The sequence below is a fragment of the Schistocerca cancellata genome, chromosome 6 (assembly GCF_023864275.1).
Source record: "Schistocerca cancellata isolate TAMUIC-IGC-003103 chromosome 6, iqSchCanc2.1, whole genome shotgun sequence".
NCBI classification, from domain to species: Eukaryota; Metazoa; Arthropoda; class Insecta; order Orthoptera; family Acrididae; genus Schistocerca; species Schistocerca cancellata.
The window spans coordinates 704,168,748-704,312,926 of NC_064631.1; positions in this window are offsets into that span (position 1 = coordinate 704,168,748).

Here is a 144,179-nt window from a genome sequence, read left to right on the forward strand (position 1 = left end):
AGCTGTATATTTGATAGGATTGTTACATGTGCTGTATGCCAGCATGCAGACAGTATTTGTTGTCGATATGTGGGAGAAGAGAGATGCTGTAAAATTCTTATCGAGTTCTCTATCGGATGAAGGTAGAAGATCTTTTATAGCTCGTATTTTTTCTCTGTTGGACGGCATAAAATAACGATGATGTCATGTTGGGGTGATGGACGTGAATGGGTCCTGAGGGACACAGATCCGCTTCGGACAGCAGTACTTTTATCTAGTTTGGAGACACGCCAAAAAGCAGTAGCATAATCCTCGGCCTTCCCCAGTTCCTGTACTGTCTCTTATACTACATCGTGTTGCAGGAGCAGGCTTCGTTTGGTGCTGAGCTTACACACCGTAATATTGTTGGCGGAGCTAAGACCACATGTTCTCATTTCCACCGAATGGTCAAAACACGCTTCTGTCGCACTAACTCAGGTCACTGTTTCTACACGGGTTTCAGAAGGTGGTAGATACAGCTCTCTCCGACTTCTGCTCCCAGTTCCTACTTAAGTTGGAACGATCACATGCGCAAAGCTGCAGAAATGGCAGCAGTTCCAAGAGACATAGGGATTATCTAACATTTTGCCGTAGCTGATAGGTTCGAAAAGAGGTGCCTCGTTTGATCATATGAGAATGCCAGAAACATGATCCACTAGTGGCTGTAATCATTAGAGGTCTTCTCCATAGGATCCAACACTGGAATGTGGTTCAATGGAAAGACTTTATTTCAAATCCCAGACAGAATTCCTACTGGAGAGCATTACACTGGAGATTTGGAAAGCTTGTGCACATTTCTTATGACCTCAATAAGAACACCATCTACTTTTTGTGATCCTTCTCAATCAACTTTCTCCTATAGCCCAGAGGACGTATCACAGAACCTGTGACATGGCATCGACACAGAATGCGTTACAAATACTGGAGAAATACCTAGCGGCGGCATGAGGGAGTTGCAAATACCGGTTCCACACCACGCTCCTTAGCCGAATCACTTGCAAAATTCAGCGATTTTACACGAGGCTACGTGTAACCGCACTGCTGGTCTGATAATATGCACTCCCGCGATCGCTATCTATATTCAGTGTTGCGGTATTTGTCTGGAAAAACAACTTCATTCAGAGGTAGTGCCATACCTCGATTTATAAAGCCAGTACAGATTTTAACATGGATACTGGTGTGCACCTGAGGAACCAAGACCGCTTGTGTTAGTAACATGGTCGTGTTTTTTAACATCTGGCGGTTTGTTAAGACGATTACCTCTGTGTTCCTAATACACAGTGGTACCACTCACAAGAGAAACTTAGACATGGTCACCCATCGCTGATTTTCGCTCAGTATTATTCCGCAATGCCAGCCATCAAGCCGGCCGTTGTGGTCGAGCGGTTCTAGGCGCTTCAGTGCGGAACCACGCGGCTGCTACGGTCGCAGGTTCGAATCCTGCCTCGGGCATGGATGTATGGATGTATGTGATGTCCTTGGGTTAGTTATGTTGACGTAGTTCTAAGTCTAGGGGACTAATGACCTCAGATGTTAAGTCCCATAGTGCTTAGAGCCATTTGAACCATTTGAACCAGCCATCAGTAATTGCCCAAGTACTATACTTAGTTGTAGGGGATGCGTGATAGGTTCACCTTGAGCATCAGGCAGATAAAGTATGTTTGTGTGTGTGTGTGTGTGTGTGTGTGTGTGTGGTGTGTGTGTGTGTGTGTGCGTGTGTGTGTGTTCCAACATGTGCAAAGAAAGTTACTCTGTCCAGTCGTAAGGAAGGTCTGGATTTGACGTGGAATACTGTCACAGCAAAGAAAAGAATATCCCAAGTCGTAAGAATGGTACAAATATTTCCATTTCCAGAGCCACAGCCGTCAGCAGGGTGTATTTCCGATACTTCACTCATTGTCGAATGTGGTCCAATTGAGGTCCCGATCGTAATATTTAATTGTAAGTTGTAATATTATTCGGATTTCCGTCGTAAGAAAGCTGTGAATACCCTTGGAAAGGCATTCACCTATCTGTATATTAAATGATCAACTTATGAGACCTATTCTTTGAAAGACATTTGTTTTACACAACTTACGTAACTGTAAAGATGCGCACCCAGCGCGGGCGCTGACACATCGATTGCGCATCAAAGAAACATTTTAAGAAGCTGAACTGAACGTTCCGCTACGATCTAAATAAAAGATGACAGTAAAATCTTTTGTAAATCTTCAGATTTTATCGTACTTCTGCTTGTAATGTGAAAGCGTAAAGAAGGTCGTCTTTAAGCCATAAAAGTGAGCGGTCTTTCCAGCGTGCAGACGACATTATTAATTAATAAAATTCGAGTAATTTATGTTCGATACTGTAAACCGGCGAGTTATTGTTATGAAGGTGTTGAACGGTGCAACATTGTCTTGAAGGAAGGAGAAAAGTAATGACTGTAATTTGTGACAAAAACGTGAACCAAGGAGCTAGCACAGGAAAGGCTGAAATCTGATCGCACCATACAGTTAGAAAAGTACTTATGTAAGTTATACTGTTTATAATAAGCCCTAATTGGTTGTGAGAATTATTTGAATACATTTAGTGTTTACCAGATTTCTTATTCTATTTTTTTCCTTTATTTTTTTACCTCCATGTCATATTATTTTTATAAATGTCAAACAGCCTTTACTACAGCAGAGAATACTGCGGCATCCTGGTCGTAGACAGAAGGCCGCTCCTTGTCTTCTATACAACTCATAGCTGCCCCGTTTATTAATGATTTCATTTGCAGATGCAATTTTTTATTCTTCATTGTTAAAGATCCCTTAGGTAATTATAAATCTCATAGTGATTACGTAAAGATATCCGGGCTGTTCTTTTCAAATAATAGAAGTCTTTGCGTAATCAGAAACTACCCCCCTTCTGACAACGATCAGGAGCCGACCAGAAGATGGACGTCTCCGACCGCTTTCGTTTCTCCTGTGGCAAAGCTGTGCCAAACTGGGAACACGACATTCTAGTATGAAACACAATATATATATAATTATCAGAATAAAATTGAAAAAAAATGAAATATATTTAACTCATTTGTTTTTTCTTTTATCATACTAGAAAGAACAGTGATAAAATATATATGTGGCCGATTTACTAGAATAATTCTGCCTATGTGTGCTTGGCGTGCAGTGCCACTGACCTGTGGCGGGAACAATTCACGTTTCCGGCTAATGGTAGGAGCTGTACGAATGGAAAGGCCTGTTTGGGTACAGGAATGTAGCTGACTTAATCGTGTGATCCTCTAGACCAGGCTGTTCCAACCGAGCTCCAGGGAGCCGGAGCGCTCCGGAGCGCTCACTGCGGCAGCTCGCAGCCCGCGTGGAGGGGGAAAGCGAACTCACTGCCCCCTGGCCGCATACAGCCGCAACTGACGCAATAATCCGTGTTCAATGACAGCTATGACTAGCCGCGGGAGCCCTGTACTTCTATTGGAGGATACCTTTCTATTCATTGAGAGGGATGGTCGTCGGCAGTGTCTTGTATGTCATAAAGTATTTAATTCTGCGAAGAGGTACAATATACAACGACATTATACGCATCTTCACGCAGCGCACTACGATCAGGTAGAAGGCGTTTCACGCAGAGAACTTGTAGCCAGGCTTAATAACGACATACCAGGAGACGTAAGTTTAAAAACGGTTTCGTAATACGGAAAGTATCAAAATATGCAACATAGTTCGTGTTCTGTAATGCATGTATAATTTTCAGGTGAATGAGAGCGGAGAAAACACTACTGAATCTGCAGTTCGAGCAAGCTGCAGGATCGCTCACAACATTGCGACGAGCGGCAAGCCGTTTTCGGTGGGACAACTCGTAAAATCGTGCATGGCAGCAGTTGCAGAATGTTTGTTTCCAAGGGAGGTGGAGGCAATCGATGGGGTTTGCCTGTCGAAGCAGACAATGTCTCGTCGAATCCTGGACATGGCAGCGGATTATGAAACACAGATCAGGAAAAAGGCGGAGAGCTTTGTTGAATTTTCGCTAGCGCTTGACGAAAGCACCGACATATCGGACTGTGCTCAGCTTGCAGTCTTTGTGTGTGGTGTCGACATGGAGCTGAAAGTAACTGAAGAACTCTTGGATGTGGTACCACTCGATGACACCGCAACAGGACGTGACATTTTTGAAGCTGTTTGTGAATCAGTGGACAATATGAATTTGCCGTGGGATAAGCTCCATTCTGTAGCGACATACGGTGCACCACAAATGATTGGGCGTCACCAAGGATTTGCTTCTCGTTTGAAAAATAAACTCAGGGATGAATTCGGGAAAGACATTTTGACTCTTCATTGTTTTATTCACCAAGAGGCACTGTGTGCTGCAACAGTAGAGCTAGGTGGCGTAATGAAAGATGTCGTGAAGTGTGTGAATTTTGTGCGGCGTCACGGTATGAATCATCACCAATTCAAATGATTCCTGAAAGATATGGAAGCGGAGTATGGGGATATACCTTACCACAGTGCAGTTCGTTGGCTAAGTCGGGGAAAAGTTCTTGATGTTTTCTTTGCCATTCGTGAGGAAATATCCCATTTTCTCGAAATGAAAGGGGAAGAAATGCGTTGTCTGAAAGATATAAAATGGATATCTGACCTGGCGTTCCTATCTGACATAACTATGCATCTGAATAAATTAAATCTGTCATTGCAGGGCAAAGGGCAGCTAATCGTTGACATGCACGACGAGATCAAAGCGTTCATGGAAAAGTTACGTTTATTTGAGAGGCAGATGAGTAATGAACATTTAACGTTCTTCAATCATCTTGCTTCTTTAAAAATACCTGAAGGTACTACTTTCGGCGATTACCAAGCAAAGTTAAAGCAGCTCATCACGTCGTTTGAAACACGATTCCGAGACCTCACTAGTTTGGAAATGGAACTTAAGGCGTTCAGCACTCGTTTTTCAGTTTCCCCCGATGCTTGTCATTGTCACTTCAATTAGATATTATTGATTTGCAAAGTTCAACTTTGTTGAAAGAGAGGTACTACAACACGTCGGATCTGTCACGATGGTATCGTTCATTACAGCAAAAAACATTTCCCAAGCTTCACAACAATGCCACTCAGATCATGTGCATGTTGGCACGTATTGTTGTGAGCAGCTTTACTCAGCAATGAAAAGAGTAAATAGTAAGGAACGATCGTTTCTTCAGGATGTAACAATGAAGCTCATCTTCCGCATTAACGCTGCGAACACTTTGACGCCTGATATTTCCGATCTTGTAATGAAAAGAAAGTATCAAGCTACAGAGGCCCAATAAATTTAGTATGCAATTTCTTATAAAACAGTTGTTCCTTATTTATTTCCCGAACATCGTATTTCCTGGTGTGGCATGTCATCACGTCTTATCAGCTAAGAGTACGAGGTTGTCGATCTTGTAAGACGCAGCTGGCACATCAAAACGCTTGCCTTGCCGCCTGCCTCAGGCAGCCGTGCCACGCGCCGGCGTGCCGGCCCACTCGAGTGGCCACAGCGAGCGACGCGGCTCCCTGGAGCAGGGAGCGCTCCGCGGCTCACACCGGAGCCGACCAGCTGGAACAGCCTGCTCTAGACGGCCGAATAGTGAACTAGTACTTAGTATATGTTGGACAGTTTCTGTCATAGCGTGTAAATTTGTGAAGATTCAATATGGACATGTGTCTATGCTGGACCATTATTCCCTCTCATGTAAATTGTCTTGTTGACTGCTCCTTCACATTTCGCGCCTTTATTTAGTTGAGGGGACATCGATTGTGGTGTGTGCATCTATCAAGTGGAAGACATGTTTGCTGGTTCTCTAGATAGAGGAAACACCTGAGAAGACTTCGTAAATTATAAGAATTATTTGGAATCTGTAGCATCACCGACATCAGTATTCGTGAGTGGAAATATCTGTCTCCTCATTTTGTTTTCGACTTTTCACGTAAAGGTCTTCACAGACGGGATAAGTTTCTAGTTACTCTGTTGTTTATAGCACGCTACACCTGGCTATGGTTTCGGGTTTCTAGAGAAATAATTTCCTATCTATCTTTTAGGAACTATACTGTACGAGTAGTACTATTGCTACGAAAGCGATATTGATGTGTGCTTCATATCGAGAAGTATCGTGTAAATGGTACGATATTCTGGAAAACCATGTGAAATTTCATATGTTCTCGTAATCCCAGAGTCTGGAGATGGCTGTAGAAAGCAAGCAAGCATGCTAGTAGGTCGGGGCCAGAAACATTAACGCCTTTGTGCAAAAGGGTTCACAAGCCCGTCTTTGTACAACAGTCTTCACAGTATATGTACGAGAGTCTGCTGGTTGCTACAGTGTGTCCTATCTTGAGGGAGGTATAGAATCAGCACGTTGATAGCCGTAAGTGGGATGAATTTTTTTTATGTGGAAAATTACGTGTGCTATACGAGGTGCATTCAAGTTCTAAGGCCTCCGATTTCTTTTCTAATTAACTATATCACCCGAAATCGATGAAACTGGCGTTACTTCTCGACGTAATCGCCCTGCAGACGCACACATTTTTCACAACGCTGACGCCATGATTCCATGGCAGCGGCGAAGGCTTCTTTAGGAGTCTGTTTTGACCACTGGAAAATCGCTGAGGCAATAGCAGCACGGCTGGTGAATGTGCGGCAACGGAGAGTGTCTTTCATTGTTGGAAACAGCCAAAAGTCACTAGGAGCCAGGTCAGGTGAGTAGGGAGCATGAGGAATCACTTCAAAGTTGTTATCACGAAGAAACTGTTGCGTAACGTTAGCTCGATGTGCGGGTGCGTTGTCTTGGTGAAACACCACACGCGCAGCCCTTCCCCGACGTTTTTGTTGCAGTGCAGGAAGGAATTTGTTTTTCTAAACATATTCGTAGGATGCACCTGTTACCGTAGTTCCCTTTGGAACGCAATGGGTAAGGATTACGCCTTCGCTGTCCCAGAACATGGACACCATCATTTTTTCAGCACTGGTGGTTACCCGAAATTTTTTTGGTGGCGGTGAATCTGTCTGCTTCCATTGAGCTGACTGGCGCTTTGATTCTGGATTGAAAAATGGCATCCACGTCTCATCCATTGTCACAACCGACGAAAAGAAAGTCCCATTCATGCCTGTCATTGCGCGTCAACATTGCATGGCAACATGCCACACGGGCAGCCATGTGGTCGTCCGTCAGCATTCGTGGCACCCACCTGGATGACACTTTTCGCATTTTCAGGTCGTCATGCAGGATTGTGTGCACAGAACCAACAGAAATGCGAACTCTGGAGGCGATCTGCTCAACAGTCATTAGGCGATCCCCCAAAACAATTCTCTCCACTTTCTCGATCATGTCGTCAGACCGGCTTGTGCGAGCCTGAGTTTGTTTCAGTTTGTTGTCACACGATGTTCTGCCTTCATTAAACTGTCGCACCCACGAACGCACTTTCGACACATCCATAATTCCATCACCACATGTCTCCTTCAACTGTCGATGAATTTCAATTGGTTTCACACCACGCAAGTTCAGATAACGAATGATTGCACGCTGTTCAAGTAAGGAAAACGTCACCATTTTAAGTATTTAAAACAGTTCTCATTCTCGCCGCTGGCGGTAAAATTCCATCTACTGTACGGTGCTACCATCTCTGGGACATATTGACAATGAACGCGGTCTCATTTTAAAACAACGTGCATGTTTCTATCTCTTTCCAGTCCAGAGGAAAAAAATCGGAGGCCTTAGAACTTGAATGCACCTCGTAGATATTGAGACTCGTTCCAAAACCATGTCTGTCAAGAGGAGACATTTCCAGTACATTGCTCGGTGTCAGTCTGCAGCAGAAATCCTAATATTAAATTGTAGTTACACTGATAAATAAGTGCCTGGTTCACAGTATACTTGAGAGCCTGGAGATGGCTGTAGAAAATACAGCAGCAAGTAAGCAGGTCAGCGGCTGGAAACAGTAACGCCTTTGTGCCAAGGGGAACCGACCTAGGATTTCTGCAACAGTTCTGGGAGTGACTGTGGTCCGCTGAGGACGCTCTGGTGATGCATATGGAGTGGATGACTGCCTGACCTTGAGGGATATATCTAGTGCAGTGTGGAGTATACCGACGTTGCATGTGCTTATGCCGGCTGTCTTTGCGGTATATGTGTAAGTGTCTGGCGGTCGATAGCTATATGCATGATGAAAAAGGCGCAGGATACAAATGGAATGTTTATGCATCGACACAGTGTGCGGAGATATACTGCCGGGTTTGAGATAAGTTTCACGTTCTAATATTCAAGCTTTTGTTGTCATTGGCAGAGCAGTGTAATTGAGTAAGTGTCTCGTTCCATATTTGTCGATCTGTAGGTCACTGTTCAGGGTTTAATTGTCGGTGCAATACGGCAGTGTGTACAAAAGAGTGTTCTGCCGCTTGCTGGAAGTCTCGTCTGTAGAAAGACCATGCTTGCACATCGGCGGTATCAGTAATTTAGCGCGTAAATTCAGTAAGAGCCAGTCATAATGCTTTATTCTTGACAAGACATTTTTTGTACTGGGACATAGCAGCCTCTGCGTGTTGGTGAGAAAGTTAAATTTCAAAGATGTTTGTTGAATGCAGGACTTAACGATTTCTCGGAAGGGTACCACGTGATGGATGGGGTGCCATGTTAGGACCATCAGGGGGCATGCACTTGGCATTATTCTGCGCTATTTTCGTAAACAGGTTATGTTATGACAAGAATTTCCATGCAGTCAAGCTGAGACATCACAAAAGCTCCTACAAAAGCGGCCATTAACTATTTCTGGTATAATTTACAATTTCCGAGAGGTCGACTTCGCTCTTACTTACATAGTCATGTGACATCTGTATAACGTTGAGAACCAATTAGATGCACCGGCGATGGTGAGTCGCTAAGCTGACATTTCAGGAGAACCAACAGTAAACACGAGCGTGCGGCCCAGAGGCATCTCATGTAAGGGACTGGCTTGAGCTCGCCGCCTGGCGTGCGCACCTTGTAGTTCTCTAGGGAAGGAGCAATTCACTGGTTCGTCGCGGTTGACGATAATTCAAAAGAGTTTTTTACGTGCAATGAGTGTTTGTGCACTGCATTATTTTCGGCTGTTTAAGCGTTTTAAGCGTGTTGGCATAGCATTACACATTCATTATCTTTTGACAATTTATGATTGACAAACTGCCTATTGGCTTCTGTCTCGGGTTCTTCGGCCGACGTTCATCTAATGATTTTTCTGACGTTTCGCCAGCACGAGTGGCTGGCATTGTCGAGGCTTCACCCTCCATTGCCGGTGGTGAACTGGAGCCGAGCTCGCGGCCGCAAACTATATGTGCCTGGCACGCCAACGTCCGACGGCTTCTCCGCGGTCATTTCCGGTGCGGTTCTCCTCTTGCTACCTGCGACGGTCGTTCGGTGCAGTACGGGAAGCCAGGATCCGTTTACCTTAAGGCTTTCCTCTTTCTTGTTCAAACTGTTCGCGTGCTTTTGTATTTCTACAGCTTCTCTGAACAAGCGCGTGTGATAGTGCTTCTCTACAGCCAGAACTTCCGTGTCGGCGAATTTTATTACGTGGGCGGTCTCATTCAGTGCGTGCTCTGCCACGGCCGATTTCTCCACCTGCCCCAACCTGCAATGTCGTTTATGCTCTTTGATCCTGGTGTTAATTGATCGTCCAGTCATTCCGACATAAACACGCTGAGCATGCACTGAATGAGACCGACCATGAAATAAAATTCGCCGACATGGAAGTTCTGGCTGTAGAGAAGCACTATCACACGCGCTTGTTCAGAGAAGTTGTAGAAATACAAAAGCACGCGAACAGTTTGAACAAGAAAGAGGACAGCCTTAAGGTAAACGGATCCTGGCTTCCCGTACTGCACCGAACGACCGTCGCAGGTAGCAAGAGGAGAACCGCACCGGAAATGACCGCGGAGAAGCCCTCGGACATTGGCGCGCCAGGCACATACAGTCTGCGGCCGCGAGCTCGGCTCCAGTTCACCACCGGCAATGGAGGGTGAAGCTGTGACAATGCCAGCCACTCGTGCTGGCGAAACTTCAGAAAAATCATTAGATGAACGTCAGCAGAAGAACCCGAGACAGAAGCCAATAGGCAGTTTGTCAACAAGTGGCCACGAAAGCGTTAACAATTTTGTATTACGCCTCTACGGGAAGGAGATTTGCAGATTGTACCGACGCCTTGACCAACGACGGAAGAAGAAAGCGCGACTGATGTCCTCTCTCGCCTTTCTGTCACGGTGCCGAGATGAATGTGCTACACAGAAGTTCTTGAGATGTAAGCGCCTATTCACCACCGCCCAGGCACATCGTATGTACGACAGAATGTAACGAGCATTTCTTTGTGAGCGAATACATACTACACGGAGAGACTTGGCAAGAACGGATCAGGAACTGGACATTTTCTATCAACTAAGTAGCAGAATGCATCGAGACGACTGGGACAAGATCGACAGCATCACTCACAGGAGCATGCAGAACGAACTCGAGCGCTGCACCGAGCGACAGAAGAAAAAGTTTGAAAGATGCCGGAAGCAGACCGACAAGGCGATTCCCGACATGTCACACATAGTGGTCAACCTCACTGAACGAAATTTGACCGAAGAGGAAGTGTCTGTTCTTAAAAAAGAAGGGAATTTCGCTATCATCCCGAGAACTATACCTATGGAGGACATCATTTCCAACACCGAAGCAGCCATTCGGACCCTTCCATGTGAAAGGGCAGAGGAAATACGCACTGAAACAGCCGGGATACTGCGCCGAGTAAAACCACCAGCTTGCAACCTGAAGAAAGAAGAGGTACAAGCCATTAAGAATCTCAACGCCGACAAGAGTATATTGGTACTGCCTGCCGATAAGGGGAATGCGACCGTCGTAATGAAGACCGAAGATTATGAGCAAAAGATCCGAGACCTATTAGATCCGACGACGTACCGAAAACTAAGCGCAGATCCGACGCAGCGTATCACACGGAATACTAATCGATTAATCAAGGCGTCTTCTCTGCCGGCGGACATTCAGAGAAACCTGCGCAACACAGAAGCCCTACCACCTCGGCTGTATGGATTACCCAAGACCCATAAGAACAACGTTCCACTGAGACCGATCGTTAGCGCTCCTGGCTCACCGACATATAAACTGGCAAAACACTTGGCCTCTCTGCTCCAGCCACACGTGGGGAAGACCGACACATATATTAAGGACTCAGGACATTTCATTGAGAAGCTGAAGAAACTGAAACTTGCACCAAACGACATCCTGGTCAGCTTTGATGTTGTCTCGTTATTTACGAAAGTGCCACTCAGTGACGCTCTGGAGTACATCGGTTCCATTTTCCCGCAAGACATCAGAAAGCTCTTCCATGCATGTCTCACCACGAGCATTTCACGTGGAATGGCGATTTCTACGAACAGCTGGAAGGCGTCGCCATGGGTAGTCCTCTCAGTCCAGTGGTGGCCAACTTCTTCATGGAACAATTCGAAGCACAGGCACTGGACTCGGCGACTTGCAAACCTAAGGTGTGATACAGGTACGTCGATGATACCTTCGTGCTGTGGAGACATGGTGAAGAACAGCTCAGTGACTTCCTAAGACACTTGAACAGCCTCCATGCCAACACAACATTTACCATGGAAGTAGAAAAGGACAAGAAACTGCCATTTCTAGATGCGCTGGTCATAAGGGACGGCGAAAACCTGGGACACATCGCGTATCGAAAACCGACACACACGGACCGATACCTGCATAAACTGTCAAACCACCACTCGAGCCAAAAAAGAGGCATGATTAGTACGCTCGTAACGAGAGCAGGACGAATATGTGAGCCGCAACACCTCAAACGAGAAATTCAACACCTGGAAACTGTTCTGAGGAGCAATGGGTACTCCACAAATTATATTAGAAGTGTAACAGAGCTAAACACTCGGCGAAGTAAGGAACCAGAAAAAGAAATGTCGGGTACGGCCTTTCTGCCTTACATTCCCAGAGTGACGGACAGAATCGGCCGTATATTGCGCAAACACGGCGTAAAGACGATTTTCAAACCGACAAGGCAGACCAAAGTGTGTCTTAGATCAGCAAAGGAGAAAAGAGACCCACTTGCAGTGTCGGGAATATGCCGTATACCATTCACATGCGGAAAAGTTTATGTCGGAATGACTGGACGATCAATTAACACGAGGATCAAAGAGCATAAGCGACATTGCAGGTTGCGGCAGGTGGAGAAATCGGCCGTGGCAGAGCACGCACTGAATGAGACCGACCACGTAATAAAACTCGCCGACAGGGAAGTTCTGGCCGTAGAGAAGCACTATCACACGCGCTTGTTCAGAGAAGCTGTAGAAATACAAAAACACGCGAACAGTTTCAACAAGAAAGAGAAAAGCCTTAAGGTAAACGGATCCTGGCTTCCCGTACTGCAGCGAACGACCGTCGCAGGTGGCAAGAGGAGAACCGCACCGGAAATGACCAAGGAGAAGCCCTCGGACGTTGGCGCGCCAGGTACATATAGTCTGCGCCAGCGAGCTCGGCTCCAGTTCACCACCGGCAATGGAGGGTGAAGCTATGACAATGCCAGCCACTCGTGCTGGCGAAACGTCAGAAAAATCATTAGATGAACGTCGGCCGAAGAACCCGAGACAGAAGCCATTAGGCAGTTTGTCAACATGTGGCCACGAAAGCCTTAACAAATTTGAATTTATGAGTTGTTTTCGTGCCCGCTGCATTATTATGTGAACAGGCCTGCAGGCTGTGCAATGCATGTTTTCAGAAGTTGACAATTGGCATGCATGTTTGCAGAGCCTTTTACATGCATTATTTTGACAATTCACGAATTGTTTGCGTCTCTGCACGTTAGTGTACTGCATTGTTTCCGAGATTTTCGAGTAGTTTGCAGGGCAGTAAATTATTCACTGCGACATCAACCGCGCCTTGGTGAGTGTTTTTTATCGGTGTAGTAAATAAACTTCGTGAAATCCGTCCGTAAATAAATTGTATGCATTATTTTTGCAGTTTATAATTGGTGAGCGTGTCTGCACATCAGCGAACTGCATTATTTCGGTGATTTACTATTAGTTTGCAAGTCTGTGGGCTGTGTATTGCGAACCCAAGTACGTTACAGTGAGTGTTTGATATCAGTGTAATAAATAAACTACATGAAATCCAACCCTAAATAAAATGTTTTGAAATAAATAAAGTACACTCCTTCCTCTCTCCAGCAGCCCAGCGCAAGCCGAGTCATTTTTCCGCCATTTTCCCCCCAGACCGCCATGTGATGAAAGTGTCCACTGGTGGCAGTACTGCGTACTCGGTCAGTTTGACTCCAAACCTCATGGTGAATACACCGGATGGAGCTACTGCCTCAGATTGCTTAAATAATAAACACTGCATACAAAATAAAGACTTACATTCATCCTATCCAGTACAGGCTCCGTGCTTTTCCCACCAATTCCTAGGAAGAGGTGGAGTTCAGACGAATTTGGTTAGTGGAGGCCGCCCAGGTGACCTATTTTCCCACCGTCTTCTTATGTTAGTGGAGGTAGCCATGGTATCTTGTATTGTCCTGCTGGAGTTTGAGCTTCCCGCCATTTTCTGGGGGAGGGGGAGGGGAGTTTGGAGGGAAGGTAGCCAAATTGACCTATTTTCCCACCAAAGTTTGAACTTCCTGCCATGATACCATTGTGATGTTGCCCCATCTACCGCTGCCATCTTTGGTCCGCCATCTTGAATACATTTCGCAACAATGCTGAGTAGGGTGACGCCAGCCTTGCCCCACTACTTATATTTTGTACAATTTTTTTATGTATACAATGTTGTTCATATTTTGCTACTCTGTAAGGCATTCCTGTATGATACATTACGCCAACCTCATTATATGTGTATCACAGTATCAATAGCTGTCAGTGAAATAATAAATTGAGTGCTGACTGTAGATTAACTCTTCGTCTGCAAAAGATATCATTTGATTGGCTGCATGTACTGCATATTTATGCAACTCTAAAAGAGGATCACATATAAACTTTTGCTTAGTGTAAAATAAACATTCTAACATTATAATCTACATTAAATTGAGTAGCATATCAAAAGGGTAAACTAACAAACAATTTTATGCTCAGGTCAGGATGATATACCACATTGTGTTGTTTCTATCTCACACTAAATTTCAAAGCTATAGACTTTCAATACTTTTTGTGAAATATTACTACCGATAATCACTTACGCAGTGTATATACATATGGCAAGATATAACAACATACAGTTTGTTACTACGAGATATGAGTTGTTGCTGTGGTCTTCAGTCAAGAGACTGGTTTGATGCAGCTCTCCATGACACTCTATCCTGTGTAAGCATCCTCATCTCCCAGTACCTACTGCACCCTACATCTTTCTGAATCTGCTTAGTGTATTCATCTCTTGATCTCCCTCTACGATTGTTACCCTCCACGCTGCCCCCCAAAACTAAATTGTTGATTCCTTAATGCCGCAGAACATGTCCTAGGAACCGATGCCTTCTTCTAGTCAGATAGCGCCACAAATTTCTCTTCTCCCTAAATCTATTCAGTACCTCCTCATTAGTTGTGTAATCTACCCATCTAATCTTCAGCATTCTTCTGTAGCACCACATTTCGAAAGTTTCTATTCTCTTCTTGTCCAAATCATTCATCGTCCATGTTTCACTTCCATACGTTGCTAAACTCCATACAAATACTTTCAGAAACGACTTCCTGACACTTAAATCTTTTCTCGATTTTAACAAATTTCTCTTCTTCAGAAACGCTTTTCTTGTCATTGCCAGTCTACATTTTATATCCACTCTACTTCGACCATCATCTGTTATTTTGCCCCTCAAATAGAAAAACTCATTTACTACTTTAAGTGTCTCATTTGCTAATCTAATTCCCTCAGCGTCACCTGACTTCATTCGACTACATTCCATTATCCTCGTTTTGCTTTTGTTGATGTTCATCTTATATCCTCCTTCAAGACACTGTCCATTCCGTTCAACTGCTCTTCCAGGTCATTTACTGTCACTGACAGAATTAAAATGTCATCGGTGAACATCAAAGTTTTTATATCTTCTCCATAGATTTAAATTCCTACTCCGAATTTTTCTTTTGTTTCCCTTACTGCTTGCTCAATATACATATGGAATAGCGTCGGGGATAGGCTACAACCCTGTCTTACTCCCTTCCGAGCCACTGCTTCCCTTACATGCCCGTCGACTGTTCTAACTACAATCTGGTTTCTGTACAAATTGTAAATAGCCTTTCTCTCCCTGTATTTTACCCCTTCCACCTTCAGAATTTTAAAGAGAGTATTCCAGACAACATTGTCAAAATTTTTCAATAAGTGTAAAAATGCTAGAAACGTAAGTGGTAGGGTCAGTATTGCCTCACGTGTTCCGATATTTCTACGGAATCCAAACTGATCTTCCCCGAGGTCGGTTTCTACCAGTTTCTCCATTCCTTTGTAAAAAAGTCGCGTTAGTATTTTGCAGCTGTGACTTATTGAACTGATATTTCGGTATTTTTCACATCTGTCAACACCGGCTTTCTTTGAGATTGCAATTATTATATTCTTCTTGAAGTCTGAGGGTATTTTGCCTGCCTTATACACCTTGCTTACCGGATGGTAGAGTTTTGTCGGGGCTGGCTCTCCCAAGGCTGTTAGTAGTTCTAATGGAATGTTGCAAACTCCCCGGGCCTTGTTTACACTCAGGTCTTTCAGTGCTTTCTCAAACTTTTCATGCAGTATCATATCTCCCATTTCATCTTCATCTACATCCCCTTTTATTTCCGTTATATTGTCCTCAAGTACATCACCCTTGTACAGACCCTCTATATACTCCTTCCACCTTTCTGTTTTCCCTACTTTGCTAAGAACTGGGTTTCCATCTGAGCTCTTGATATACATACAAGTGGTTCTCTTTTCTTCAAAGGTCTCTTTAATTTTCCTGTAGGCAGTCTCTATCGTACCCCTAGTGAGATATGGATATGCTTCTACATCCTCACATTTGTCCTCTAGCCATCCCTGCTTAGCCATTTCGCACTTCCTGTCTATTTCATTTTTGAGCCGTTTGTATTCCTTTTTGCCTGCTTCATTTACTGCATTTTCATATTTTCTACTTTCATCAATGAAATTCAATAATTCTTCTGTTACCCAAGGATTTGTACTAGCCCTCGTCTTTTCACCTACTTTATCCTCTGCTGCCTTCCCTATTTCATCCCCCAAAGGTGCCCATTCTTCTTCTACTGTATTTCTTTCCCCCAATCCTGTCAATCGATCCCTTATGATCTCCATGAAACTCTCTACAACCTCTGATTTAGTCAGTTTATCCAGCTCCCGTCTCCTTAAATTCCCACCTTTTTGCTGTTTCTTCAGTTTTAATGTCAAGTTCATAACCAATATATTGTGGTCAGAGTCCACATCTGCCACTTGAAATATCTTACGATTTAAAACCTGGTTCCTAAATCTCTGTCTTATCATTATATAATCTATCTGATACTTCCTATTATCTCCAGGATTCTTCCATGTATACAACCTTCTACAGTTCATAGCCAATATATTGTGGTCAGAGTCAACATCTGCCCCTTGAAATGACTTATAATTTAAAACCTGGTTCCTAAATCTCTGTCTTCCCATTATATAATCTACACTCCTGGAAATGGAACAAAGAATACATTGACACCGGTGTGTCAGACCCACCATACTTGCTCCGGACACTGCGAGAGGGCTGTACAAGCAATGATCACACGCACGGCACAGCGGACACACCAGGAACTGCGGTGTTGGCCGTCGAATGGCGCTAGCTGCGCAGCATTTGTGCACCGCCGCCGTCAGTGTCAGCCAGTTTGCCGTGGCATACGGAGTTCCATCGCAGTCTTTAACACTGGTAGCATGCCGCGACAGCGTGGACGTGAACCGTATGTGCAGTTGACGGACTTTGAGCGAGGGCGTATAGTGGGCATGCGGGAGGCCGGGTGGCCGTACCGCCGAATTGCTCAACACGTGGGGCGTGAGGTCTCCACAGTACATCGATGTTGTCGCCAGTGGTCTGCGGAAGGTGCACGTGCCCGTCGACCTGGGACCGGACCGCAGCGACGCACGGATGCACGCCAAGACCGTAGGACCCTACGCAGTGCCGTAGGGGACCGCACCGCCACTTCCCAGCAAATTAGGGACACTGTTGCTCCTGGGGTATCGGCGAGGACCATTCGCAACCGTCTCCATGAAGCTGGGCTACGGTCCCGCACACCGTTAGGCCGTCTTCCGCTCACGCCCCAACATCGTGCAGCCCGCCTCCAGTGGTGTCGCGACAGGCGTGAATGGAGAGACGAATGGAGACGTGTCGTCTTCAGCGATGAGAGTCGCTTCTGCCTTGGTGCCAATGATGGTCGTATGCGTGTTTGGCGCCGTGCAGGTGAGCGCCACAATCAGGACTGCATACGACCGAGGCACACAGGGCCAACACCCGGCATCATGGTGTGGGGAGCGATCTCCTACACTGGCCGTACACCACTGGTGATCGTCGAGGGGACACTGAATAGTGCACGGTACATCCAAACCGTCATCGAACCCATCGTTCTACCATTCCTAGACCGGCAAGGGAACTTGCTGTTCCAACAGGACAATGCACGTCCGCATGTATCCCGTGCCACCCAACGTGCTCTAGAAGGTGTAACTCAACTACCCTGGCCAGCAAGATCTCCGGATGTGTCCCCCATTGAGCATGTTTGGGACTGGATGAAGCGTCATCTCACGCGGTCTGCACGTCCAGCACGAACGCTGGTCCAACTGAGGCGCCAGGTGGAAATGGCATAGCAAGTCGTTCCACAGGACTACATCCAGCATCTCTACGATCGTCTCCATGGGAGAATAGCAGCCTGCATTGCTGCGGAAGGTGGATATACACTGTACTAGTGCCGACATTGTGCATGCTCTGTTGCCTGTGTCTTTGTGCCTGTGGTTCTGTCAGTGTGATCATGTGATGTATCTGACCCCAGGAATGTGTCAATATAGTTTCCCCATCCTGGGACAATGAATTCACGGTGTTCTTATTTCAATTTCCAGGAGTGTATCTGATAACTTCTAGTATCTCCAGGCTTTTTCAATGAATACTACTTTCTTTTATGATTCTTGAACCAAGTGTTAGCTATTATTAAGTCATGCTCTGTGAAGAAATCTACCAGGTGGCTTCCTTTCATTTCTTACCACCATTCCATATTCACCTACTTCATATCCTTCTCTTCCTTTGCCTACTGTCGAATTCCAGTCACCTAAGACAATTAAATTTTCGTCTCCCTTCACTACCTGCATAATTTCTTTTATCTCATAATACATTTCAACAATCTGTTCGTCATCTGCCTAGCTAGTTGGCATATAAACTTGTACTACTGTGGTAGGTGTGTGCTTCGTGTGTATCTTGGCCACAATAATGCGTTCTATATGCTGGATGTAGTAGCTTACCAGCACTCCTATTTTTTGTTCACTATTAAACCGAATCCAGCAATCTCTCTCTCTATTTCATTTTGTGTTTATAACCCTGTATTCACACAACCGAAAGTCTTGTTCCTGCTGCCAGCGAACTTCACTAATATTTACTACATCTAACTTTAACCTATCCATTCCCCTTTTTAAATTTTCTAACCTACACACCCAATTAAGGGATCTGACATTCAACGCTTCGATCCGTAGAACGCCAGTTTTCTTTCTTCTGATAACGACGTCCTCCTGAGTAGTCCCTGCCCGGAGATCCGAATGGGGGACTATTTTACCTCTGGAATATTTTACCCAAGAGGACGCCATCATCATTTAATCATACAGTAAAGCTGCATGCCCTCGGGTAAAGTTATGGCTGTAGTTTCCCCTTTCTTTCAGCCGTTCGCAGTACCAGTATAGCATGGCCGTTTTGGTTAGTGTTTCAAGGCCAGATCAGTCGATCATCCAGACTGTTGCCCATGCAACTACTGAAAAGGCTCCTGCCCCTCTTCAGGGACCACACGTTTGTCTGGCCTCTCAACAGATACCCCTCCGTTGTGGTTGCACCTACTGTACGGCTAACTGTATCGTTGAGGCACGCAAGCCTCCCCACCAACGGCATGGTCCATGGTTCATGGGAGGAGGGTCGTAAATGGTGTCGCTTTAATCACCGCCACAGGGCATCGAACCTGTGTGTTCCGCCTGAGCACCTTGGGCCTGGGCAACTTAGCACCCTCAAGTTCAAATGTTCAAATGTGTGAGAAGTCTTATGGGACTTAACTGCTAAGGTCGTCAGTCCCTAATCTTACACATTACTTAACCTAAATTATCCTAAGGACAAACACACGCACAACCATGCCCGAGGGAGGACTCGAACCTCCACGGGGATGAGCCGCACAGTCCATGACTGCAGCACCCTCAAGTCATCACATGACTATGCCGCTGCAGTCCAAGGATCCTCGCATCTGCTGAGGTTCCATAAAGGTCTTCTTCACTCTGTGCCACAGATTCAGTACGCCTTTTACCTGGTTCAAGAATCATAAATGAAGGCTGTATCAACAAAAGCAAAACGAGGATAATGGAATGTAGTCGAATTAAGTCGGGTGATGCTGAGGGAATTAGATTAGCAAATGAGACACTTAAAGTAGAATAGGAGTTTTGCTATTTGGGGAGCAAAATAACTGATGATGGTCGAAGTAGAGAGGATATGAAATGTAGACTTGCAATGGCAACGAAAGCGTTTCTGAAGAAGAGAAATTTGTTAATATTGAGTATAGATTTAAGTGTCAGGAAGTCATTTCTGAAAGTATTTGTATGGAGTGTAGCCATGTATGGAACTGAAACATGGATGATAAATAGTTTTGACAAGAAGAGAATAGAAGCTTTCGAAATGTGGTGCTACAGAAGAATGCTGAAGATTAGATGGGTAGATCACATAACTAATGAGGAAGTACTGAATAGGATTGTGGAGAAGAGAAGTTTGTGGCACAACTTGACCAGAAGAAGGGATCGGTTGGTAGGACATGTTCTGAGGCATCAAGGGATCACCAATTTAGTATTGGAGGGCAGCGTGGAGGGTAAAAATCGTAGAGGGAGACCAAGAGATGAATACACTAAGCAGATTCAGAGGGCTGTAGGTTGCGGTAGGTACTGGGAGATGAAGAGGCTTGTACAGGATAGATTAGCATGGAGAGCTGCATCAAACCAGTCTCAGGACTAAAGACCACAACAACAACAACAACAACAACAACCTATTCTGAAGCAGCAAATACCGACCGTCTTGTTACGGGCAAGTCAACATTGGAACTCCAACTACACAGCAGCGGTAGTCGCTCGCTATAGCTGACAATGGAGGTCAACACACCTGGAGACGCCGAGGCGGTGTACTTGCCACGCTCGCCAGAGGTCAATACTTGAAGCATCTAAGACTGATGAATGTTAACAAAAAGTAATAAAGACCTTCTTGTGTCCAAGAGGAGCCTCCTCTGCCTTAGTAACGTCCGTCTCCGGTAGAGAATCACTGTCCACATCGCCTGTCCAACACACCCCGTTACAATAGACGTAGCAGAATAAACGATATGGAGGTAGGATGGGTGTTGACAGTTGGTCAGTGACACAGCCTTTAAAGACAGTTTTGTGACAGAAATTAAGGCGCAAGAAGGCCAGCAGAAATTATGGAAGGCTAAACAGGCTCATATCAGTTAACAGCTGCTATATACATCAAAGAGAAGCACTTATCTTAACAACGACTGAAAGAAGTTTCTTATTGAATACAGCAAGACGACTGCTAAATTTTTGTGTCGTAGAAGGCCACTTGGACACCCAAAGCTGCACGTGCGTCATGTCCTATGGTCTGTTGGAGACTACACATATGCTTTCCAAAAAATTTTCCGTGATACACTCGTGATTAATGGTGGAATTTTCAGTAAGTTAAGATCTTCATCCATAGTATGTTTAGTACTAAATAGACGGTTGTAAGCTGTTATTGTTTATAAGCTTTAGTAGATTTATCTTGTTTACAAAATTATTATCCTGCGATTGAAGAAAATATTTGCGAGATTTGTGCGATGTTTCCACCTTTTTTTCCTCATTTATTAGTTTTCTCTTTCGATATCTAAAAAATCACGCCATAAATTTAATTCGTGCGCGGACGACCGCTGTTGCGTTATATTATGTTTGCACTGGTTATGAGGGTCATATCGTGATCCAGTTGGTTTTCTCTTGTAACACCAGTTGTTGTTACCTGCCTTTGTTGTGTGATTTCCTTGTTTACGTCTTTTTTAAGAGAATCTGTTAATGATCATTATCTCGACAAAAAAAGTTATATACAGAAAATTACGAATATCTTCAGAGAATCAGTATGTTCTATGTCCGGTCCTGGTAGCTGAATGGTCAGCGTGACGGATTGTCAATCTTCTGCGCCCGGGTTCGATTCCCGGCTGAGTCGGGGAATTTTCTTCACCCAGGGACTGTGTGTTGTGTTGTCCTCATCATCTTTTCATCCTCATCGACTGCAGGTCGCCGAAGTGGCGTCAAATTGAAAGACCGGCACCCGGCGAACGGTCTGACCGACGGGGGGCCCTAGCCATACGATTAAATAAATAAATAAATTAAGTTTTATTCCAGGTTTCTCTCACTTTATGAAACAAACCACTTTCTAGCGCGTTGCAGTTTCAATTCTTAAATGGAATTATTAATCCCTTTGGTGCACCAGACCTTGAAAATAAAATAAAAGTAAAAAAAAATACACTTCACCAGTAAAACGCAGAACCACTGTAAATACTGATCTCGGATAGGAGATAAGTTATTACCACGTTCATCCCCATTATCAGCAGGTACGAGGTGCCGTCCTAAACTGAATTTGAAATTGAACTCTTGTGACACACTTCATCGGTCGCAAAGGCTGCTGTCCCCCTGTGTCGCATGCCTGAGGAATCAAAGGGAAATGGGCGTCGGTCTGTTAATTGTCGGCAGTTACACTATACGGTAAACAATGGTACCCCGATTGTGATTCACATTGGAACAACGCTGCTTCTCCTAAGATTTTCTTAGTATTACTTAGATCACAATAGTGACTGGCAGATAAGTTAAGAAGTTTTGCCTTATTCATAGAGTTCAACGAATCTCACAATTTGCAGAGTTTTCCCCATTGGTGACCGTGGTACCCTGGTTCTGAATCTGTTGAAACGATTCATTAGATGTTCTGTGACAAGATAACAAGTGTGGCTGAATGAGTAATGAGCCACCACAAAAAATATGATTTCGCCATATTTTGAATGAATATAAATAAATATGGAATTGGTAGATAAAGTGGGGGCTTGGGCGGACGAGGAGGGGAGAGAGCTAATTCACATTGCGTCAAGTAAACAAAAGCCTAAGACTGCCATCCAAACAGAATGACCACCCATATGTCATTTGTCGTTTCGTTTGCCGTGGTGTGAGGAAGCGGTATTGGATGAATGCTCCATTTAAATATTTGCTAGCAGTTTTGTATAATAGTAATTTCGGTAGAATTATGGCCAGGTACAAAACAGTACTTCGTCACACTGTGTACAGTACAATGAGAAAATGTCCGCGGCAAACTTATATGTTACCTCTTTTATTCTTTTGTCAGATTTTCTTCATTCAGTCTTCCCCTTCCTGGCAGGAGAATGAAGGAACAAAAATTTGTGTGGATACAACTAGCAGACCACTAACCAAAGATGAGTACAAGGTGCCTGTCTAAAAAGACAGCGTAGAAGGGAAAGGTGAGCAAAGAGTATAGCAGAGGATTTGATCTGTATAATACACAAAAAAGCTTCAACGCCAGCTACAACAAGCGGGGGATAAGTGTGAGATATTAACAATCACAGTATACATGCAAATCAATCAGTATAGTTAAAAATAAAAGTACATAAATATGCATGTTGTGTACATTTGAACAGTAGTTGCAGACAGTAATTTCAAAATTCTAATTGTAATTGCCTCCCCACATGAACCATGGACCTTGCCGTTGGTGGTGAGGCTTGCGTGCCTCAGTGATACAGATAGCCGTACAGTAGGTGCAACCACAACGGAGGGGAATCTGTTGAGAGGCCAGACAAACATGTGATTCCTGAAGGGGGGCAGCAGCCTTTCCAGTAGTTGCAGGGGCAACGGTCTGGATGATTGACTGATCTGGCCCTGTAACACTAACCAAAACGGCCTTACTGTGCTGGTACTGCGAACGGCTGAAAGCAAGGGGAAACTACAGCTGTAATTTTTCCCCAGGGCATGCAGCTTTACTGTATGGTTAAATGATGATGGCGTCCCTTTGGGTAAAATTTTCTGGAGGTAAGATAGTCCCCCATTCAGATCTCCGGGTGCGGACTACTCAAGAAGATGTCTTATCAGGAGAAAGAAAACAGACGTTCTACGGATCAGAGTGTGGAATGTCAGATCCCTTAATCGGGCAGGTAGGTTTGAAAATTTAAAAAGGGAAATGGATAGGTTAAAGTTAGATATAGTGGGAATTAGTGAGGTTCGGTGGCAGGAGGAACAAGACTTTTGGTCAGGTGAATACAGAGTTATAAATACAAAATCAAATAGGGGCAATAAAGGGGTGGGTTTAATAATGAGTAAAAAAATAGGACTGCCGATAAGCTACTACTAATAGCATAGTGAACGCATTATTGTGGCCAAGATAGACACGAAGCCCATGCCTACTACAGTAGTACAAGTTTATATGCCAACTAGCTCTGCAGATGACGAAGAAATTGAAGAAATGTATTATGAGATAAAAGAAATTATTCAGGTAGTGAAGGGAGACGAAAATTTAATAGTCATGGGTAACTGAAATTCAACAGTAGGAAAATGGAGAGAAGAAAACGTAGTAGGTGAATATGGACTGGGGGTAAGAACCGAAAGTGGAAACCGCCTGGTAGAACTTTGTACAGAGCACAACTTAATCATAGCTAAGACGTGGTCCAAGAATCATAAAAGAAGACTGTAAACATGGAAGAAGCCTCGAGATACTGACAGGTTTCAGATAGATTTTATAATGGTAAGACAGAGATTTAGGAACCAGGTTTTAAATTGTAAGACATTTCCAGGGGCAGATGTGGACTCTGACCACCATCTATTGGTAATGAACTGTAGATTGAAACTGAAGAAACTGCAAAAAGGTGTGAATTAAAGGAGATGGGACCTTGATAAACTGACTAAACCAGAGGTTGTACAGAGTTTCAGGGAGAGCGTAATGTAACAATTGACAAGAATGGGGGAAAGAAATACAGTGGAAGAAGAATGGACAGCTTTCGGGGATGAAGTAGTGAAGGCAGCAGAGGATCAAGTAGGTGAAAAGACGAGGGCTAGTACAAATCCTTGGGTAACAGAAGATATATTGAATTTCATTGATGAAAGGAGAAAATATGGAAGTGCAGTAAATGAAGCAGGCAAAAAAGAATACAATCGTCTCAAAAAAGAGATCTACAGGAAGCAGGGATGGCTAGAAGACAGATGTAAGGATATAGAGGGTTATCTCGCTAGGGATAAGATAGATACTGCCTACAGGAAAATTAAAGAGACCTTTGGAGGAAAGAGAACCACTTGGATGAATATCAATAGCTCAGATGGAAACCCAGTTCTAAGCAAAGAAGGGAGAACAGAAAGGTGGAAGGAGTATATAGAGGGTCTGTACAAGGGTGATGTACATGAGGACAATATTATGGAAATGGAAGAGGATGTAGATGAAGATGAAATGGGAGATACGATACTGCGTGAAGAGTTTGACAGAGCACTGAAAGACCTGACTCGAATCAAAGACCGGAAGTTGACAACATTCCATTAGAACTACTGACGGCCTTGGGAGAGCCAGTCCTGACAAAACTCTACCATCAGGTGAGCAAGATATATGAGACAGGCGAAGTACCCTCAGACTTCAAGAAGAATATAATAATTCCAATCCCAAAGAAATCAGGTGTTGACTGACGTGAAAATTACCGAACTATCAGTATAATAAGTTACGCCTGCAAAATATTATCGAGAATTCTTTACAGACGAAAGTAGTACAAGCCGACCTCGGGGAAGATCAGTTTGGATTCCGTAGAAATACTGGAACACGTGAGGCAATACTGACCCTACGACTTATCTTAGAAGCTAGATTAAAGAAAGGCAAACCTACGTTTTTAGCATTTGTAGAGTTAGAGAAAGCTTTTGACAATGTTGATCGGAATACTCTCTTTCAAATTCCAAAGGAGGCAGGGGTAAAATACAGGGAGCGAAAAGCTATTTACAATTTGTAAAGAAACCAGATGGCAGTTATAAGAGTCGAGGGACATCAGAGAGAAACAGTGGTTGGGAAGGGAGTGAGACAGGGTTGTAGCCTCTCCCCGATGTTATTCAATATCTACACTCCTGGAAATGGAAAAAAGAACACATTGACACCGGTGTGTCAGACCCACCATACTTGCTCCGGACACTGCGAGAAGGCTGTACAAGCAATGATCACACGCACGGCACAGCCGTCACACCAGGAACCGCGGTGTTGGCCGTCGAATGGCGCTAGCTGCGCAGCATTTGTGCACCGCCGCCGTCAGTGTCAGCCAGTTTGCCGTGGCATACGGAGCTCCATCGCAGTCTTTAACACTGGTAGCATGCCGCGACAGCGTGGACGTGAACCGTATGTGCAGTTGACGGACTTTGAGCGAGGGCGTATAGTGGGCATGCGGGAGGCCGGGTGGACGTACCGCCGAATTGCTCAACACGTGGGGCGTGAGGTCTCCACAGTACATCGATGTTGTCGCCAGTGGTCGGCGGAAGGTGCACGTGCCCGTCGACCTGGGACCGGACCGCAGCGACGCACGGATGCACGCCAAGACCGTAGGATCCTACGCAGTGCCGTAGGGGACCGCACCGCCACTTCCCAGCAAATTATGGACACTGTTGCTCCTGGGGTATCGGCGAGGATCATTCGCAACTGTCTCCATGAAGCTGGGCTACGGTCCCGCACACCGTTAGGCCGTCTTCCGCTCACGCCCCAACATCGTGCAGCCCGCCTCCAGTGGTGTCGCGACAGGCGTGAATGGAGGGACGAATGGAGACGTGTCGTCTTCAGCGATGAGAGTCGCTTCTACCTAGGTGCCAATGATGGCCGTATGCGTGTTTGGCGCCGTGCAGGTGAGCGCCACAATCAGGACTGCATACGACCGAGGCACACAGGGCCAACACCCGGCATCATGGTGTGGGGAGCGATCTCCTACACTGGCCGTACACCACTGGTGATCGTCGAGGGGACACTGAATAGTGCACGGTACATCCAAACCGTCATCGAACCCATCGTTCTACCATTCCTAGACCGGCAAGGGAACTTGCTGTTCCAACAGGACAATGCACGTCCGCATGTATCCCGTGCCACCCAACGTGCTCTAGAAGGTGTAAGTCAACTACCCTGGCCAGCAAGATCTCCGGATGTGTCCCCCATTGAGCATGTTTGGGACTGGATGAAGCGTCATCTCACGCGGTCTGCACGTCGAGCACGAACGCTGGTCCAACTGAGGCGCCAGGTGTAAATGGCATGGCCAGCCGTTCCACAGGACTACATCCAGCATCTCTACGATCGTCTCCATGGGAGAATAGCAGCCTGCATTGCTGCGAAAGGTGGATATACACTGTACTAGTGCCGACATTGTGCATGCTCTGTTGCCTGTGTCTGTGTGCCTGTGGTTCTGTCAGTGTGATCATGTGATGTATCTGACCCCAGGAATGTGTCAATAAAGTTTCCCCTTCCTGGGACAATGAATTCACGGTGTTCTTATTTCAATTTCCTGGAGTGTATATTGAGCAAGCATTGAAGGAGACAAAAGAAAAATTTGGAGTGGCTATTAAAAGCCATGGAGAAGAAATAAAAAAATTGAGGTTTGCCGATGACTTTGTAAATCTGTCAAAGACAGCAAAGGACTTGGAAGAGCAGTTGAACTGAATGGATAGTGTCTTGAAAGGAGGACATAAGATAAACATCAACAAAAGCAAAACGAGGATAATGGAATGTAGTCGAATTAAGTCGGGTGACGCTGAGGCAATTAGATTAGGAAATTAGATATTTAAAGTACTAAAGGATTTTTGCTATTTGTGGAGCAAAATAGCTGATGATGATCGAAGTAGAGAGGAGATAAAATGTAGACTGGCAATGGCAAGGATAGCATTTCTGAAGAAGAGTAATATGTTAACATCGAGTATAGATTTCAGTGTCAGGAAGTCTTTTCTGAAAGTATTTGTGTGGAGTGTAGCCATGTATTGAAGTGAAACAAGGACGATAAATAGAAGAGAATAGAAGCTTTCGAAATGTGGTGCTACAGAAGAATGCTGAAGATTAAATGGGTAGGTCACATAACTAATGAGGAAGTACTGAATAGGATTAGGGAGAAGAGAAGTTTGTGGCACAACGTGACTAGAAGAAGGGATCGGTTGGTAGGACATGTTCTGAGGCTTCAAGGGATCACCAGTTTAGTATTGGAGGGCAGCGTGGATGGTAAAAATTGTAGAGGGAGACCAAGAGATGAATACACTAAGCAGATTCAGAAAGATGTAGGTTGCAGTATGTACTGGGAGATGAAGAATCTTGCACAGAATAGAGTAGCATGGAGAACCGCATCAAACCAGTCTCAGGACTGAAGACTACAACTACAACAACAATTGTAATTGCTGTTATTGAAATTTGTCCTAGTATGTATAATTACTTCGGCACAATACAAGCATTCGGATTTACAAATATTTCCTTTTTACATTCTCGTACCATTAATTAATTTAATTGTCATGCTTGTCATTTATCGTATGACACCTGGACGCGTTATAGTATGACTTGGTAAGTTATTACCACTGTCGGAGTTTATATTTCGCGCAAAAACTGTATTGTTTGCATTTCCCAAAACGCTAGCCAGCCTTTTCGGAGGACGAACGCGATGCTTACAATCCAGGTATGACCTCATAATAGCGTGCATGTTTTGCTGATAACATTCTAATATCACGAATATCTATCCTTTTTAGAACAATAATACCCTTGTCATCTTAACATGCTATCGTTTCACCTCTGTTCGTGGGAACAATATACCGAAACGTGAAATTAGGTTTATTTTATTTTATTTTATTATTTTATTTTTTTCTTACCTACAGCTCCAACGACTTGAGTTTTAAATTTTATACGTTTGACTGCTGATATGTAGATCATGTAAACGTTGTCGACAAACACAGTTATTCCTTCATATAGCAACTTAGCCCCCCCCCCCCATGAACCATGGACCTTGCCGCTGGTGGGGAGGCTTGCGTGCCTCAGCGATGCAGATAGCCGTACCGTAGGTACAACCACAACGGAGGGGTATCTGTTGAGAGGCCAGACAAACGTGTGGTTCCTGAAGAGGGGCAGCAGCCTTTTCAGTAATTGCAGGAGCAACAGTCTGGATGATAGACTGATCTGGCCTTGTAACAATAACCAAAACGGCCTTGCTGTGCTGGTACTGAGAACGGCTGAAAGCAAGGGGAAACTACAGCCGTAATTTTTCCCGAGGGCATGCAGATTTACTGTATGATTAAATGATGATGGCGTCCTATTGGGTAAAATATTCCGGAGGTAAAATAGTCCCCCATTCGGATCTCCGGACGGGCACTACTCAAGAGGACGTCGTTATCAGGAGAAAGAAAACTGGCATTCTACGGATCGGACCGTGGAATGTCAGATCCCTTAATCGGGCAGGTAGGTTAGAAAATTTAAAAATGGAAATGGATAGGTTAAAGTTAGATATAGTGGGAATTAGTGAAGTTCGGTGGCAGGAGGAACAAGACTTCAGGTCATGTGGGTACAGAGTTATAAACACAAAATCACATATGGGTAATGCAGGAGTAGGTTTAATAATGAATAGGAAAATAGGAGTGCGGGTAAGCTACTACAAACAGCACAGCGAACGCATTGTTGTGGCCAAGATAGATACGAAACCCACACCTACTACAGTAGTACAAGTTTAAATGCAAACTAGCTCTGGAGATGACGAAGACATTGAAGAAATGTATGATGAAATAAAAGGAATTATTCAGACAGTGAAGGGAGACGAAAATTTAATAGTCATGGGTGACTGGAATTCGAGTGTAGGAAAAGGGAGAGAAGGAAACGTAGTAGGTGAATATGGATTGGGAGTAAGAAATGAAAGAGGAAGCCGCCTGGTAGAATTTTGAACAGAGCACAACTTAATCATAGCTAACACTTGGTTTAAGAATCATGAGAGAAGGTTGTATACATGGCGATACTAAAAGGTATCAGATAGATTATATAATGGTAAGACAGAGATTTAGGAACCAGATTTTAAATTGTAAGACATTTCCAGGGGCAGATGTGGACTCTGATCGCAATCTATTGGTTACGATCTGTAGATTAAAACTGAAGAAACTGCAAAAAGGTGGGAATTTCAGGAGTTGGGACCTGGATAAACTGAAAGAACCAGAGGTTCTACAGAGTTTCAGGGAGAGCATAACGGAACAATTGACAGGAATGGGGGAAGAAATACAGTAGAAGAAGAATGGGTAGATTTGAGGGATGAAGTAGTGAAGGCAGCAGAGGATCAAGTAGGCAAAAAGACGAGGACTAGTAGAAATACTTGGGTAACAGAAGAAATATTGAATTTAATTGATTAAAGGAGAAAATATAAAAATGCAGTAAATGAAGCAGGCAAAAAGGAACCCCAACGTCTCAAAAATGAGATCGACAGAAAGTGCAAATTGGCTAAGCTTGGATGGCTAGTGGACAAATGTGAGGATGTAGAGGCTTATCTCACTACGGGAAAATAGATACTTCCCACAGGAAAATTAAAGAGACCTTTGGAGATAAGAGAACCACTTGTATGAACATCAAGAACTCAGATGGAAACCCAGTTCTAAGCAAAGAAGGGAAAACAGAAAGGTTGAAGGAGTATATAGAGGGTCTATACAAGGGCGATGTACTTGAGGACAATATTATGGAAATGGGAGAGGATGTAGATGAAGATGAAATGGGAGATATGATACTGCGTGAAGAGTTTGACAGAGCACTGAAAGACCTGAGTCGGAACAAGGCCCCCGGAGTAGACAACATTCCATTGGAACTACTGACGGCCTTGGGAGAGCCAGTCCTGTCAAAACTCTACCATCTGGTGAGCAAGATGTATGAAACAGGCGAAATACCCTCAGACTTCAAGAAGAATATAATAATTCCAATCCCAAAGAAAGCAGGTGTTGACAGATGTGAAAATTACCGAACAACCAGTGTAATAAGCCACAGCTGCATAATACTAACACGAATTCTTTACAGACGAATGGAAAAACTAGTAGAATCCGACCTCGGGGAAGATCAGTTTGGATTCCGTAGAAACACTTGAACACGTGAGGCAATACTGACCTTACGACTTATCTTAGAAGAAAGATTAAGGAAAGGCAAACCTACGTTTCTAGCATTTGTAGACTTAGAGAAAGGTTTTGACAATGTTGACTGGAATACTCTTTTTCAAATTCCAAAGGTGGCAGGAGTAAAATACAGGGAGCGAAAGACAATTTGCAATTTGTACAGAAACCAGGTGGCAGTTATAAGAGTCGGGGGACATGAAAGGGAAGCAGTGGTTGGGAAGGGAGTAAGACAGGGTTGTAGCCTCTCCCCGATGCTTTCAGTCTGTATATTGAGCAAGCAGTAAAGGAAACAAAAGAAAAATTTGGAGTAGGTATTAAAATCCCTGCAGAAGAAATAAAAACTCTCAGGTTCGCCGATGACATTGTAATTCTGTCAGAGACAGCAGAGGACTTGGAAGAACAGTTGAATGGAATGGACAGTGTCTTGAAAGGAGGATATAAGATGAACATCAACAAAAGCAAAACGAGGATAATGGAATGTAGTCGAATTAAGTCGGGTGATGCTGAGGGAATTAGATTAGGAAATGAGACACTTATAGTAGTAAAGGAATTTTGCTATTTGGGGAGCAAAATAAATGATGATGGTCGAAGTAGAGAGGATATAAAATGTAGACTGGCAATGGCAAGGAAAGCGTTTCTGAATAAGAGAAATTTGTTAATATCGAGTATAGATTTAAGTGTCAGGAAGTCATTTCTAAAAGTATTTGTATGGAGTGTAGCCATGTATGGAAGTGAAACATGGACGGTAAATAGTTGGGACAAGAAGAGAATAGATGGTTGGTTGGTTTGGGGAAGGAGACCAGACAGCGTGGTCATCGGTCTCATCGGATTAGGGAAGAATGGGGAAGGAAGGCGGCCGTGCCCTTTCAGAGGAACCATCCCGGCATTTGCCTAGAGTGATTTAGGGAAATCACGGAAAACCTAAATCAGGATGGCCGGACGCGGGATTGAACCGTCGTCCTCCCGAATGCGAGTCCAGTGTCTAACCACTGCGCCACCTCGCTCGGTAAGAGAATAGAAGCTTTCGAAATGTGGTACTACAGAAGAATGCTGAAGATTAGGTGGGTGGATCACATAACTAATGAGGAAGTGTTGAATAGGATTGGGCAGAAGAAGAGAAGTTTGTGGTTCACCTTGACCAGTAGCAGGGATCGGTTGGTAGGACATGTTCTGAGGCATCAAGGGATCACCAGTTTAGTATTGGAGGGCAGCGTGGAGGGTAAAATTCGTAGAGGGAGACCAAGTGATGAATACACCAAGCAGATTCAGAAGGATGTAGGGTGCAGTAGGTACTGGGAGATGAAGAAGCTTGCACAGGATAGAGTAGCATGGAGAGCTGCATCAAACCAGTCTCAGGACTGAAGACCACAACAACAACAGCAACTTAGCTGCAACTACAATGCAGACGTATTCGGTTACGCCAAAGTGTTTTCTTCTGCTTGTGTCTTGTCCAGAGTATACTTTCGCAGACCGTGTGTGTGGCGTATAGTTTCAAATGTTTTATGCAATACTCCCGCGATATCATTGATATGTGTTGCCTGAGCCTCAATAGCAGTCTTCCTTTCGAAGGAATCATTGCCTCGTCGACTACAGTAGCTTCGACTGGTGAAAAAACTTCTTGATAATTGTCTGTCAAAATGTTTGGGAGCGGCAAAACTATTCCAAGTCTGCTACTCTCGTCTACTGTTTCGTTATTTGCCATACACAAGTGTGCTATCAGTAACTGAAAACGATTACTGGACATCCTGCAGCACTAAAATGGAAAATTGTTAACAAACGGTGTCCGTACTAACACCCATCCAAATCAGTGCCCAATGAAGTATAAGGGGCGTTCAAAAAGAAACGAGCCGGAGACATAATTACAGAACCCAGTACCTGAACGTTGGAAGTACTGACCCCGGCTGTTGAGCCATTTGTCCCACTCTGACACAAAGTGGTTAATGGCTGTCTCATAAAAATCCCGGGGCTGCAATGTTAACCAGTTCCTCACGTACAGCTGGACGTCGTCGTCCAAGGTGAATCGTATGCCACAGACTTTTTAAGGGGACCAAACATGGCGCAATCACAGGGAGAGAAGTCCGGACTGTATGGAGGGTGGCCGGGAACCGCCCATTTGAATATCTGCAGGAGTTCCGATACTGTGTTGGCCGTATGAGACTTTGCATTGTCGTGGAGCAGAATGACCGCTTGGGTGAGATTGCCTGGTCGTTTTGATCTGATCGTTTGGCGAAGGGTGTTCAAGGTCTGCGAGTATCGCTGGGCATTCACTATTGTCTCGTGCTGCAGGAAGTGAATCAGAAGGGAGCCATCATGGTCAAAGAAGAACGTCAGCATAGGACAGACGATTCACCTCGAATGGCGACGTCCAGCTGTACGTGCGGAACTGATTAACATCACAGACCCAGGAATTTTATGAAACAGCCACTCACCTCCTTGTGTCAGAGTGGGAAAGTGTCTTGACAGCCAGGGTCAATACTTCTAACGTACATGACTTGGTTTCTGTAATTATGCCTCTGGCTCGTTTTCTTTTGAACGCCCCCTATATGTAGACCCATCCTAATCACCAGTCCGATAGAGCACGTAATTTCCTCAGACGTGGTGGGTTAATCTGCTCAGTTGAGCATGTTCAGCCATTTTATGCTGATGCAGTTTTTGCTCTGCGTATATGTTAATGTCTGTGATCAGAAGGTTTGTCACTTTGTCGTCTCTAATAATAGCGAAATCACTTTACTTGCGCCAATATGAGACGGCAAATCCGTCTGAAGACCAGTGAACGGAAATGACTGTTACCTGTTAGAGAATTCGTTCGACTGGATATTGTCCAATGAATGATAAAGAGATTTTAATTTCTCTTCTTCGTTTGCAGCAAGTTTTTCAACATCTCATCCGAGTCTTCACTTGCATATGATTCCTCCGTATCGGGGTCTGAACTCGATGAAATTTTAGCTATCACTCTTCGTCTAAAACGCATTGCTTCATTACAACTCTCCTCGATAATATGATCTGAAAAATGTAGATACTTTCATTGTGTTCTCGGAAAACATTGTTCGACATTTATTATTTGTGATGATCAAGCTTACGCGGACAGCACGGGCAGTGCCGCTCATGTACTCCTTCTTTACGTATTGAGTCAACTTCCACCAAAGCACCGTCGATTCGAAAACTCGTTTTACCCGCTGAGAAGTCGATGCTTCCATCCCTGCTACTAAAGCCCACGATACAATTCACTATCAACTTTTCAACAACTAGGAACGCGCTTGTTAATGCTGAATTTTCCGAATTCAGTTTCGATTATGTCTGCATCCTGACACCTGTCGACCTTCTACTCCTATAATTCTGCAGTTCCCCACAGAAAGAAACAGTTCTGATTTTAGCAGTAGCTTTTGGAACAAAGCGCTTGATACATTAGCCCAAGCACCCGTGTCTAATGTTACAGTGGCTGAAATTCATTCAATTTTAGCATGGATTTTCGACACTGGCACCAAAGGATAAATCTTGTCACATTGATAAGTATCCTCTCGTAATTCCTTTCCTTTCCATCATTATACCGTAGCATCTGCAATTGCTTGTTGTAGTCCCTATTCAAATCCCTGACCGTGCCTCTGGGGCTCGAAGCGGTCGCGATTGCTCGTATTTTGCTAGACGCGAGTCAGTGCCACTATTTGCGCGGTCTGTTACCTCCGTCATTATTGGTGTCTGCATGTGCCAATCTCCTGGCATAGACTGCTGCTGAATCTGTTGTGGCTGTTGCGGAAAGTTATCGGTCCAAAACTGTCTAGTTCACGGTAACTGGTTATTAGATTGGACTGGATTGTACCTCCGATAGCCTCTATTAAGTTTGTTTCTGGCCAGTCGGAAGCCACTGCCGTTTCCATGTACACCGTTGTTCTTCCAGATATTGTTCTGATTACCACTGAGAACATTGCTTGGATTTGCTTTATCTATTTGGTTAGTTCTTTGTGCATTACTCCCATTTCCACGGCCACTTGACTTGTGATAGACACCATTGTTCGCATATTTGATCCTGAAGTGAACTTCAAGGTCTTCTTGAATCAGGTCGATCGAATGTAAATCAGATAAAAATTGCTTCAAATTTTCGTCTAACACATTAACTAGATGAATTCTGACACTGACCTGTAATCTAGCTTTTAATAATCTCAGCTCACCCCTGTGATGGTAACAGATCCTCCCAGTAGCGACATTTATTGAGATATTTTTCGAAGTATTTTCTTAACGTCCCTTGTTTGAATGACAATTGTTCCGGGTAAAGTAATTCTTAGCGCAACCTTTGTTGAACTATGCGGGACCAGTATTTTGCTAAGAAGGTCTGTTCAGATTTATCGTAAGGCCGACAAGATTCGCATGCGTCGGTTACCCATTTTGCACATTCTCCTTGAATATAACCTGATATAAAGCTTATCTTCTGTGCATCAGTCCAGTTCCTTGGCAAAGCTCCCCTGAATCTTCGCACGAACACTACGAGATGTACCGTCCTCTTATCCGGATTAAATATCTGAAATTGCCGATACTTCAACATTTTCTCTTCGATATTAGGTGGAGAATACTGGCCCGTAGCAGCTTCTTGTGGACTATATGGGGACTATAGCATGGGGAACATACGTTTTGATTTCCGTAACTGAATGCGTCGCCCGAATTTTGTTGTCTTGGTGCTTGATATACCTTGCTATCACTGCTCACAGCATCTCGAAACTCGCCTACCTTTCCTTTGGTCGTCTTAATAGAGACCTCGATTTGCTGCTCCCATTTCACCAAGTCAGAACCTAGCTAAGTCTTAACTTATTCTAATCCTTTCTTAAAGAAATTATCTTCTGGCAATTCATCCAGAGATAAGGATGAGACAGTAGCTTCTACACCATCTGTTATCGCCTGATTCAGGTGCTGTTTTTTCGCCTTTGCGCAGTTATCGATCTCCTCCGAAAAGTAACCTTTGTAAGTAGGCTGTTTATGTTTTCTTATTGGCAACGTTACGTAGCGCTCTGTGTGAAAATCACTGACTGTGCTGTGTGCAGTCTGTGGCTAGTTTGCATTGTTGTCTGCCATTGTAGTGTTGGGCAGCGGCAGCTGGACGTGAACAGCGCGTAGCGTTGCGCAGTTGGAGGTGAGCCGCCAGCAGTGTTGGATGTGGCGAGAGAAATGGCGGAGTTTTGAAATTTGTAAAAATGGATGTCATGAACTGCTGTATATATTATGACTTTTGATGACTATTAAGGTAAATACATTTTTTGTTCTCTATTAAAATCTTTCATTTCCTAACTATGCCTATCAGTAGTTAGCGCCTTCCGTAGTTCGAATCTTTTATTTAGCTGGCAGTAGTGGCGCTCGCTGTATTGCAGTAGTTCGAGTAACCAAGATTTTTGTGATTTAAGTGATTTGTGAAACGTGTAGGTTAATGTTAGTCAGGGCCATTCTTTTGTAGGGATTTTTGAAAGTCAGATTGCGTTGCGCTAAAAATATTGTGTGTCAGTTTAAGCACAGTCGTATATAAATTGTTCTAAGGGGACGTTTTATATGGCGACCCTGCCAGGATACCTAACTGGAATCTTCTGATTTTTTCCTTGTAGTTTGTGTAATTAGTGTAGCTTTTGTTTATTGCTAGCGCATAATTGTTGAGAGAATCTCCTTTGTAGTTGCAGTCTTTCATTGTTGTACAGTAAAACAGTGGTGGCATGCATGTAGATTTGCACCAATTATTTTGCAGCTGTGCTTGCGATTAACTAGATATTATTTTCAGTGCTATGTTAATGTGTTTTCTTATTTTTGCTTTTCAAATTGTCCTTTTCAGTGTTATCGTGTGAAATATTGTGACAATTATGGCGTGTGAAAAACGTAACACTAGGCTCCAAAGTAAACTGAGAAATGACAGTAAGACGAAAGCAGTGTGTTAGCGCCACTGTGTAATGAATTAAATAATGTTCAGCATAGTAATTTGGTAATTGTGCATAGGGAAATGGAGCGAGCTGCAAATAATGGTGTAGGCAGTGAAGCAATTAGTGAATAGGGAATCATTTTCGATCGATCGGTCGGCAACAGCTTGCCTCAGGAATCCGAAATGACAGGACACAATTTTGCAAATACTGTAGATTCAGGTTTTGCGTCCTCGCCGTTTTCTCAAATTAGTTAAGACACATTTTCTGCTTTTCAGAATGCGAATATTGGCGGTTCAAATGCATTGACGAATAGCACTGAGGAACATGTTTCAGACACCAGTGCATTGTTATTACAATTAATGCAACAAATGGGACAAAAGCTTCAAAAGTTAGACACAATGGAACAAAATCTTCGGAAATTAGACACAATGGAACAACACCAGAGACAAACACAGCAACAGTTACACACAATGGAACAAAATATTTAAAAGTTAGACACAATGGAACAACACCAGAGACAAACACAGCAACAGTTAGACACAATGGAACAACACCAGAGACAAACACAGCAACAGTTACACACAATGGAACAAAATCAGAGACAAACACAGCAAAAGCTTCAAAAGTTAGACTCATTGGAACAAACTCTGGAACAAACACGTGAAGATTTAACTGCTGAGTTACATAACATTGAATCGAAATGTCAAAAAGTCTGTAATGACGTAAAAACACAAATTTGTGAGCATTTCCAACCTATTTTTTCGCGTCATGAAAATGCATTACAGAATCACGAAGCAGCCATAAAAGAACTGCAAAATCATGAGACCTTGCAAGCTAAAATTGACTCAGTTGCATCTACCGATTCGGTTATGCAACTTGCAAAAACTCAAGAAAACTTAAAGGACACAGTAGATACTCTGAAAATTGGTTCAGAAAGACACATGGAGGAAATTAGTTCATTATCAGAGAAAGTAGTTGAACTTTCGGAGCAGCTAAATAATTTATCTACGAAGATAGATGATAATCTGAATGACACAAAACCGGTAGTCTTTAATGACACAGATGAGTGCGAACAAATTAGGAAATTCAAACAAAATCAGAATCAAATTAATCCGCAACACCAAAGAGAAATCTGGGAAGTATAAGATCAGTTGACACAGGTAATACAGGAATTACATATTTTAGAGGACACTCGCGCTCCAATATGGGAAGAGGAACATAGAAATACTGAAAAGCCACAAAATAATAACACAGGGCATTTCGGAAATTATGAAAGAAATTGGCAAGGTGCACCGAATTTTGAGATGGAAGCGCCAACACGACGTAACAATAGCCGATATGCTACTCGTTGACACGATGATTTTGACTACAAGCTGTTCATTACTATACGTAAATTCAAAACATTTAAGATTTCTGGCAACGACATTCATCCAGAAGCATGGCGTCATCAATTCTCTCATTGTTTTCCTCCCAACTGGTCATTAGAGCACAGATTAGAATCTATGTGTGGCTATTTAGAGAATGAACCAGCTGTAAGAATGCGATCGGTCATTCACGATTGTCACAGTGAAGGAGAATTTTATCATGCCTTCCTCTCAGCATATTGGTCTCAAGCTACACGAGACCGAGTAAAACATAGCATCATGATGATGAAACGCTTTGAACAATCTGAATTTTTCAGTCTTGTCACATATTTTGAAGACATGTTGCATAAGAATCAATATCTTTCAAACCCATACAGCCCTTCAGAACTCATCCACATTTGCTTAATCAAATTGCCTGAACATATACGACATATTATTTTGGCAGGACGTTGCAAAGACGACATTGAGGCTTTTCAGGGACTCTTACAAGAACTGGAAATTGACACTGACAATCGCGGAAATCGCGGAACGCGAAAACAGGAACACAACAATTATAGGTCACATCCGTCACAATTCCGCGACGAAAGAAATAATAACTGGACATGACAAGGCTATTCTCACAACACAAATCGTGACCAAAACAGACACCATCCATATGACAACCGTTGGCAGAATAATAGTTACAGAGAAAGATCGCTGTTCCATAATAATGAATGTGACAGAGACAACCATAGAAACAGACAATATGGGAACCAAAATAATTATTATGAAGGGAGACAGAATAACTTCAGACGCAACGGTCCACCACGCAGTTACTATTCCGGGAGATATTCTCCACCACATGACCGACAAACAAGAAACTGTGTAAACTACCGACAAAACGACAGATCTGAATTCCATCAGAGCTGGCGAGCTTCAAACAGGGCAGGGCCTTCTCGTCAAGTTGAATTTGTAGAAGTTAGGTGCCCTAATCCCAATAGCGACGCGCGCCAACAAAGGAACAGACAATGACTCGCACCGCAGGCAGCCGCGTGCGCAGGCTGGCTCAGAGAAATATAACATAGACGCTAACCTTGAGAAAAATTCCAGTATTCCTTACCGACGTATACCACATGATAATTGCGTTAAAGTTGAAATTCTGCATACTAGGAAGAGCAAAGGGTTACACCACATTTCTCATGTAAAACCATTTATTGAGAGATAATCTGCTTTTTAACTAAGTCTTTGCTATAAAATTTTTCACTTCACGGTACCACTACTCTTTGTCACACTTACAAACTGTTAACATGCAACTATGTTTTAAAGCTAACTAACTATCCAGTCAAGAACATAGGTAACTTAGAAGAGTAATTGCGAATGCATTGTTATAGTGAACAGACGACACAGTGGTTAGTTTATGTGACAACTACACGATTTTATCACGACGCTACTAATGAGTGATAATTTACAATGTTGCTTTTGCAGTGTTTCTGTTTTATATCTGCACAGTTTTTCTGTATTATTCTGGAAAGTAAAACATGTCTTAGTAGTAACTTTTGTGGTATAGCTACAATGAGACAGCCTTTTCCGTAGCACAACAATACGTTACAGCACAGTACTTCCTTCATCACGGCAATAAGCGTAATAAATAAGATATCTATACGCAAAGCATTTCACTTCGTTTATTACGAGGTAAGTACATTGATTTCAGCAGAACTTTGCTTACAGAGGACGATAACTACGACACTTCCACAGAATTATCTTACAACAAGACGCACATTTAGCACTACAGGACACGCATTTGAGTGATTAATTTTGTACTTGAACCATTTATTTTTCAAGATTTTTGAATTAAAAGGTTTTCCATGATACATTTCATTCCATTTCTGTAATCTGTAACACCTCAGGGTATAATTACATTAATCCTCAGGGGGGTACATGCTTACTTTGTGTACCATGTGTGTGGCAAGCATAAGAATCGCTAGCTAATATGGTATTTGCTTATACAACTTTACACATCGGTACCATATTTCTCTAACACAGTACTACACAGCTATCTGATCATTTAACTGAGAGAGACAAATATTTATTTTACTACCTCAGTGACAGATGTTTACGTAATTACACAGTTGGATAACTTCACACTTACGAAATTGTATTTTGTCTGTACTTTGCGAACTGTTCATATTTTTTCGGAACCACTGTGATACTATGAGAGCTTTGAATGATGTATTTGGTATGTGATCATGATTTTTAAAGTACTTTTGAGGTGGATGACACTATTGAAATGAGCAGATAATTTTTTTAGGTTTTGAAATTATTGGAGGAAGCTACGACGATTTTGAGAGTTGACTGAGGTGTTATGATATTATTACGATAACTATGTGTATTATGCTGTTGCGGTACATTTATGATCAATAAGCTGATGCTATATGAGTTATTTGAGTATGCTACATATCTGTTATGATGAAATATTGAAGAAGTGTCGACGAATATGTATATGTGTAGTAAGGTAAGGAATAAGGAGTAGTGGTTAGGGACTCTGATTTATGAAAAGGATGTTGGAATCCAAGAATCGTACTTTAAGAGTTATGAAATGTATGTAAATGCGTGAATGTATTACAATACCGACGAAAATTTTTTGGACAATGTTATATTCATAGGATTTTGTTTCTACACATTTGCAACGCAAATTCTTGACCTGTGAAATATTTTTATATGAGACTGTCACTGTAGCGGAAACTGCTGTCGTAAATATTTCCGTAAGAAAGTTAAGTGACCACCTGCACGTAATGCGTTGTCGGCACACTGTCACTGTAGCGGAAACTGCTGTCGTAAATATTTCCGTAAGAAAGTTAAGTGACCACCTGCACGTAATGCGTTGTCGGCACCCAGCCGTGTCAGACGCCTGGAGAACAAGCCATTAGTGTGTGCCTTTTCAGAGGTACAGGTAGAAAAATGGGGAAGCCATGGTCCTCGCTATTGACATTCCCTTGTTGAAAGGATACTGTGGCGCTCGTAATTTATATTTACTAAAATGCCTAATGAAATGATGAGAAACATTTTACATCTATTGTCTTTGTAGTTGAGAGATTGCTCATTTTGTTTAATATCTGGTTTCCAGCTGTGTTGCAGCATTAGTTTTATAAAATAAACTTAGATGCGTTTGCTAATGTGAACACTTTCTGTCAACAGATCTATTAAATATTTATTTTATGATCCACATTCTTCGAAAAAGGAGCTCTTGGAATGGAAAGAACAATAAGAAGGGACTGATAACAATAACTGCATATATAATTTTCTTTTCAAGTACTTGGTAATTTTTTGTAGAATTAGTTTTTGTGGTGCACTACTTTAATTACAAAGACATTAAGATGTGAATATACATTTCCCTTGTCTGCATTATTGTCTTTAGTGTAATGTTTTTTTCTGCTTGAGCTATGTCATGTTTAGATATAAGTTACTTCATTTGCTGCTGCTGTTTGCCAGGCATAGTGTTAATGAATTTGACTTTGTGTTACTCTTCTAAGCCAGTTTACTACTGATTTATTTTTCTTGTTTGCTGCACATTGCCTTATATTAGTTGTAATATTGCAATTGCTTTGCTAATTTCTATAATGCTGCTTGCTTTGCAAATCTGCATTTTTTTTCATTGCTGTTTGCGTTAATTGTTTTGTGCTGCTGCATTGCCTCGTCCCTTAGTTTAGCATCTGAGCTCAGTAGATTTAAGTTAGCTTAAGAGGGGTAGACTATATAAGAAACTGACTATGGAGAATAGGTAAAGAATGCATTGCGAAGTTATATGAAAAAGATTTGGGCCAAAATGAGTATTGTACAATCAGAAATAATTATTTTGAAAGAAATATGAATAGAATACAGGAAGGAGGTATAGATAAGACTTTTTGGGAATAATGATGAATGAAGGGAGATCTCCAAGAAGCAAAGAAAGTTTTGTTTGCAAAATACTGCAATAAAACAAAACCTGTCCTTTCCTTGTGTTATCCCACTATGTGTTTATGTACCCTTGTTTATTTGTTTTTTCCTGTCTTTATGTGTTTAGCTGATGAGAGCTGTGTTGTAGAATTTTTCTGATAATATGTTATTTTCTATGTAAAGATGTTTAGACATTATTTATTCAGTTTTGTTTTAATGCTCATGTGTGAAGTTGATGTTTCGAAAGTTATTCCGATCTTTTATGTATGTACTCATGTCATAATTCCTGTAACACTGATGTATATGTTATTTCTATTCTTTTGTAAAGCCCGTATTACTACAAATGTTATATGTATTATTATGTTTTTAATGATGTATTTTGTACCTTTGTAATTGTATTCTCATGTTATAACATTGTAATTGACACCAGTTCATCAAATTAAGTAACTTGTAAGCATTCATTTCACTGCACACATTTCTGTTGGTCATAGTAATGCACAATATGTGAGAAGTTGGGACTGTTAGTGTTTACACGTGTGTTACTAATTCAGCAAGGGACTGGATAACAGCATTGCTGGTTCTAAGGACAATTCCAAAAACTTCGTGAATGTACAAGTGGTGGTTTATGGGCTTGCTATATTGTCTGCAAGACTTCTAAGGACAATTCCAAAAACTTTGTGCGTTCACAAGTGGTGGTTTATGGACTTGCTATCTTCTCTGCAAGACTTTTTGATGGTGATTGTGCACCTGCACAGTCGCAGCAGATGGCTGCTGGCCATCTCTACAAGGACTACAGTGGGTCTACACCTTTGATGACCCAACAATATCATTATTTCTACAAGGACTACAGTGGGTCTACACCTTTGCTCACTCACCAATACCATTATTTCTACAAGGACTGCAGTGGGTCTGCAGCTCTGGTGGCGCACCAATGCCACAATCTCTACCAGGACTACAGTGGGTCTGCTCTGTGATGACCTACCTACCAATATTCTTCAAAACGTCAAATGACTCTGCTGTGGGTTTCCACTGTTGTGGCCCATTACCTGTCAGCATGTGAAGAGTCAGCACTGTCGTTCCGTTGGAAGGACAACACTACTTCTTCAAGACTGCATGGAAATCCACTACTTCCGTGTGCATTTTCTTTTACTGCTCAGACTTTGAGAAAAACACTGCAATTTTACAGTGATGAACAATCTGGACTGTCTTTATGGACTGTGAGAAAATTTTAGCTTTTGACCAACATTGTATAAATAAGTGTGTGCATTTGATATCTTTGTTATTGTAATTATGAAAATTTTTATCAAATCATTATTGGCCACTGCCCAAAACAATTTGTAAAATTTTTTGTGGGGAGCATGGGGGCTATGTAAGTAGGCTGTTTATGTTTTCTTATTGGCAACGCTACGTAGCGCTCTGTATGAAAATCACTGGCTGTGCTGTGTGCAGTCTGTGGCTAGTTTGCATTGTTGTCTGCCATTAGTGTTGGGCAGCGGCAGCTGGATGTGAACAGCGCGTAGCGTTGCGCAGTTGGAGGTGAGCCGCCAGCAGTGGTGGATGTGGCGAGAGAAATGGCGGAGTTATGAAATTTGTAAAAATGGATGTCATGAACTGCTATATATACACTCCTGGAAATGGAAAAAAGAACACATTGACACCGGTGTGTCAGACCCACCATACTTGCTCCGGACACTGCGAGAGGGGTGTACAAGCAGTGATCACACGCACGGCACAGCGGACACACCAGGAACCGCGGTGTTGGCCGTCGAATGGCGCTAGCTGCGCAGCATTTGTGCACCGCCGCCGTCAGTGTCAGCCAGTTTGCCGTGGCATACGGAGTTCCATCGCAGTCTTTAACACTGGTAGCATGCCGCGACAGCGTGGACGTGAACCGTATGTGCAGTTGACGGACTTTGAGCGAGGGCGTATAGTGGGCATGCGGGAGGCCGGGTGGCCGTACCGCCGAATTGCTCAACACGTGGGGCGTGAGATCTCCACAGTACATCGATGTTGTCGCCAGTGGTCGGCGGAAGGTGCACGTGCCCGTCGACCTGGGACCGGACCGCAGCGATGCACGGATGCACGCCAAGACCGTAGGATCCTACGCAGTGCCGTAGGGGACCGCACCGCCACTTCCCAGCAAATTAGGGACACTGTTGCTCCTGCGGTATCGGCGAGGACCATTCGCAACCGTCTCCATGAAGCTGGGCTACGGTCCCGCACACCGTAAGGCCGTCTTCCGCTCACGCCCCAACATCGTGCAGCCCGCCTCCAGTGGTGTCGCGACAGGCGTGAATGGAGGGACGAATGGAGACGTGTCGTCTTCAGCGATGAGAGTCGCTTCTGCCTTGGTGCCAATGATGGTCGTATGCGTGTTTGGCGCCGTGCAGGTGAGCGCCACAATCAGGACTGCATACGACCGAGGCACACAGGGCCAACACCCGGCATCATGGTGTGGGGAGCGATCTCCTACACTGGCCGTACACCACTGGTGATCGTCGAAGGGACACTAAATAGTGCACGTTACATCCAAACCGTCATCGAACCCATCGTTCTACCATTACTAGACCGGCAAGGGAACTTGCTGTTCCAACAGGACAATGCACGTCCGCATGTATCCCGTGCCACCCAACGTGCTCTAGAAGGTGTAACTCAACTACCCTGGCCAGCAAGATCTCCGGATCTGTCCCCCATTGAGCATGTTTGGGACTGGATGAAGCGTCGTCTCACGCGGTCTGCACGTCCAGCACGAACGCTGGTCCAACTGAGGCGCCAGGTGGAAATGGCATGGCAAGCCGTTCCACAGGACTACATCCAGCATCTCTACGATCGTCTCCATGGGAGAATAGCAGCCTGCATTGCTGCGGAAGGTGGATATACACTGTACTAGTGCCGACATTGTGCATGCTCTGTTGCCTGTGTCTATGTGCCTGTGGTTCTGTCAGTGTGATCATGTGATATATCTGACCCCAGGAATGTGTCAATAAAGTTTCCCCTTCCTGGGACAATGAATTCACGGTGTTCTTATTTCAATTTCCAGGAGTGTATTATGACTTTTGATGACTATTAAGGTAAATACATTGTTTGTTCTCTATTAAAATCTTTCATTTGCTAACTATGCCTATCAGTAGTTAGTGCCTTCTGTAGTTTGAATCTTTTATTTAGCTGGCAGTAGTGGCGCTCGCTGTATTGCAGTAGTTCGAGTAACCAAGATTTTTGTGAGGTAAGTGATTTGTGAAACGTGTAGGTTAATGTTAGTCAGGGCCATTCTTTTGTAGGGATTTTTGAAAGTCAGATTGCGTTGCGCTAAAAATATTGTGTGTCAGTTTAAACACCGTCATGTATAATTTTTTCTAAGGGGACGTTTCATCTTTACATACTTCAAAATTTCCTATGATTTTAGCTTCCTGTCCTGAGGAAATATCTTGCACTGTTTTGTTGAGGCCAGCCACCGTTTCTTCTACCTGATTCTGCCGATTCACAATTTCATTCACATTATCCGCTATCTGTTAGATCTCTACTCGAAATTTGTCTGGAGTATCTCGCAATACTTGTAGTTCATTCGACGTGGCTTTTCTGAAAACATCAACTATCGTTTCTTGCATTTCGTCCTGATTTTGCACAATCAGCGGCATTTAGTCAATTTGTGACTGGATTTCAGACTGCGTTTGTGCCATCTGGTCGACTTGAACTTTCATATCTTTTTGCGCTTGTGGCATTGTAGATTGCGCTTGCACTATATGAGATTACGCTTGCACTATATGAGACACAATATCAGATAGAAAACAAAGCTTTTGCATAATTACGGTGAGGGGATCAGCTGCGGCGCTGAGGGTCTAGCTAGATCCTGCGCCACAGCTGTGGGATCGTCTATAGCGTCCGTTACGTTAGCTGACAGCATTTCGCTTTCTTGTTCCGTTGCATTTTAAACTGCGAGCGAGTTAAAACCACGAAATTTTACCAACAGTTCCACAAACTCTACTGTTCTGATTAACACACACAATAAATGTACTCACTATTTCACACGCAATTAAAACCTCGTATCACTTCGCAAACTGCCGCTACAGAAGTTTATCTAACAACGAAATTGGAAAACTATGCTTTGCAACGGAGTCGTTACCACTTTTGCTCACGACAAGAACCACACTGGTGTCATAAAGGGCAGAAAGGTAATTGGTTAGAGGTCCTGCCTTTATATGTTGTATTCCGTCGAGTTTTTGGTCTACATTCTCATCTGGAGGACTTGCGTAATCTACACGTAATGTAGCAGCAATACTCGTTTCTTTGTGGCATGAAACAGATACACACAAATGTTACACACAGAGTCCTAGCCCAAACGATCGCCAATTTCACTTCCCTCCCTCTGAAACTGAGGTTAAATTGTTATGAATGAATGATATTTTAATACTTGAATGGAAACTTTTGGGCGAGGGAAGACGCTTTCCCAATAATTTTAACAATTATCTCTGTCTCTCTTTCAGGTATAAAACTAATTACTCCATCTGGAATAAAATCTCTGTGTCGCTGTACAATTCCAGAGATCATCGATTCTGAAAATTCTTAAAATTATCAGAGGCACACTCGTACACCCTGAGGAAGCCGTCTTGGGTGCTTTGACGTCCTCAGTCTACAGCATGGGAATCAGTGTCCAAGTTGTGTATCAGTTTCGATAAAGTCAAGAATTTAATCTCTTAAAGTAGAGCATAAACGACCACGGAGCAGGCTACATCTACATCTACATCTACATCCGTACTCCGCAAGCCACCTGACGGTGTGTGCTGGAGGGTACCTTGAGTAACTGTATCGGTTCTCCCTTGTATTCCTGTCTCGTGTTATTCGTGGAAAGAAGGATTGTCGCTATGCCTCTGTGTGGGCTCTAATCTCTCTGATTTTATCCTCATGGTCTCTCCGCGAGATATACGTAGGAGGGAGCAATATACTGCTTGACTCTTCGGTGAAGGTATGTTCTCGAAACTTTGACAAAAGCCCGTAACGAGCTACTGAGCGTCTCTCCTGCAGAGTCTTCCACTGGAGTTTATCTATCATCTCCGTAACGCTTTCGCGATTACTAAATGATCCTGTAACGAAGCGCGCTGCTCTCCACTGGATCTTCTCTATCTCTTCTATCAACCCTATCTGGTACGGATCCCACACTGCTGAGCAGTATTCAAGTAGTGGGCAAACAAGCGTACTGTAACCTACTTCCTTTGTTTTCGGATTGCATTTCCTTAGGACTCTTCCAATTAATCTCAGTGTGGCATCTGCTTTACCGACGATCAACATTATATGATCATTCCATTTTAAATCACTCCTAATGCCTACTCCCAGATAATTTATGGTATTAACTGCTTCCAGTTGCTGACCTGCTATTTTGTAGCTAAATGATAAAGGATCTATCTTTCTGTGTATTCGCAGCACATTACACTTGTCTACATTGAGATTCAATTGCCATTCCCTGCACCATGCGTCAATTCGCTGCAGATCCTCCTGCATTTCAGTACAATTTTCCATTGTTACAACCTCTCGATACACCACAGCATCATCTGCAAAAAGCCTCAGTGAACTTCCGATGTCATCCACCAGGTCATTTATGTATATTGTGAACAGCAACGGTCCTATGACACTCCCCTGCGGCACACCTGAAATCACTCTTACTTCGGAGGACTCCTCTCCATTGAGAATGACATGCTGCGTCCTAACATCTAGGAACTCCTCAATCCAATCACACAATTGGTCTGATAGTCCATATGCTCTTACTTTGTTCATTAAACGACTGTGGGGAACTGTATCGAACGGCTTGCGGAAGTCAAGAAACACGGCATCTACCTGTGAACCCGTGTCTATGGCCCTCTGAGTCTCGTGGACGAATAGCGCGAGCTGGGTTTCACATGTCCGTCTTTTTCGAAACCCATGCTGATTCCTACAGAGTATATTTCTAGTCTCCAGAAGAGTCATTATACTCGAACACTCTGCTGATTTCCCAGGGTACAAATTTCCCTACGAGTTACGACCCACCAAACATTGTTCCGAGCCACAAACAAGGGTGAAGCTAAAATAACCAAAGAACTGAACTTACCATAATCATTCACACAATTATAATTTTGCATAAACGATTTTACTAGCTATATTCAAGTATACATCATCTTCTTGTATGAGATTAAATGTTATACAGTTAGTCAAATTTCATTCCGTATTCAAGATGGCACCTTAGAACAATGCCTCTATTTACAGTTCCATTGCGATCCTACTCTCCGCAATTCTCAGTCAGAAGTACGTAAGTCCATTGTACACGTAATGTCCACATTCTGTCCACAGAGATTTTATACCATGAGTCTGAGACAATCTGTCTGTCACAGTCGTAATGAGTGTTTGAGCCATATAATTTACATGCTCGGTTGCACATCCTGTACTACATGAGGAAAATGTAATACTGCACACTCGTTTCAGGTCGTACAGCAATCGCAAACAAGTTAAAAATTTTATTATGTTTTCTCTGGTGGAGTATTTCTTGCTGTATCCCGTAAATGGAATCGAGTCTACGTAGGCAGAGCAATCATATTTTGCAACATCCCAATAACTTCATAAATGAACCAATACATCGAAAAACCTACGTGTATCTCGCTGCATGTAAATCAAATTTACTTTTCTCGTGCATTGAAACGTTGACGCAACTTTATTTTCGCATGGAACCGTGCAGTTTTAATGATATTTGGCAAATTTCTTGTATAGTAGTGATATGAACTAAATATATATATAGTACAATTTCCCAGTTGGAAGCAATAACCATATGACGTTTTGCGTCAGTGCTCTGGGCAACATGAACTTTGTTATTTGTCCTCAGATACATACCATCTATTTTCCTTTTTCCTGGTTTTCATTGAGATCCTTAATAAACGAATATCCATTTTCACGTTTTCACATGAGGTAAAACGTCAGACATAACGTAGTATCCCATAAGGCATTCTTGTAGCTGTTCCAGCCGTCAGCATTACAAGTATTTTCTTTTTCGTACAAACTGAATCGCAGAGAGCACTGAAGACGCACGTAAATCAAATAAAATGGAAACTTTGTTTCTAATTAAACTTTTTGGCCACGACATTCTTAGAACAGGAAACAAATTTTTCAATTATCGATTGAATTTACTTAGTTTCCCCATTGGAAACATTCATTACCACGTGACACATTTACCCAATTCATATGCTTCTGACGTTTATCTCATTCGAATTTAGTCTTGCGGTATGTATTCATTGGAAACTCTACTTTCAAAATTAAATAGCTTATGGAATATGTTCCTTAGAAACAAGGCATAACTAAATAGCTGGTATCCGTTTAGGTATAACTTCGTAGGTAAGTAACTGAGAAAAGAAAACGTTCTATAGAAACGTGGAAACAAGTCATACGTTGCGAACTGAATTAAAAATTAATAAAGCGGACTCAGAAAATATTTATAGCAACAACTCCACTTTTTTAATGGTGCAAACACAACTACGCTTTATTAAATATACAATAAACAGCTATATGAGTAATACAATCAAAAGTATTTATTACCATCTTTTTGCTAACGAAACTTTAAATCTGATATCATCTTAACGTTACTAACAACACGAGAGTGTGGCAATAGGTGTCATTCTATTGGAGGTGGTATATGATTTCCTCCTCCTGATATTTGAACTGGCTTACGAAGCCAGTTTTAAGGGACCCACATTTTTAGCCCCGTCGTAACTCGACGTTTTTGTACATAGAAAACTCATCGCCAGTGAAAGAAGGGGCAAGTCTCCAAAAACTGCAAAGAGCGCGGGGGAAAGAAACCTGTACCTTTACTGACTATATTCTAGCACTTGTTCATTGCTACTCATCCACAGTTCTAAGAGAAAAATGTTGTGAAAATTTTCCTACAGAAAATTAATAAAATTGTGAAAGGAATAAGTAAAACTACCACCATTTCTTACCACGGGAATACACACACGCACGCATGCGAGTTACACAAGATACCCAGACCCCTACCCTGACAGTACAAAAAGTTGTGAGGCTGGATGAAAAAATAACAGAAAAAGGATAAGTTAGGATGGTAATTTTGATGCTTCTGATGTTCTAAAGTTCATACAACCATGTGTGCCTGTCGAAACCGTCTTTCTTTGGGATGTTGTGGAACTCGCGCATCACAACGGCTCCATTGTGAGATATGTCGCCAACGACAACGCTTTGATTTTCTTCATTTTTCGTTTTTTTTTTCAGTTTTGCGGTAGTTGTGTAGTGATCACCCGTTATGATTTTTTCTCGAAAGAATTGTCACGGTATCAATCAACTTCGTTGTATGGGAGCGAAAGCTGGGTGGATTCAGGTTACCTTATCAATAACGTTGAGGTTACGGATATGAAAGTAGCTAGGATGATTGCAGGTACTAGTAGATGGGAACAATGGCAGGAGGGTGTCCACAATTAGGAAATCCAAGAAAAACTGGGAGTGAACTCTATAGATGTAGCAGTCAGGGCGAACAGGCTTAGATGGTGGGGTCATGTTACACGCATGGGAGAAGCAAGGTTACCCAAGGGACTCATGGGTTTAGCAGTAGAGGGTAGGAGGAGTCGGAGTAGACCAAGGGGAAGGTACCTGGATTCGGTTAAGAATGATTTTGAAGTAATAGGCTTAACATCAGAAGAGGCACCAATGTTAGCACTGAATATGGGATCATGGAGGAATGTTATAAGAAGGACTATGCCCCAGACTGAACGCTGAAAGGCATAATCAGACTTAAATGATGATGATGTTGTATTTAAAATGAGTCGAGGCAGGTGTCTATGCTTCGTTGTTTCTTTTCGGGAGTCAAGCTGTGAGCGAGGAACTCTGCAGGCACTTTTATCTACTTCAGAACATTCTGGAGAATGTCTTGATCATTTCGTTTATAGACTATGTGTGACACAGAAACATTGCCACAATACAGCCGCACGTCATCTACGTAACAGTGTCTGCTCGCACATCTGTTGTTTACAGTTGTTAGTGCGCTGTTACTGATATAACCTCGCCTTCACGCCAGGAAAAATATCAGTCTCGAAACGTTTTGGACGGGCAGTGTACATGCACATAAGTGCAAGTACTTGGAGACTCACTTCATACTATAGGTCAATGGAAGCAGAGAAAAATCAGCAAAAGACTGTCTCGTCTTACATTGAAATAATGGCCATTGTTCTTTTAACACGTTAATGTCAAACATCCATCTTCTCTAGTACCAACTTCCCATTGCTGGCTACGTATTTTTAATGTTTATATTCTTTCCTAAGTTTTCCTAAACGAGTGTGAGGTCCTAGAGAAAACAATTAATGGACAGTTATATTTGCTTACGAAAAATTTATGGCAATGAAAACTATATTTCTTATTTCATCTTACAGTTTGTAAGTTATTCATATGTTATGTTTATTAAATGTTTTACGAACTTTTTTCCCTTTCCATTTCCATCATTTAGAAAACTTCGTTCCTCATTAAGCTTTTATTGAAATTGATTATTACCTTTCTGTCTGTTTCTGTCCGCACAGTATTTTTTTTCCTTTATGTACTCATTAATGTTGTGAGGTCAGTTAGTGCTGTTACTCACTGTTACTTGTATCGATACTCTGGCCCTAAATCGACCTTCATGAAGTGTACTGCACAAGCACTGGTTAGTGCACATGTTCCTTAAGTAATAGTGACATACTAAGTTGTTGTCTGGAACCAAAAATTAGATTTTCTGAATTCGAAGGCTGCCAATGTCTGCCTAAGCCGATACAAATAATTTATGTATGAATGATTTAAGTAACGATTTAATTTTCTCGATTCCGATGCTTACGTTGCTCCTCAGAATCTTATAAAAATATGATTCACCAAAATATGCAGAAGGCTAGAATCATTCTGCTGGGATAGAACTCTAAGAAATGTATTCACCCACAAGAAATTTTTCATATGATGGATTTTCCATGATTATTCCAATTATTTCTTGAATATCTCGGAGCGAATTATACTTGTAACTCATTTCCAATGCCTTCTCCTTTCTTTGTGAATTGTAGGTACTTGTCAAATATCTACTTGTTGTTCAGAATGGACAGAGTGAGTAGTAGCTGTGGCTAGATAAAATCATGAGAGCAGAAAAAGCTTAACTAAAGAAGTGGTTAAATGAAGTGACTTTCCTAGAAAAAATTTTTTGCTCAGATGATGCACAAGTGTCTAATAACAGTAAGCAGGGATCTTCCCAGTAGCTATGGCAATAATTCTATTTGTAATACACCAGCCAACTGTTTTAACATATAAGACATGGGTGATGAGAGTAAAATGACCAATTACCTATTGCAATACTAAAGTGATATATAAACAGAACATAGATAACAAAGATTGAGAAAATATATAATTCAGTTTCAGAATAGAGTACATACGTATTGTAGTTTGTTTTCAAACTGTTTCTGTAATCAACAGTAACTACGTTGGAAAAAACGTAACTTCTATAATCATGGTGTGATGATACTCTGATCTCCAGGAGAAAACAAAAATAAATGTTTGGTTAATAAATAGAAATTAAAAAAGCACAAGAAGATCAACTCCTTTTGCAGATCAAAGAAGACTTCAACAAAAACAAGACTAGGAGCTTTTACAGAACTTTTAAACAAAAAATAACCAAGTACAGCCCACCGACACTCCAATTACAAGATAAAAATGGTAATATTGCACACAACAACAGGGATAATTGCAAAATTTTGAGGGAATATTTCAGAAACCTTCTCAACTGTAAAGAACCGATTGAAAAAATGGATTTCAGCAACTCAACTTCAACAAGTCCTAACTCAGAACCACCCACTGTCGAGGAACTACAATCAATCATTTTTAATCTCAAAAACTATAAGGCTTCGGGAGAGAACCAAATTACAGCTGAACTGTGGAAAAATGTCAATAGAAATGCCATAGAATCTCTCCAAAACATATTTGAAGAAATTTGGAAAACAGAAAGAATTCCGGATGAATGGAAGATGGCCCTCATTCACCCAATTCATAAGAGGGGATCCAGAACAGACCCCAACAATTACAGAGGGATTTCGCTCCTTGACGTAACATACAAAATACTGTCTAAAGTCCTTTTGAACAGAGCAGAGCCCCAGCTAGACTGTCAACTTGGAGAATACCAGGCAGGCTTCAGAAAGGGAAGATCCTGCCCAGAACAAATTCTAAACCTCAAAAATCTTATGGCCTACCAAAAATCGAGAGGAAAAGTGTATGTCATCACATTCATTGACTTTCAAAAGGCGTACAACTCCATAGACAGGGAATCTGTAATCTCCATATTAAAAGAATTGAACCTAGACAATAAAACTACAAACCTAATTAGAGCAACCATCACCAACACATACTCCAAAATTAAATTTATGGGAGAACTCTCAGACCTATTTGAGATAAAAACTGGAGTACGACAAGGTGATGGACTCTCTCCATTGTTATTTAACTGTGCCCTAGAAAAAATAGTAAGAGAATGGAACAAGAAAATCAGTAGTGGAATCCGACTAGGAACAAAAAACAAAGGCATCAAGGTTAATTGCCTAGCATTTGCAGATGATATGGCCCTACTAGCTGAAACATGGGAAGAAGCCAAAGAACAGATCCTCGAATTACAGAAACAAGCAGAGAAAATAGGCCTTAAAATTTCTTTTGAAAAAACCAAAATAATCACAAATATAAAAAAGCCAATGAAATATCTTAAAGTAAGAGGCCAAAAGATCGAAATTGTTAAAGAATTCAAATATCTTGGTGAATGGATTAGCTGGAACGCCCTTGAGAAAAAAGCAATAGAAGTAAGAAGAAACAAGGTTGAACTAGCCTTTCAGCTTACTAAAAATACTTATAATAAAAAGTCCCTCTCATGGAATTCAAAAATAAAACATTACAACACTGTCATTAAACCAGAAGCACTATATGCAGCTGAGACATTATCTATCACTAACCATGGCCCAATTGAAAGGCTAGAGATCAAAGAAAGATAAATATTGAGAAAAATTTTAGGCCCCAAATTTCATAACGACAAACTAATTCATACCAAAAATGAAACACTCTACAAAACCACAGAAAAACTTTCGGATACAATGAGGAAAAGAAGAATTGAGTTTTATGGGCACATTCTCAGAATGAACCCAAATAGACTTACAAAAAGAATGTTTGACTACTTCAGGAATAAAAAATCCAAACCAAATTGGTTTATCCAAACCGAGAAAGACTTAAGAGAACTACACATCACAGAAAAAATGCTCACAGACAGGACCGCAAAAATGATAAGCAAAGACAGAAAAGAGGGATTCCAGCTCCAAAATAGAAAGAAAAGAACGATTGTCATCTCTGATGAGGAAAGAAAAGCAAGATCAGAAAGAATGAAACAGTACTGGGCGAAAAGAAAGGCACAGAACACACAGAAGTGATTGATTCAACGTACCCCAAAGTTGGGTGAAACGAAGAAGAAGAAGAAGAAATAGAAATTGGGCCAATCACACTAATTTAAGGGCCTGAATTGTAAATGAAGAAAACATGTGGATTCAACCAAAGGATTTTTTGCTTCATTCTTCGTGATCATAAATGGTTAAGTAGATGACCTAATGACACATTGGTTGATGACGTTAACAAAAGTATAGGAAATACAAGTCTGCTTGAAGCTATAGTTTAGTTCCGTCACTGGGAAATTACTGTCACCGAGTAAGAGGCAACTCACTGCATTCAAAGACATATTTAAAGTTTTTAATTGCTTCCCCAAATTTTCTATCAAAGCAGAAGTAATTACATCCAGGGCTCTGAATTTTGCATTTCGCTTTGAAGTTTCGCTAAAAGCTGCCGCAAACTTGTATCGACTCTTCCAAAGCTATTAGCCAGAGCATCAGCTATGGAAATATCGGTTTGACATTTCCAGCGATAAAACGCCGCATGACCCTCTGCTTATCGTTGGGAACGTGGCCAAGTTTAGCGCTCGGCTTCGCTTTTGCGTCGGCACCAATTTATTCACATAAGCGTACGAAATTAATAAGCATGTTACCCATCCGCTACGAGATTATGGTTCGGAATGAAGTAAATAATTCCACTTATAATCAGTCACAGGGGTATTACAACCGTTGTCGATAGAAGGATCAAGGACTGTGCCACATTTTGGATGTTAACGAAATAAACTTCAAGCAGGTTTGAAAACATGTCATTTCACACTGGATGAGAGTTATGAAATTTGCGATTTCTTTACGTATTTCTTTATTTGTTGATTATGTAGCGATACCAGATTGGAGCCTTGAAGGCCTTTCCTTACATCTAACCAGAAGCAAAACATACAAAAAAATTACATAACAATCACAATAATAATAATAATATGCATTATTAATAAACATAATAATTGGCAATAGTAATAATAATGTTCACACTAATAATTACGATAGATAATGGAGGAATTAAGAATGATGTTAGTTAATTATTAAATAACAAAATCAATAATATTAAAAATACCAGTCAGTCACAATTGCGAAGATTTAAAAATGGTTCAAATGGCTCTGAGCACTATGGGACTTAACTACTCTGGTCATCAGTCCCCTAGAACTTATAACTACTTAAACCTAACTAACCTACGGACATCACACACATCCATGCCCGAGGCAGGATTCGAACCTGCGACCATAGCCGTTGCGCGAAGATTTATTAAAAATTTATAATCACCTGGCAAAATTGTATTTTTTAATAAATCAATATGACTAAGACCGATAAGTAGTTTAACTATCTGCCAGAGTGCTGTTATTTTCGAGTAAAGTTTCAAAATTATCAATCGTAATGATTTGTGTTATTAAAAAATTAATAATTTGTCATAGTAATAATTATAATAAAATAATGGAGCCAACAAGAATGGTACTGAATAATTTAGTACTTTTGAAGCTTTGTTGGTATTAAAAGAAGTGCAAGAGATAATAAAACAGGAGAGAATTGAAACGAGAGTGAAAACAGCTGTTAGGAAAAAAAGAGAATTTCAGTGGAGAACTCTATAGACAAGGAGAGGGGGAAGTGGTTGGTAAGGGTGGAATCATGCGAGTGAGCTGCTAGAAGAGACAGCTATTGTGGTAGAAGGTGGGCCACTATCTGTGTTTTTCAGTTTCAAACGGTTTTAATTTCTCTGCTATATTAAAGACGATTGTCCCGAAGTTGGATTCCTCATATTCAGAATCATTTAGAGAACTTATCAGTGCTCTGTAGTGGTACAGAGACGATTTTACTTTGTTGAGAAAGGGTATTTCTGCGCTGTTGTTCAGAGAGTAACGTAAGGCTAGAAATATACAGGAAGGATTGCAATGATTGAGAGGACTGTACAGGAGACACAGGGTATTGTAATCTCTACGCTTTTTGGCATACAGGCAAGATAATTGTTCATAGCCAGCAGTGGCAGCTCTAAACACCTTACGTCACAAGTGTATGACACACAAGCATTCATCGACAGTTCCAGCCTACTTGAGCTCTCATGTGACGATCTTTGGAGAAGAGGATCACCATAATCAAGAATGAGGAGTATTGGTGACTCTACAAGTTTCTTTTTAAATTGGGGAAGAAATACTTTTTTTTATATTCCTATAATGAATTAAGTGAGTCTCACACCTTGTTACAAACTGCAGTTGTGTATTTAGTCCAATCTAGGTATTAGTCCAAAATTATCTCCAAATTGCTTGCAGAAGAAGAAAAGCTGATTTACGTCCTGTTTAGTATTGAAGATGGAAGTGATTCTCTGAACTGAGGAGTAGTGTCTTTTGTGAGTGACAAAGACTGCTTGGGTTTTAGATGGGTTAAGTTTCAAACTTATGTTCTGTGAGCATTCAGATAAAGCAAGTAAGTCAATGATTACCTTCTGGGTGGCTGTGTGCAGATTTTTGGGCTTACGCTTACATATAAGTGAAGGTCATCAGCATACAAGTTATATTTCCAATGCAAGTTAGCAGTCGACGCCGCATTAACACATAATGAGAAAAGGAGTGGGTGCAATATCGATCCTTGTCGGATCCCTACATTCTTCTGTTGTGACTTCTTTTTTTCCAATCATTACAATGTTTGTGGTATTTAAGGTATTAGTAGAACCACTGTACAGCACTATAAGAAAAGGTTTTACTTTTGAGTTTAGCAAGTTGGATATTAGGGTCTACAGTGTCGAAAGCTTTGATGAGACCCAAAAGCACATACTCTTAATAGTCACCTCTTGTTTGTCCATACCTTATTTCAGTTCGTCAGCCACTTTTACAACGGCAGCTGTCTTGCTGCGATTTTTCCGGAAACCAGGTTTGTATTCATCCAGAAAATTATGTGATGTTAAGTAAGTGGTAAGCGAATCGTGAACTATGTATTCTGAAGCCTTAGACAATGCTGTTAGAACGCAAACGGGTCTATAGTCAGAGGTCATTTGGTAGATGTTTCATAAGTCCTTTTTTGCAGGCCAATGGGAAGATGCTGGAGACTAGAGGATGGTTAAAAATATACTTTATCAGCAATAATGGGTCGACGAAGAAACTAACCATCTGTATTGTAATCTTTTCGTGTCCTGTCGCTGTAGATCGAATTCTCACAATTGACTTCCAGATTCTTTTAAAGCTTACCGGCTAAAGAGAAATTTTTTCATTTGTAGCTACAGCAGAAACTTCAAGGGATTCGATGTTTGCGTCCTTGTGGGCTGGTCAAGTACAAACATAGGCGTGGCGAAATATTCATTCAGAACCTCATTAGGAAAGGAAAGATCAACTGCAGATTGAGGTTTGCCTGTTCCTAGCTCTTTTAGACGTCGGCATATACAGACTAAGTCACTAATTATTGTGACCTAGAATAACTCCGAAAGTATGATAGTAGCTGAAACGTTTCGGGACAAATGCGACCTAGAATAACTCCGAAAGTATGATAGCAGCTGAAACGTTTCGGGACAAATGTTGCATGGGAGAACGGGGGCTGTAATATGATGTTGGTTTTTTGTTGCTAGGTGGGATCGCGTCGAAGATATGAAGGTCAACTTTGTTTCTTTCTTTTTTTGTTTTTTTTAATAGCATGCCACACTTTGGTACTTATTTTCTCATAGCGGTTATCAAGACCAATCCAGTGATGTGAAACAGTAAGGTCTTTGAAGGTCAACGAAGGTCACATAGGTGGCATGAACGTCCATTTACAGAAGGTGTTCAAAGTGATGACCATTGGTATCTGTACAGTGTTGTAATCTTCTTATCGTGGATTGAGTGGTATTCCTTATCACATCGACACTTATCTAAGCACATGCTCTGACAGTTCTCTCTCGTATATCGTGCAAATAGTAAATATTCGCCGAACACGCCACGTATCCATCCAACATGCCATTGACATGTAAACACCATTCGGCGGTTTCGCAATACAACGCTAATAGGAACGGTAAGACTAGTATCATCGAATCAAGGAAATGTGAATGATGTATTCCTTCGAAGAACAAGTCGATATGCTTGTCATTTACGGAGAATGCCAACGAAATTCAGTGGGAGCTAGAGACTTATACGCTGAAAAATATCCTGAACGTACTCATCCTACACGTCGTATATTTAAATATGTGTATGATAAATTGAAAACAACTGGATCTTTAAAGCATCGAAAACATAACCTGCAAAGGAAAGTTACTAGCGAGGAAACGGAAATTTGAACTCCTTCCAGTATGGTTCGAGATTCTGGTGTCAGTTTGCGTCAAATCGCAAGGTAATCTGGCATGAGACAGAGTAGTGTTGTTCGTGTTCTGCATCGTCAGAAATATCATCCTTACCATATCAGTCTCCACAAAGATATAACTGGTAAGGATTGTGTGCGTCGCACTAAATTCTGCCGATGGGCTCAACATCAGATTCAGAGGGATGACACATTTAATAATTTGATTTTATTTACTTAAGAGGCTACGTTCACGAATGATGGATATGTTAAGTTACATAACATGCATTACTGGGCAACTGAAAATCCATGTTGGCTGCGGCAAGTTGCACACCAAACACAGCAGTCGGTTAATGTATGTTGTGAGATTCTGGAGGACAAATTATAGACCCTTATTTCATCGAAGGAAATCTTAATGGTGGGACCTACACCATATTGCTGCAAGAAACATAAGGTCTGTCATTGGAAGAAATACCTTTAGGGACAAGGAACAGAAAGTGTTATCAATACGATTGGTTTCCGTCACATATTTCGCTGACGGCTAGAAATGAGTTTCAGAAACAATTCCTAAATCATAGGATTGGACGTGGAGAAGTGTCATGGCCGGCTCGTTCGCCAGACTTGAAGCCTCTGGATTTTTTCTTGTGGAGTTTCGTCAAAGATATTGTTTATAAACACGTTCCAACTACACCTGAAGATATGCGACAGAGAATTGTCAGAGCATGTGCTTCGATAAGTGCCGATGTGATAAGGAATACCACTCAGCCCGTGATAGGAAGATTGCAGCACTGCATTGATACCAATGGTCATCACTTCAAACACCTTCTGTAAGTGGACGTTCATCCCACATTTGTGACCTTCGTTGACCTTCAAAGACCTTACTGTTACACATCATTGGATTCGTCTCTATAGTCGTTATCAGGTAATAAGTACCAAACTATAGCATCCCATTTAAAAAATCGAAGTTGACCTTCATATCTCTGACGCGACCTCACCTAGCAACAAAAAACCAACGTCACATTACGGACCCCGCTGTCCCATGCAACTTTTTTCCCACGAACATTGCAGCTCCATTCGGAGTTATTCTTGGTGACCCTGTATAACGGAACTATCGTTGTCCGTTTGGTCTACTGTCGATTCTGATGAGAACAACACTGTCACTCGACGGTTCACAGTAAAACACACTCTCTGCACTGCCTTCCAATTCATATCAAATCCTACTCCCGTTATACCCTTTTCTGCTGCTTTTGATATCTCTAGTTTTCTCACTAGAAACCCTTGTCTTCTTCCCATTTCACATCACTGATGCCCTCCATGTCAAGACTGAGCCTTTGCTTTCCCCTTTTCACATTTTAAAGCTTCCCTACCACGTTGAAGCTATTATTGACATTCCAATCCCCAACTCATAGAGCGTTAACCATTCGCTGCCTGTTTCATATTTTCTCTTGTCAGCTACCCCTTCCAGATATCCGAATGGAGGACCATTCTGAAATCTTTTTTCAACGGAAAGATCATCGTGATACTTTTTCAATTACAGGCCACATGTCCTGTGGACACACATTATGCGTTTTTAATGCAGTTGTTTCCATTGCCTTTCACATCCTCATGCTGTTGACCACACCTTATTCTTCCGCCTTTGGGGGCAGTTTCCCATCCCATGGGCAAGATGATGCCCTGAACCTCTGTCCACTCCTCCGCCCTCTTTGAAAAGTCCGTTGACAGAATAACGGCGACTTCTTATGCCGGAAGTGTTCGGCCATCACTGTTGATTTTCATACAAAATTTAATCGGTGTCGGTGTTCGAACCCAGGAACGAGGCCGTTTTGATCACTAATGAAAGACGCTACACCCTTTTTTCCATTTTTTTATTGATCGTTGCATTTGGTCTAGGCTGACGTCACATGACATCCGTTCAGTATCATAGTGCATTACCTTACTCTGTTTTTTTATTACAGAGGGCAGCTATCCCTCAGACCAAACACGCTGACATACCGTTCCGGCATGCCCTACACGACGGGTACTCATAGCGTTAAAAGCTGTGGCATAAACCATCCAATACATAATCACATGCCACTGTATTTTTAAAAAATTGCTACATTTTTCACTGATATTTTTCTCTCACTATCCCAAAGACACATATAAATTAGATCTGAACAAATAGCAAAACAACTAATTTTACTTACCAAATCTACAAGGAACTGGGTCACACACGTCTCTGCAGGCTCAACAACTGCCAAGTGATGCAACTGCCAGCAATGTGTCCAGCAAAATACTCTGGCAGCTGCTATGGTGCACTTCGGCCACTGTCACTCCTATATGAGACGCCCAACACCACTGTACCTTAGCGAGCGAGGTTGTAATGCCGGAAATGCATATCCTCCTATATATCCATCTATTGTACTATAAATTTGTTTTCCTTATTTTTGTTACCTGAATATATGACATTTCTGTGTCTTTACATATTGTAATTGTTTTACTATTTATATATATATATATATATATATATATATATATATATATATATATATATATATGCATTTATGTCGATGTATAATTGGTTTGTTTCGTAAATATTATTTGTATTTTTGCGCTGGGTCTTGCCTAGAGAAAACTGCTATCGAACGATTACATCGATAGGTCGTGTGAAGAATCAAATTGTGTAGGATCTTTGGTAGTGTTAACTCGGTCGCGTGATGCGCGGGCAGAGAGAGTCTGGCTGGAGTAGCGAGTGGAGCAGGTGTGTTGTGTGAAGCTCCCGCGAGTTGCCGCGCTTTCGGTGTTTGGCAGCAAGTAATTGCGCTCGAATTGCGATCATTGTTTCTGTCACGGTGTCGCGGACGGGAAGCATTAGCTGGCGCACATCAAGAGCCCGTTTCGCCTGGTGACCGTGTCGAGAAGAAGGCGCGCCAACATCCAGCTTCTGCAACAGCGACGGCCGACAATGAGTGACTGTCGCCACCTCCTCGATCGACGGCTTCAAACCTTCAATCTACCATCAAAGCAGACTGGAAGCACGTAAATTTTTAGAACTGTATGGCAGACCTCAGCTTTTCAAACTGTACCATTTTCGTAACTATAATTACAGCAACTTAGCATGAACATTTGTTGCTCATTGTCCCAATTGCCTTACCAAGCAGGGTCCCTTCCTTTTCCGGAATGAACCCGAGTGTCGTTGGAATTCAAACGCCAGCATTAAAGTAACATTATTCTATTTCACTGCTTTAATTTCAAAGCTCAGTTAAAGTATTCATAGCTGGCTACAATATTTAGATTACACAAGCACGAATTAAGAGTGCGAGTTTTGTTACCGTATTTTAGCTTACCTGTGACTGCAGCTCAGCTTGGTACGTACTAAATTTTACTATTGTTAATTGTTCAGGATCATTTAATTCAAGTTCAAAGCTAAATCTCTTATTTCTAAATTGCGTAGATTCAAGTAGCTTTTGAAATGATTGTTGAGGTAGCCCAAGACTAACCATATTTTACTGAATTTCGATGTGCTTCAGAAAGAAAGCTCACTATTAACTTCACTCACTAAATTAACTTTCGATTTTCCGGTTTTATTAATTCTTTTGCTAAATTAAGTCAGAGTGTAGCGAAATTTATTACTTCTGACAAACTTTCAGTTTTCACACTACACGTGTCAACCTTCAGTTGCCACGCTTCTAGTGCTAATAATATGTGTAATAACCTTTCTTTTTCAGTTACTATAGTAATTGTCCTTAGGACTGGCGATCGTAATTTCCCCCAAATCTCAAATATCTAATTACCGCTAGTTCACTGTTAACGTAACGGCCGCACATTTACTTTCTTTATTAACTTTACCCCTTTTTAAAGTTAATTTCCACCAGTTTCATTAGCATTTTTCCTTTCATTTAGATGTAACCCTTTCATCCCTCTTTACCGACAAATTAACTTCGGTGACGATTGCTTTTCCAAAATTCCCATTAACTACACGCGGTTTCATTTTTCACTGTCATTAAGGTCGATAAGTGAGGGGGAGGTTACAAGGTGACACAGTGGTTAGCACACTAGACTCGTATTCAGGAGGGCGATAGTTTAAATGCACATCGGTCTGCCACGGTGGCCGTGCGGTTCTAGGCGCTTCAGTCCGGAACTGCGCGACTGCTACGATAGCAGTTTCCAATCCTGCCTGGGGCATGGATTTGTGTGATGTCCTTAGGTTAGTGAGGTGTAAGTAGTTCTAAGTTCTAGGGGACTGATGACCTCAGATGTTTCATCAAAATATACAAGGTATTAGAGATAAAGTTAGTGAACTGCTTATAGATGTTGACTCTGAAATTATTGGTATATCTGAACACTTCTTAAATAAGGACATAATTCAGAGGCTTCCTTTACCAGGATACAGGTTGACTGGCTGCTTTTCGAGGAGTTCTTTGCGGTGTGGGGGAGTAGCCATGTATGTGAAAAACGGCATCCCATTTGAGTCAGTTGATGTTTCAAAGTACTGCACTGAAAAGGTGTTTGAATGTTGTGCAGGTGAGGTTAAATTTAGTGGAGCTAAACTTCTTACTGTTGTTATTTATATATCCCCAGACTCCGATTTCACAACATTTTAGCTAAAGCTAGAGGAGGTTCTTGGTTCACTTCATAGGAAATACAAAAAGTTAGTTATATGTGGTGACTTCAATATTAATTGTATAAGTGATTGTGCAAGGAAAAGGGTGTTGGTAGACCTCCTTAATTCAAATAATATTATGGAAGCCGTATTCTTTCCAACGAGAGTACAAGGGAACAGTAGAACAACCATAGACAATATTTTTGTTCATTCCTCATTAGTAGAAGGGCATTCTACTAGTAAAAAGGTGAATGGCCTTTCCAATCATGATGCACAAATTTTAACTTTAAAAGATTTTAGTGCTGCAACACATGTTAAATATAGTTATCAACTTTTTAGGAAAGCTGATCCAGTTGCTGTAGAGACCTTTGTAAACCTCATCAAGGAACAAGAGTGGCAAGATGTTTATAGTGCTGATACAGTAGACGATAAATACAAGGTTTTCCTCAAGACTTTTCTCGTGCTCTTTGAAAGTTGCTTTCCGTTAGAACGTCCAAAACAGGGTACTAGCACAAACAGGCAGCCTGGGTGGCTGACTAAAGGGATAAGAATATCTTGTAGAACAAAGTGGCAATTATATCAAAACGTTAGAAACAGCCCATTACAAACAGTATTGTAAGGTGCTTAAAAAAGCTATTAGGAAGGCAAAAGTATGTGGTATGCAGATGGAATAGCTAAGTCTCAGGATAAAATTAAAACCATATGGTTAGTCGTAAAGGAAGTGGCTGGTCTTCAGAGACAGGTCGAGGATATAGAATCAGTGCGTAGTGGGAATGTCCTTGTTTCTGATAAGTCGCATATATGAACAGTATTTAATAATCACTTCCTGAATATAGCAGGTGAACTAAATAGAAACCTAGTCCCAACAGGGAATCATTTAGCGCTCGTAGAAAAATGTGTTCCGAGACTGTTATCTGAAATGCTCCTCCATGATACTGCAAGAGGGAGATTGAGTTAATAATTAAATCACTAAAGACCAAGAACTCTCATGGATATGACGGGGTATCTAGCAGAATACTGTAGTATTGTTCTATGTATGTTAGCCCAGTACTTAGCCATATCTGTAACTTTTCCTTCAGGAGTGGTCGGTTTCCTGACCGATTAAAGTACTCGGTAGTTGAGCCACTTTATAAAAAGGGAGACAGGGATCATGTTGACAATTATAGACCTATTTCTATGCCATCGGTGTTTGCTAAAGTTATCGAGAGGGTTGTATATACAAGGTTACTGGAGCACTTAAATTCACATAATTTGCTGTCAAATGTACAGTTTGGTTTTAGAAATGGCTTAACAACTGAAAATGTTATATTCTCTTTCCTCTGTGAGGTTTTGGACGGATTAAATAAAAGGTTGCGAACCTTTGATTTAACGAAGGCTTTTGACTGTGTTGACCACAAAATATTACTGCAGAAGTAGGACCATTATGGAATAAGGGGAATAGCTTACAATTGGTTCGCTTCTTACTTTAAGAACAGAAAGCAGAGGGTAATTCTCCGCAATATTGAGAGTGGTAGTGATGTTCAGTCCCAATGGGGCACTGTTAAGTGGGGCGTTCCCCAAGGGTCGGTGGTGGGGCCACTGCTGTTTCTTATGTATATAAATGATATGCCTTCTAGTATTACAGGTGATTCAAAAATATTTCTGTTTGCTGATAATACCATCTTGGTAGTGAAGAATCTTGTGTGTAATATTGAAACATTATCAAATAATGTAGTTCATGAAATACGTTTGTGGCTTGTGGAAAATAATTTGATGCTAAATCACAGTAAGACTCAGTTTTTACAGTTTCTAACTCACAATTCAACAAGAACTGATATTTTGATCAGACAGAATGGGCATATTATAAGCGAGACGGAACAGTTCAAGTTCCTAGGCGTTCGGATAGATAGTAAGCTGTTGTGGAAAGCCCATGTTCAGGATCTTGTCCAGAAACTAAATGCTGCGTTATTTACCATTAGAACAGTATCTGAAATAAGTGACATTTCAACACGAAAGGTAGTCTACTTCGCATATTTTCATAATCTTATGTCATATGGTATTATTTTTTGGGGTAATTCTTCTGATTCAAAAAGGGTATTTTTGGCTCAAAAACGGGCTGTTCGAGCTATGTGTGGTGTAAGTTTGAAAACCTCATTTCGACTCCTATTCAATAGTCTGGGAACTTTGACATTGCCCTCACAGTATATATTTTCTTTAATGTTGTTTGTTGTTAGCAATATTAGCTTATTCACAATTGTTAGCAGTTTTCACTCAGTCAATACTAGGCAGAAATCAAATCTGCATGTGGAATGCACTTCCTTGACTCTTGTACAGGAAGGAGTGTAGTATTCTGCTGCATCCATTTTCAATAAACTACCACAAGAACTCAAAAACCTTAGCAGTAGCCCAAACACTTTTAAGTCTAAACTGAAGAGTTTCCTCATGGCTCACTCCTTCTAATCTGTCGAGGAGCTCCTGGAGGAGCTAAGAAGTTAAGCAAATTTCAGTGTTACATTGTTGATTTTCTTTATTTTAACTTACGACTTGTCGCCTGAATATGTTTCTTATATTTCATTTTATCTGTTTCTACAATCGTGTTATAATTTCATGTATTGACTCGTTCCATGACCATGGAGACTTCTCCTTAATGTGGTCCCACAGAACAATAAATAAAAAATAAATAAATAAGTACTATAGTGCTCAGAGCCATTTTTAAATGCACATCTAGCTATCCAGATTTACCTTTTCCGAGATTTCCCTCAATCGGTCCAAGAAAATTCTGAGATGGTGCCTTTGAAAGGGCATGGCCGATTTCCTTCCCCATCCATGACAAAATCCAAGTTTTTGCTCCGTCTCTAATGTCCTCGATGTCGTCGGGACGTTAAACCTAATGTTCCTTTCTGCTTACCACTATGCTTTGTGCTTATACACAGTCCAGCTCAGGGCAGTACCGCCTTGCCTCTATCTGTAACCAACAGGCGTCAGCTAGTGGGAACGCCGCTCCTGCTGTAGGGGCTAGCGTTGCTGCCTCTGGATCACGGGCTCCCGGGCTCGATTCCCGGCCGGGTAGGGGATTTTCTCTGCCAGTGTTTGTGTTGTCCTCATCATTTCATCATCATCATTTGTAAGAGACTTGACTGGATTGTGGAAAAGAAAATGGACTGTGTAAAAATTGGAACTTTGTACGGGCATTGATGACCGCGAAGTTGAGCGCCCCACAAACCAAACATCATCAATTTCATCATCATTATCGTCAGATTCTGGAAAACACGTGCACATTGGCTGGCAGTAACTGCCGAAAATGCCAAACACACACCTGACAAATGGAGAATCCCCCACCCTGTGTCACTCCCAGTAAATGTCAACCATGCCACTCCCCAGGACGGGAGGCACATTTGCATCAACCAGATAACAGTGGCTTAAAGCTGCCTGCCATCCACAGCCCCAACGCCACTGAACTGAGCCGGCCGTTGTGACCGAGTGGTTCTAGGCACTTCAGTCTCGATCCGCGCGACCGCTACGGTCGCAGGTTCGAATCCTGCTTCGGGAATGGTTGTGTGTGATGTCCTTAGGTTAGGTTAGGTTTAAGTAGTTGTAAGTTCTAGGGGACTGGTGGCCTCGGATGTCAAGTGCCATAGTGCTCAGAGCAATTTGAACCATTTTTTTGTACTGAGTTTTGTCCAGGTTGTGTTATATCACAAGCAGCCAGCTTGTGAAGCATGCCGGCAGTCTTAAAAACGATGTAAAAAAATTATTGCATGCGGCTGTAGATTATGAGAACATTTACAGCTATGAGTTGTTGTTGATGTTGTGATCTTCAGTCCTGAGACTGGTTTGATGCAGCTCTCCATGCTACTCTATCCTGTGCAAGCTTCTTCATCTCCCAGTACCTACTGCAACCTACATCCTTCTGAATCTGCTTAGTGTATTCATCTCTTGGTCTCCCCCTACGATTTTTACCCTCCACGCTGCCCTCCAATACTAAATTGGTGATCCCTTGATGCCTCAGAACATGTCCTACCAACCGATCCCTTCTTCTGGTCAAGTTGTGCCACAAACTTCTCTTCTCCCCAATCCTATTCAATACCTCCTCATTAGTTACGTGATCTACCCATCTTATCTTCAGCATTCTTCTGTAGCACCACATTTCAAAAGCTTCTATTCTCTTCTTGTCCAAACTATTTACCGTCCATGTTTCACTTCCATACATGGCTACACTCCATACAAATACTTTCAGAAATGACTTCCTGACACTTAAATCTATACTCGATATTAACAAATTTCTCTTCCTCAGAAACGCTTTCCTTGCCATTGCCAGTCTACATTTTATATCCTCTCTACTTCGACCATCATCAGTTATTTTGCTCCCCAAATAGCAAAACTCCTTTACTACTTTAAGTGTCTCATTTCCTAATCTAATACCCTCAGCATCACCCGACTTAATTCGACTACATTCCATTATCCTCGTTTTGCTTTTGTTGATGTTCATCTTATATCCTCCCTTCAAGACACCATCCATTCCGTTCAACTGCTCTTCCAAGTCCTTTGCTGTATCTGACAGAATTACCATGTCATCGGCGAACCTCAAAGTTTTTATTTCTTCTCCATGGATTTTAATTCCTACTCCAAATTTTTCTTTTGTTTCCTTCACTGCTTGCTCAATATACAGATTGAATAACATCGGGGATTGTTGTTATTAAAATGATTACCTTGCATGCGAAGAATTGTCCATCACTGTACAGTTCTTAGTTATTTTCCTATAATTACTACGTTTAGCGAGAAACTGCAACAAGCTCTAAAAAAAATCAGAAGATGGCTTTAACATAAGCCGAAACCGGTAATAATGAACAAATGTTACTGCGATCTCGGCTGTTGTTTTAGTAAAGTTAGCACCAGATCGCTGCCCTCGGCAGACAATGTCGCCTACATTTATGTTACTTTTTCAGTGTTTATGCTTGAGGCTCCAGCGACCTGAGGGCGCAATACAAACGACTCGCTTGCGAAGGCGCCCCGTGGCTACATAACGACAGTGAGGTGATATCTCAAAGGACACGCCATTTGCACGGGTGGCCGAGTTATCCCTGCAGAAAACTCCGTATCTATATTCGCCGCTGTGGCGAGGGCTTTGGGAGTTCAGTGAACTCAGCTCACAAGCGCCTCCCTGTACGATCTTTGCTAAACCTGTGATAGATGCTGCGCCGCCCTCTGTCACAAAGGATGGGACAGAAGTGGCTGCTACCTGGGCCTCAGTCGGCCGGTGTTTACCTCCCGTTGCCCGCGTTCGACCACTCGCTTCGCCAGAGAGAGAGCCGAGGTGAGCGAAAACTGCAAGGTCCATCATTTTACTCCTGATAACTACCAGAAAAATTAATTCAGCATGCATTTTAGAACTAAATGAACTCGTCCATAATCATCATGCACTTCCACAGATGATACCGCGGCTTTGCATACGCATCAGAAATTTCCGAGTAATTAGACTTATCATATCGGCGAATTAAGTGCACTGAGAGAAATGGCTCTGAGCACTATGGGACTTAACTTCTGAGGTCATCAGTCCCCTAGAACTTAGAACTACTTAAACCTAACTAACCTAAGGACATCACACACATCCATGCCCGAGGCAGGATTCGAACCTGCGACTATAGTGATCGCGCGGTTCCAGACTGTAGCGCCCAGAATCGCTCGGCCACCCTCGCCGGCTGCACTGAGAGAGAAAGAGTGAAACACGAGGCTTACCACAACCTGACGGATTTCAATGTGTATATAGTTACACTGACATCCGCCCATGTCTTCTGTGTGCTTCATTTTCTTTGTTAGAAAAAACCGTCTCCTTACGTCACCAACATTATGTTTTCCTCGAATAAATGAAGTATTAGGGAGGAATCCTAAAGAGAAGTGTACAATACTACCAGACTACTTCAGAAATATATTCTAGTGTTATCCACCGGAAAAATGGTTGTTCTTAGAAAAACCTGTGCCAAATACAGTTTCACAATACCTGAAGATACAGGAAACATTATCTATCAGCAAAATGGTTCAAAGCTCTGACCACTATGTGACTTAACTTGTGAGGTGATCAGTCCACTAGAACTTAGAACTACTTAAACCTAACTAATCTAAGGACAACACACACATCCACGCCCGAGGCTGGATTCGAATCTGCGACCGTAACGGCGGCGCAGTGCCAGACTGTAGCGCCTAGAGCCACACGGCCACTCCGCACCGACTGTATACAAGCAGATCACTATATCTCATGTTGTAGACGGCGTCACTGCTCGCATGTGCAAGTTAAGAGACGAATTTTCATGAGGAAATGAACATGTATGACAAAGATCAGGAAAATTTTGCAGTGAGTATTATAAATTTTACCGATCAAACGCAAAAATTCTTTAAGGAGACAACATCAGCCACTTAAGCCAACAGTCTGACAGTTTGACATGTGACTATGAAGCACGATTGAGGAAGGATCAATTGTTTTCAGAACAGACATGGAGTCAGAAGACCATACGACGGCCATAGCACAAGCCCCTCGTGGGATTTGAAAAGGCCTACTCCTCTGCCGATAGACTGACTGTTTTCGCCACTCTAGAAAAGCTTAGCGTAGACAGGAAGGACAGGGAATTAATCTACATCTACATCTATACTCCGCAAGCCACCTGACGGTGTGTGGTGGAGGGTACCTTAAGAAACTCTATCGGTTCTCCCTTGTATTCCAGTCTCGTATTGTTCGTGGAAAGAAAGATTGCCGGTATGCCTCTGTGTGGGCTCTAATCTCTCTGATTTTTTCCTCATGGTCTCTTCGCGAGATATACGTAGGAAGAAGCAATATACTGCTTGACTCCTCGGTGAAGGTATGTTCTCGAAACTTCAACAAAAGCCCGTAGCGAGCTACTGGGCGTCTCTCTTGCAGAGTCTTCCACTGCAGTTTATCTATCATCTCCGTAACGCTTTCGCGATTACTAAATGATCCTGTAACAAAGCGCGCTGCTCTCCGTTGGATCTTCTCTATCTCTTCTATCAACCCTATCTGGTACGGATCCCACACTGGTGAACATTATGCAAGCAGTGGGCGAACAAGCGTACTGTAACCTACTTCTTTTGTTTTCGGATTGCATTTCCTTAGGATTCTTCCAATGAATCTCAGTCTGGCATCTGCTTTACCGACAATCAACTATATAAGATCATTCCATTTTAAATCACTCCTAATGCCTAATCCCAGATAATTTATGGAATTAACTGCTTTCAGTTTCTGACCTGCTATATTATAGCTAAATGATAAGGGATCTTTCTTTCTATGTATTCGCAGCACATTACACTTGTCTACATTGAGATTCAATTGCCATTCCCTGCACCATGCGTCAATTCGTTGTATATCCTCCTGCATTTCAGTACAATTTTCCATTGTTACAACCTCTCGATATACCACAGCGTCATCCGCAAAAAGCCTCAGCGGCCTTCTGATGTTATCCACCAGGTCATTTATGTGTATTGTGATTAACAACGGCCCTACCACACTCCCCTGCGGCACACCTGAATTCACTCTTACTTCGGAACACTTCTCTGCATTGAGAATGACATGCTGCGCTCTATTATCTAGGAACTCTTCAATCTAATCACACAATTGGTGTGATAGTCCATATCCTCTTACTTTGTTCGTTAAACGATTGTCGGGAACTGTATCGAACGCCTTGCGGAAGTCAAGAAACACGGCATCTACCTGTGAACCCGTGTCTATGGCCCTCTGAGTCTCGTGGACGAGTAGCGCGAGCTGGGTTTCACACGATCGTCTTTTTCGAATCCCATGCTGATTCCTAGAGAGTAGATTTCTAGTCTCCTAAAAAGTCATTATACTCGAACATAATACGTGTTCCAAAATTCTACAACTCATCAACGTTAGAGATATAGGTCTATAGTTCTCCACATCTGTTCGACGTCCTTTCTTGAAAACGGGGATGACCTGTGCCCTTTTCCAATCCTTTGGAACACTACGCTCTTCTAGAGACCTACGGTACACCGCTGCAAGGAGGGGGGCAAGTTCCTTCGCGTAGTCTGTGTAAAATCGAACTGGTATCCCATCAGGTCAGCGGCCTTTCCTCTTCTGAGCGATTTTAATTGTTTCTCTATCCCTCTGTCGTCTATTTCGATATCTACCATTTTGTTAACCGTGCGACAAACTAGAGAAGGAACTACAGTGCAGTCTTCCTCTGTGAAACAGCTTTGGAAAAAGACATTTACTGTTTCTGCCTTTAGTCTGTCATCCTCTGTTTCAGTACCATTTTGGTCACAGAGTGTCTGGAAATTTTGTTTTGATCCATCTACCGCTTTGACGTAAGACCAAAATTTCTTAGGATTTTCTGCCAAGTCAGTACATAGAACTTTACTTTCAAATTCATTGAACGCCTCTCGCATAGCCATCCTCGCACTACATATCACTTCGCGTAATTTTTGTTTTTCTGCAAGGCTTTCGTTATATTTATGTTTGCTGTGAATTTACCTTTGCTCCCGCAGCAGTTTTCTAACTCGGTTGTTGTACCACGGTGGCTCGTTTCCATCTCTTACGATCTTGCTTGGCACATACTCATCTAATGCATATTGCACGATGGTTTTGAACTTTGTCCACTGATCCTCAACACTATCTGTCTAGAGACAAAACTTTTGTGTTGAGCCGTCAAGTACTCTGAAATCAGCTTTTTGTCACTTTTGCTAAACAGAAAAATCTTCCTACCTTTTTTAATATTTCTATTTACGGCTGAAATCATCGATGCAGTAACCGCTTTATGATCGCTGATTCCCTGTTCTGCGTTAACTGTTTCAAATTGTTCGGGTCTGTTTATCACCAGAAGGTGTAACATGTTATCGCCACGAGTCGGTTCTCTGTTTAACTGCTCAAGGTAGTTTTCAGATAAAGCGCTTAAAAAAATTTCACTGGATTCTTTGTCGTTACAAACGTTTGAGTCTCCCAGTCTATATCTGGCAAATTAAAATCTCTACCCAGAACTATATGCCAGATTCGTACAAATACAATGTCAAAATTAAAATTTCGTGAATGAAATCTCCGTACATGTGAGAATCGTAAGAGTGCTCTACCAGGGGACGGTCTCCCCCTTTCTATTCAATTTAGTTATGTTCACACAATTGCAAAAGTTCATCAAAGATAAAAACGATGGAATATCTGGATGGAAAATCAGTGTTGAATGTTCAGCCTTAGCTAATGATTTGGCAGCGATCACGAGCACTAGAAAGACTACAGAAAATAGTGATAAACGCAGGACTTCAAGTATCTAATGACAAAACTCGTTTCATCATGAATCTGCACGAAACCGCAGAATGAGTTCCATTTAAGATAGAATATGGTTTTCACAAATATGCTCCTTCAAATATTTGATGATTCTGTCATCAGTGAAGGGCAAATCAAGACAGAGACATGAAATTTTAAAAATTAATCGAAACGATTATAATTAAGAACTAACATAGAGCAGCACGAAATTGCGACATTGCAAGAGAATCCATTTTCCTGAAGCCACGTATGCAGCACAGACCACTCGAGAGTAACAGATGTAGAAAAACAGAAGCCGAAAAATCGTAAGAAAACTTATAGCTCCACACAATAAAAATGGTACTGGGATGACAATGAGGACGTCTGAGATCTACACGTAAATAGAAATATTCATTAACATGGAGGAGAAGAGACACGTGAAATTAAATGGCTGTATTTATAGAACGGACAACCATGGACTCACCAAAAGGCTACTCAACATTAGGGACTATCACTTCAAAGGTCACGGTCGGTTGGTAATGAGAAACTGGGGAATATACATAAGACAGAAAGCAAAAAGTCACCTTGCGTGTGATACACCCGTAACGAAACAATAATTAATGAGAAATTTACAATGAAGACTCACAGTAAGAAGAACGGATGAAGAAATAACAGATTTCATGAAGTGATATCACATGGGAAAACAGTGCTAAGCAAAGAAAGGAAAGCTGAGAAGTGGAAGCGGTATGTAAAGGGTCTGACAAGGGAGATGAACTTGAAGAAAATATTACAGAAATGGTACAGGACATAGGTAAAGATGACATGGGAGATATGATACGGCGAGAGGAATTTGATAGAGCACTGAGATACCTAAGTCGAAACAAGGCCCTAAGAGTAGACGACATTCCGTCATAACTATTGATAGCCTCAGGAGAGCCACCCATGACGAATCTCTTCCATCTGGTGGGCAAGATGTATGAGACAGGTGTAACACCCTTAGACTTCAAGAAGAATCTAAATGTCAGTTGCTGACAGGAGTGAAATAACCGAACTATCAGTTTAAAATGTCATGGCTGCAAAATACTGACATAAATTCTGCACAAAAGAATGGAAGAAATAATAGAAGGCGTTATCACGGAATTTCAGTTCAGATTTCGGAGAAACGTAGAAACGCGTGGGGCAATACTAAAGAGACGATTTATCTTAGAAGAAGGTTAAGGGAAGAAAAATCTATATCATTTGTAGACTCAGAGTATGTTTTTGGCAATGTTGAGTGGTATATTCTTCTTGAAACTGTAAAAGTGCATGGGTATAATACAGGAAGTGAGAGGATATTTACACCTTGTACAGCAACGAGACGGCAGTCATAATAGTTCAGGGTCATGATACGGAATAAGTGGTAGAAAAGGAATGAGACAGGGTTGCAACGCATCCCCGATGTTATTCGATCAGTACATTAAGCAAACAGTAAAGAAAACCAAAGAAGCATTTGGAGTAAGAATTAAAGTCCAAGGAGAAGAAATAAAAACTTTGAGGTTGGCCGATATCATTGTAATTCTGTCAGAGACAGCTAAAGAGTTGGGAGAGAGTTGAGCGGAATGGACACGGTGTTGAAAGGAGGATACAAGACGAACATAAACAAAAGTAAAATAAGGATAATGGCTATGAATCTTCAGGTTTTGGCGGCGCAGAGACTGTTCCATTAAGTTTCGGGTGAGCAGCCGCAATAATTCTCCTTCTACTTCTAATATTTCGGCCTTATAACGTTCAGCCATCTTCAGAGTGAGCCGACCAATGTCTCTGGCGCATTCGAATCTGTGGCCACATGCGCAGTTGCGCGGTACACGAGTGTAAAGGGAAGAAGCAGGCACTGGAGCGGCAGTCTTGCGGCTCACTCAGAAGATGGCTGAGTGTTATGCTGCCGAAATATTGGAGAATTCTTGCGGCTGCACACCCGAAACTTAATTGAACAAGGATAATGGCGTTTAATGGAACTGAATCAGGTAATGATGAGGACATCAGTTCAGTAAAAGAGACACTCAAAACAGTACACGAATTTTGCTATTTAGGCAGCAAAATATCTCATGACGGTCGAAGTAGAGAGGATGTAAACAGGCAATGGCAAGAAAAGGTTCTGAAGAACAGAAATTTATTTTGGGGAAAAAAGACATTTGTGGCACAACTTGAATAAAGGAAGTGATCGGTCAACAGGACACATTCTGAGACATCAAGAAATAACTGGAGTAAACTGTGGGCGTGGGTGGGGAAGGGGGGGGCGGTATCTTTGAGGGAGACCAAGAGGTGAATACAGCAAGCAGGTTGAGATGCATGTAGACTGCAGTAGTCATTCGGAGCTGTAGAGCTTGCACAGGATACAGTACCATGCAGAGCTGCATCAAAGCAGTCTTTGGACTGAAGACCACAACAAAAATAACAACAAAACCGCAGATATCACCAAGCAAACAAATTACCAAATTTATACTCACGCTTAAGTGGGCAAAACGAAGGCAGAGGAGGAAAAATGTCTTCATGTTAATACTCCAGTATCCGCCCCCGGTAGCTGAGTGGTCAGCGCGACAGAATAGTCCTAAGGTCCCGGGTTCGATTCTCGGCTGGGTCGGAGATTCCGCTCAGGCACTGGGTGTTGTGTTGTCCTAATCATCATCATTTATCCCCATCTACGCACAAGTCTCGGAAGTGGCGTCACATCGAAAGACTTGCACCCGGCGAACGTCAACCCGACGGGAGGTCCTAGTCACACGACATTACAGTACAATACTCCAGTAATATACGTATTTGTCGATTTTGAGAAAATAAATTACTTTTCAAACTACTGACATGCGTTTTACTCAGCAATTTTTATACCTTTATCACGAAGCTGTATGTGACAGAAATAATCGAAGGTCATGCACTGCAGCCATAAAGTACATTCTAGTGCTCATGAAATCAGTTGTTTTCAGATCGAGTGCACTTCTGAGTAACAGCAACTACTCAATAGACACAAAAGATCAAACTCCCTTCGTGTGGTATTATCCACACCCTTTCCTCCCACTTATTACTTCATTAAGAATTTTATGGAAGTAAATTTCAGCGTTACTTCAGTTACTCGATGTTGGCTGATTGAAATTAATCAGAAATAAAATCTGAACAGTTGATTTTGTTTCATATTTTATTGGAGATACTGAGAACAGTCTAATTTATTGTAATTTTTTTACGTTCTATGTTACGTTGGTGAAGAGATGTGTGAATTTTTAAAAACAATGTTAACTGATTTCTATGTGACATTTGCTTTAAAATGATAAAACAAGTATACAGATAAATAATTTGGCTTCTGCAGCGCACCTGTAATGAGTGGTAAAGTGCTACTGTGGAAAAAGAAGACTGGAACATTGAAACAGGCAATAAGTTCTTTGTTAGCTGTAAATTTTTCCAATTGAAAGGAGGCATGATTTCTTTGTGGTTTTGTCTCAGCTGTATAGGAAAGATGGAATAAAGTTTCTGTAAGAATGGAATGCAGCTACATTGTGTTACTGTAACTTAATGGGCCACTTTTCCATCGAGTTATGATAACTCTTAGAGTATTCTACAGTGCATGACGCGTAAAAAAATACTTCGAAGATTAATGCTCATTCCATTTTATAATTTGCATTCCTTATCTTTCCTTTACTGTTGTAACCCTTCTCATTTCTTTGAAGTCACTTATTTACACAGAGAAAAAGTAATGAGGTGTTGTATTTAGTGATCAAATGTTGCATCTGACCTCATTGCTTGAAAATAAATGAAACCTGCCATTAGTTTCCATACTGTGACATTTTGCGAATGTGTCCTCTTGGTACAGAAATAGTTATAGACATTGTTGAGGTAATGTGTAAATTATTATTTGCTCGACCCCCAAAATGATTTCCATTAAGGAAAGCTGTCTTACAAACGTAGTCCATATTTTATGTTTGAGAGACTGCTTTGAGCTGTGTTCACAAAGTTTTCATTTTTTATGTACAAATTATGAAGTTACTGAAAACTGTTTTTTTCTTTTTGTAAGTGTCTGGAAATCCACAGAACATTACTTTTACATCCTACTCGTCTCAATATGTTACAACTTTCATAAAATTGGAATAAAGTAGACAGTGTTGTTAGCTGCAAAAACAATTTGTAATCTTTAAATGGCTGTTTTGTGATCCAAAACATCTAAAGCTAATATGAAAGTAATTTGGTTACAGAATACTAATAAATGTCATAAATCACTGGAATGTGAGTATAAATTTCAGAGATGTTTTTGCAGCGTACTACCGTGACTGCACTGGAACAATTTTGACCTATCATTTGGCTTTTACTGTTTCATTTTAGAAGTCAGTCTCCAAATAAACATGATATTATATTTATGCCTAACAAAGCGTAATGCAAAATGTTTTTGGTTGGCATGTGTTACTTTTGGAATCATAAATGATCTCGGATGTATTACAAGGCACTGGATGTATGCGTACACAATGCCTGGTGGGTACTGCAATTTCCTAAGGGCGCCTGCACGCGGTTCGAGTAGGGAGCTGGCTGCTGGAGACCGACCGCGGCACGTGTGTCGTGAGCTGCCCCCCGCCCTCCCTCCCCCGCAAAACCTCTCCACCCCCTTCCAGCACATCCCCCCCTCGCCTGGCTGGGCTGCATAATCCCGCCGTAGCCCCAGCAGCCGCTGGCGGCCTTCCGAGCAGCCTCCATTGTGGCTGCGTGTTTACGATGCGGTCAGCGACCTGCCCATTACCCACGCCGTCTCGGCCCGTGTTCTCAAGCCCAGCTCGGATTTGCCAGGGTGCACCACGCCGACTGCTGGTTCGCCACCGCACCAGCCAAATGGTTGTTTCCGCGGAAGACATTGTGTTCCACCGTCGGATGCGTATCCTACGTAGGCCAGAAGTAGTGAAGGGAAACCGATTAAATGTAACTGTCAAAGGACCAGAGTTGACACAGACCATGAACAGCATGTCAGATCCTATTTCCGTTTAACTCTACAGTGAGGACTTCCGCAAGCACCACGGGAATCCGTAAAAGGGGTTTAGAACACAGTGTGTTAACGTAAGTGAAAGTGAAAGAGTGAGTGACGATGGAATCAGTGAATCACAGTCTGAGGTGATGTCAGCGAATAGTAGTTCACTGTCACCTTCTTATATGTCACCGACTTGTCCGTCACCATCTCACACGGCCATCAGCCGTTTGAACAGCTAAAGGCGCACGCATTGTACCGGATGGTAACTGAACATTTCACTAAATATTACTCTGTTATTAAGCAATGCCATACTTTTAATGTAGTGGTTCTTTTAACGAGTGAAAGTGGTTTGCTTTCCATAGAAGATATGAGTAACATAGACTATACGGTATTTATTATCATAGATTGCCTTAATAACCATTTAGTAATTCCACCAGTCTGAGGTTATGTAACAGTGGCATCAGACATAGTTGTACTTACAGTAAACGCAGTCCCCAGTATTATCACTATGTTTTGGCTATTTATATCTTAAGAGGAGATCTTCAGTAATTTCAAACACTCCCAAGGCCTGCAGGGAATCTGTAGTTTGCCTCTAATACTTTAAATTTTTTAAACCAACACTGATAGCTGATATTGTGTTCTCATCATAGCTCTATTACGTCAATGTTTTTTAACCAAGACTGATTGCTAGTATTGTATTCTGACTTTGTTTTCTTAACCATTATAATAGTTGGCTTTTTATTTAAGTACTTCCAACTTGTAACAACCCTACCACAACAAAGGTCAAAATTTAATAATGATTGTGGTGTTGCTCACGCTGCTAAATACTGCATTTTTGGGCAACAACAAAGTTATATTATGTGGCACGTGTCATTAGAGCATAGTTAATAAAGTCATTTCATGTAATAATGAATAAACTAGCCACTCATTTTTTCGTGTTTCCCACACTGGTCTCGTTGTAAAATCATGGCTCAGTCGTCGAAAATCTAGGTGGTGATGATGCCAAGCTCGGATGCAAAGAGGCCTAGGTTTTATTCTGCTATATTCAAAGGTTTTATAGATGTGTTTCACAAACTATTCTCGAAGATTACACTTTTGCAGGAAAATGGTGATGTAAAAAAGTAATAATCACTCCTAATTTAAGTAACACTTCCTTTTCATTACTTTTGTTGCAATACGTCGTAACACACAAAACATCACTTCACAATACAAAACGTACTTGAAAAAATGTTCCTCACTGTTAAAGTTCACATTTTATAAACTGGCTACAATATGCGTCTTTCCAACATGACGTCCAAGACTTGACTTTTTCAAGGTCCGACTCTCAAACTAACTAATAATCGCTTACGTGCCCAAAAATCAGAGTTACAAGTACATCAAAGATCATAGTGACAAAAGAAAGAATACACATAAGAATAATACCATTGCAATATAAACATATCGATGTATCAAAGTACCTCTACATTAATGAAATCAAATCTGAATGTTGTCTCAGAAACATGTTACTACTGTACAGAAACACAGCAGACTATTGCTGGTATCGAGAGGTTCAGGTGAGCTGCCGTAATGGTTACGTAATTCAAGTACCATTACAGACTTGAGCCGTAGTTGTGTCCGGCTCTTCGAAAAGCGAGCCAGGCGGAGTGCTTTCGCTTCGCGTCTAGTGTTTGCGGTGGCGCTTTCGGTTTGGCGCGCTGTTTGGATCGCTACCGCCCTCTGGCGGGAGGTGGAGCAAGTGTACGGTCGCGTGACGATCGAGGAGTACGTACTGGGTGGTGACCGAGAGAGGTGGTGGCGTGAGCGGGGCCCGGCTGTTGGGGGTCGTCAGCTGCTCGCCACGTGCTTTGGCCGACCTCTTGGCTGTCAGGTGCTAATTCTGCCTTACCTGCATGTACGTGGCTTATGAAGCCTAGAAGCCGTGCTGCAGGAGATCAGCGCGTGGGGCTGTATGTCTTCTTACCGACCGTTGAACCCACTGGCAGCGCTTGGCTCCGCCGAGCATAAGGAAGTGCAACTTGTTCCCGGAGCTGTGGTGGAGTGTGAGTGGTTGAGTACTGTTTTCATGTAACAAAGTTAGTCATATATAAAAGGGGTTTTTCAAGTTCTAGTGAAGTGTATGAGTTTATTCACCAGTGGTTTTGTTGGGGTCTTCCCACCTCAGTTTTCGTTTGCCTGTCCGCGGGAAGGTGGTAATCGCTTCTTGGTTGGGACGTTTCATTCACACCTTCATTGGGTGATTTAGCGTCGCTGTCACGTATCTCTGTGGTTCAGAGTCTGTACAGGCACCGCCCTTGCTACATCTTCTGGTTTTGGGTAACTCGGGGAGATGGTGGCTTGTATTGTAAGTTTTGGGACTGATCTGCTCTGGCCCTATAGACCACCAATAACTATTCCGACTATTGTGATCTGGGCCCCTTTAGATGTGTCACTCCTTCACCGAGCTAAGGAAATTTATTTTTGGGAACTGCCTTTAATGTGAAGGTTTGTGTGCTGGCTTATTCACATTTATCTTGTAACAACTGACAGGTGTAATACACTCCTGGAAATTGAAATAAGAACACCGTGAATTCATTGTCCCAGGAAGGGGAAACTTTATTGACACATTCCTGGGGTCAGATAAATCACATGATCACACTGACAGAACCACAGGCACATAGACACAGGCAACAGAGCATGCACAATGTCGGCACTAGTACAGTGTATATCCACCTTTCGCAGCAATGCAGGCTGCTATTCTCCCATGGAGACGATCGTAGAGATGCTGGATGTAGTCCTGTGTTCCACAGGCTTGCCATACCATTTCCACCTGGCGCCTCAGTTGGACCAGCGTTCCTGCTGGACGTGCAGACCGCGTGAGACGACGCTTCATCCAGTCCCAAACATGCTCAATGGGGGACAGATCCGGAGATCTTGCTGGCCAGGGTAGTTGACTTACACCTTCCAGAGCACGTTGGGTGGCACGGGATACATGCGGACGTGCATTGTCCTGTTGGAACAGCAAGTTCCCTTGCCGGTCTAGGAACGGTAGAACGATGGGTTCGATGACGGTTTGGATGTACCGTGCACTATTCAGTGTCCCCTCGACGATCACCAGTGGTGTACGGCCAGTGTAGGAGATCGCTCCCCACACCATGATGCCGGGTGTTGGCCCTGTGTGCCTCGGTCGTATGCAGTCCTGATTGTGGCGCTCATCTGCACGGCGCCAAACACTCAAACGACCATCATTGGCACCAAGGCAGAAGCGACTCTCAACGCTGAAGACGACACGTCTCCATTCGTCCCTCCATTCACGCCTGTCGCGACACCACTGGAGGCGGGCTGCACGATGTTGGGGCGTGAGCGGAAGACGGCCTAACGGTATGCGGGACCGTAGCCCAGCTTCGTGGAGACGGTTGCGAATGGTCCTCGCCGATACCCCAGGAGCAACAGTGTCCCTAATTTGCTGGGAAGTGGCGGTGCGGTCCCCTACGGCACTGCGTAGGATCCTACGGTCTTGGCGTGCATCCGTGCGTCGCTGCGGTCCGGTCCCAGGTCGAGGGGCACGTGCACCTTCCGCCGACCACTGGCGACAACATCGATGTACTGTGGAGAGCTCACGCCCCACGTGTTGAGCAATTCGGCGGTACGTCCACCCGGCCTCCCGCATGCCCACTATACGCCCTCGCTCAAAGTCCGTCAACTGCACATACGGTTCACGTCCACGCTGTCGCGGCATGCTACCAGTGTTAAAGACTGCGATGGAGCTCCGTATGCCACGGCAAACTGGCTGACACTGACGGCGGCGGTGCACAAATGCTGCGCAGCTAGCGCCATTCGACGGCCGACACCGCGGTTCCTGGTGTGTCCGCTGTGCCGTGCGTGTGATCATTGCTTGTACAGCCCTCTCGCAGTGTCCGGAGCAAGTTTGGTGGGTCTGACACACCGGTGTCAATGTGTTCTTTTTTCCATTTCCAGGAGTGTATAAGTAATGTAATTGGCAAGAGACAACTACTTTTAATTTTAGTACAAACTACCTCAAACTAGCTACTTAAAGTTTTTTCTTTTTTAAGGAGTTGTTCTATGTATATATATATTAGATTTTAAACTTGGGAAGTTGTTAACGCCATACAATGCAATATCCTTTACATAGAGAAAATTTGCCACCTATTTAAAGGAGTTTTTTTTTAATTGATGTCAAGTTTAAAATCTTACTATTGGAAAGTTGTTAACGTCATACCTCGCAATCTCCTTTTCATAAAGAAAATTTGTGAGCTATTGGGAATCGTTCTTGATATTGCTTTTTAAAAAAATGCCGCACTTAAAAATTTATCATTGAGAAAGTCTTCAAAATAAAAAGGCATCTTTAGCAATGTGTGTTATTTCATCAGCACCTCCTGGCACCTACTTCCACGATAACGTTTTGGAATAACATATGTACTTGAGTTGTTGTTCGTGAACCGCCCGAATTGACAATTTCCAACTGTAAATTAATTAAAAATTAGTCAAATTATGTAATTTATATGTATGAAAGTTTTGTAAATCGTAATTCGTATTAGGCAACTGCTTTAATAGATACAGCAATAAAGAAATAAAAGAAAACAAACCCTACCTGAACGCTGGCACACGTGGATCTAAACTTCTAATGTTTCTAAAGATACACTGTAGGGGAATGGTCGTCAAACAATTTCGCTCAAGAGGCAATACTCATGTTTTGAGGTGGTACCTCGGGCTTCGCATATTATTAATTATTGGTTGTTGTTGTGATCTTCAGTCCTGAGACTGGTTTGATGCAGCTCTCCATGCTACTCTATCCTGTGCAAGCTTCTTCATCTCCCAGTACCTACTGCAATCTACATCCTTCTGAATCTGCTTGGTGTATTCATCTCTTGGTCTTCCTCTACGATTTTTAACCTCCACGCTGCCCTCCAATACTAAATTCGTGATCCCTTGATGCCTCAGAACATGTCCTACCAACCGATCCCTTCTTCTGGTCAAGTTGTGCCACAAACTTCTCTTCTCCCCAATCCTATTCAACACCTCCTCATTAGTTATGTGATCTACCCATCTAATCTTCAGCATTCTTCTGTAGCACCACATTTCGAAAGCTTCTATTCTATTCTTGTCTAAAATATTTGTCGTCCATGTTTCACTTCCATACGTGGCTACACTCCATACAAATACTTTCAGAAACGACTTCCTGACACTTAAATCTACACTCGATGTTAACAAATTCTCTTCTCAAGAAACGCTTTCCTTCCCATTGCCAGTCTACATTATATATCCCCTCTACTTCGACCATCATCAGTTATTTTGCTCCCCAAATAGCAATACTACTTTACCACTTTAAGTGTCTCATTTCCTAATCTAATGCCCTCAGCATCATCTGACTTAATTCGACTACATTCCATTATCCTCGTTTTGCTTTTGTTGATGTTCGTCTTATATCCTCCTTTCTAGACACTATCCATTCCATTCAACTGCTCTTCCAAGTCCTTTGCTGCCTCTGACAGAATTACAATGCCATCGGCGAACCATAAAGTTTTTATTTCTTCTCCAGGTATTTTAATACCTACTCCGAATTTTTCTTTTGTTTCCTTCGCTGCTTGCTCAATATACAGATTGAATGACATCGGGGAGAGGCTACAACCCTGTCTCACTCCCTTCCCAACCACTGCTTCCCTTTCATGCCCCTCAACTCTTATAACTGCCATTTGGTTTCTATACAAATTGTAAATAGCCTTTCGCTCCCTGTATTTTGCCCCTGCCACCTTCAGAATTTGAAAGAAAGTATTTCAGTCAACATTGTCAAAAGCTTTCTCTAAGTCTACAAATGCTAGAAACGTAGGTTTGCCTTTCCTTAATCTAGCTTCTAAGATAAGTCGTAAGGTCAGTATTGCCTCAGGTGTTCCAATATTTCTACGGAATCCTAACTGATCTTCCCCTAGGTCGGCTTCTACTAGTTTTTCCATTCGTCTGTAAAGAATTCGCGTTAGTATTTTGCAGCCGTGACTTATTAAACTGATAATTCGGTAATTTTCACATCTGTCAACACCTGCTTTCTTTGGGACTGGAATTATTATATTCTTCTTGAAGTATGAGGGTATTTCGTCTGTCTCATACATCTTGCTCACCAGATGGTAGAGTTTTGTCAGGACTGGCTCTCGCAAAGCTGTCAGTAGTTCTAATGGAATGTTGTCTACTCCCGGGGCCTTGTTTCGACTCAGGTCTTTCAGTGCTCTGTCAAACTCTTCACGCTGTATCATATCTCCCATTTTATCTTCATCTACATCCTCTTCCATTTCCATTATATTGTCCTCAAGTACATCGCCCTTGTATAGACCCTCTATATACTCCTTCTCCCTTTCTGCTTTCCCTTCTTTGCTTAGAACTGGGTTTCCATCTGAGCTCTTAATATTTATACAAGTGGTTCTCTTGTCTCCAAAGGTCTCTTTAATTTTCCTGTGGTCAGTATCTATCTTACCCCTAGTGAGATAAGCCTCTACATCCTTACATTTAATTATTGGTAACCTGCAGAAATTCGCATTTTAGAGCCCCCGATAGACTAGCTACAGTAACAGCGCGATATGTAGGCCGACAACCCCCAAGTACTGTGTAACGTGCCTATAACAAATGAAGCCTACGTTCGTCTGTCCCTTCGATAAGCAACCTGAGCAATCAGTAATCGGAATCTAATCTGCATAACACTGGGTGCGTGTTGTATGGGTGTCAGTTTCACTGTCATTTAAGCCCTCAACAGACCGTTACATGTCAAACTTAAAACTAACAGTTGGATAAGCTATCAGACTGCGTATTTGAATATGAAAAAACTACAGGAAGAAATGAACGTGTAACAATGAATACCTAAGCTATCTGACTGCGTATTTTAATAACAATTTACGAGTTATACAGAATCTGTTTTGCGGAACGGAATTTACTGGATTAGAGCACGTGACATGTTATCATGTGTCATTCTCTCAGTTCTGGCCCAAAGTTTCGCACTCACCTATGTTGATGACTGCCTTTTTTCAAGTGGTTTACAGCAATTCGCAGCAGCATTCATCTATAGCGGCTAAAGCTTATTGTTACTAAGAATGAATTTAATGAAAAGGAGTTTGCTTGGGTCCTGTTAACTACTAAACAACTTGTAAGAGGTGGTTTCAAACATTAAGTATATTTAAAAACTTCAGAAATCATCATGGATGAGTACCACATTAACAAATTATTTCAGTTCCTAAGTTACATTAACATTTAATAACCACAGCATATTTATGAATTAGATGTGGGGGATAACTATCATTACCTGGAGAATCAAGAGGTGTCTTTAACTGACAAGCAAAACGTGGGATTATTGCAAAGTCGGACTAACAATTACGAGCCTAACCCTGCAATTGTGCTTTACGCAATGCTTGCGAATTTCATCTTGAATTCCATCTTCAAGTGTAGTTAAGCCACCTAAATCCCTCCTGGCCATATAAATGAAACCAGGCCCTGAGTGTGGTATGATCTACCATCACCGACGTGAGGGCAGGGTGACACGTCTTCCGTATCCGAGCTCTCGATCAACATTACTGAAATTTTACTCTCGCAGACGGACCTCGTCTCACAACAATGCTTAGTATCGCGCTCCCATGTTTCGCCCTCAGATTGTTACTATCGATATCTGAGTGTTTATTTCCATAGAGAATCGCAGAATCTTGCAAAGTGCAAAGAACAGCCTTAAGTTGGCTACTTTGTTTTCGACACTCAATGTAACATTTAATCACTGTAAGGGAGAGTTCTGTCGCACCCCTTACAACTGAACATGCGGAAAATTTGCCGTCGACTGTTCTGTTTGAGACTACTGCCGTCCTAGCAGTCCAAAAGTTGTGAAACTCTAATTGCCTGACAGAGTGTTGTTGCGTTGTCTGTTTGAGGAATAACAACACTACATGCGCTAATTCTTCAGTGCATTATGTATAATGAGACACGAACAAATACTGATTGTTTTGAATGTAATTTTCCTTCTGTTCATTACGCTTGACGACCACTGTTTTAGGGTGCACACCTCTGTGGTGATCAGTTAATCCATTTCTCACCCACCCATGACGGCGCGGTGCCGGAACTTCACTTGCTCTTTCGGAACCGTTCGTATTTCTGCTGCACGTTTGATGTGGCTTGGGCATACTTTTCGTACTACCATTCGATGATGTCATATGGTCTCATATATATCGGCGTAACTCATGTATAAAGCAAAATTTTTTTGAGTCCGAAAGCACGTAAATTCATGACACCTAGTAGAAACTCGATAAAAGATCTTGGCATACTGATTACTGCTTCCCAGCATATTTACTGCTTGAAGAAATGTACGTAATTAATACATCTTCCGCTCAAAGTAAGAGGCCAGTTCACGGAATAAAACGAAGTCTAAAATCCTTCATGGAGACTTAAAGACACACACTTGCGTCCAAAAACTTTTTCACTGTTTAGAGAAACAGTTACTAAATAAGTCTGCAACCGATGAAGTAAATAAATAAAGTATAGGTTAAGAGAAGACAAAGGGGATTATTGGTGACCAATACTTTGTACCCTGCGGACAATTTCCGAGAAGATCCAGTTGATGTACTTATTAACAACAAAACGAAATTACATGAGTGGAGTGAAATTTCAGCCTTTAACTCATAATGTGATGTGTATTGTAGGCGTGGCAAACTGTGCCTTCTGTTGACCATATTTGACAAAAAAGTCCTTGGAATTATCGTATACACTATGTGATCAAACGTATCAGGACACCCCCATAAACATACGTTTTTCAAAGTAGGAGCATTGTGCTGCCACCTACTGCCAGGTATGCCATATCAGAGACCTCAGTGTCACTAGACATAGCGAGGGAGCAGAATGGGGTCGTCCGCGGAACTCACGGACTTTGGTCGTGGCCTCGTGATTGGATATCAGTTGTATCATACGTCTGTACGTGAGATTTCCACACTCCTAAACATCCCTAGGTCCACCATTTCGTATGTGATAGTGAAGTGGAAACGTGAAGGGACACGCACAGCACAAAAGCGTGCAGGCCGACCTCGTCTGTTGACTCACAGAGACCGCCGACAGTTGAAGAGGGTCGTAATGTGTAATAGGCAGACATCTATCCACGCCATCGCACAGGAATTCCAAACTTCATCGGGATCCACTGCAAGTACTGTGACATTTAGGTGGGAGGTGAGAAAACTTGGATTTCGTTGTAAAGCGGCTGCTCATAAGCCACACATCACGCCGGTAAATGCCAAACGGCGCCTCGCTTGGTGTAAGAAGCGTGCACATTGGACGATTGAACAGTAAAAAAACTTGTGTGGAGTTACGAATCACGGTACACAATGTGGCGATTCGATGACAGGATGTAGGTATGGCACAATGTACGGTGAACGTCAACTGACAGCGTGTGTATTGCTAAAATTAAAATTCGGAGACGATGGTGTTATGGTGTGGTCGTGTTTTTCATGGAGGGAACTCGTACACCTTGTTTTGCGTGGCACTACCACAGCACAGGCCTACATTGATGTTTTAAGCACCTTCTTGTGTCCCACTGTTGAAGAGTAATTCGGGGACGGCGACTGCAGCTTTCAACATGATCGATCACCTGTTCATAATGCACAGCCCGTGGCGGAGTGTTTACACAACAGTAACACCCCTGTACTTGACTGGGCTGCATAGAGTCCAGATCTGAATTACATACAACACCTTTGTTATGTTTTGGAAAGCCGACTTCGTGCCAGGCCTCACCGACCGACATCGATACCTCTCCTCAGTGCAGCACTCCGTGAAGAATGGGCTGCCGTTCCCCTGGAAGGCTTCCAGCACGTGATTGAACCTATGCCTGCGAGAGTGGGAGCTGTCATCAAGGCTAAGGGTGGGCAAACACCATACTGAAACCCAGATTTACTGATGGAGGGCGCCACTAACTTGTAAGTCATTTTCAGTCAGGTGTCCGGATACTTTTGATCACATAGTGTACTTTAATTTTTGTACATTTTAATGTCCATGACGAGCCTTTCAAATAATGTGTCAATGAAAGATGGAAAAGAAATAGTTTTCAAATCCCTGAAATCCGTTACAGTTAGAATCTGTGCGAAAACCATAGAAATATCAGTTTTCATGAAAGTATCTATCATGTATTGTCTTTTTCCAACATATTCCACGTCCTCGAAGATTTACTGTGGCACAAGCTGCGTATCAGTGCATCTTGTCTGATCTTTCAATTCCAAGAAAAAACATAAAACTATACAACACAGATGACGATGAAGATATTTGGTTTTTGGGGTGCTGAACTTCGCGGGTATTAGTGCCCGTACAAATTCCCAATCTTTGCTAAGTCCAATCGCGCCAGTTTCATGAATGATGATGAAATGATGAGGACAACACAAACACGCTGTCATATCGAGGCGATACAACATAGAACGGCGCCAACTGAGCTGGTAAAGCCTTCTGGCAGCTACAACCATCAGCAACGGCTGTACTAGGCATGGGCAATCTTTGCTGATCCGCAGGCTTGGTTCACATTGTTCCTCAATCTCGCGGGCCACCTCGTCCCGTGATACAACTGCTGCATTTCTAGCGCATACACTCAAATCTGTAGCTTCTGTAATGTTAATGCTTAACGGGTAACGTACCGATATGTGTGGTAACCCTTTTCCAACACGGCACATACGAATGCCTCAAAATACCAATTTTTTGGATTACATTCTTTTTATATTCACCTCACCTTCAGATGTTTACATATTTTAATTACGCATCGTGAATACCGTTTCTTTACTTAGGACATTGCACAATAGCTGTCTTGAACATTTCCATCGCAAAATTCTGCAATGCCGAAAGTAAAGAAACACTGTGCATGACACATAAGTAAATTTAAACTTCTAAAGATGGCATGCCAAACCTTTTGAAATGTCATCGTGGAAAAAGGAACGCCTGTACGAGCTACAGGTTGCAGCGAAAGTTTTATAAATTATTTTCGATTTCGACAGTTGAAGTATTCTATTACGTCTGCAACGGACAAGATTTACTCACTATTGTTAACTAAGAAACATCCGAAAATATGATCCGCGCGAAGTACAGTGCGAGTTCATTAGTCCTCTCTTCCAAGAATATCTTCCGCGGACAGCCGATGTCTCACTCGTTCGTAGAACCTTCCAAAATGCGGATCGTTCCACGTGGGCACAGATATGGTAATGAAAACTATCGGGCAACGGAATAACGTGATGATAATGGTTTCCCTGGTAAATGAGTTTCAGATGTCGGTTCTTTCAAAAAGGTGTTAGTAATCTCAATAAAAAAGGGTTTCCTCCATCGACTGAGAGAGAAGATTGGTTCAGTTAGATCCCGATTTATTACGAAACCTCTTCGGCAAGTAAATAACACTAGTTTTCTCACAAAACGATATCGAGAGGAAGAACACAAAGGGCAAGTAAAACAGGATAATAGGCATTCTTCACATTTTATTGATTCGCTTGACAAAGTCCGCGAACAATAACTAATTAGGGAATAGTCGTCATCTAACAAATAATTCAGTGAAAAAAAAATCATAGTGTCCACATATTGGCTGCTCTTATCTTACCAAAGGACATAGGATGTGACATGCAACTAACTGCATCCTTAATGAGCCTTGAAACTTTCAGCCAAAAGTACCTCGATTCTGGAATAAAAATGTAGATTGCGGACTGCTACTGACAGATTGTCTTCTTCATACCATGTCCTGCGTCAGAAGTAACCTGTCCTCCACACAGAGTTTCGGGAGTAGCTGAAGAAAAGTGTGCTCTCGCACAGCTGTCAAACCAGACTGCCACTGGTACAGCAGAACTCTCTCTCCTCTCCCATAGTACACATAAACTATCATTCGCCATGGACAAAATGCCATTAAGTTCTGGCAAACGAATATGTTAGAAACCAATTGCTTACTTTCCCTCCTAGGAAACGTCTTATCAGCCAGCATGTGGCTTGTGTTTCCACGAGCACAGTTCCTGAAGTGTTAACCTCAGAATTCCCACTCTTTAAGGAAGTGAAGCTTTACAGAATGGGGCTCCACCTCTCAGCTGACACACATCTACAGAGTTTATCTTTTCCTGTCTGTTCCTCTTGTATACTTTTAAAACTTCGTGCATGTTTATGTTTAAGACGTGTAAGCTCGCATTTTATAAGTGTAAATTCGGGCGGTCTGTAGTGCAGTTTTCATTTCTTCTGAAGAGCCAGCTCTACAGTTTGTTGAGGCTTCAGAGTCCATTGGTGATGCGTGAAGCGGTAGCAAGTTGCATATCTTGGTTTTGCTTGCCTTCGTAGTTTATTTTTTTAATCAGTCTTTCTAGGAAGGGTAGGATTTGTGCTTGCTGTGTGCCGACGCAGGAAGAGCATGCCAAAGTTCGCGAACAGCTGAATGCGTTTTTGGCTACCATCAGGCACCATCTGGATGCTGCTTCGGGGTGTAGGGGCGGTGGAAAATCTGGCGTGTCACATGGGATATCTCGGGTGTTGTCTGTTGCGTCCACAGTCTCTGCTACCGGGCACCTCCTACTGTTCCCGACGTAGTGGACCCGTCCTCACTGCTGAGAGGATGGCGGGTGGTGACTCATTCGCGTCGCTCGAGGTGGAGAGCCACTGTGGAGACTGGGCGTCTGCTCTGAGCTATTCACCGAGAGGCACACATGTGGGCGAGGTTTACTAGTTGTCATGGGCTCAAACTTTAGACACCTTATAGAGCCTCTTAGACAGAGACCATTCAGGACTGCCAAGAAAGTCTATGACGACTCGGCATGTCTTCCGAGACGCCTATCCGAGATGTGGCCATGCCTGCGGCAGTCGAACGTGCAGTACGCAGTCGTCTGCAAGTTTTGGCTCACGTCGGTGCCAACCATATCTGTCGCATGGGTTCTGAGGTCATCCTCAGTTCATGCAGCTGGCTGGCAGAAGGGATGAAGGCTGCTGGTCTCACGTGTGGGATACATGCAGAGCTCGAAATTGACAGCATTATTCCCAGAGTTGAAACTTCCTGGCAGATTATAACTGTGTGTTAAGCCATGTCTCCGCAATATCCTTTCTTTCAGAAGCGCTAGTTCTGAAAGTTTCGCAGGAGAGCTTCTGTAAAGTTTGGAAGGTAGGAGAAGAGATACTGGCAGAAGTAAAGCTGTGAGTACCGGGCGTGAGTCGCGCTTCGGTAGCTCAGATGGTAGAGAACTTGCCCGCGAAAGGCAAAGGTCCCGAGTTCAAGTCTCCGTCGGGCACACAGTTTTAATCTGCCAGGAAGTCTCATATCAGCGCACACTCCGCTGCAGAGTGAATATCTCATTCTGGATTCCCAGAGTTGATCGGGGTCCTTTCGTTTGGACCTGAGTGCGACGGCTCTCAAACAAAGGATTCGTTGACTTTGTGACGGTCGTGGCTGCGGATTGTTAGACCTCAGTTATCGGCTGCGGATTTGTAGGACTCTTATTGATAGGTCATGGATGCATTACATAAGGGAAGCATCTAGTTGGGTGGCAGGGTACTAGTGGAGTGCACATGAGGGTCTTTGAGGCTAGGCAGCAGTTTGAGGTATTCCGATGAATAGTCGCCAGTCGATACGCAACAAGGGAAGTCGGACTGGGTTCAGAGTAAAGATACTTCGACTGTCAAAATTTTCTCAGTAAATTGTTGACGTATCTGTAACCAAGTTCCCGGATATACTGCCTTCAGGGAGTTCTCACGCTCAAATTACTTTCGGGTCTTGGAACTGTCTGAAACCCGAAGTGGAAAGCTTTGAGATATTTAGCGACTCGTGGGACGTATGTCAGAAAGACAGATTAGAGGCCATCGGATGGAGAGTGTTCATTACAATTGTCAAAAATATTGTCCCTTTTGGGGTCGAAGTTGAGTTTGAAGTGAAGTTATCTGGTCTATGTGAAATCAAGCCAACTGTTGGTGGTTTTTACTGGCGACCCGATTCTTTGAAAGACTTTCTATGGTCAGCAGCATGTGAATACCCAGATCATGCATTGCCAGTTGGAATCGACTTGAACCTACCGAGTAGAGTGGGATGTCTGTGGATTCATTGCAGGGGTACAGACAGACAGTCATGCAAAGCACTTTTGAACACGTTGGATGAAAACTGTCTTGAGCAGCTAGTTAGGTAGCCCACATGCAATGGAAATGTCTTAGACCTTGTAACTATAGCCTCGTCGGATCTTATCGGCAACATCAGTATAGAAATGAGGACTAACGATCATTATGTCGTTATAGTAACTATAGCTACGAAAGTTAGTAAACAGTTGAGGAGGCTAGAAGAGTATTTATACTAGAAAAAGAAAAGGTAATTAGTTGTTAGTATATCATTTAGACAGTGAGCTGACATCACTTAGTTCTAGTAATTTCGAGGTAGAGGATTTAGGAGCAAAGCTTAAGCAGAATGTCATACATGGACTGGAGAATTATGTGAGTAGTAAGTGGATTAAGGATGGAAAAAACCACCAAAGTTAAATAACGAGATTCGGAAACTGCTGAGCAAGCATAAGATGTTGCACTGTCAGATCAGACTAGAACGTGAAAATACGATTAGCAAAGGTTAGCAGAGATTCGTGAGTCTCTGAAAAGATCTGTGGGCGAAGCATACAATTACTACCACCGTCATACCTCAGCAAAAGATCTGGTGGAGAACCCGACAAAATTCTGGCCCTATGTAAAATTACTAAGTGAGTCTAAAGCTGCCATCCGGTCCCTTGTTCACCAGTCTAGTGTGGAAAACGAAAGCCGAAGTTTTAAATTTCACGTTCAAGAAGTCTTTCACTGAGAAGAATCGTACAAACATAGTGTCGTTTGACCATCAATCGGATCCCTGTATGGACGAAATAGTAACAAGCATCCTTGGCGTAGAAAAACAACTGAAGCAATCGGAAACAAACAAGTCACACTTCGAAAGTGCGGTTCATTTATAAAGCATATCCCATGTAAGATGCTAGTGCTCGAGTGTTTTGAATCCATATCCGGTCGGACTAAAGGAAGACATCGAAGCAATTCACAAGCGGACTGGTAGATTTGAGACTGGTAGGATCAAACAACACGTGAGTATTAAAGAGATGATTCGGGCCTCAAATGGGAATACCTGGAGAGAAGGCGACTTCCTTTCTGAGGTACACTATTGAGAAAATTTAGAGAACCGTCACTTGAAGATGACCCCAAAGCGATTCAGTTGTCCCAAACATACATTGTGCATACGGACCATGAAGATAAGATAAAAGAAATTAGTGCTCATTTGGAGGCATGTAGTCGTTCTTCCCTCGTTCTGTCTGAGAGTGGAACACAAAAGAAAATGACTAGTGGCGGTACGGGGTACCCTCTGCTACGAAACGTAACGTGGATTGCAGAGTATCGACTTAAATGTAGATGTAGAAGTTTTTATTTCAGCCCATCTGTGGTTAGCCCGCATCTGTAATCCTCAGAAAGCCGATAGCTATTTCCCACTATCTGATAATTTTTTAGTGGCAGCCACTAGTGGTCATACTGCACTTTCTACGAGATGATTCTACCCTGGGTGAATAAGGAATGTGGCTGATGGAACCTTGTCACCACAATGGATGAAAATAAATTCTGAAATGAACTCAGTTACTTCTCTTCTCACGAAAAACACAAAGATCTCTACCGGAAAATGGTGTGCCACTCTCCTACATTCTAGGAAGCCTGCCAGCCACAATAAGCCTAGTTCTATAAAGCAATGCTCTGATCAGATAATTTGGTTTGTAAAAGTAGGCGGTATTCTGTATGGGGACAAGTTTTAGTCATGGCTCAATAAACAGTTATTTTGGTGTGGAGTCAGAGGATTCTCATGCAGTGCTGAGCAGTGTATACAGGGAAAACAACTGTGACAGCTGGCTGTCAGCACTTGTCCTGAAGAAAACACGGGCAACCTACCTGCCCTGTAGATGCCGTCGACCCTAGGCATCAATTCTGATAACTGTTAAGTGGCCCATTCACAAGCTGACCAGTCAGTAAACCCCAATGGCTCAGCTGGGCTGTCCCAACAAGTTCACCTTCGCAGTGTACAATTGTTTAGTGATTGTGTCAAGGGTTTGGTTGTGTTGGCATTACTAGCACACTGCTGACTGCTAGCTGCAACTTCTGCCTGCCACCACACACTCCGCCCTTTTCACTTCTGTTTTGGCTTGGTGAAAAATTCACACATATGGGCGCAGGTGGGGTCTGCCACACAGTCACAGTATGCCCACACAGAGTCAGATGACTCAGCGACCTGCTGAGTGAAGGAGGGGGGGGGGTCTGTGAAATGGTGGCTTTAGGAAGGGAAACCACCCTGCTCTGCCTCCCCTCCCCTCCCCTCCTTCCTCTGGGGCTTTGTCCCTCTCTTAGCTCATTATGCAGACCAGCATGCAACTTTGGAACATTTTCTTGTGCAATAGCTTTCTAGTGTGGAGAGAACGTTAAATCATAAACTGATGCCTTACACACTGTAATCACTGCAGCTCCTCATAATTAGCATTGACACATTTAATCGTTGCAAGACTGTCCCAGTTGTGAAAATAAATTGAATAAATTAAGTAAAAATGAGACAAGTCAGTGCAGAACAAGCTGGAGTACTTCATCACATCCAAAATCGCCAAAAATATTGTGCAGGTGGTGTCACACTGAGGCAGAGTAGTGTGTCAACAACAAGCAATATGTATTATAACATACTCCCAAATTACCCTGGGGAAATGGTTAAGAAATATGGGAATTGGTTCTCTGCCAAAGCAACATATTGGCTTGGGGCATTTTACTCACTCAATTTCGGAGCCATCACATACACTCATACCAAATGCTGCTTTGCATTAAAACTTTGTTGGTAACTGAAAAAATTTAATATAGGTCAAAACCAGTCCTTATGTTACACTCACTCCTTTCCAAATGTTACAATAATTTGGCTGAAGGAATCTCTCACTCGTCCCTATACTACGGAAATTTGAATTACTTATCAAACCTGACGCTCTGTCTCTTTCACCTCACTCACTTTCAAGTCTATTCACTCTTTCAATGGTTAAGAAAGATTTCCACTCTTCCTTTAATTAAACAGCTGAAATTTCTTAGTAACATTCGCTCATCATCCCTATAAAACAGCATAATTATTTAGATTTCATAGATTCAAATGGATAATTGATTACCAGTTGCGCAAAAGAAATTAAAATAGCTTTTATTAACCAGTATACGAGAAAAACGTGAAGACCAAACTTCGTGCACTCTAAAGAAATAGTAACAGGACGTCAGTGAAATGAACACTAAACCAATCTTCTTTAGGTGAGAATTGAGCTTTTTTCATGGACACGTGAAAAATAAAATTACCTATATACAAAATTATAAATAAGGTGTCACACAACTTGTCTCCCCTTTTTTAATAATTTTAAATCATTTCTCAGTGTGTTTCATGTATGTGTAAAAATGTATTGGCACGAATTTTCCTAGAATGAAAATAAAGAAATGACAATATTAAGCGATTTTAATGTAAAACTTAACATGGAGTATAGATTTAAGTGTGAGGAAGTCGTTTCTGAAAGTATTTGTATGGAGTGTAGCCATGTATGGAAGTGAAACATGGACGATAAATAGTTTGGACAAGAAGAGAATAGAAGCTTTCGAAATATGGTGCTACAGAAGAATGCTCAAGATTAGATGGGTAGATCACATAACTAATGAGTATTGAACAGAATTGGGGAGAAGAGGAGTTTGTGGCACAACTTAACAAGAAGAAGGGACCGGTTGGTATGACATGTTCTGAGGCATCAAGGGATCACCAGTTTTCTGAGGCATCAAGGGATCACCAATTTAGCATTTGAGAGCAGTGTGGAGGGTAAAAATCGTAGAGTGAGAGCAAGAGATGAATACACTAAGCAGATTCAGAAGGATATAGGTTGCAGTAAGTACTGGGAGATGAACAAGCTTGCACAGGATAGGGTAGCATGAAGAACTGCATCAAACCAGTCTCAGGACTGAAGACTACAACAATAAACAATGTAAAACTACAGACATTAATATAAAATATCAAATAACACAGAAATAGTGATAATACAATGTACAGATGATTTTTTTTCGTTTGATCACATCACTAATTACCTGTCTCTATAAGAGACTTACTGAAAAAAGAACAAATCAAGAATTCCAAAAATTATTTTGTAATTACTCTTAGCTCCGCCCAAAAATGGGTTCACAATCCCTTCTCACTTTTAACACTTAGAACGTTAATGTTAACAGACACTGGCACATAGAGTAGGGGGAATGATGCAGATCAGTTTGTCAGAAGAGTCTGACTGTCGTTGTCACCTACCGCCGACCGCTTCCGTTGCATGTGGCGACTGATGTCGGTATGTTCATAATTAGGGCAGATCTTCCGCCGAGAACGATTTTCCAAAGCGTCTCGTAGCTGTATTAACGTAATGATGCGTGACGGCTATCTTCATGACTGAGGCAAATGAATGGGCTTCCTCGACCAACGTTCTTGTCATTAGTCGATATCTCGCAGTATCTCAAGCAGACAAAAAAGAATGACTGAGGTATGCATTTAGTAAGGAATTGATTCTCCAACTGCCTGGCTATCGGTTAGATGTTGGTGCGACTCATTCAGAGAAACACTACCATACAGTAGGCTGTCGAATACTGTCATTTATATTGAAAGATAAAGCTCTGTAGCGGCATTCGAGCTCTGACTTTTCTACATGCATGCAGAGAGGGGCTGAACTGCCAAATGTCTGTAGACGCAGGACCCCATGGAAAGAAATGATATTTGCTCAGCTATTATGTCCTAGCAGGATCGTTCGTAAAAGGCTTTTTTGTGAGATAAATACACTCATCTGGAATACAGTGCAAAATATGGCATTATCCTGGGTCTGAAACAGCTAACCAGAGTATAAATCAGTATTCGAACTGTTTTTTCGAAATAGAAGGTAGTTGTATAATATTATGGGTAATTGTTGTTGAATTAGGATTTTCTTATTAGACACAGGATCCAGTACGCAATACATATTGGGTGGTTAAAATTAAAGTGCAGCTACTCATAAACGTCCTGTGCGGGCTGTAATTATCGCATGGCTGGGAGACTTGGTGGATATTGTAATGCTTTAATGTGGAATTCATTTACGATGGGAAAAAATTAGCTCCAGTTATGGTCACCAGGTGCAAATCTGGCACTGTGAATACAAGAGTGACGTATATAAATGTTGGCTTATGTCATGAATTAGAAACGGGATGTAAGCAGAAAAGATCTATCAAGTGAGAAAGGCATGATGTCGATTTTATTATTAACCGCCGCCTACACAGTTCCTTCAGTACGAACAATGGAGACGTCGATGAGATGCAGTATAGCGCCAGATTTGCAGCTGGTGGCCACAATTGAAACTAATTCTTTTCCAGCATAATTCGATTCCTCACTAACGCCATTGTATATTACCAAATTTCGATTCCGTACGATCATTGCAGCCCATACTGGACCTCCGTGAGTAACTGAATTTTGATTATAACCACCAGATACTACTGCCCTTGTGTTTCGTGTATGCTTCACGGATAATTCATTAACTTTACATCGCCTTAAATTGGTTGTGAAAGGTTATCATTTTCTCCACAATCGTCCTATACTATCAGTACAGAACCTATGAAAATACAGAATTTTTGTTGCTGATAGAAATGGTACACTTATTTAAACAAAAGGTGACTCGTTTCAGTAATTTCGGAACATCCCTACAAATTGCAATCGGCAGATTGTGGCTGATATAGGTGACGCTTTCGTGGTAACACGTGCGTGAACAAAGTGACATTGAAAGTTTAATTTCCTAAAGAATTTCTAGTCTGGAATATGATATGAATAATGAAATACACGATAAATATTTCATAGTCCTGTTTTTTAAGTCCGTCCTAAGTACATTGAATATTCATGTGGATTATATACCCTGACAAACGTTTACCCACTTCATGCATGACATCACAAAGCTCCAGCTACACACAGTTTCACAAAGCCTTTCAGAAGTAACCGCTATACCGTCTGTGGCTATTAATTATTCAGCCATGTTTCTGTAGAAGGGTATAAGTAACATTACCAGACGTTGCCATATGGGATTAGGAGAAATGTCTCAATAGAATGGAGTAACAGAGATGGAGGAAGGTAAGTAAAAGTAGCGTTAAAAAATCTAAGAGAAGCGTTGCAGGATCACTGTTGTTTGCTGTACAGGGTATGCCATAATTAATAGCGAAAACTGAGTCGGTGGAAAGAAGCGGTAATAGAAGGAAAACTCTTCCACTAAAAATAGTCGATCTGTTTGTGACATAACTTTGTTACGAGTTACCAATGACTTCAGTACGAGCTATGGTCCTAGTTATTACAAATGTATTTGAAATAAAGCTTTTTCGTTAAGTCCACATCTAACTGGGCTCAGATTTTACCCATGGCCTGACTTAACGAGGAATATGATACTGCTTCCTCAAGTTATACGCTACAATTTACTACATATTATCTTGCAGGAGACGTTCCTCGTGCCGTCCTCGCATTTGGACCGAATCCTGCACTCGTCTCTGTAGTGAGGTACGATTTCTTTCAAACGTCTCCTCATCAACTCGTAACGGTTTACAAAACTGTAGAAGTCAGTGTGCCAGTCCTTCAACCACACCAAAGGAAGTGCTGTACACTTCACTTCTGAGATGGTCCCAGACACAAACATCTAGAGGACTGACCTCAGGTGAGATTCGAGGCCACCTCAAAGTCCTTGCTTGACATGTTCAACTTGAAGTATATTGTCCCGGTAGATATCGTCTTCCGCCAGCAACAGAATGCAGCGGTGCCCCATCTTACGTGTACCACTTTCAGCGTTGCTTAAGAGGAAAATCCTCATGCCATAGACGAAGATCCCGCAGCTAAAACCGAAGGTACTCTCGTCCATTAAGTCTTCCTGGAAGAATGTGTGGCCTAATGAGACGATCAGCAGGTACTCCAACCAATCATTCAAAACGAAACCCTGCGCATTCGGCTACTAATGAATAGCATGCGGGCTTAACTTAAATCTGAGCTCAACTAGGTGCCGACTCAGTCCATCGAAAAGTTTATGTTTCTGATCCATTTGTATTATCTAGGATTATATTTCATATTGACATCAGTGGCAGCTCGTAACACCACATACGCAATAATATTGTAAACAGCTCGTCTGTGGACCCCTACATCTACATCTACATCTGCATGATTACTCTGCGATTCACATTTAAGTGCTTGGCAGAGGGTTCATCGAACCGCAATCATACTATCTCTCTACCATTCCACTCCCGAACATCGCGCGGGAAAAATGAACACCTAAATCTTTCTGTCCGAGCTCTGATTTCTCTTATTTTATTTTGATCATCATTCCTACCTATGTAGGTTGGGCTCAAAAAAATATTTTCGCATTCGGAAGAGAAAGTTGGTGACCGAAATTTCGTAAATGGATCTCGCCGCGACGAAAAAGTCTTTGCTTTAATGACTTGCATCCCAACTCGCGTATCATATCTGCTACACTCTCTCCCCTATTACGTGATAATACAAAACGAGCTGCCCTTTTTTGCACCCTTTCGATGTCTTCCGTCAATTCCACTTGGTAAGAATCCCACACCGCGCAGAAATACACTGCTGGAAATTGAAATAAGAACACCGTGAATTCATTGTCCCAGGAAGGGGAAACTTTATTGACACATTCCTGGGGTCAGATACATCACATGATCACACTGACAGAACCACAGGCACATAGACACAGGCAACAGAGCATGCACAATGTCGGCACTAGTACAGTGTATATCCATCTTTCGCAGCAATGCAAGCTGCTATTCTCCCATGGAGACGATCGTAGAGATGCTGGATGTAGTCCTGTGGAATGTCTTGCCATGCCATTTCCACCTGGCGCCTCAGTTGGACCAGCGTTCGTGCTGGACGTGCAGACCGCGTGAGACGACGCTTCATCCAGTCCCAAACATGCTCAATGGGGGACAGATCCGGAGATCTTGCTGGCCAGGGTAGTTGACTTACACCTTCTAGAGCACGTTGGGTAGCACGGGATACATGCGGACGTGCATTGTCATGTTGGAACAGCAAGTTCCCTTGCCGGTCTAGGAATGGTAGAACGATGGGTTCGATGACGGTTTGGATGTACCGTGCACTATTCAGTGTCCCCTCGACGATCACCAGTGGTGTATGGCCAGTGTAGGAGATCGCTCCCCACACCATGATGCCGGGTGTTGGCCCTGTGTGCCTCGGTCGTATGCAGTCCTGATTGTGGCGCTCACCTGCACGGCGCCAAACACGCATACGAACATCATTGGCACCAAGGCAGAAGCGACTCTCATCGCTGAAGACGACACGTCTCCATTCGTCCCTCCATTCACGCCTGTCGCGACACCACTGGAGGCGGGCTGCACGATGTTGGGGCGTGAGCGGAAGACGGCCTAACGGTGTGCGGGACCGTAGCCCAGCTTCATGGAGACGGTTGCGAATGGTCCTCGCCGATACCCCAGGAGCAACAGTGTCCCTAATTTGCTGGGAAGTGGCGGTGCGGTCCCCTATGGCACTGTGTAGGATCCTACGGTCTTGGCGTGAATCCGTGCGTCGCTGCGGTCCGGTCCCAGGTCGACGGGCACGTGCACCTTCCGCCGACCACTGGCGACAACATCGATGTACTGTGGAGACCTCACGCCCCACGTGTTGAGCAATTCGGCGGTACGTCCACCCGGCGTCCCGCATGCCCACTATACGCCCTCGCTCAAAGTCCGTCAACTGCACATACGGTTCACGTCCACGCTGTCGCGGCATGCTATCAGTGTTAAAGACTGCGATGGAGCTCCGTATGCCACGGCAAACTGGCTGACACTGACGGCGGCGGTGCACAAATGCTGCGCAGCTAGCGCCATTCGACGGCCAACACCGCGGTTCCTGGTGTGTCCGCTGTGCCGTGCGTGTGATCATTGCTTGTACAGCCCTCTCGCAGTGTCCGGAGCAAGTATGGTGGGTCTGACACACCGGTGTCAATGTGTTGTTTTTTCCATTTCCAGGAGTGTATTTTAACAGAGGACGAACGAGTGTACTGTAAGCTGTATCTTTAGTGGTCTTGATGCATCTTCTAAGTGTCCTGCCAATGAAACGCAACCTTTGGCTTGCCTTCCCCACAATATTATCTATGTGGTCTTTCCAACTGAAGTTGTTCGTAATTTTAACACCCAGGTACTTAGTTCAGTTGACAGCCTTGAGAATTGTACTATTTATCGAGTAATCGAATTCCAACGGATTTCTTTTGGAGCTCATGTGGATCACCTCACACTTTTCGTTATTTAGCGTCAACTGCCACTTGCCACACCATACAGCAATCTTTTCTAAATCTCTTTGCAACTGATACTGGTCTTCGGATGACCTTACTAGACGGTAAATTACAGCATCATCTGCGAACAACCTAAGAGAACTGCTCAGTTTGTCACCCAGGTCATTTATATAGATCAGGAACAGCAGAGGTCCCAGGACGCTTCCCTGGGGAACATCTGATATCACTTAAGTTTTACTCGATGATTTGCCGTCTATTACTACGAACTGCGACCTTCCTGACAGGAAATCACGAATCCAGTAGCACAACTGAGACGATACCCGATAGGTCCGCAGCTTGATTAGAAGTCGCTTGTGAGGAACGGTGTCAAAAGCTTTCCGGAAATCTAGAAATACGGAATCAACTCGAGATCCCCTGTTGATAGCGGCCATTACTTCGTGCGAATAAAGAGCTAGTTGCGTTGCACAAGAACGATGTTTTCTGAAACCATGCTGATTACGTATCAATAGATAGTTCCCTTCGAGGTGATTCATATGTTTGAATACAGTATATGCTCCCAGGTTACTAGAAGGTTTCTGCTTTTGTTGTCGCATGCTATCATCTTTTGCTAATGGTTATAATACACCTGTGTGCACAGGATGTCCCAGGAGGAATAATTAATAATCAGGGATATAACAAAAACGATCGCTAGAACCACAAAACTGTAGTAAGCTTGGGCTCTAATATGCAGCTATCAGTACTTCTTCATCTTCAATACTGTGAAACAAATATCTTCAGCTACAAGCTCTTTACTTTCCACGCTTTGGGAGTAGATAGTATGGATCAAAACAAGAAAAACAGTACAGCAAACATGGGCTTTAAAATGAATACCTTACGAGCTATGAGCACTTTTTCAGCAGAGGAGATGTGTTAGACATTACCGAAGATGAAAACGAGCTCTCAGCTATTAAGGTATGCACATTAGATGCCATTGTTTACTGGACGTTCTGTTCTTATTTTGGTACACACTACTACCTCTCAAATTATGGACAGCAACGAACTTGCAACAGACGAGATTTGTTTCACAGTATTGAAGACGTGCTCTTTGCTCTTAAAGTACATATCTTAGAGCCCACTTTCACTATACTTGTTTGCTTTAAATGATCGTTCCTGCCATATCACTGAATACTGATCATTTCTCCTAGGACACCCAGTGTAATTGATAACAGCCAGACTCTGACGTAGATTGTGGGCCGGCCAATGTGACCAAGCGGTTCTACGCACTTCAGTCCGGAACCGCGCTGCTGCTACGGTCGCACGTTCGAATCCTGCCTCGGGCATGGATGTGTGTGATGTCCTTAGGTCAGTTAGGTTTAAGTAGTTCTAAGTCTATGTGACTGATGACCTCAGATGTTAAGCCCCATAGTGCTCAGAGCAATTTGAACCATATGAAGAATGTGGACAGTAATATAACAGGGATACTGGGCTTAGCAGAAACTGATGTGGATACCTCATGTATATCCAGTCTATTGAAATAACATTGAAGTTTCTTCTGATGTGTTTCAAGAATACACATATACTATACTCTGTTTTTTTGTACTTTTTCTCTGTTACAAATGTGTCAAGGAAGTATAAGAAATCTACGTAAAAATTCCGCTATCTACAAAAAACACTCATTTAAAAATTCGTTTTGACTAAGATGGCGACAGAGTGTCCATGTGAAACATCACTGTCTCAGAGGGCAACGATTTTTTTGCATCAACACGACAGTCATTTTTGGTCGCTGTAACAGAATGGATACATTCTCTGGTGCTACACTCCTGTGTAAAGCGGGGAGGGACTTCGATAAGTCTCGTAAAATACAATGGAAATATCCCTCCTCCCAGGACTTCACAGACATTCGTGCAGTATATGTGCAGATATATACAGTATTACCATAAATCCCACTTCCTCCTTTCCGAGCTCTTCCCCACACCATCGCATTAATGTTTTGCAAAACTACTGGCACAGTTTGGAAAGATTCCGTATTTCGTTAATGTAGTGCATTGCAGAACTTACAAATGAGTTACAGTTCTTCGATTCTTGCTATGTACACTCAGCGTAGGCTAAGATATGATAAAATACAGCATGGACGCGTATGAAGACTAGGACATGGAACAACGCCCAATAATGGGGGTACTTCGTTTCTCAGCAATTACATCACACTTCATTTGTTTCCCCATTGAGACTATATAAGAACGGCAGCAGTCGGACTGATTGGAGTATCTCTGCAGAAGTAGACATGTGGATATGACGTTGTCGGCTGTACGCATTGCATACGACAGGAGGGAGCTGTCAAACTCTGATTCTGCCGCCGATTTAGACATGCGAGGTAATTACGTTGAAATATACTTATCGATTTCGTTTGAAGTACGGATCTTGTTTGTAGCGACATAACGATACTAAAAGCATTCCTTTACTTTCTGTTTTTGCCACTTATTGGCAGTTCTGTTACTGTTGCGTACAATAATTAGGCATTTTAAAGTGGAAATAGGTATGTTATTTGGTATATGAAATCTCGATAGCGCCGACAGACCGAAATGTAAGGTAGGTCAAGTTACGGTTTAGATAGAAAAATGCAATGATAATTCGGCTGTGAACTGGCGGCGAACTGATCCTTAATGTATCTCGAGGTTTATGTGAGCTTGGATGTTGGTAGTTTTATTATCCATTATTTTCTGTCTATTTGCGTTTAGAGTCCTGAAGAGTTTTAAAAATGTGATGTGTTCCTTCTAAACTTCCTTTAAGTTTATTTATTTACGATTACAGTTTGCAAATGTTACAGAACTAATTTAATTTTAGGAATACAGTTCGTACTCATACTCTTTCTTTGTTCTAGAATTATATATATTTTTTTAATTTTACAAATCTTAACACATTACGGAGTACATCTGGTAGTTCCTATTAAATGGCCACCGTCCTCGTGTCATACGTATTTACCTTTTTTCTACGGGTACTTTGAGCAAGCTCTAAGCTCTAATTACTGTGATACTGGGCAATCTCAACAGCAGGATATTTCTCGTCGCCAGCAATGCGACCCGTGCAAACAAGCTCAAATCACGATTTGCTGCCACTCTTGCTCCTGTCGTGTCGAACTTCCTGTGACGTTGAAAAGTCTATTTCCACAAGCCAAGCGAGAGTTGTTGTAAACAAATTGAAAAATGTGAGTTGCTACTGGTGTGGTGGACTTCATCTCGACAATATGGTTATCTTCACCGTGATACGTTCTTGCAGTAGTGTAGCGCAGTAGTACGTGTCTTCAGGATTCTGAATGAACATATGTCTGTCAGCCAGGTGGCCGAATGCTACCATGTAGATTCATTAAATTATTAGTTTTTTTTCTAATTTAGACATTTCAAGTACATTTTTGCCTTTAAAAAGCATAATGCTAGTTACACTAACACCTGTGGAATTAGGTTGAAATACTATGCGCTATATGAAAATTCATGTGTAACGTTTGGACTTTTCTCATATCTAGATAGCAGACTAAACGAAAATAGCAAATAAATAAATAAAGTACTGTCTGATACAAATGTGCAGTTGTATAAGCATCCGTAACGCTAAGTAGTGAGCCCTGCTAACACACATCTGAAGTAATGTGTAACGCCACAGGGAGCAAACCGAAGTTCACATTGTGTCATGAGGTGTTTCTTAAGTAGCCGATCACAACTATTGACACAGATGATGTAAACAACAGCAGTCGTTATCTTTTGGGTGAAAATAACGACCTTCCAAGATTTGTTTTATGGCGAAGTTGCGTGTGAATTTCGACCTCTTGGCCGTTATGGATTTGAACGATATCCTTATAAAGCAGTACACAGGGGCCCTCCTCAGTGCCTTCAACTCATTGTGACAGTGTGAAAAATGTGGCGAAACAATGAGAATTGTTACTCGCAAGGAAGGCAGCGTTGGCGTGCAGTAGAGCTGGAAAAACAGGGTCCACAGGGTCAGCTTCATCTTCCATAACTCACGGTTTGCAGGAAGAAAACTCAGCTTGATCACCAGTTTGCAAACGTAGTATCTGCGGACGAAGCTACGCTGAAATTATTTCATTGAAGCATAACGCGTTAGGGACTCAGTTCACTGAAAGACGATGCACACATGTATATACCTACAAATACAAATCACAGGTTGGGGTACTCATATATACAGAATACATAAACGTTCTCACAGTTTGAGCTTTCCTAGTGGTTTGGATCATCGAATAGAAATTTTTATAGTTGTTCTGATACAGAGACAACCATTCATGACAGTGACGTGAGCAAGGCTGAAGGAGTGCAGGAACCGTCTTAATTACTCATCGGGCTAGCGCAGTTACAGCTGCTCTTTACCGTCTAGTCGGCGCAGCCCAGCTTCGATCCAGAGCTTGTTCGCATCGGTGTAGCGGCGACGATCGTCCCTGTAGGCCAACATGTTGCTTGAAGGCAGCGCGCTAAAGCAACAATCACTTGTGCCAGTGACCAGCTGAAGTATTCGCAGCTTTCTTGCAGGCCCCAGTGTCCGCGTTTAGCAGCCCTACGGTGTCGCGTCTCGGACCTCGAGGAGCGTGGCCGACAGGTGTCTGGAAGACGTTTTCTGACCCAACGCTTTGGTCCATTGCACTCTGAAGGGCAAGGCAGATTGCGACCTTTGTTGACAGGAAGAGCTGTCAGAGACCCCGCCGGTAACATTCATGGTGAATGGACACCATAGGATAACGCTCCCCACAGCAACACAACAGAGTGGCAGATCGTCTGATGGGAGACCACAAACAGTTCTTCGTGGATATCTCCGCTGCACCTCCAGGGAGAAACCTGGTGGTCGTCACATTCAAGAAAGATGACCTCCTGCTTGTCGAAGGGCCCCACGTTCGTCGTCGCTAGCTCAAGCAGAATCGGGTGCAACACTGTGAGGGTGTGAGTGTCAGGTGTTATAACGGTCGGTGTGCGGCATGTCCTACGACATGCAGCTGCCTGCCAATGGTACTAGCACCTATGGCATGTTGCACAGAAGGTAGGACAGCCTGCAAAATGGCCCCTATCATTGACTGTAGATCTACTCACGAGTGGCAGACCATCCTTCTATGCTCCCTAGTTGTGATGCGTGTATATGCAGTACATTTCTGTCTTTCTGTGTTCATTGGCGCCAACAACGGGCTGTGGTGGTGTGTGTACGACTCCCGTGGCATGCAGTACACTGATAATACGATAGTGGACCACCCAGTCTTCTGCAGTCTCACGGTGCTAACCCTGTCAAACGCGTCCACCTAGACCACCTGCTGCCGAACGTGTCGCCTAGCTATAGTGCAAGTTCAGGTGGGGAAATTTCCTCATTTCTTGAGGGCTGTTTGCTCTTTTCCTTGCATATGGGATTTATCCAGGCCAGCTTCAAAAATTAATCGCAAGATGAGAATTGTACAGGGAGCAATGTCCCAGTATCAGCGTCACGAGGCGGGATCTGTGGCCAAGACGACCCTCCAGGTCTTTGAAAAAATTCTATGGGAAGTCTGGAACATTCACCTTACAGTCGTAATATCTCTCCATGTGACTCGCATATCTTTGCCCAGTTAAAAAAAATGGTTCAAATGGCTCTAAGCACTATGGGACTTAACATCTGAGGTCATCAGTCCTCTAGAAACTTCCTGGCAGATTAAAACTGTGTGCCCGACCGAGACTCGAATTCGGGACCTTTGCCTTTCGCGGGCAAGTTCTCTACCACCTGAGCTACCGAAGCATGACTCACGCCCAGTACTCACAGCTTTACTTCTGTCAGTATCTCGTCTCCTACATTCCGCTTGCCCGCGAAAGGCAAAGGTCCCGAGTTCGAGTCTCGGTCGGGCACACAGTTCCAACCTGCCAGGAAGTTTCATATCAGCGCACACTCCGCTGCAGAGTGAAAATCTCATTCTGGAAACATCCCCCAGACTGTGGCTAAGCCATGTCTCCGCAGTATCCTTTCTTTCAGGAGTGCTAGTTCTGCAAGTTTCGCAGGAGAGCTTCTATAAAGTTTGGAAGGTAGGAGACGAGATACTAGCAGAAGTAAAGCTGTGAGTACCGGGCGTGAGTCGTGCTTCGGTTGCTCAGATGGTAGAGCACTTGCCCGCTAAAGGCAAAGGTCCCGAGTTCGAGTCTCGGTCGGGCACACAGTTTTAATCTGCCAGGAAGTTTCATATCAGCGCACACTCTGTTGCAGAGTGAAAATCTCATTCTGGAAACATCCCCCAGGCTGTGGCTAAGCCATGTCTCCGCAGTATCCTTTCTTTCAGGATTGCTAGTGCTGCAAGTTTCGCAGGAGAGCTTCTGTAAAGTCTGGAAGGTAGGAGACGAGATACTGGCAGAAGTAAAGCTGTGAGTAACGGGCGTGAGTCGTGCTTCGCTAGCTCAGATGGTAGAGCACTTGCCCGCGAAAGTCAAAGTTCCCGAGTTCGAGTCTCGGTCGGCCACACAGTTTTAATATGCCAGGAAGTTTCATATCAGCGCACTCTCCGCTGCAGAGTGAAAATCTCATTCCAGTCCTCTAGAACTTAGAACTACTTAAACCTAACTAACCTAAGGACATCACACACATGCACGACCAAGGCAGGATTCGAACCTGCGACCGTAGCAGCAGCGCGGTTCCAGACTGAAGCGCCTAGAACTGCTCGGCTACAGAGGCCGGCTGCCCAGTTAAAACAACCTCTACAGCGTCAGAGTTTTAGCTGCGACAGTGAGGTGCTGTGCACGGTGGAGAACTGGTCTGTCTGCTACTCATGAGTTTCTGCTGTCTTCTTATGAGCTGAGATCGGTGTGTCAATGCCAATGGCAATTGTGTACTCGTATAGCTGTACTGTTTTATATGAACTGCAATTACGATAGTTATTAAAATTTTCTACATATATATGTAGGCTGCTTTTATTTTGGGCACATCTTACATTTCTTCTGTCCGGCTCGTTTGATGAGTGGTAGGCGTAGACAGCTGCCATGCTGAGTGTTGAACTCATGGTACTGCCAAAGATTTTTCCTTGTTTGGAGGACTGGCACGGAGTCCACACACTCTCTTGATGCCGAATGAGGAGTTACTTGACCTAGTACAGGGCTATTACAAATGATTGAAGCGATTTCATAAATTCACTGTAGCTCCATTCATTGACATATGGTCACGACACACTACAGATACGTAGAAAAATTCATAAAGTTTTGTTCGGCTGAAGCCGCACTTCAGGTTTCTGCTGCCAGAGCGCTCGAGAGCGCAGTGAGACAAAATGGCGACAGGAGCCGAGAAAGCGTATGTCGTGCTTGAAATGCACTCACGTCAGTCAGTCATAACAGTGCAACGACACTTCAGGACGAAGTTCAACAAAGATCCACCAACTGCTAACTCCATTCGGCGATGGTATGCGCAGTTTAAAGCTTCTGGATGCCTCTGTAAGGGGAAATCAACGGGTCGGCCTGCAGTGAGCGAAGAAACGGTTGAACGCGTGCGGGCAAGTTTCACGCGTAGCCCGCGGAAAATTGGCTCATGCCACAACTGGAGACCGACAGCGCCGACTTCATCTTTCAACAGGATGGTGCTCCACCGCACTTCCATCATGATGTTCGGCATTTCTTAAACAGGAGATTGGAAAACCGATGGATCGGTCGTGGTGGAGATCATGATCAGCAATTCATGTCATGGCCTCCACGCTCTCCCGACTTAACCCCATGCGATTTCTTTCTGAGGGGTTATGTGAAAGATTCAGTGTTTGAACCTCCTCTACCAAGAAACGTGCCAGAACTCCGAGCTCGCATCAACGATGCTTTCAAACTCATTGATGGGGACATGCTGCGCCGAGTGTGGGAGGAACTTGATTGTCGGCTTGATGTCTGCCGAATCACTAAAGTGGCACATATCGAACATTTGTGAATGCCTGAAAAAACTTTTTGAGTTTTTGTATGTGTGTGTAAAGCATTGTGAAAATATCTCAAATAATAAAGTTATTGTAGAGCTGTGAAATCGCTTCAATCATTTGTAATAACCCTGTATTATCTACTCAATGGTCCGGAACGTATGTAAAGCGACCGGAAGTCTATGTGCTCAGCTGACCACGTGCCACTCCATACCGCATTCAGAGTATGGCACGGCTGGTGGTAGACATCCCTTGGGCCTTGACAGACTGGCGAGGAGTTTGTTTCATATTTCCTCTACACTTCTTCGAGATTGAGGGAGTCTTCTTACTAAACTAATTCGAATCATTAATCAGAAACAGGTAGTAGCCATGTTACACCCTCTGATCAAGACTACGGTTCTGCTTGGTCCTTTCAAAAGTCTTATGCGTTGTACACTGCACAAAATTTCTGCAGTGTATACGAGCAATCCCACTTTATAAACCGAGAAGGCCTGTTGATGCTTAATTCTGCATCTCTTTTTTTCACTGGGTATATTATGATAGCGTAAGACACATGGTCTCCACCTCATCTACCAATGGTTCAGTTTCCTAGAATGTTTTTTTAGACAGGGCTGGTGAACTATCATAATGAAAATAAGTGACTGAATAAATCTGCATATGCTAACCTATCCTTAATTAGACAGCAATGGAAACATCACAACTAGATACTCATGTCGACTACAAGTTCCACAAGCACAGAACATTTGTTTCATAGTGACCAATAAAAAACGTCATGTAGTTCTTAGGACCTGTGAAGCGTACGATTACTCATTGACAGAGTAACGAAGGCCGTCTCTGAATTATCAGTGGTATAAATCTAAATTTAATCGATTAACACACTAACACGATCAGGACGAATGAAGCCAGCCTGAAGGAGTTAATGGCAAAGTTTTCTTTAACGTTGGTAACAACTAAGTACCGTGATTGACTAACACTGGTAAATAGCGTTTAACAACTATTTCTGGTTACGTCTGTGTCATCGTGAGTAAGAAACTTCTTACTGTGAGAAAACGGACAACTATATTCTCAAGCGTAAAGGTGAAGATAACAACACATTCGACACCAACTGGTTATCATATGTGTACTGTCCACAGATACGTAAGAGCAAATTTGAGACATGGTTTGTCGGTTCACATTGTAAGCCCTTTTGATGCCTTCTGTGGCAATTACTGAATTGGCTAGTTTCCATACATTTTCAGGCTAAGTGGCTGTAATTAATTGTGTATCTTTGGAAGACTACTAAAGACATTCAAGGACGTACGATGCTTGTTCGTTCAGTTTGAGGCTGCAAAGAGACTTCTGTAAAACTTTCCAGCATCTTTTAGCATTTTTTTTTCCTTTCATGAACAATAACAGACTGTCTAGATTTCCCATGTAAATGCTCGCTATACCATGATACAATAAATGCCTGTAGGTTGTCAGGTACCACTGTTTCGCGTATAATGTTTCAAGAGAATTTAGTTTACAAGCAGTGTGTTCTTTGTACCCCATGAAGTACAGATAATTTCTCGCGGCACAAATATGGAGAATAACTTCAGCACGATGTTTTAAATGAGGTAGGTAACGAAGGATTAGAGGCTAAAATCGGTTTTATTTCCTTTTTTCACACCACGAACGATGGAGATAGCAAGAGAAACAATCTGGGACATACGACAGTATTGCCATCCGTTGGGATTGCAGGGAGGACATGAGCTTTCGAAGCGAGTAAAACCTGTGGGCGAGTGTGAGAACCCAAACAGCGAGCTTTTTAAAATGAGCTGCATACATGTAACTATAAAAACAGTAATTATTCCTTGATATGCCGATATATTAATTTTTTATTCTTAAGAATGTGGTGGTGTTTCTTGGATGGAGAAATGGAATGTGCTGTTTTCTGTGAAATTATAGACAAACAAAAAATTTTTACTGTTAAATTTTGCGGAGGGAAGAGCACCGAACATCGAAAAACTTACCATGGAATGTAAATAACAACTGTTTGGCAATTAATTGAAATGATGAATACAATCAAAGCAACCACCAGGTTAGCCGAGAGCGCTAATGTGCTGCTTCCTGGACTCGGGTAGCTGCAACGGATTAACGACGAGGGCCAGTGTGCTGGCCAGCCTGGTTCTGGTTTTTAGGTGGTTTTCCACATCCCACTAGGTGAATACCAGACTGGTCCCCACGTTCCGCCTCAGTTACAGGTCTCGCAGACATCTGAAAAACGTTCGCACTATGTCATGGTTTAAACTAGATTCAAACAGTTGGGGGCAACAAAATCCGGCCCAGGTGGTATGGAGGTGACAGGAAGGGTATCCAACCAACCTCTGACGCTAACATCGCCAAATGCCTAGCAACAAGGCCGACCCCATGTTGAAGGGGGACAAAGGCCCAAGGAAAATGTTGATGATAAATTCAATCGTAGTAATTATTTATTTTCCTTCAATAACCAGATAGCAAACGGTTTCTTTGCTTGTAAAAACTGAATTACAGACCTTTCGCTTTAAACACAAATCAATACAAGAGAGTTCTGCTGGTGACGTAAGTAAGCTGTACTGAGTCGGAACCCGACCACACCTACATGGAACAGATTATAACTTTCATTCATCGAGTAGGGAAACTAAAAAACCATTGCATAATAGTAACCACACAGTAGTAGCAGGCGTAGCTTTTTTCTTGTATGATTACAATAACGAGAGAGTGTACTAGCCGTTGTTGTTGTTGTGGTCTTCAGTCCTGAGACTGGTTTGATGCAGCTCTCCATGCTACTCTATCCTGTGCAAGCTTCTTCATCTCCCAGTATCTACTGCAACCTACATCCTTCTGAATCTGCTTAGTGTATTCATCTCTTGGTCTCCCTCTACGATTTTTACCCTCCACACTGCCCTCCAATGCTAAATTTGTGATCCCTTGATGCCTCAAAACATGTCCTACCAACCGATCCCTTCTTCTAGTCAAGTTGTGCCACAAACTTCTCTTCTCCCCAATCCTATTCAATACCTCCTCATTAGTTACGTGATCTACCCACCTTATCTTCAGCATTCTTCTGTAGCACCACATTTCGAAAGCTTCTATTCTCTTCTTGTCCAAACTAGTTATCGTCCATGTTTCACTTCCATACATGGCTACACTCCATACAAATACTTTCAGAAACGACTTTCTGACACTTAAATCTATACTCGATGTTAACAAATTCCTCTTCTTGAGAAACGCTTTCCTTGCCACTGCCAGTCTACCTTTTATATCCTCTCTACTTCGACCATCATCGGTTATTTTACTCCCTAAATAGCAAAACTCCTTTACTACTTTAAGTGTCTCATTTCCTAATCTAATTCCCTCAGCATCACCCGACTTAATTTGACTACATTCCATTATCCTCGTTTTGCTTTTGTTGATGCTCATCGTATATCCTCCTTTCAAGACACTGTCCATTCCGTTCAACTGCTCTTCCAAGTCCTTTGCTGTCTCTGACAGAATTACAATGTCATCGGCGAACCTCAAAGTTTTTACTTCTTCTCCATGAATTTTAATACCTACTCCGAATTTTTCTTTTGTTTCCTTTACTGCTTGCTCAATATACAGATTGAATAACATCGGGGAGAGGCTACAACCCTGTCTTACTCCTTTCCCAACCTATGCTTCCCTTTCATGCCCCTCGACTCTTATAACTGCCATCTGGTTTCTGTACAAACTGTAAATAGCCTTTCGCTCCCTGTATTTTACCCCTGCCACCTTCAGAATTTGAAAGAGAGTATTCCAGTTAACATTGTCAAAAGCTTTCTCTACGTCTACAAATGCTAGAAACGTAGGTTTGCCTTTTCTTAATCTTTCTTCTAAGATAAGTCGTAAGGTCAGTATTGCCTCACGTGTTCCAACATTTCTACGGAATCCAAACTGATCTTCCTCGAGGTCGGCTTCTACCAGTTTTTCCATTCGTCTGTAAAGAATTCGCGTTAGTATTTTGCAGCTGTGACTTATTAAACTGATAGTTCGGTAATTTTCACATCTGTCCACACATACTAGCCGTATGTAGATAGTAACTCTAGCCTCCTATCGGATAATGCGGGAAGTGCAATGACATAAGTGCTCTGGGAAACAATTATTTACCTGTTACCTACGGATTGTAGCCATCGTAATGCAAAGACCCCACTACTTTTGTGAAAATGCAATACCATAAATCGAATGAAATCAAGCACTTAGCTCTCTCTCATATTACGTTATAGCAGCAAACCCTCTTTATGAACTATGGGAACAGATCTGGGCGATCTATTTGGTTTACACAAACTCGAAATACTTCGTTCGTCTCAAGCATTAAGTCCGATGCACGTGGTCATTCTGAGCACTAGAAAGGTACCAGGAATAGAAGTCTGGACGAATTACATCCAGTACCAAAGCACTTAAACAATCTTTCTTCTACCACTGCACGAGTGAATACGAGGGAATCCTCGTCCATGCACTTCATAGTGGTTTGTAGAATTTCTGTATAAGTGTACATGTAGAACTGATGGGTTTGTTGTAGGGAAAGCCGTGGTTGGCAGTACAGCAGAAGGTTGCTGTTTCTGCTTTAGTGCTGGCTGATGTCGGTGGTACTGTTGTTTTAGCTAGATAAGCATCCAAAATATTTACGAACCAAACCGAAATCAGGAAAGTAATTTCGAACGGAACACTGACGGCTGCCTATACACTGGGATAGTGAAGATGTGCTTAACAGAAGCGTCCGTCTTAAATGGAATTTAACTCCCTGAGTGCGATTATTTTGACATGTTGTGGAATGGATGATGTAAGTCTCCTAAATTTTCTTTTCTTTCTAAATGTCTGGGTCTTTTCAATTTTACGACTGTTGTTAACAAACAACTTACTGAAGACATTCGCACCAGAATATAAAACTCAAATCTGAACGCTACATAGAGACGTATGGTCCACTTCGTATTACTTTTACTTTTAGTACTGTGGTTCTCGATTGCAAAAGTCATTCTAAAGCCACACATCCTGAAGCATCCAGGAATAATTAATTTGGGAATAGAAGGAGATGTTTCGAGTGAGGATAAAATTCTACAAGAAGCTAAACGTTTGGATATACCATGCCGGTTCATAGGGATGTAGGCTCCGGTATTCATACAGAGATGGAGAGAGGTGTACAGGCAGACTAACTTAGGAGCTGCATCACGAGTGTCCTTGGGCTTCTAACGTTCATGGAGCTGCTGCGAGCCAGACGAGTAGAAAGCCCTGACAAGGTAGTAGCAAATATTCGGTATCTGTCACACACACAATGAAAAAGTACTGATACCACATAATTATCTTATATGGCGACATGTGTGGATTGTGCGAATGAAGAGAGAACCAAGAACGAAGGCCTGATTGCCTGCTCAGTCATCAAAATATTTGACGGTAAAATTAAATAATTCAGACGACTGAAGAGTAAATATATCATAAAGAAACATAGGGCAAAAGTTAAATTACAAGACCTACGAAATGTATGGGTGTACTCAGATTCAGGGAGTATGGCAAGGCAGCATATTGTCACCAGACTTATAAAATCTGTATGCAGAGCACATTATTTAAAATGCCGGATTAGATGAAGAACTGGAATTAAAATTTCTGGGATTTTAGTAAATAACCTTAAATACAAAGATGACACCATCGTGATGGCAGGAAGTGAAGAGTTGAAGACACACTCACTGAAGGTGAGATGACAGAGAGAAAAGGTTGAAATAACGTTGAAATACTGACAGAAAAGGAAAATTATGGCAACTGCAGCTGTCACTTCATGGCATGGTGGTAGTTTCAATGTCTTGTCATCTCGGCTCCCAGATTTTTGCTGATGGTGACTGCAATCACTAAATCAAGAGACGCTTGTTGCTTGGTAAAAAGACATTGTCCTACTTGACAATGTTTTAGGGAGCAGAGACATATCTTTAAAAAGAAATGTCCGAGTAGAAATGGCTATGTTATTGTAAGAAACTATGTATGGGTGTAAGAGCTAGACCATAAGAAAGGCTGAAAGTTGTAGCACAAATCCCTTTCAATTGTGGTCTTAGAGGAAGAGAGAGAAGAAGAGGAAGAGAGGAAAGAGATAACTAACCGTTCCGTATTACAGCAAATAAAAATAGACTGGTTGGTCTCTCACCGAAACAAAGCTGACCTACTTTGGGTACATCATGAGAAGATATGACTCCCTGAAAAAGACGTTAATTCTGGGAAAAGTCGAAGGTACATGGAGAAAAGTGCGCCCAAAGATAAGATGCACTTAAGGAATCACAGACATAATCGAGTCGAGCCTGGAAAGTGAACAGGAGATAGCGCAGGGCATAACATAAGAAATTGGCGTCCTTCAGTTCATGGGACCACGAAGTCTTGGCATCGATTACATGACTAGAGAGTGAGAGAGAGAGAGCTAGTTAAAATATATGCCTTATGCCAACCTAAAAAGTAAGAATAAGTTAAGATGTATTCAGGAAAACAAGAATAAGTCGTAAAGGCAGTGACGAAGCTTCCCCTGACAAGTGTCAAGGCCAGCGACAGACGCACAACAACGTAGGGGGCAGCCCAGCAGAACATGGTCATTAGCGACGGTGTGGGGCACTCTCACCCAGAGAAAGAGAGCATGTAATATGTCAGGATTATGTTGCTAATGTAACATTTTCAGGATATCACTATGGTACGTCAGGTTCTGTCCGTTTCTTTTTTCCTACAACAGTCTTCAACTCGCATGATTTGGCTTCCTCTGCTGTGTCAGCCTCTTCATCTCAGAGTAGCAGCGAACCAACTTCTTCGATACACTCCAATCTCTGTCTTCCTCTACAGTGTTTATCTTCTATGGCTTGTAACGCCGGATATGAATTGAATATCTCCTATTTCCATCTATTGTATTATATTTGTTACCTGAAGATATGACATTTCTGTGTCTTTATATATTGTTAATTATTTTACTTTTGTGTATATATATATATATATATATATGTGTGTGTGTGTGTGTGTGTGTGTGTGCATTTATGTCGATGTATAATTGGTTTGTTTTGTAGATATTATTTGTATTTTTACGCTCGACCTTGCCTTGGAAAACTACGTTATCGAACGATTACGTCGATAGGTCGTGTGGAGAACCAATGTGTTTACGATCTTTGATAGTGTTAACTCCACCGCGTGGCAGAGCAGTCTGGCTGGAGTAGGGTGGTGGAGCAGTTGTGTTGAGCGACGCTCCCACGAGTTGCCACGCTTCCGGGGTTTGGCAGCATGTAATTGCTCTCGACTTGCTATGATAGTTTCTGGCACGGTGTCGCGGATGGGAAACATTAGCTGGCACACATCAAGAGTCTGTTTCGCCTGGTGACCGTGTCGAGAAGAAGTCGCGCCAACATCCAGCTTCTGCAAAAGCTACGGTCGACATAAGTGATTGTCGCCACCTCCTCGATCGACGACTTCAAGCCTTCAATCAACCAACAAGGAAAACTGGAAGCACGTAAAGTTTTAGAACTGTATGACAGACCTCAGCTTTTCAAACTATTCCTTTAGCATCAGAAAAATACAGCATCTTAGCATGAACCTTTGTTGCTCATAGCCCAATTGCATTACCAAGCAGGGTCCCTTCCTTTTCCGAAATGAACTCCAGTGTCGTTGAAATTCAAACACCAGCATTAAAGTAATATCATTCGATTTCACTGCTTTAATTTCAAAGTTCAGTTAAGATATTCATAGCTGGCTACAATATTTAGATTACACAAGCACAAATTAAGAGTGCGAGTTTTGGTACCATATTTTAGCTTACCTGTGAGTGCAGCTCAGCTTGGTACGTACTAAATTTTACTGTTGTTAATTGTTCAGAATCATTTCATTCAAGTTCAAAATTAAATCTCTCATTTCTAAATTGTATAGATTCAAGTAGCTTTTGAAATGATTGTTGAGGTAGCCCAAGACTAACCTTATTTTATTGAATTTCGTTGTGCTTCAGAAACTACTATTCACTATTAATTTCAGTCATTAAATTAACTTTTTAATTTTCGGGTTTTATTAATTCTTTTGCTAAATTAAGTCAGAGTGTAGCGAAATCTATTACTTCTGACAAACATTCAGTTTTCACACAACACGTGTCAACATTCAGTTGCCACGCTTTTAGTGATAATTATATGTGCAATAACCTTTCTTTTCCAGTTATTATAGTAGTTGTCCATAGGACTGGCGACCGTAATTTTCCCGAAATCTCAAATATGTAATTAACGCCAGTTAATTTTTAACGTAAAGACTGCACATTTACTTTCTTTATTAACTTTCTTTATTAACTTTATCCCTTTTCAAAATTAATTTCCACCAGTTTCATTTGCATTTTTCCTCCCTCTTTACCGACAGACTAACTCCGGTGATGATTACTTTTCCCAAATTTCCATTAGGTACACGCGGTTTAATTTTTACTGTCATTAAGGTCGATAAGTGAGGGGGAGATCACAGGCTCTCTCTAATACCGTGGAAGTCGTTCCCTGATAGCTTAATAAGTGTCCTATCACTCTCTCCCTTCTTCTGGTCAGAGATTTCCACATATTCTCTTCGAGGACTATTCAGTTGACAAACCTCTCATTCTTCCTCAGTCCATCTATGTTTCAACATTCTTCTATAGCACTACATCTTAAACGCTTCGATTCTCTTCTTTTCCTGTTTTCCACAGTCCTCGATTCATAGAACGCTGTGCTTAAAGAGTGCACTTTCAGACTTTTGTGTCCTGAAATTAAGGCCTATGTATGGTACTAATAGGCCATTTTTATCAAGAAGTTCTCTCTTTTCCAGTACTGGTCTGCTTTCTCTACTCTCCTGATTGATTCCGTGAATCTTAATTTTGTTTCCAAAGTAGCAGGATTCCTTCACTTCGTCTACTTCATTGTTCCTGACTTTTTTAAGGTTGTCGGTAATCTCATTTCTGTTATATATCATTCCTGTCGTCCTTCACTGATTTACTCTCAACGTATATTTTGTTCCCGTCAGGCTGTTCATTCAGTTCGACAAAATGGTTCAAATGGCTCTAAACACTATGAGGCTTAACATCTGGGGTCATCAGTCACCTAGAACTTTAACTACCTAAACCTAAGTAACCTAAGGACATCACAAACATTCATGCCCGAGGCAGGATTCGAACCTGCAACCGTAGCACCGCGTGGTTCTGGACTGAGGTACCTAGAACCGCCCGGCCACAGCGGCCGGCTCCGTTCAACATATCCGGTTGTTCTTCTCCGCTTGCACAGAGGATAGCTATAAATCCAGCTCAGAAGTGTGCAAATAATGCCATGATGCAGTGCGTGATTGACGTTTGGAGAAAGAAATCGGCCTAAATTTCTAGATCCATTTACAACTGAGGTTTGCCATGACAAGTTTATTTGGTGTTGGGAGGATACGATGATGAAAGAGAAGCTACACCCTATGATCGAGTAGTTTAATGTGATCAACCTCGTTTGGTCATTATGTAAGGCTTTGTGGTTGAAAGAAAAATTAAAGGTATAGTTGCATAATCTGATACTTTTCTTGCTGCTGGAACTGTCCTTTATTATTTATCTCTGTTTCATGTTGCAACTATAATAGGTTAACAATACTAGCTCAATTTCAGTGTTCAATTACTAATTGTTTACCACGCTGGAATTGTTCACTGTGCAACTATAGGTCGAGCTGCAACACCAGTGAGTACTGAGCAGTGGTAAAGGCAGTTGAATAAAGACTGTAGCGTAAGGAATGGTCATTAAATGATTGTTAATACTGAATTAGTAACTGTTAAAAGGCGACACACAACGACTGTTAAATTTCTTTGCGACATAAGCAGAGAATCACACAGGCCACATGCAAACCGCATCTTTGAAAAGGAAAGGCGCTCTCCAGAGGATCGGAACGGATAAGGCGTGGAATATTTTGTTATGAGACCGTTTTCCGGAATGGCCCGGCAACGTACGCATATTCACAAGATTCAAATTAGAGAAAAATCCTGGACCTGCATCATTAATTAATCTTAAATGGCGAGTGATCGTTACTCAGAGTATTATAAAAACGGATTTACTTTCTATTGGGAAGTAAGGAAATGGTTTGGAAGCAAACTGGACGACAAGGCCAGTGAATCAAACTCTGGGATGGCCAGGATCCATGTTGCTCTTCCTCTGAGAAGATACTGCGAAGGGTAATAGTCGCTCTATGAGCGAGGGCTGGCAAAGCATTCTCTGATGTCTTGCGTCGCCACCATGAAAATTCCGCACCTGGCAGAGTTTCCTGTAGCGACGACTTGCAAGAAATCTTTACGAGATGGAGTGAGGAAAAATCTTAGCAGGACGCGCCATTGTCTGCTGAACATAGATACGACTTTTGGGATGGACGCCAGAGATCACTGTCAGGCAGGTGAAAAGAAAGCCTCCACTCTTTGAAAATGGTGGAACGCCACTCAACGTGCGGCTTTCGCAAAAAATCTTTACTTAAGAACATAAGAAAGATGGACCTTGGTTCATCTCGATCCTTTCCCAGAGAGACTGAGAGCACTGCAAGGTCGATAACAAGCTCCTTTATTGGCTGGAGAAAGAGGCGAGGAACGACTTTTTTCCAAGAAAACTGTTTGAAAGAATTTCGCTGGCTAATCAAGTTAAACATAGGCCAGGGAAGGGGACCTGCTTTCTCAGAGACGCATTTTTAGCGGTCGGAACCCGCAAGAAACAGAATCCAGTCACTCTGACTAAAGAAAACCGCGGTAAAGCAAGGCTTTCTTGACAGGCACTTTCGTCTGTAAAATCACAATTTATCTTACTCTTCCCTGCTCCCGGTCGCCTTGCAGAACTTCGAAGCAGGACTTCTTCTTAGTTCTCGATCACAGATCTTCAGCTTACGACGCCAACTGCGAAGAAATTTTCACATCTTAGAGCTCCACTCTAACGAGCTATCTTACAAGTCGTGAAACGTTCGCTTTCAAATTCCATAACAGATGCGTGTTACTGTCTTCCATAATCCTACGTGTTGTCTTCAACAGTTCTGTCCTTTAGTACCTGATTTCACGAATATCACTCTGTATTCACGGGATTTATTTTCAGTTCTCCCCCCATCTTTTTGTCAGATCAACACATTTGCATTAGCACAGGTTACCTTAAATAACTGTTTATCGTCATGTTGCCAGAGGGTGCCTTTATGAAATGCTATTGAGAATGAAGCATTTTTCTTATGACTGTGATCTGTTGAGACATAAATGAATTATACACTCCTGGAAATTGAAATAAGAACACCGTGAATTCATTGTCCCAGGAAGGGGAAACTTTATTGACACATTCCTGGGGTCAGATACATCACATGATCACACTGACAGAACCACAGGCACATAGACACAGGCAACAGAGCATGCACAATGTCGGCACTAGTACAGTGTATATCCACTTTTCGCAGCAATGCAGGCTGCTATTCTCCCATGGAGACGATCGTAGAGATGCTGGATGTAGTCCTGTGGAACGGCTTGCCGTGCCATTTCCACCTGGCGCCTCAGTTGGACCAGCGTTCGTGCTGGACGTGCAGACCGCGTGAGACGACGCTTCATCCAGTCCCAAACATGCTCAATGGGGGACAGATCCGGAAATCTTGCTGGCCAGGGTAGTTGACTTACACCTTCTAGAGCACGTTGGGTGGCACGGGATACATGCGGACGTGCATTGTCCTGTTGGAACAGCAAGTTCCCTTGCCGGTCTAGGAATGGTAGAACGATGGGTTCGCTGACGGTTTGGATGTACCGTGCACTATTCAGTGTCCCCTCGACGATCACCAGTGGTGTACGGCCAGTGTAGCAGATCGCTCCTCACACCATGATGCCGGGTGTTGGCCCTGTGTGCCCCGGTCGTATGCAGTCCTGATTGTGGCGCTCACCTGCGCGGCGCCAAACACGCATACGAACATCATTGGCATCAAGGCAGAAGCGACTCTCATCGCTGAAGACGACACGTCTCCATTCGTCCCTCCATTCACGCCTGTCGCGACACCACTGGAGGCGGGCTGCACGATGTTGGGGCGTGAGCGGAAGACGGCCTAACGGTGTGCGGGACCGTAGCCCAGCTTCATGGAGACGGTTGCGAATGGTGCTCGCCGATACCCCAGGAGCAACAGTGTCCCTAATTTGCTGGGAAGTGGCGGTGCGGTCCCCTACGGCACTGCGTAGTATCCTACGGTCTTGGCGTGCATCCGTGCGTCGCTGCGGTCCGGTCCCGGGTCGACGGGCTCGTGCACCTTCCGCCGACCACTGGCGACAACATCGATGTACTGTGGAGACGTCGCGCCCCACGTGTTGAGCAATTCGGCGGTACGTCCACCCGGCCTCCCGCATGCCCACTATACGCCCTCGCTCAAAGTCCGTCAACTGCACATACGGTTCACGTCCACGCTGTCGCGGCATGCTACCAGTGTTAAAGACTGCAATGGAGCTCCGTTTGCCACGGCAAACTGGCTGACACTGACGGCGGCGGTGCACAAATGCTGCGCAGCTAGCGCCATTCGACGGCCAACACCGCGGTTCCTGGTGTGTCCGCTGTGCCGTGCGTGTGATCATTGCTTGTACAGCCCTCTCGCAGTGTCCGGAGCAAGTATGGTGGGTCTGACACACCGGTGTTAATGTGTTCTTTTTTCCATTTCCAGGAGTGTATATATATATATATATATATAGTTCATAGGATTTGTCGACATGGAAAAAGCGTTCGACAGTTTAAAATGGTGCAGGATGTTCGAACCTCAGAGAAAAATAGGGGTAAGCTATAGGGAGAGACAGGCAATATAAAATATGTACGATAGCCAAGAGGGAATAATAAGAGTGGACGATCAAGAACGAGACGCTCGGATTAAAAAGGATGTAAGAGAGGGATGTAGTCTTTCGCCCCTACTGTTCAATCTGTACATGGAAGTAGCAGTGATGGAAATAAAAGAAAGGTTCAGGAGTGGAATTAAAATTCAAGGTAAAAGGATATCAATGGTACGATTCGCTGATGACATTGCTATCCTGGGTGAAAGTCAAGAAGAATTACATGGCCTGGTGAATGGGCTGAACAGTCTAATGAGTACAGCATATGGATTGAGAGCAAATCGAAGAAAGACGAAAGTAATGAGAAGTAGCAGGACTGAAAACAGTGAGAAACTTAACATCAGGATTGAAGGTTACGAAGTACATGAAGTTAAGGAATTCTGCTACCTAGATATTAAAATAACCAATGACGGACGTAGCAAGGAGGACACAAAAAGTAGACTAGCAATAGCAATAAGGGCGTTCCTGACCAAGAGAAGTCTGCTAGTATCGAACAGAGGCCTTAATTTGAGGAAGAAATTTCTGAGAATGTAGATATGGAGTACAGCATAGTGTGGTAGTGAACATGGACTGTGAGAAAACCGGAACAGAACAGAATCGAAATATTTGGGATATGGTGCTAGAGCTGAATGTTGAAAATTAGATGGACTGATAAGGTAAGAAATGAGGAGGTTCTATGCAGAATCGGAGTGGAGAGGAATATATGGAAAACATTGACAAGGAGAATGGATAGGAAGATAAGATATCTGTTAGACACAGCGGAATTGCTTGTATAGTACTACAGGGCAGAAACTGTAGAGGAAGACAGAGACCGGAATACATGCAGCTAATAACTGAGGACGTAGGTTGCAAGTGCTACTGTGACATGAAGAGGTTGGCACAGGTAAGGAATTCGTGGCGGGTCGCATCAAACCAGTCAGAAGACTGACGAACCCCCCCCCCCCTTAAAAAAAAGGTAATAAAGTAACTACCTCACAGGTAAGAAAAACTACGGTACAGTTCCTGCGCTTGATAGGCCACGTCTTCCATTAATTAATACAGTTCTGTAATCACAGTGTGGGAACGGCCTTGCCGCAGTGGATACACCGGTTCCCGTGGGATCACCGAAGTTAAGCGCTGTTGGGCGTCGCCGGCACTTGGATGGGTGACCATTCAGCCGCCATGCGCTGTTGCATTTTTCGGGGTGCAATTGAGGAGCTACTCGACCGAATAGTAGTGGCTTCGGTCAAGAATACCATCATAACGACCGGGAGAGCGGTGTGCTAACCCCACTCCCCTCCTCTTCGCATCCTCCTCTGAGGATGACACGGCGGTCGGATGGTCCCGGTAGGCCACTCGTGGCCTGAAGACGGAGTGCTTTATAAGCACAGTGTGGAAAACGTCTAAGAAACGCGGACATTTACGTAAGTGGGTCACAAAAGTTTGAGATATACTTCAGCTTACAGAAGTGCCATCACAGACTGAACATCACAACAAGAAATAAGTGTACTGTATAAGTGTAGTCACGGTTCAGCTTTGCTAGTTATCTTCAATAAAAGCAGAGCACTGCCTGATTGACCCACCGGGCTCAGCTCTATTACCCGCTGCGTGCCTGGCCTGAGGTTAAGCGGTGCGTGCCTGGCCTGAGGTTAAGATCTACTTGAGTTCTGTTGATCATTTAATAGTTCATTAGAAGTTTTAAGATCAGTGTTGTGCTTACACACGTATTGTGCCAAACTATAATTTTCTTTAAATGCGAACATTTTTAGGTTAGGCTTTACCGTGACTGCTACTGACATTAAATGAAACAACAAATTCACTGTTACCAGTCACCGTTTTATTTATTTCCACGACGCGTTTCGAAGGTTTAAACCTCCATCATCGGGTGGATTTATATTTGTTTACAAATGTGGCAGTATACATGTGATGTGTTACGACAGCAAAAGGAACCTGTGATCACTGAAGGCAGTGCCACAAGTTCCTCCAAAAATCGTAACACAACACACACACAAACGTAATACTTACTAATGTAAATCCACCCGATGATGGAGGTTTAAACCTTCGAAACGCGTCGTGGAAATAAATAAAACGGTGACTGGTAACAGTGAACTTGTTGTTTCATTTAATGACTATAATTTTCTTTTATGCAGCTCCTATTTTCGCTCCTAATCGTTGTTAACTCCTCCGGAGACGGAAGTCTTAGGAACCGCTTTAGGTCTGAGGTTTGTTACCTCATCTTTCTATGGTAAGCTTTGTACAATAACGTTACGGTTTATTGACTACTTCACAATAAAAACCATTATTAGTTCTGAAATTGCGAAGCATATAGGTTTGGCTGAGATCAATGTTAAGAATTCTATCTTACTGACAGCTTTACTAGTGACATACCTCACATGCACTGTGTGTCAGCATTCAACTCCTTGACTTTAGATACCTTTATGTGGCTCTAAGGGTCACAGGCATTGCTTCAGTGGAGCTATACATCGAAATGGCTACATTACACTCCTGTCATTTAATAGTTAACTGTCTTAACTCAGTGGCAACAATAAAAGTAATACCCATCCACTGCAAAGTGCCGGTTGCTTTTTTAAGCAAATCATGTTTGTAAGATAAATACTGAACGAGAGTATAATAGTGTGTAAGAAAACCATTCATTTTGAAGTTCATATTTTAACTCATAATAATGAAAGTATCGTAAGTATCGCCTTGTGTATGAAGGTGTCTGAACTGTAGTAGTTTGACTTCCTGCTACTGCGGAGATAGCCCATTTGCATCAAAACATTGACCATAGAAGCAATCAACCCGGAGCTGTGTACTACTTCTAAATTACAGAACCAGAGGGATGATCGTCTGTAAGCTGTCACTCAAACTAGCAATCGCTCTGCTGTCTTATTTGGCATATTTTTACTCGGGAATGTATCGATCTGATGTTCTCCACTTCCCCTGTACAGCGACTTATCATTATCCTGCTGCTAAATTCGTCTATTTTTAATATTGTCCAGCATTCCAAGTGTTATTCTTGTACCTATGTCTCTCTCTGTTTATTTTTCCTTCAATGACTCTTCGTTGCACTTAATTCTTTGGCATTATATTTCCCAGTTAAAATGATTTCCGGAACTTCACCATTTCCACAATTCTCCTTCCATCTCCTATTCTTAAATGTCATTTGCCATTTGTTAGTCTGATTCACTTTTATCATTTCCCTCATCTTCCACATTTAAAATCTATGGAAACCTTTTTCTTCTTTATTTCTGCCTAAGCGTTTATCTCTGAATATATATATATATATATATATATATATATATATATATATATATGCATTTTATTATTTGACTCTACATACAAGGTTGTTTTAACTATCAACATGTGGTATTCACTTTTCTGATATGGTGCCATGAATGAAGACAGAACTTAAAGTTTGGTTAACCCAGTGCCTGTTACTATGTAAGGCGGTAAATAGTGTCAGATATTGGGAGATCACTCTGCAAAACAGGGAGGTACTGCGAACCCGTGTGAGACAGCATTATCAGCATTTGACAGGGTCTGGCAGGGGCCTCTTAGTGGATCTCCATTTGTCGGGCTGGTCGAATCACGCAGTATCCAAATTTCTGGTGCTTTCTGCCAATAACATGTGCGGGACTCTGTGACACTACGACCAGTAGATCTTGTAAGCAATACTTATTAAGAAAAAAGGGAAGAAAATAGGATAATTGTTTGAGCGATATACGGATCGCAGACTGCCATGTAGTGGTCAGGCCACTTAAATCAGCGGACACAGGGCAGCACACCACAGTTATTGCAGAAAGCAGCAAGCGGAGGCGTGCAGCTTCTCGCCCATCCACAGCAGTCTGGTGACTTCTATAACCCCGGAGTGGTAGGGGACGGGGGTTTCCACCACATGCTTGAGGCAATGAAACAAGTGACAAGAAACTAGGTACAAACAAAAGACTGAAACTTAAAATAATCACTGAAAACATGAAAACAACTTCTAGACACCCATCGAAAATCCTTAAGATGGTGTCAAAGCTGCGATAGTGCGACGAGATCACCAAAATTTATACCAAATGTATTACATTATTAATAACAGAAGCTATTAAGGTTTATACTAGACATTGTTTAGAAAAAGAATAGCAAGTGATACAGGCACGCAAAATACACTATGTGATCAAAAGTATCCGGACACCTGGCTCAGAATTACTTACAAGTTCGTGGCGCCCTCCATCGGTAATGGTGAATTCACTATGGTGTTGGCCCACCCCCTAGCCTTGATGACAGTTCCACTCTCGCAGACATACGTTCAATCAGGTGCTGGGAGGTTTCTTGGGGAATGGCAGCCCATTATTCACGGAGTGCTGCACTGAGGAGTGATATCGATGTCGGTCGGTGAGGCCTGGTTCGAAGTTGGGAGTTCCAAAACATCCCTAAGGTGTTCTATAGGATTCAGGTCAGGACTCTGTGCAGGCCAGTCCATTACAGGGATGTTGTGTAACCAATCCGCCCCAGGCCCTGCATTATGAAAGATGCAATCGCCATCTCCGAATTGCTCTTCAACAGTGGGAAGAAGAAGGTGCTTAAAACATCAATGCAGGCCTGTGCTGTGGTAGTGCCACGCAAAGCAACAAGGGGTGCAAGCCCCCTCCATGAAGAACACAACATCAAAAACACCACCGCCTCCGAATTCTACTGTTGGCGGTACACATACTGGCAGATGACGTTCAACGGGCATTCTCCATATCCACACACTGCCATCGGATCGTCGCATTGTGTACCGTGATTCTTCAGTCGACACAAAGTTTTTCCACTGTTCAATCGTCCAATGTCCACGCTCCTTACATCAAGCGAGGCGTCGTTTTTCGAGTGATGTGTGGCTTATGAGCAGCCGCTCGATTACACATCCACATATTCTCACCTCCCGCCTAACTCTCATAGTACTTGCAGTGGATCCTGTTGTAGTCCGGAATTCCTGTGTGGTGGTCCGGCTAGGTGTCTGCCTGTTACACATTACGACCCTCTTCAACTGTCGGCGGTCTCTGTCAGTCAGCAGACGAGGTCGGCCTGTACACTTTTGTTCTGCATATGTCCCTTCTAGTTTCCATTTCACTATCACACGGAATCGGTGGATGTTTCGGAGTGTGAAAATCTCACGTACTGACGTATGACACAAGTGACAACCCGTCACCTGATCATGTTCGAAGTCCGAAGTCCGGAGCGCCACATTCCGCTCTCTCGCGATGTCTAATGACTACTGAGGGCTCTGACACGGAGTACCTGGCAGTAGGTGGCAGCATAATGCTCCTAAAATGAAAAACGCATATTTTTGGGGGTGTCCGCATACTTTTGATCACATAGTGTATGCTCACGACAGACTGTTAGGTAGATTTTGATGTCAGCAAGAGAATGATACGCAGTTTGTTACAAATAATTTATTGAATAATTTATATAACAAGGAAAAGCACAAGTGCGGGAATGATCATCATTAGCATCAGAAGTTCATCCCTAATTCGTGATGTTCCGAAATGATATTTTTAGTAGTGATTTGAATAACGTAGGACTGCACTGCCATGGTGAATGAAATCGTCAGTGCGACTAGGTTTCTGCAATTCCATATGAGAATGAGGAAATTTAAATAAATCCAGTTATTGACCTGTGGGATAATGCAATGTCGGATTGTTAACTGACAAAGAGTATGTTTCACATATGTTTCAAATTTATAAAGCCGGTCATACCTTTTACCTTACGAATGGTCGTCCAGTTCTGAGTTGCTACAGCCGGCCGTGTTGACCGAGCGGTTCTAGCCGCTACAGTCTGGATCCTCGCGGCCGATACGGTCGCCGGTTCGAATCCTGCCTCGGGCATAGATGTGTGTGACGTCTTTAGGTTAGTTAGGTTTAAGTAGTTCTCAGTTCTAGGGGACTGATGACCTCAGAAGTTAAGTCCCATAGTGCTCAGGGCCATTTGACCATTTTTTGAGTTACTACATCGAGCGAAGTAATGGGCAACATGGCCTAGTTTTTCAATAAGTAGCAAAACACAGTTCGTAGTCTTCGTATCTTGGCTGGTGATGTTTGTTTTGGTAAGGTCTGTGCTGGCGGAGAGCTGCTAAGCCTTAAGAGTTAGTCAGGGGCTTTCAAATACTGCGATGTACACCAGTTCGGAATTTAGAAATATTTAGGGCCTCTGACGGCTTGTATGCATAGACTCATAGTTGATCTAACAGCGGTGCTACTTTTTATTCGATGTGAATCAGTGACTGCACAAGGAATTATACACACTAATTAAAATATAGAGTTTTCTCGAAGTTTACGTGATTTGATGCACAGCACGATGCCCTAAATTTACATTCGTTACTTACCTGCGTACGAATGTTCTACTTTGATTTCCTGTACTTGCATCTTCTTTAGTGACATCCTATGTGAGGTCACTATTCGGAAAAATTTTGTGCGTGATTTGAATGTACTTACAATGGAGATTAATCCTTTGTTTCAGCCCACATCACTATCGTACAGTATCGTATTTTTAAAGCTTATTCTCTTAACGTTCTCATATATTAAATTACTAGCCTTTTCCCCATGACTTCACTCAATTATGTGTTTGACAAATATACTGATTACACCTCCTTCTCTCCCTCAGTTTCCATTTCTTCCTCTTGTAAGTAGACTGTATAGGTTTTCTTATTGGTAACGCCACGTAGCGCTCTCTATGTGAAAATCACTGGCTGTGCTGTGTGCAGTCTGTGGCTAGTTTGCATTGTTGTCTGCCATTGTAGTGTTGGGCAGCGGCAGCTGGACGTGAACAGCGCGTAGCGTTGCGCAGTTGGAGGTGAGCCGCCAGCAGTGGTGGATGTGGGGAGAGACATGGCGGAGTTTTTAAATTGAACTGCTATATATATTATGATTATTAAGGTAAATAGTGTTTCTCTATTAAAATCTTTCATTTGCTAACTATCCCTATCAGTAGTTAGTGACTTCCGTAGTTTGAATCTTTTATTTAGCTGGCAGTAGTTTTCTTTTCAAGTACTTGGTAATTTATTTTGTAGAATAAGTTGTGGTGCACCACTTTAATTACATAGACATTAAGATGTGAATATACATTTCCCTTATCTGCATTGTTGTTTTTACTGTAATATTTTTTCTGCTTGAGCTATGTCATGTTTAGGTATAAGTTACTACTGTTTGCCAGGCATAGTGTTACTGAATTTGACTTTGTATTACGCTGTTAAGCCAGTTTTACTACTGATTTATTTTTCTTGTTGCTGCACATTGGCACATATTAGTTGTAATTTTGCATTTTATCTGTTAATTTAGATTTACTGCTGCTTGCATTGCTGTTTGTTTTAATTGTTTTGTGTTGCTGCATTGCCTCGTCCCTTAGTTTAGCATCTGAGCTCAGTAGATTTAAGTTAGCTTAAGAAGGGGTAGACTATATAAGAAACTAACTATGATGAATTGGAAGAAATGCGTTAAGAAGCTATAAGAAAATAGTTTGGCCAAAATAGTAGTGCACAGTGGAGAAAAACTATTTTTGAAAGAGGATGTGAACAGAATACAGAAAGCATGCTTGGATAGGATGTTTTTTTGGCTGGAGCAAATGTAGAAATAAGAGGGACGACATATGGAATGAAGTTTTGGGTTGGACTGCAGTACCAAATGTTACACTGAAAACGAACCCTGTCCTTTCCTTTTGTGTTATCCCACTATGTGTTTGTGTACCCTTGTGTATTTGATTTCTTCCTGTCTCTGTGTAGTTTCATAGAATTTTTTCTTTTTCTAATACTCAGCTACATGAACTATGACGAGGAATAAGGTTATCCTCGAATATAATTGGCATTAATAATATGTTACTTACCTTGTAAAGATGTTTAGACATTATTTATTCTGTTTTGTTTTAATGCTCATGTGTAAAGTTGATGTTTCAAAAGTTATTCTGATCGTTTATGTATCTACTTATCTCATAATTCCTGTAACATTGATGTATATGTTTATTTCTATTCTGTTGTAAAGCCTGTACTACAAATGTTATCTGTATTGTTATGTTCTTTAATGATGTATTTTGTACCTTTGTAATTGTATTCTCATGTTATAATATTGTAATTGACACCAGTTCATCAATTTAAGTAACTTGTAAGTTACATTTCACTGCACACGTTTCTGTTGGTCACAGTAATGCACAATATGTGAGAAGTTGGGATTGGGACTGTTGTGTTTGCATGTGTGTTAATAATTCAGCAAGGGACTGGATAACAGCATTGCTGGTTGTAAGGACAATTCCAAAAACTTTGTGAGTGCACAAGTGGTGATTATGGACTTGCTATATTAACTGCAAGACTCTTCAATGGTGATTGTGCACCCTCACAGTCACAACAGATGGCTGCTGGCCATCTCTACAAGGACTGCAGTGGGTCTGCATCTTTGATGACTCACCAATACCATTATTTCTAAAAGGACTACAGTGGGTCTACACCTTTGCTGACTCACCAATACCATTATTTCTACAAGGACTGCAGTGGGTCTGCACCTCTGGTGGCCCACCAATACCACAATCTCTACCAGGACTACAGTGGGTCTACTCTGTAATGACCTACCTACCAATATTCATCAACTTCGACTGACTCTGCTGTGGGTTTGCTCTGTTGTGGCCCATTACCTGTCAGCATGTCAAGAGTCAGCACTGCCTTTCTGTTGGAAGGACAACACTACTTCTTCAAGACTGCATGGACATCCACTACTTCCGTGTGGATTGTCTTTTACTGCTCATACTTTGATAAAAGAAACGGCAGTTTTACTGTGATGAATGATCAGGACTGTCTTTATGAACTGTGAGAAAATTTTAGCTTTTGACCACCATTGTATTAATAAGTGTGTGCATTTGATATCTTTGTTATTGTAATTATGAAAAATTTTATCAAATCATTATTGGCCACTGGCCAAAACAATTTGTAAAATTTTTTGTGGGGAGCATGGGGCTATGTAAGTAGACTGTATAGGTTTTCTTATTGGTAACGCCACGTAGCGCTCTCTATATGAAAATCACTGGCTGCGCTGTGTGCAGTCTGTGGCTAGTTTCCATTGTTGTTTGCCATTGTAGTGTTGGGCAGCGGCAGCTGGATGTGAACAGCACGTAGCGTTGCGCAGTTGGAGGTGAGCCGCCAGCAGTGGTGGATGTGGGGAGAGACATGGCGGAGTTTTGAAATTGAACTGCTATATATACTATGATTGCTAAGGTAAATACAGTGTTTGTTCTCTATTAAAATCTTTCATTTGCTAACTATCCCTATCAGTAATTAGTGACTTCCGTAGTTTGAATCTTTTATTTAGCTGGCAGTAGAGGCGCTCGCTGTATTGCAGTAGTTCGAGTAACGGAGATTTTTGGTGAGGTAAGTGATTTGTGAAAGGTATAGGTTAATGTTAGTCAGGGCCATTCCTTTGTAGGTATTTCTGAAAGTCAGATTGCGTTGCGCTAAAAAAATATTGTGTATCAGTACAAGCACAGTCTTGTATAATTTGTTCTAAGGGGACGTTTCACTCTCTCTGTCTGTCCACCTCATCCCCCCACTTCCATTTGTCTATCCCCTCCTCGCCACTCTGTCTCTTCATCTCCTCCTCCCCTCTATTTTGCAATTTCCTCCATTCTCTCTCTCTGACAGTATCTTCCTCCCCCTCCCTCTAACCATGTCCTCCTCCACTTCTCTCTTTCCATCTCTGCCACCCCTCTTCGTTTTCCACCTGCCCATTGCCACTCCATAGCTCTCACATGGGTGATGCAAATCCCCCTCGTCCCCTCTCTCTGTCCATTTCCTTCTCCTCCTCAAACTGTCTATCTCCACTTCTATCCATCTCAGCATGTCACCAGTAATGCTCATTGGCATGTGTAACCTCTGTAACACACTTCAATTAGACAGAGCAGTATTACTTCCATAACACAATGGTACAATCTGCCACACAAAGCAGGTCAATAAATCAAACTGACATTACTGCAGCACAACACGTCTCTCATGCAGAGCAAGTTCCAGAAAACCGTTACTTGCCCCTGAAATTTAGGCTCCCATGAGAAGCAAGTTGATTTGGGAGGCTGATATTGTACTCACGCAACATAACTTCTTGCAGGGCAGCCTATACGCCAGGGCCTGGAAAAACACATTCTGTCCACATCGCAACTCTTCCCTAGGGGGTTAAAAAACCCTCAGGGCTGATATTCGTGAGGCTCGCTCTTACTGTACCAGTTTTGGTTGAAATTGAGCCAGGGGTTGGGGGGTGATCCCAGACACACATACACTCTGCTTTGTAGAGGACGGTCAGAAATAGCCCAAAAACTGTTCAGGGTGTTGCACGGAAGGTTATGCAGCGAAGTAATTGTTAAGAAACGAATCAGATACGACACTTTGCTTCCGAGATGTTTAGAATTAAAGTTAGGAATCAGATCATTTCATTAACAAATTCAAGCAGCCTGTCGTGAGTTCGCCAAACGTGTTCTTGGTTTGTATTCCCCAAACCGAGTAAACGTAGGTTCTTCTCACTTAGATTAAACTTTTCATGTTCGAAAAAGGTATATTTTAACAGGTAATTAGCATTTCAACATGTGGTAGCTCACAGACACACAGAAGTTCGTGCATTACCGAATTATAACACTTGCGAGTACTTGAATTTCCTCCTGCAATGAACTGATTTGCTAGCATCAACCCTAAATAACTCGTAAATGGTGCAACATATCGGAATTTTTCTGAACAATAATTTCCCTGCATGACCACCCATGCAACAACCGTACGAGTTTTTCAGGCTGCTTCAGACAACTCTGTATTAAAAAAGTTGTCTATGTCAGTAATATGTCAATACTTTATTCATACTATAAGGGCATAAATCAACAGTGCATGACAACACCTTTCCTTCAGAAGAGCCATATTCAAATCTGAGAGCGTGAACCCGCCTTCAGGCGGTTAGGCGACAACAGAATTGATACTGACTGGAGGTAAATTTCTCATTTTCTCGTTACCGATCCCCCAAGACAGTTGCAAATGCCTGCGCCGTTCTGTGTCAGCGTGTACCATTGGTTTGAAAATAGTAGGAGCTGGAAAATGGAATTACTGTCCCATGTGTAAGCTGCTATTAACACAACACAAACGGTTACGTTCGGAGTGATGCCCTGACCGTGAAGCGTGGAATGCATATAAATGCCGTCGCATTTTGTTTAGCAATAAATCGCGGCTCCAAACTACTCCAGATGAATATCGTAAGCGGGTAAGGCGATGATGTGGGGAGAGGTGCTATTTTTTCAATATTTCTGAGAGCCAAAGTAGCGTTACTCATGAGGAAATCATGGTGTGAGAAGAGACTTTCAGTCACAAATTGTGCTGATTGAGGGATGTGTGATGGTACAACAGTATATGACGGACATCATGCGTCGTCATGTTTTACCTCTCACGTGACAATATTATGGTGCCATTTTCAATGGGACAATGCTCGTGCACACATGGAATGTGTCTCCATGAACGGTCTCCGTGATCTTCAGAAACTCCGGCGGCCAAGACAGATGGCCACATTTACCCTAAGAGAGCTTGTGTGGGAGCAACATGGGCGTCAACTCCGTTCCAGTGGCTGTTTCCATGATACCAAGGGCCACTCACAAAAGTCATGGATCAGCTTGCCTCAGTAGGTGATACAACGGCCTTATGATACCCTTCCCAACCTAACAAGTTCGTGCATCTAGATCATTCATTAGATTTTGTAATCAACGAAATAATACCACATGCCCTCTCAACTCCTGACGTTTAATTTCATTTCGTCGTCCGCCTCTGGGTGCTCCACTTTCCTTGCTAGGCTGCGTTAAAAAAACTGATTAAGCAGTAATAGAGACAAAAATTTATAGCAATCAGATGCTGCAGTAAATTGTGTGGCTTACTACATTATAATAAACTTTCTGTAAATGTATCTTGCTTAATAAAAAATATTGTTGCCTTTATCAATCAACCATATGACTGCTGTAGATGTCACAATGTAGAAAGTAGTGCTTGGATGAGAATTCTATCAAAAAATTCACATGGCGACAAACGGGATGAGGGGCCACTGAGGTGGAGCCTCATAATAATGGCCGGCCGTAGTGGCCGAGCGGTTCTAGGCGCTACAGTCTGGAGCCGAGCGACCGCTACGGTCGGAGGTTCGGATCCTGCCTCGGGCATGGATGTGTGTGATGTTCTTAGGCTAGTTAGGTTTAATTAGTTCTAAGTTCCAGGTGACTGATGACCCCAGAAGTTAAGTCGCATAGTGCTCAGAGCCTTCTTCTCATAATAATCACTGAAGGTGCCGTGTATTTGTTTATGGCGTTGTTGTGATAGGAGCTCACCTAGGTGTCAAGTCAGACAACAGTGTCATCTAACAAAATCCAAGTGATTGTACGTGAGACTGTAAATCACTGACAGCTGATATGAACCCCAAATGATAGTGTCATATTTCAGCCACACATACCAGATATTACTGAACTGCTTGTGGATAAATCTCCAAGCAGGACAACAATCGTCCTGACGAAATGTTCTCACTCAAGTGGCTTACCCAGCAACCTAATCTTTCTAAACGTATTTTCTTTAATAGGTTTCCCTATTGTAGTGAGCCAAGCTTTTTCTAAAATTCTACGCCAGTTCTCGGGGCAACTTTTGCTCCCTGCTCGCTCTTGCAAGCTGCGAATGCGGCGACTTCTCGCCAGCACTCTAACTTCCCCCAACTCTCCTCTGCTCGAATAAGAGCGCCGCACTGGTCTAGAACAGCCGACTGCAGCCGTCCCTTCCCTCCTCAGCCCTCCCTTCAACGATTGGAGTGCCGGGTAGTAGCGCGGCTCCAACGCAACGTGCTATGGTGCTGAAATTCACATAGGGACTTTCAGTAACAAGACTGTGTTTCACTGCCAGGCCACTTAGAGCGCTGCAGCCTTATCAATCTATCATATCGGTTCCCCACTGCGTGATTTAAAGACGTCAATACTTGTTTTGGTTTCGTTTAAAACAGAAATTCGAAGTATTGCGTTACTAGAATATCCTTTCTTTCAGGAGTGCTAGTTCTGCAAGGTTCCAGGAGAGCTTCTGTTAAGTCTGGAAGGTAGGAGACGAGGTACTGGCAGAAGTAAAGCTGTGAGGGCGGGGCGTGAGTCGTGCTTGGGTAGCTCAGACGGTTGCCGGCACGGTAGCTTAGCGTGTTCGGTCAGAGGGTTACGTGCCCTCTGTAACAAAAAAATTGAGTTAATCGATCATCAACGAACTTAAACGTATGTCTTACGACGTCCGCCCCGAGCAGACACAACGAACTAAATGAAATTAAAAAAAAAAAAAGAAAAAAAAAAAGAAAGACGGTAGAGCACTTACCCGCGAAAGGCAAAGGTCCCGAGTTCGAATCTCGGTCTGGCGCACAGTTTTAATCTGCCAGGAAGTTTCTAGTTTTGTGTTACTGATTACGATTTCACGTAGTTATTGCACTCCTTGAATTGCATTTTATGTTGCCGGTATTTTCGTTGATTTTTTCTCACTTCCCAAATACTGGATGCAGTAAATGATATCATAATGGTCATATAAAACAGATGCTTGTTTTGCCGCATGGTGTTCATACTTCCTTTGCCGTCCACGAATAGGCCAGTGAAAAAAAAAAAAAAAAACGAAATCATCGTATGGCATTGCGGGCCGGGAGGCCCTATCCAGGAAAGTTCAGCTGCCGACTGTGAGTCTTATTTCAGTCGGCGGCACGTTGGGCGACTCGCGTGCCAGTGACGATTATGAACTGATAATAAGGACGAGGGCTAGTAGAAATCCTTGGGTAACAGAAGAAATATTGAATTTAATTGATGAAAGGAGAAAATATAAAAATGCAGTAAATGAAGCAGGCAAAAAGGAATACAAACGTCTCAAAAATGAGATCGACGGGAAGTGCAAAATCGCTAAGCAGGGATGGCTAGAGGACAAATGTAAGGATGTAGGGGCTTATCTCACTAGGGGTAAGATAGATACTGCCTACAGGAAAATTAAAGAGACCTTTGGAGATAAGAGAACCACTTGCATGAACATCAAGAGCTCAGATGGAAACCCAGTTCTAAGCAAAGAAGGGAAAGCAGAAAGGTGGAAGGAGTATATAGAGGGTCTATACAAGGGTGATGTACTTGAGGACAATATTATGGAAATGGAAGAGGATGTAGATGAAGATGAAATGGGAGATACGATACTGCGTGAAGAGTTTGACAGACCACTGAAAGACCTGAGTCGAAACAAGGCCCCCGGAGTAGACAACTTTCCATTGGAACTACTGACGGCCTTGGGAGAGCCAGTCCTGACAAAACTCTACCATCTGGTGAGCAAGATGTATGAAACAGGCGAGGTACCCTCAGAATTCAGGAAGAATATAATAATTCCAATCCCAAAGAAAGCGGGTGTTGACAGATGTGAAAATTACCGAACAATCAGTTTAATAAGCCACAGCTGTAAAATACTAACTCGAATTCTTTACAGATGAATGGAAAAACTAGTAGAAGCCGACCTCGGGGAAGATCAGTTTGGATTCCGTAGAAAAATGGGAACACGTGAGGCAATACTGACCTTACGACTTACCTTAGAAGAAAGATTAAGGGAAGGCAAACCTACGTTTCTAGCATTTATAGACTTGGAGAAGGCTTTTGACAATGTTGACTGGAATACTCTCTTTCAAATTCTAAAGGTGGCAGGGGTAAAATACAGGGAGCGAAAGGCTATTTACAATTTGTACAGAAACCAGATGGCAGTTATAAGAGTCGAGGGACATGAAAGAGAAGCAGTGGTTGGGAAGGGCGTAAGACAGGGTTGTAGCCTCTCCCCTATGTTATTCAATCTGTATATTGAGCAAGCAGTAAAGGAAACAAAAGAAAAATTCGGAGTAGGTATTAATATCCATGGAGAAGGAATAAAAACTTTGAGGTTTGCCGATGACATTGTAATTCTGTCAGAGACAGCAAAGGACTTGGAAGAGCAGTTGAACGGAATGGATGGTGTCTTGAAAGGAGGATATAAGATGAACATCAACAAAAGCAAAACGAGGATAATGGAATGTAGTCGAATTAAGTCGGGTGATGTTGAGGGTATTAGATTAGGAAATGAGACACTTAAAGTAGTAAAGGAGTTTTGCTATTTGGGGAACAAAATAACTGATGATGGTCGAAGTAGAGAGGATATAAAATGTAGACTGGCAATGGCAAGGAAAGCGTTTCTGAAGAAGAGAAATTTGTTAAGATCGAGTATAGATTTAAGTGTCAGGAAGTCATTTCTGAAAGTATTTGTATGGAGTGTAGCCATGTATGGAAGTGAAACATGGACGGTAAATAGTTTGGACAAGAAGAGAATAGAAGCTTTCGAAATGAGGTGCTACAGAAGAATGCTGAAGATTAGATGGGTAGATCACATAACTAATGAGGAAGTATTGAATAGGATTGGGGAGAAGAGAAGTTTGTGGCACAACTTGACTAGAAGAAGAGATCGGTTGGTAGGACATGATCTGAGGCATCAAGGGATCACCAATTTAGTATTGGAGGGCAGCGTGGAGGGTCAAAATCGTAGGGGGAGACCAAGAGATGAATGCACTAAGCAGATTCAGAAGGATGTAGGTGACAGTAGGTACTGGGAGATGAAGAAGCTTGCACAGGATAGAGTAGCATGGAGAGCTGCATCAAACCAGTCTCAGGACTGAAGACCACAACAACAACAACAACAACAACAATAAGGACAACACAACACCCAGTCCACAAGAGGAGAAAATCTACAACCCGGCATGGAATCGAACCCGTCCTCGCTACATGGGAGGCAAGTACGTAATCACTCAGCTAAGCCGGGGGCTACGCGAGTGAAATGCATTGTAAGTACATTGCTCGAATTCTATTTACTTTTTGTTTGCGCTTGGCTATTGTGCTTTCCGGCATTTAATAGAGAACTCTGTCAGCAACTTTTCACAGAATGGTTATTCAGATTCACTACATCTTATCAAGTTACAAGTATGTATTTCTGCTTTGAATGGTATTTCTTCTGGCCAGTGATTATAATTTGTAGTATCAGTGAACAGAGTACGTACATACTGTGCCAGTTATTATTATGCAGAAAAAATATTTTACATAGAAGTGCATATTTGTACAGGGGATCGTGTGTTATAGTGTGAATGTACTTACACCGTACTGAATGCTACATCATTTAGTATTCTCTATTTATACGGAATTCACTAGTAGAGTCTACGATGAAATCGTGCGATTGTGTACTGTTTGCCTTTAAAAGCTCACTCAATCGTAATAAGAAGTACCACTGGAAGCATAAATACATACTCGTTCTGTGACAATTGCGTAACGGATTTTTATAACAATTCTATCACAACCTTTGAAACGCCCCCTTAGAAAAATTGTACATGACTGTGGTTAAACTGACACACAATATTTTTAGCGCAACGCAATCTGACTTTCAATAATAATGGCCCTGACTAACATTAACCTATACCTTTCACAAATCACTTACCTCACAAAAATCTTCGTTATTCGAACTACTGCAATACAGCAGGCACCACAACTGCCAGCTAAATAAAAGATTCAAACTACTGAAGGCAGTAACTACTGATAGGCATAGTTAACAAATGAAAGATTTTGATAGAGAACAAACAATGTATTTATCTTAATAGTATTCAAAAGTCATAATATATATATATATAGCAGTTCATGACATCCATTCTTACAAATGTACTGTTTCTGACGGACTCACGTTCAGATCATCCGCTCTCAAAAATCCGCCATCTCACTTCCCCACATCCACGACTGCTGGCGGCTCACCTCCAACTGCGCAACGCTACGCGCTGTTAACAGCCAACTGCCCAACACTACAATAGCGACTATTGCAACAATGCCGACCAGCCTCAGACTGCACACAGCACGGTCAGTGATTTTCATATAGAGCGCTACGTGGCGTTACCAATAAAAAAACCTGAACAGACTGCTTACACCTTGTGACACGGAGTTCACCACTAAATGCGAGAAAGTACGGAAAACGGAAGTGAACAAAAATAAATTGAAATAAGAGCTATACAATACAAAAGGTACGGTAAAACTTTAATGTGCTACAGCAACCAAACTAATTAAGATATTCACGCCATATTAAGTGGCACCTTATCACACAAAGTTTCTATGCCACTGAGTCAATTTCCTGATGTGTTCCTTTGCTGACAGACACAACAACCAGTCTGTTTTAAAGCTCTATCCACGCTTGCGCAACATACCCGTATCAGCTATAGCAACGTAGCAACGTCTTGGTTCTTTAAGTTACTAATGTGGTTGACAGGCGTTTGGAAGACTCCGTTTTTGACATACCCTTTCGAAGGAAGTCCATCGGTGTAGTGTCAGGCGACCTAGGTGTCCAGAGAACTACTCCATCCCAGTCAGTTTAGCGATCTATAAACACTTGGTTTTGAACGTGTCGTATACAACGTGGCAGTGCACCATACAGTAGGGAAACGACTGCGTCTTCGCGGTCAGCCATTTGTGGCAAAGCAAACAGCTTCTGCATATCAAGGTATTTGCTAGAATCAATTGTTTCTTCTGAGACGAAAATGATCCTACGATGCGATCAACCATCAAAAAATATCACACATTCACTTTCGGGCCGTCACGTACCTCTTCAGTCACAGTATGTGGATTGGTTATGGCTCAGATGCGAACATTCCCACAGGCGTCGAATGTTGCTTCATGAGAAAATGCTTGGTTCCTTAGGAAATCTGCATTCCCCTAGACACGGCGAAGCACATCCACAGAGAACTGCATACGTTGCGGCTTCTCATCTGGTTTCAGTGCGTGCAACAGTTCCAGTCGGTATGATACCTCTGTAAACATTTCCGAAGGACTTGGTGCAAGGCCGCCCTAAGGCTTTGAACCTTCTGCGACGTCTCAGAACGGACTTCTGCAAAGTACGTTGGAAAGCCAACCATATCCATTCTGTGTCGGCTTCTCTTGTTCCATATCGTCCAGTATAATGTTCCACATCAGCGCTTCCTGACTGCATAACCTTCTTTACCAACGCGTATCGGCCGGCCGAAGCGGCCGTGCGGTTAAAGGCGCTGCAGTCTGGAACCGCAAGACCGCTACGGTCGCAGGTTCGAATCCTGCCTCGGGCATGGATGTTTGTAATGTCCTTAGGTTAGTTAGGTTTAACTAGTTCTAAGTTCTAGGGGACTAATGACCTCAGCCGTTGAGTCCCATAGTGCTCAGAGCCATTTGAACCATTTGAACCACCGCTTATCGATGTCCGCGATGGTGTTTGCTTCCTCTACCGTGTTTGGAAGTTCCTTTGAACCTGTGTGTTCTATTTGGTCTGAACAAACCATTCCACATACTGAGCCTTTTGTTGACATTACGCTACACTCATGATAACTTGGAATACACACAAAAGAACTTTGTGATTTGGTCTGTCAAAGAAGCCAATCATAGAGTCAATGTCATAATTAGCCTTGGTGCTATTGGTATAACGTAATGAAGTTGTAGCGTACTTTTTGAGACACACGTACTTACAACTCATTTAAATGGAGCACCTCACACACAGACCCGTAGGCAGGAATAGATGTCCACGTAATACTATGTGACGAAATCAACTTAAAATTTTTATTAAATAAAAACAAATAAGGAGCCATTTACTCAACCAACATTACGGATATGAGCAACAATCAAGCAGAATATGAGTGTCATATTTACAACGACATTCGAAGAGTGCGATGCAAAAAGAAGTCGTTATGAGGAACTTAATGCAATAAAACCAGCTTCCGTGCCGCGTCGTTTCACGCGACTGAGGTTTTGACCCGTGCTAAGGAGCAATTACTTTTCCGCTTCGTAATGACCACACAGTCGAAATTGCGGTATTGCTTTTACAAAGAAATAATTTTTACAGACAGAGGGTGATTACGTTGTCCTTTGCTAAGGTTTGCATGACTGTGAACAACAGCTAGGAGAATTTAATCTTAGATTTTGACTGAGATTTCTCGAAGATATTATTTTTCAGTGTCACGAAAAGCATTCGGCAGGCGCTTTATTACTGTACTACGAGATCCACTCATACAATAAAATAAAAAAAAACTATTGTCATCTAAATCGCGCTTTTCTAATTAAAAATACGGCTTATCGTGCCGCACTTGCTCGTATTCATAGTTCACCACCAGGCCTTTTGGTGTGCTGCTGTCCATATCTGTTTCCATATCGTACTAAGTGATAAGCGCTTCATACATTTTGTGTTCTGTGACACACACACACACACACACACACACACGCACACACACACACACACGCACACACACACACACACACACACACAAAGCAGTGTTCGGCTAAGCCTGCTCTATGTACAGTGAATACACCACATCTGTGAAGTCTCTTAGACTGTTACGTGCATAGAGCGATGGTTCCTCTTAGAATTATCAGAGATCGTGAAGTCGATGTTTGTTCGCATGCAACAGACTACTTTCTTTCAGGAAGGTCGTTATATCTGAGCTTCTAGTACATCGAAGGTATCATCTACCGACTGCGTCGAGAGCAATGGGATCAAGCTGCCTATGTATCCCAGTGATCCTTGTCAATGGCTGGATATATTTTTCTTCAAAATCACGCCCGTTAAAGCATGATCTATAAAGAGACACTTTCGATTTCAGAGACATTAATACTAACTAGAGAAATAATACGGAGCAGTTGATTAAAATATCTAAGAAATGGACCTGAGGTAGCACTGACAGATAATTAGAGGCTTGGAATTAAACCATTATAGCCATTGTACGAGGATGAGTCAAATGAAAACCTTAAATAATTTTTAAATTACTATTTATTGTGAAGAAGTGGTTCAAAGCTGTATCACTTTTCAACATACTCTCCCCCACGCTCAATGCAAGTCCTCCAGTGCTTACAAAGTGCATAATTTCCTTTAGAAAAAAATTATTTTGGTAGTCCGCGCAACCACTCATGCACCGCGTGGCGTACCTCTTCATCAGAACGGAACTTCTTTCCTCGCATTACGTCTTTGAGTGGTCCAAACAAATCAATTGGGGCAAGGTCTGGTGAGTATGGTGGATGAGGAAGACACTCAAAGTGCAGGTCTGTGACTGTTGCAACTATTGTACGGGCAGTGTGGGGCCGTGCATTGTCATGTTGCAAAAGGACACATGCTGACAGCAATCCACGTCGCTTTGATTTGATTGCAGGCCGCAGGAGATCTGTGTATGCTGCACTGGTGACAGTGGTCCCTCTAGGCATGTAATGTTCCAAAATGACGCCTTTTTCGCCCCAAAGGAGTCAGCATAACCTTCACTGCTGATGGTTCTGTTCGAAACTTCTTTGGTTTTGCTGATGAGGAATGGCGCCATTCCTTGCTCGCTCTCTTCGTTTCCGGTTGGCGGAAATGAACCCAGGTTTCGTCCCAAGTTTTGCAAGGAAGCCATCACCATCTCCTTCAAAGCGCCGAAGAAGTTCTCCACGAGCATCAACACGTCGTTCTCTCATTTCAGGAGTCAGCTGCCGTGACACCCATCTTGCAGACACTTTGTGAAACTGGAGCACATCATGCACAGTGTGGTGTGCTAACCCATTACTAATTGTAAACATGCTGCAATGTCATTCAGTGTCACTCGGCGGTTTTCCTTCACTATGGCTTCAACTACTGCAATGTTCTGTGGAGTCACAACTCGTTGTGTCTGACCTGGACGAGGAGCATCTTCCACTGAAGTCACGCCATTTGCAAACTTTCTACTCCATTCGTAGACTTGCTGCAGTGACAAACATGCATCACCGTACTGAACCTTCATTCGTCGATGAATTTCAATAGGTTTCACACCTTCACTACGCAAAAACCGAATAACAGAACGCTGTTATTCCCTGGTGCAAGTCGCAAGTGGGGCAGCCATCTTTATACTGATACTGCGACGGTATGTGTGCATCTGCACTATGCTACCACCTGCAGGCCATTCTGCATGCTGTCTGTAGCACGCTTACCAACTTACAGGATAATGGCGCGAAATTTCGACTTGTTATTACAAATTTAAGGTTTTCATTTGACTCGCCCTCGTAGATAATGAACAGCAGCTGTGAATCGGCAGTTTATTTGGGTATGGTATACAAGCAGTCGCTTTCTAAATTAAATGCAATTTACATTACCATTAACTAGTTTTCGAGCCACTGCGGGCTCTTCATCAGATGGAGGTGTTACACTGGAACTTTCCAGCTCTTCCCGCCCACGGAGCTTCTGTAGTGCCTGGTGATGTCCCACTCGCAATTGTTGCCAGGGATCATGCAGTCTTAGCGTACTACAGTGTGTGAGACAAATCACGCGACGTGTTCGTCCACAAGCTTCCATCAAAACGCTTCTTGGCGGGCCTGGATAATTTCTATGCATACACACATATACTACGAAGCTAAATAAGGGTCTCCAGCCTCGCTTTGACCCGCGAGACAAGATTAATATTGTAACTTCATCTATGGCACTAATCAGTGTCCTGTTGCCTTTCAACTAGTCTTTAGCAACTCGCGCATCCGACCACTGGATTTGACACCTATCATACCTATCACTGTAATGGCTAAGTAGGGATGGCTAGAGGACAAATGTAAGGATACAGAGGCTTATCTCACTAGGGGTAAGATAGATACTGCCTACAGGAAAATCAAAGAGACCTTTGGAGAAAAGAGAACCACTTGTACGAATATCAAGAGCTCAGATGGAAACCCAGTTATAAGCAAAGAAGGGAAAGCAGAAAGGTGGAAGGAGTATATAGAGCGTCTATACAAGGGCGATGTACTTGAGGACAATATTATGGAAATGGAAGAGGATGTAGATGAAGATGAAAAGGGAGATATGATACTGCGAGAACAGTTTGACACAGCACTGAAAGACCTGAGTCGAAATAAGGTCCCAGGAGTAGACAACATTCCATTAGAACTACTGACAGCGTTGGGAGAGCCAGTCCTGAGAAAACTCAACCATCTGGTGAGCAAGATGTATGTTGTTTGTTGTTGTCGTCTTCGGTCCTGAGACTGGTTTGATGCAGCTCTCCATGCTACTCTATCCTGTGCAAGCTTCTTCATCTCCCAGTACTTACTGCAACCTAATCCTTCTGAATCTGCTTATTGTATTGATCTCTTGGTCTCCCTCTACGATTTTTACCCTCCACGCTGCCCTCCAATGCTAAATTTGTGATCCCTTGATGCCTCAAAACATGTCCTACCAACCGATCTCTTCTTCTAGTCAAGTTGTGCCACAAACTTCTCTTCTCCCCAATCCTATTCAATACCTCCTCATTAGTTACGTAATCTACCCACCTTATCTTCAGCATTCTTCTGTAGCACCACATTTCGAAAGCTTCTATTCTCTTTTTGTCCAAACTATTTATCGTCCATGTTTCACTTCCATACATGGCTACACTCCATACAAATACTTTCAGAAATGACTTCCTGACACTTAAATCTATACTCGATGTTAACAAATTTCTCTTCTTCAGAAACGATTTCCTTGCCATTGCCAGTCTACATTTTATATCCTCTCTACTTCGACCATCGTCAGTTATTTTACTCCCTAAATAGCAAAACTCCTTTACTACTTTAAGTGTCTCATTTCCTAATCTAATCCTCTCAGCATCACCCGATTTAATTTGACTACATTCCATTATCCTCGTTTTGCTTTTGTTGATGTTCATCTTATATCCTCCTCTCAAGACACTGTCCATTCCGTTCAACTGCTCTTCCAAGTCCTTTGCTGTCTCTGACAGAATTACAATGTCATCGGCGAACCTCAGAGTTTTTACTTCTTCTCGATGAATTTTAATACCTACTCCGAATTTTTTTTTTGTTTCCTTTACTGCTTGCTCAATATAAAAATTGAATAACATCGGGGAGAGGCTACAACCCTGTCTTACTCCTTTCCCAACCACTGCTTCCCTTTCATGCCCCTCGACTCTTATAACTGCCATCTGGTTTCTGTACAAATTGTAAATAGCCTTTCGCTCCTTGTATTTTACCCTTGCCACCTTCAGAATTTGAAAGAGAGTATTCCAGTTAACGTTGTCAAAAGCTTTCTCTAAGTCTACAAATGCTAGAAACGTAGGTTTGCCGTTTCTTAATCTTTCTTCTAAGATAATTCGTAAGGTTAGTATTGCCTCACGTGTTCCAACATTTCTACGGAATCCAAACTGATCTTCCCCGAGGGCCGCTTCTAGCAGTTTTTCCATTCGTCTGTAAAGTATTCGCGTTAGTATTTTGCAGCTGTTACTTATTAAACTGATTGTTCGGTAATTTTCACATCTGTCAACACCTGCTTTCTTTGGGATTGGAATTAT